The sequence below is a fragment of the Sander lucioperca genome, chromosome 20 (assembly GCF_008315115.2).
Source record: "Sander lucioperca isolate FBNREF2018 chromosome 20, SLUC_FBN_1.2, whole genome shotgun sequence".
Lineage (NCBI taxonomy): Eukaryota > Metazoa > Chordata > Actinopteri > Perciformes > Percidae > Sander > Sander lucioperca.
Window position 1 is genome coordinate 6,683,636 of NC_050192.1, and position 140,802 is coordinate 6,824,437.

The 140,802-nt window shown below is 38.9% G+C and overlaps 8 protein-coding genes across 14 annotated transcripts; 3 read left to right on the forward strand and 5 right to left on the reverse strand.

The window, feature by feature from the left end:
- Positions 1-18,604: 18,604 nt before the first annotated feature.
- Positions 18,605-28,199, reverse strand: usp18 (ubiquitin specific peptidase 18). The gene is made up of 10 exons (XM_031313468.2): positions 27,797-28,199; positions 26,763-26,859; positions 25,565-25,701; positions 25,411-25,490; positions 25,183-25,317; positions 24,203-24,298; positions 23,969-24,130; positions 23,743-23,874; positions 21,592-21,635; positions 18,605-20,749 (listed from the first exon to the last, which is right to left on the reverse strand). Exons 1-10 carry the CDS (start codon positions 27,849-27,851, stop codon positions 20,677-20,679), a joined length of 1,011 nt encoding a protein of 336 aa, XP_031169328.1. The 5' UTR covers positions 27,852-28,199; the 3' UTR covers positions 18,605-20,676.
- Positions 28,200-28,782: 583 nt separating this feature from the next.
- Positions 28,783-31,838, reverse strand: pex26 (peroxisomal biogenesis factor 26). Of its 3 annotated transcripts, none has more exons than XM_031313471.2 (6): positions 31,736-31,838; positions 31,431-31,638; positions 31,038-31,178; positions 29,745-30,070; positions 29,512-29,646; positions 28,783-29,402 (listed from the first exon to the last, which is right to left on the reverse strand). In XM_031313471.2, the coding sequence occupies exons 2-6, from the start codon at positions 31,634-31,636 to the stop codon at positions 29,296-29,298; spliced, it is 915 nt and encodes a 304-aa protein (XP_031169331.1). In that variant the 5' UTR covers positions 31,637-31,638; positions 31,736-31,838; the 3' UTR covers positions 28,783-29,295. The 3 variants fall into 3 exon arrangements, with proteins under 3 accessions (XP_031169331.1, XP_031169330.1, XP_031169332.1); XM_031313470.2 differs by having other exon boundaries at positions 31,431-31,642; positions 31,736-31,831; XM_031313472.2 differs by having other exon boundaries at positions 31,431-31,552; positions 31,736-31,829.
- Positions 31,839-31,896: 58 nt separating this feature from the next.
- llph (LLP homolog, long-term synaptic facilitation factor) lies at positions 31,897-34,306 on the forward strand. Its single transcript, XM_031313474.2, has 3 exons — positions 31,897-32,016; positions 32,976-33,204; positions 33,476-34,306. The coding sequence occupies exons 2-3, from the start codon at positions 32,988-32,990 to the stop codon at positions 33,637-33,639; spliced, it is 381 nt and encodes a 126-aa protein (XP_031169334.1). The 5' UTR covers positions 31,897-32,016; positions 32,976-32,987; the 3' UTR covers positions 33,640-34,306.
- Positions 34,307-34,498: 192 nt separating this feature from the next.
- hcls1 (hematopoietic cell-specific Lyn substrate 1) lies at positions 34,499-41,007 on the reverse strand. Of its 2 annotated transcripts, XM_031313466.2 has the most exons (16): positions 40,761-41,007; positions 40,001-40,084; positions 39,841-39,914; positions 38,943-39,066; positions 38,674-38,784; positions 38,263-38,317; positions 38,047-38,157; positions 37,854-37,964; positions 37,663-37,773; positions 37,525-37,580; positions 36,630-36,699; positions 36,331-36,479; positions 36,079-36,237; positions 35,512-35,659; positions 35,360-35,428; positions 34,499-35,262 (listed from the first exon to the last, which is right to left on the reverse strand). In XM_031313466.2, the coding sequence occupies exons 2-16, from the start codon at positions 40,082-40,084 to the stop codon at positions 35,126-35,128; spliced, it is 1,569 nt and encodes a 522-aa protein (XP_031169326.1). In that variant the 5' UTR covers positions 40,761-41,007; the 3' UTR covers positions 34,499-35,125. The 2 variants fall into 2 exon arrangements, with proteins under 2 accessions (XP_031169326.1, XP_031169327.1); XM_031313467.2 differs by lacking the exons at positions 37,663-37,773; positions 37,854-37,964.
- A 1,286-nt stretch (positions 41,008-42,293) lies between these two features.
- On the reverse strand, positions 42,294-64,534 carry golgb1 (golgin B1). The gene is made up of 20 exons (XM_031313465.2): positions 64,239-64,534; positions 62,559-62,637; positions 61,772-61,963; positions 61,541-61,654; positions 61,196-61,363; positions 60,955-61,077; positions 59,581-59,694; positions 58,608-59,310; positions 58,427-58,503; positions 55,741-55,801; positions 50,428-55,501; positions 49,930-50,341; positions 49,608-49,841; positions 48,684-49,520; positions 48,342-48,535; positions 47,711-47,870; positions 45,397-45,497; positions 45,241-45,312; positions 44,182-44,269; positions 42,294-44,071 (listed from the first exon to the last, which is right to left on the reverse strand). Exons 2-20 carry the CDS (start codon positions 62,625-62,627, stop codon positions 43,934-43,936), a joined length of 8,931 nt encoding a protein of 2,976 aa, XP_031169325.1. The 5' UTR covers positions 62,628-62,637; positions 64,239-64,534; the 3' UTR covers positions 42,294-43,933.
- A 1,819-nt stretch (positions 64,535-66,353) lies between these two features.
- guca1a (guanylate cyclase activator 1A) lies at positions 66,354-69,737 on the forward strand. Of its 2 annotated transcripts, none has more exons than XM_035996129.1 (4): positions 66,354-66,766; positions 67,566-67,715; positions 68,414-68,512; positions 68,705-68,995. In XM_035996129.1, the coding sequence occupies exons 1-4, from the start codon at positions 66,569-66,571 to the stop codon at positions 68,792-68,794; spliced, it is 537 nt and encodes a 178-aa protein (XP_035852022.1). In that variant the 5' UTR covers positions 66,354-66,568; the 3' UTR covers positions 68,795-68,995. The 2 variants fall into 2 exon arrangements, with proteins under 2 accessions (XP_035852022.1, XP_031169367.1); XM_031313507.2 differs by lacking the exon at positions 68,705-68,995 and adding an exon at positions 69,020-69,737 and having other exon boundaries at positions 66,371-66,766; positions 68,414-68,507.
- Positions 69,738-70,050: 313 nt separating this feature from the next.
- Positions 70,051-82,471, reverse strand: orc5 (origin recognition complex, subunit 5). 3 transcript variants are annotated; one of them, XM_031313503.2, is made up of 15 exons: positions 82,210-82,471; positions 81,986-82,112; positions 80,838-80,930; positions 79,281-79,466; positions 78,849-78,923; positions 76,300-76,411; positions 75,826-75,956; positions 75,685-75,733; positions 74,718-74,808; positions 74,502-74,557; positions 74,119-74,231; positions 72,500-72,547; positions 72,298-72,408; positions 70,487-70,599; positions 70,051-70,363 (listed from the first exon to the last, which is right to left on the reverse strand). In XM_031313503.2, exons 2-15 carry the CDS (start codon positions 82,097-82,099, stop codon positions 70,318-70,320), a joined length of 1,338 nt encoding a protein of 445 aa, XP_031169363.1. In that variant the 5' UTR covers positions 82,100-82,112; positions 82,210-82,471; the 3' UTR covers positions 70,051-70,317. The 3 variants fall into 3 exon arrangements, with proteins under 3 accessions (XP_031169363.1, XP_031169365.1, XP_031169364.1); XM_031313505.2 differs by having other exon boundaries at positions 82,229-82,463; XM_031313504.2 differs by having other exon boundaries at positions 82,204-82,463.
- Positions 82,472-82,903: 432 nt separating this feature from the next.
- On the forward strand, positions 82,904-119,729 carry lhfpl3 (LHFPL tetraspan subfamily member 3). Its single transcript, XM_031313506.2, has 4 exons — positions 82,904-83,860; positions 115,705-115,935; positions 117,925-117,953; positions 118,777-119,729. Exons 1-3 carry the CDS (start codon positions 83,425-83,427, stop codon positions 117,945-117,947), a joined length of 690 nt encoding a protein of 229 aa, XP_031169366.1. The 5' UTR covers positions 82,904-83,424; the 3' UTR covers positions 117,948-117,953; positions 118,777-119,729.
- The last annotated feature ends 21,073 nt before the right edge of the window (positions 119,730-140,802 follow it).

The following is a 140,802-nucleotide window of genomic DNA, read 5'->3' on the forward strand; positions in this document are numbered from 1 at the left end:
CAACATATTTGAGGACCATGTTCTGACAGAACATCTTATTAATACTCTCCCTCAAAAAGCTAACAAGCTAACTGTGGCTAACAGTGCAGTGATGCACCAGATTAAAGTCAGAAAAGTTTAGTCTGCACAGTGGACCATCCACGCAGACATTAGTTACCACTGCTAGCGTATAGGCTACCTGCTACTCAGTTTTAATATGATAATGACATATCTCTCATTCAACTAACATTTCACTCATAACACTGGATTCCCTGTCATTTCTTTGCAGCTGCAAATGTGCATGTGCTCTGTCCTACGTTCAACCTTTTTCTCATTGATTTTATTGTCATTTTGAACACTTAGTATGTAGGGAAAATTAACTTACAAGACAAACCACACTTACAGTGAGTGAATAATAATTGAGGACATCAGATAAATCTATCAGTTAGGAATAAAATGACTAGAACAGCAACAATATTTGAAGTTAGCTGGTTAACTAGCTGGTTTATGTCTCCTAGCTATAAGCTTTATTCTGGTAAGCTGTAGTTGTCCAAACCTAATCACCTGCAAAGTTAAGCTATTGTATATTTTTGAAGAGTACCAGCCTCTTTTTATTTTTACAACATTTTTCAGTGGAGAATCTATGACATTAATCATTTCTCTGCCTGATTTGTCATCGGCATGACTCTAGAGGTGTTGGTCCACAGGCTACTGTAATATTAAGCAGATTACACCATGGTCTCATTGCCAGTTAGTTAATTTGGTCATAAACAACCGAGTCTCCTGAGTTCCTTGAATTTATGACATTTTCATCGTTGGCCCTTACCAACAGAAGTTCCAGAATCTCCTCGTCTCTCCATTCAGACATTTTCGTTGCCGTCTTTGTGTAAATTACCTTACTTCTTCACTCTCGGATGTTTGTATTCTTCCATTTTCCACCAGCCGCTTGATAGAAACGTCATCAACACGCCACTCACCACTCGCTTGCTGTGAGTTCTCCGGACAATTAGCCTACCTGCTCTATTCAAGCAGCTAGCAGAAGACCGTTTGACGCCCGATCCAGCTGATTTGGACATTTGTGTTCTCACATGTAGCTCCTCCGGGTAATGTCTAGATAACTTAAGGGTTGCAGTGCATGTGTGAAAGGGACTTATGATGAACATTATACCAGCTTAAAATCAGCATGTTAGCATGCTGACGTAAGCATTTAGCTTAAAGCACGGCTGTGTTAGTATAAAGAAAAGCTTCAAAGACACGCTAGCATGGCTGTACATGCTTGCTCTCTGGTATCTTGGTACACAGCGGCAGCTTGTTTGTAGATGTTCTTTATTGTAAGTGTGACCACAGGTTCACTATTTAATAGGCTAATGTGTGATAGCCCTTACTTAAAGTCAGTACACAGCCTCTCTGAAACCATTGGTGCTTTTAATCAGGTCATAGTCCTGCCACATGAGCTGGGATCCATGTGACATATTGTGATGTTGTCCACACCCTTTGCCATAAGGATGTTGATCCCTTTCCAGGGAAAAGTTTTCCATAAAGGAAGTCCTTTGGCATGGTATGAGCATGGACATGTAAATCTGCAGAGAGTGCTTGTGGTGTCTCCAGGATGTCTAAATGTTATTTTGTCCTTCTTAGACATGATCTAATGTGAAAAAGGTAGGATTATAATAGACGAGGAAGTCGTGAAGTTGTTTCATGTTTGATCTCTGAAGGCTATTTCACTTCCGTGCGTTTTCTCTGTGCAGCTGTAAGTGCTAAATTCCTTATTAAAGGCATCAAAACATGCACAAGTAAACCGTTCACGCATCTAAATGTGCTGCTTCCGATCATGTGTAAGCATATTTACAGTCAGTTCAGCTGAATGACAGGAGCTGAACTGAACCACTTCTCGCTGGAACGACTTCACAAACTTTCCCCCCTTTCACAGTCGCCACCAAATAGCTGAATGAGATATGGAGTTTCATTGAGAGGAAAAAAAAGAGAACTGTGGAGCTATTATGAGAGCAGACTGTGAAGTGAGAGTGGGAACCGTCTCTGAGGGAATGTCAAGGTTAGCAAGATAAGTTCTACTTCAAAGGAGTGGGTGTATGTTTGAGAGGATTCATCTTAAAATTGAGATTTCATGTCAGAGGGTTATCCGTTTGTCTGTTCATGGAGGGTCTGACAAATCCCTGAGTCAGTGTTTTTGTCCAAAGGGGTTTTCTCCACAAGACGCCAAAGAAGCCTACCATACCAGACAGTCAAAGCCTGCAACTTGAGGGAAAGGAAAAAGAGGTGTTAGAACGATAAAGCAGCCTTACCCTGTTGCTGCTGTTTGTGCATGTGTCCTATGATAACACATGTCAGCCACTATCACACACTCCGGGCAGCACAGAGGTAACAGAGAGCGCCCAAAGCCCTGGGAAAACGTGGAGGAGCGTGAAATCACCTTGATCCAAAGATTCCTGCTGCATACCAGTCCACTGAACCCACCAGAGCACAGGGGCCCGGAGATGGGCAGACTGCCACAGATCAAGAGAAAGAGACAAAGACAGAGAAAGAGAGAAGAGGTGGAGGGTGATTGTCAAGATCTTTAATCCCAGAGATTGGTTTGAAGCTTAACATCATCTTATGTATTTCCTGTGCCAGTCGCTCCATTAGGGAGGCCTCTCTCGGATATAAACACAGGATTTACTTTTACATGCCAGTTTCAGGGCCAAGCTTGATTACAGGTTACCCATGTGCTCTGAGTCAAGCTGGCTGTTTGGGTTTACTGACAGTAGAAAAGAGGATGCTATGGCTGGAATGCTGTGGTGTGAACAGTGGTGAACACTCCTCCCAGTGCTGAGTGATAGCTCAGCCAGTAGAGATGATAAAATGGCTTCTGTCTGTCACATGGTTGCATAGTGTATGCTTTTACATCAAATGATTACACCCCGCTGGAAGTGGACTAAACACCCGTTCCCAAACATGACAAGTAGGCAACATGAATGTTGCTCTTTCACACGCTATTCTGGTCAGGCTATCAGCAGCATGAAGCGGGCCTCTATCGCAAATGTCACACATCAAATCTGACCTGTCACTGCCACTCACTGCAGAGTGGCTGAGGAGAAAAGTGGGAAAAGAAGGTGCTTTCCAGAAGAAGTTTATCAATTAATGTGCAGGATCTGAGAAATAACTGTTTGGCACAGCACTGCTTCTTTACCCACCATCTCATAATAATATTTTTGTGGATGTGTTAATCCCACTTCCTTAATGCTTGAGTAACCCCCACCATCAATCCTTAATATGTGATTGGACGCCCTGCAACCAGCTAATTTGTACTCAACTACGCAGCGAGATTAAAAAACAAATGGAGCGACGTCCAATCAGCGCAGAAAAAAGAGGGTGTTTTCCACACTGTGTCGAAGGAATGTTGTGGCTAAACTGAAAGCCATCATTCAAACTGAAATGCCAACATTTGAGGAGACAATGACGGGACAGATAGCAATATCCGGGCTTGGTCTTTAGTCGTCTGCGTCATGAACACAAGAGGGTTTCTTTTCTACAGTTTGGGCCTCGGTCACTGCTGAATCTACCCCCTCCTCCATTAAGTCTATATACAAGTCTGACGTCCGGCAGCTTGCATCCCTCACTCCTACCAAAGCCTCTGAGAACATTGCCCTATTCTCCTGCATGCACTCAGGAGTAATAGCAGACAGAGGAGGGGAGAGGAAGAGGGTACACTTTAAACAAAAGGGGTTCTATAAGGTGCCAGAACAAAATGATCTACACTGCTGTTGTAAAAAAAAAAAATCCTTTCACATTAACATTTTGAGAAATACACTTTCTAGCAGGGAGTTAAATAAGAAGATTGAAACCACTCACCTGATACGATATTGGTATCAATGTTCTCATCTAACTGTCCGCCAAATAGCTATTGAAATTTCTTTCCCAAAATGTCAAAGTTTTGTTGTAACAATGTGAGAAATGTCCTAAATTTGCAATATTATGAGAGCTTTCTCCAAAACTACTGTATGTAGTATATATATCCCTATCCAAAGCCATTGAAGAACACTAATTTTTCTATATGTGGGGGGTGGGTAGGGACACTTGGCACAAAGGGGAAGCCTGGATTAAGTCATTAGCGGCAAGCGACATAGGTTGGATTTTAATTGGGTGAGATCACATCCTCTCCATTTCACAGTGAACAAACCTCATGTCTAGAATGAATCACTTAGATATCTGGATAAGATGAGTTTTAGGTCTGTTCTATCCCTCCCTGCATGCCAGACTTTAAAAGAAATGCATTGAAAGTAATGTCCATGTTCATGGTATGAGAGCTCGACATGTGTCTGCAAAAGAGAGCGATGTTCTTCATGTGAGCGTACAGCTAGATTTCAGACTCTTATATAACTCTGCTGTGGGGCCCCCCATGTTCTGTTCCAGCAGTCAACTCTAAAGTTCCCCCAGCTTTCCTGCTCATTTGCCTCACATCACACAGATGTCTCAGGGCGGTGCAGAAGATGGAGGGACGGCTGGGCAGGGGCCAACAGGCATCGGCTGGCTGTCACAAGTGAACAAGTGTGTGTGGTCAGAGATTAGGGAAAGAAGGACACAAACACAGATTCCGGCGGAGGAGCTCTTGTGGCAGCTGTGGTTTTCTGAGTGCGAAGGATGCTGGACAACTGGAGCGAACCGATTGGCCAGCGAAGACAAGTGGGTGTGTCCTGGCAGTGTCCTGCTTCCTCTGTGTGATCTTAAATGAGAAGAGTGACAATTCATCAGGGACAGGATGTCCAATAGGAAGGCAGCTCCCAGGGGTAGACTGAGGGCCTTGCAGCTGGCCACTCAATGACCTTGTATCAAACAAAAGTTAGTCTTTAGCTTTATGTCCTCTTTTCAAACACTCTCTGTGCCCATAGAAAAAATGAAACATTAATCACCAGCAGAGGACTGAAAAGTTTCCAGTAAGTCATTTTGTGTTAGTTTATTTTAAGCCAATGGGCCTCACTGTTCCACAAATAACATTGCTTTCTTCGTCTATTCACTTCCTTTCAACTCTGCAACATTTCCACCCCTGCACACTTACATTTCCCTCCTGAGAGAGAGGAGGAAATGGGGGGCCTTGCAATGTGAACGAAAGCTCTTTGAAAGTGGCTCTAGTGAGGCGATATGCTCCTTATAAACGTTGAGCAGGGAGGAATTCAGGGGCGGACTGCTGGGGCCTGGACTGTCTGGGAGCTGCCTGGTGTTTTCCTGTGTGTGATGCATGCTAACCCTGGGCCCCCTCGACTTCGGCAGCGGCATAAAGAGGCCTCTGTAAGGCTGAGTCAGCTCCAGCCTTAATTCACCTTATTGGTCTCATTGCTTGATTAAATTCAGTAGGGGGACTCAGAAGGCCCCCGTTTACCCCAAAAATGTCTCATGCATTCAAACAGATGCGTGGAAATCAACCTGTTATCAGTATGAGAGCAGGAGCCTGCCACAACAATGGTTCTCATGTAGTGCAGAAAGAGAAAGAGGCCATGAAGTGTAGCCAGACCAAACACATCGATGCACACTGATGAGTATTGTCAGTTTAATAGATCTAAGTGGGAGTTGGAAATATTGTTTCTGTGAGGTAACTCTTGTTGTAGTGACTGTCTTAAAATGTAAGCCATTTTAGCATTCTTGGCCGACTATGGCATTTCAAAACAGACTACATTTATCCAATTAAGAATAGAAGACAAAAGAAGAGTGTGTGAAAAACAGGAAGCAAAGCCTATATAGCACGATATGGCATGATATAGTCCTGAAATGACCACTTTACTTCAACCACAAAGCAATTGTTTGGTCCATCTCTGGCTCGCAGTGAGCTTACCACCACAGTTAGCAAACCAACAATTCATTTGATGACGAAATCCAACGTGTCCTAGGATATTGCGATGCCAGATTAAAAAAGGACAAACAGGGGCATACTATCTGCAGGAAATGCCATGGTATAAGTTATAGTGATGGAGTGGTCAGGGGGTGGATGACAACATCATTCTCTTCTGTCCCCTAACATCCAGCCTGGCTTTGATCCTATTATGGGTGGGGGGTCCAGTGGACGTCCAGTGGAGCAGAGGAGCCAACCCACCTAGTGGTGCCCAGACCATTAGCTTGAATCTGTATCCACTAGGGCGTTCCTGTCTCTAGCCATGTCAAGGGATTTCACATACTGGGCAACATAACTGAAATCATCTCATCTCTCTCTCCAAGTGCACGAATATGAGAAACAACAGTAATTGGCCCATCCTCTGATATAAACATTACATTATTTCAAAGACTCTGATTACACTGTTAAAGGAATAGTTTGACATTTTGGGAAATATTCACTTTCTTTCTGAAAATTGACACCACTCCACACTGTCAATGACACTGTCCATTGCCATGAAATAGTCTGGCATCTCCATTAAATGGCAAATTGTAGTTTTAAACTATGGTTTTTACACAGATTAAACAAATGAGATAAGCATGTCAATTAGTGAGCTTGAAGGATGCTGGTAGGCAAATTTTGCTACCTTCAGATAGAGCCAAGCTAGCTGTTTCCCCCTGTTTCCAGTCTTTATGCTAAGCTAAGCTAACTGGATGCTGGCTCCAGCTACATATTTACTGTACAGAGCGCTTCTTATTGAGCTCACAGAAAGAGAAGGTATAAGTGTTTTCCCTAAAATGTCAAACTATTTATGTAATAAATGTCATTCTTGGGTGCAGCCCTTTTTAGCTCAGAAAGCTCAAAATCCAGTTGAACAGGCTGAGCTTTAGTTTAGACACAGACAAAACACAAACAGTACTTCCACCCTAGACAAAGCAGTTGAAATCAAAACCTGGAGAATAGTTTTAATCAAATAACAACCTTGCAGACCCAGATACCAGGGCTTTGTTACCGAGCTAAGAGCCCCCCGAGCTGTGAGAGGTGGATTAGACTGATCATGATACGACATGCTACGCACACACAAAATCATTTCACAATCCTGGAAACATGACAATTGATCCAACATTCCTTGTTTAGCAGTCTATCGGGGCTGTTAATTATAGTTACCTCCCAGGAGAAAACTTTTTCCTCTTTGCCTAAAGTCATTGATTCTTCCCACCAAGTCAGGGAGGAACAGGACATATACTAGTAAATGTCAGCCCACGCTGGGAAAGAAGAAGGTTCACAGTGCTGCTGCGGCCTAAAGCTGCGATGATCTAGTTGATCCTCGGCCACAGCTTCCCAGGACCGAGGCCTCATCCCCAGGGAACTCTGCTGAAGTTCCAGCAATGTCATTCTGCAAACTCAGCACTGTCCATATTGGGAACCCATTCCAATTGTAATGACCTACATACTGCATGCACATATGCATGCAAGACATCACATTTCGCAGTAGACATAGAGTGCAAACAAAGTATATAATATTAATATAAATAAATCATGACTTTGGTGTTCCTCTGACTTTTACGTTTAGTGCCACCAACACATCAGTTTTCACTTATTCAGTGAAATATCTCATGGTTCTGCAGACAATGAATCCTAATTACATTGGTGATTCCCTGACTTTTCCCCATAATTTCATTTTTTTTCCAATCTGCAAAACTAACATCATTCCCATCAGCCTCAGCTGTACTTTGTGTTTAGTGCTAATCAACTAGCGTTAGCATGCTAACACACCAAACTAAGTATACTACATTAAACATGCTAAACATCAGCATGTTACTATTTCCATTGTGAACATGTTAGCATGCTGACATTAGCATTCATTTAGCTTAAAGCATCTCTGTGCCAGCCTTACAGAGCTGCTAGCATAGCTGTTGATTTAGCCTTGTTTTAAACAAGGATGCATAGTTTGGCATTCTGTAAAGACAGATCCTACAATAACAGCCTTCAACAGAGTGTGGTATTATGCAAAGACTCCCCTTTTCAGTGTCACTATAAAACTTGCAATTATTCCATTCTCATGGAAATCGAGGGTTCAGCTGGCTGCTTCCCTGACAAGCTAGGATGCCTTTGTTTCCGAAACTTATGTAATCATTGATAACAGGAAGTAGTGAGGCATATGTCATGGTTAGAGCAACAGACAGAGCTCAAGCCCTTGGTCAGGATTCCCACTGTCACTAAGGAAATGAAAGCACAGGGAGGCTCTCTTTATGGTTAGCCCATGTAGACATAAATACTCACTGGGAGAAGGAAGATTTTCAATTGGACTGCAGAAAAACTGATGACTAGGCAAAGAACGAATTGCACAAGAAGATGAAATTGTCTAATAGAATGATCTCCAAAAGCTGCACAAAGCCGGTGAGACACACAACGCAGCACTGGATTCATTCTCTCGACCTGGTAAAAAAGCAAACATTCTTGAGGAATGTGTGAAATGTGCAGCGTGGGAGGAGAAGTTTGACACATACGGCTGGTTGCGAGACATGAAAAGTTGCCAGGGCTTTTAAGGTGCGGCTCCTCTCTCTTCCCTTTTGCAGTCCCGACAGTCAAATTGATATGTGTTCTCAGATGTGAAGGGCTCCGTATATGTTTGCACTCTGTAGGGTTTCCTGAGTTCAGTTTCAGGCTATCACAAATACAGTGATGGTGAAGGTAAGTAAGGGTATTTAAGATCACTCTCCGCTGCAACATCATCTATACTGCCCTACAAAGTCAAACTGCACTAACTGCACATTACATCAAAATTAAGTTAAGACCAGAATCTAACTTTTTTAGATCTTACCTGACCATATAACAATTATTATGCCAAGGAAATATGTAAGTCTGGATAGTTAATGCTAGCTAGTGAGATAGCCTTAACAACAGCTAATTTACCCACTTTTTCCATTGATCCTGTAATTGAAAATGTAAAAACAATAATAAACAACAATATATTTTGTTTGTAGATACTATGTGTCCCTGTGCCCTTTAGGTTGCCCAAACTTTACTGTCTGTTTCTGTAGTTAACTATACCTGCTAGTTAGCAGACATTGCTGAGATGAGCACGGAAGGTGAATATCAGTCAAGTCAACTGGCCAGGTTGACTGACCAAGTTATTGCTGTGAGAGAAAGAATAAGTAAGGCTTTTTTAAGGCAGACAGACGTAAAATGAAGTGAACTAACAGGCTGGTGAGAAGCTACAGTAGCAGCTGAGGGTTGCAGACTATCACGGTTCAACAGAGAGGAACAACAAAGGTATCAAAGGCCAACAACAGCTGGGTCTGCTTCCTCCAGAGAGCAGTGTTTGATGGATGGGGAACATGATATAGACTTTTCCACTGTGCAGCCACACATGCCTACATGACATTGGATATTTCATTGGACATGTCCAGTCTGGACTAAATGTCCTGACATAACACACAGACGCGTTCTTAAAAATAATGCAGAGGACACGTGTCGTTCTTGTCCAAGTTGTGAAATGTGCTTCTTTCTCATCTTACAGATAAGACACTCAAATACACAGTATGTCATTCAACTGGTTGAGAGAGTATGCACATGAGGAAGAAAGTGATAACACATTCCCTTATGCTATAATCATTTCCTCCCTCCGGCGCAGTTTCTGCCTCGACAGCTAGCTCACCAGCTGAGAGGCAGAGAGGATGTACTGGGAAATGTGCACCAGCAGCAGCAAAAACATGAAAAACATGGGAACTTCTCCTCTTAAGTTCACATTTAAAGAGCTTTTCAAAAAAGCTTTGACCAGCTCTTTGAATGGAGTTTACACAACCACCAGTCCATTCAAAATGAGCCTTCTGTTCTCAGATGATTTGTGATAGGAAATGAAAAGGCTAAGTCATTATTATCATAGTAAAGGGTTTCACACCAGCAAAACCAGAGTTATTGTGTAAATGCTTCCACAAACACTTCTCTCAAGAGCTGAAAGGTTTATTTACAATACATGTAGGGACACTAAAGATGAGGATTTTCCAAGTTCTGTGTTATTAGTACAGTTATCTCTTCTTATATGCCAAATATATGTTGAAAATAATATATTTTTGAGTGTTTGAATATTAAAATCCCTCTCTTTTCTCTTCCTGTTAGTCATTCCTAATTTATTCATTTCTGCTGTTACATTAAAGCTGCACTAATCAATATTTAACAATATATGTATAAAATGACTAGGCTACGTGAAGAGTTTTGCTTGTAATGCGAACCTACATTAATTATTATACAATTCTGCACTTCCATTTCAGCTCTAAGTGTTTTCAGCTCATTGTTTTAGTTTTACAGCCTGCAACATCACAATTTCATTCAGTATCCACTTCATTTTTTATCTAAAAAGCTAAAAAAACAAACAGCTGACAGACACAGTTTGCAACTAGCAGGTGAACATAGTGGAACATTTAGCAGCTAAAAAGATAGATATTTCCTTCAGGAGTTGCTGGAGACCACACAGACTGTAAACAGTGACTATGGACTAGAAATATGACTCAAAATCAGTGACAGTATAAACAGCAACCTGTTCTTATCCAACTGGTCAAATACGGCAGCTTGGACAATGGTCTTATGATCTTATACTGAAGCACAGGGCGCCCTTCAGTTTACCTTACACACGTAACCAATGTAAGTTAACTACTTACATGCCTAATGTCACATATGTAAGTTACGTAATAAACATACTTATTTTAACCCAAACCACTACATTTACTAAATGTAACCATACCCTGCACGTTAAAAAATTACGCCAAAGGGGTACCCAGAATGTTAAAAACGTGACGCCAATGGGTCCTGACCAAGAGGCCATACAGTATGTGACGAGTTGGGAGTGAGAATGGGTTATATAGACATCTGTTTGCTAACATGCTGATCGCAACAACTTTAGAAGGTGATAAGTCATTGTTGGGTTTACAGCTTGTTGCACTGTCCCAAGTGGCCAAAAAATCAATTAATGCTGCTTTAAGATGAGACGCTTTAAGTGCCATTTGATTTTCTCGAAGTGCCTTAAAAAAGGGGCTTTAAGGAGCCTCACAGTAAAGCGAGAGTGACTTTTGTCGCATGCATCACCAATCTGTATATCATCTTTCAGGCCACAATATACTAAAACTCTGCAGGAAATCCATTAAAGATGCAAGAAAGATTGCATTGTTTTCATCATGGTAACAATACCTACGTTGAGTGACTGCAGTGCACAACTTCACAGCTAAGTGCAGTACATGACATGGCACTGAGAGTGAAAGCATTCAAAGCCTAATTTCAGTGAGAGCAGTTTTTTGCTAAGTCAGTCATTTTTGCCCACAGACGCTGAGTTGCATCTCAGCCGTGACAGGAACTCTGATGTTCTCACCACCTACAAGCTCAATGTGACCTTCTGTTCACAACTGACACCCATTTATCTGTCACTGATGTGGGGAAACAACAATGGGCTAGACAGGCGGACGGGCACGTGCCAACACGCTGAGCACTGCACCCTCTTTTGACACAACAGGAACAAATGTTTTCCCACACAGGCATTAGACACCAAACAAGTTCTTACAACTGTTCTTTTAGATGATAACAGAGAGGTTTATGTGGTCCTCCACTTATGTTATCAGAAGATCACTACACCTCTGGTTTTTTTTTGTACAACCACCACATTGCAGGAAACATGGTGGCATGACTGATCAGCCTCTATAAAAGATAAAGACTGTGTTTTGTTAGAACAGAGGTATCCAACATCTCTGCCCGGCCCATATGCTATGTGTGAGACTGGCCACAGGGTAGAACCAGGTCTCATTCACAGATCCACTGCAGCCAATTAGGCTTTACCCACGTTCCCACATCAAATAGCTGCTTAAAAAAATGGGATTGCATGTTATTGTCCTGCTGATGGGATTTTTGTCTGCAAGACACATATCTGAACCTGCAGAGGTTTAATCTTATTTCCAGATGTTTCATCCTCTGGCCATTATTCACATGTGTTAGGAATTTCAGAATAATGCCTTGTGGAGCTTTACATCATCTATCATCAGTAATGCATCCGCATTGCGAGGCATATGAATTTCTTCAAAACTGAGAAATTGCACACTGATTTCAATATTACAAACAATCACTGGCTCCTCTGCAGGCCAGAGGCGCAGCACTTCAGTCTCACTGTAATGGAACTTTGTGTGGGCTGAGCTCATTGACGTTGGCTCTCTAAAAATGCTTTTGCAATGTCATATCTTGGAGAATAGGCGCAGTTATCTGAACAACTACAGCAGTGGATTGAACAGCAGATCAAACAGGCTGGCCCGGGGCGCATTATATCAGATTTCATTTTGAGTTGAGGCCCTTCATTCATTTCTGACATTTACAGTTGGATTGGTGCACCCCTCTTCGAGGCCTCTTGGCTCTCAGTCTGCACTGAGGCCCCACCAGCCACTCTGGAAAAACCCGGTGCATCTGACTTGCATTGCCTGGCTCCACTTGTGTGTTCTGTTTGGCCCGTGCCGCTGGAGGAGGAGAGCGGGCCAATTACCAGCTGCCGCTCCGAGACCAATATGATGTCATCCTCCCGCTCCGCCATAACAGGCTGCAGATGAGAGGGGCTGGGCCTCTCAGCAGCCTTATTCACTTAACGCAAGGCAGGAAAGCATAAAAAATGGTATTGAATATCCCTCAACATTAACATTTTTCTTCATCTAAACTCACTTATTATACATTAAAGTATTCCATAATGCATCACAGACAGTTAGGAATGCAACAGACTGGAGATAGCGAAGATAATAGCTCACTGTTTGTCTCATGAGCACCTTGTTTGAATAACACTGATAACAGCCCATGAGAAAACAGTGGTAATGCCATTGTGCTTTAGCGTTTCACATATGTCAGGCGGAAGTGAGATTCAGAGGCAGAGCCTTCCATGTGTTATCAACACACCCCACCCGGAAGGAAAATCACCTGTGCGATATAGTCTACTGTGCCCTTTCGTTTGTAGCGACACTCCCTGATTCTTTGGAAAGCCGCAGTTAGCCAACTGTATCCTCACATATCAAAGGAGAGGGTTTAATAAGAATGTTGGTGGAAAAGACACTTTGATACACTAAGATAGAGGCACATGCACTCATTCACACTCAAAACACGCTCACAAAACTCTGGAGACTACTTAAGTGCTATCCCAGAAGGCCTTGCATTTCATAGGAAGTCTTAAAGCCACATCAGAGAATCTGAAGGGGCCTATAGGCTGCAATAGATCTCTCATTTCCCCACATACTCCATCTCCAACGCCCCACAACCACACACTACGTATAGACTCTGGAGATGATATATAGCCTGAGCTGATAGCAGGCCATGGCTCAGAGTATAAATAAATGGCAGCTTTTACTGTTTAGGTGTGCTCAGCCGCAATTTTATCTCCATGAGAAAAATAATCAAGTCAAACTAAACTTTTATCAACAACTGTCCACATTCATTCACAGAGATAGAAACAGTTTACAGGTAAAGGAACCTGTGTGAAATGTGGAAATTGCAGGATTATTTACTGATGTTATTCATACTGACAATACTCAGGACGTCTTCCTGCCCATTGTTGTGATCTGTGGTTACGTAATTAGTTAAATGCAAACCACTGAGGTTAGCATTGTTTTTGCTGTACATTCAGAAATATACTGTAGTCCAGTTTTACTGTGTGGGTTATATCATGAAGAGAGAGAAGGAAGTTTTTTATTTCCAAATTCAATAAATCAATTTTTGATTAGCGGTGATTAGCCATGCTAATGGCTGTGTGAGGCTCTATTTAGGCACAGTGGTGCTTTGAGCTAACATCAATATGCTAACTTGCTCAAATGGGAACCTCTTTAGTTTTGCAGGTCAAAAAAATCAGGAAAAAAAAAATCACAGCCTCATTTTAAGTCAATTCTCAAAGCACAAATAGACAATGTCATATTTTTCATTTCTTTTGCAGCAATTTAAAATCATAACTGTATGGCAATCCATCCAATAGTTCTTAAACCCTTGTGTTGACTTCGGGTCACATTGACCCGTTTTTAATTTTTGTTTTATATCAGAAAAAAATGGGACGTAGAAATAAGCGCTGAAAATGTGTAGAAGAAAAATTTCACAATTTAAAACGTTGGAAAAAGCAAAAACAGACGGAGAAAAAAAAGTGTTTTTTTCAAGGTTGACAGGAAAACAACACAAGGGTTAAGATATTACCACAAATGTCACCTTCATGGTGGCACTAGAGGAAAAGTCAGGATTCATTGTCTGGGTACCATGAATGTCTGTACAAATTTTCATGGCAATCCATCTAATAGTTGTTGAGATATTTCAGTCTGAACCAAATGGATGGACTGACCACCATTGCCATGCCTAAAAACAATTACCTGCAATCTTAGATCAATAAATCCCACTAAAATATAAAAGAGTCTGGCCTGCAAAATGTTCAACTGTCATCTAAAAGTACCTACATTTACCTCATCTCACTGAGTTTCTCTCCCCCGTAGATGAAGATGCATTATCAGGAATTTCTGTTGGTATTTGTTGTGGGAGAGTAAAAAGGCTTTGACAGTAAATTCTTCTGTAAATCTTCACAAGCCGAGGTTTAAATATGACTCGGGGGCGGATGGGTGAAACGAGGTCAGGCACTTCCCCATTAGGTGGTAAAGGAATGGACTTCATACCTTTACAAATAAAAAGGCTAGTAGTGAAATAATTTATGATAAATTAATGGTAAGAGGAGCTGTCATTTATTTTCAGCTAAGAGTATAGAAATAAAGACCATGACAATTGCAATGTCCTTTATGGCAGTAGCTGGGTCAAAATGGGACCTCTCATGGAGTCCCTAAAATAATATAAAATCTAGAAGGGGTCCCCAGATGATGATCCCAAAATGTCTACCTTTTCTTTAAGGGTCCATAAGCCCAAAAGGTTGAGAACCACTGTTTCATTGCATGCTATCTCTCTCTATTGTTGCTATTAAATAAGAGGAAATATGCCAGAAAAGGTTTGAGGGGATATGAACAGAGCTTCCACCCAGACATCCAATCAAAGTCTTACCCATCATGTCTGCAGAACGGATGACTAAACTGTCTGCAAACATGATAAATGAGGGATGTACTGCAGTTATCCAGAGTCCTATCATCCTCTTTCATGAGGGTTGACTCCTCTCTGTAAGAAGACCTCTACCTTGTTAATGTGTCTTTGGGTCTGTGCCGTAGAGACTGTGTGAGCTATGCCCCGCTTTGCATTCCTCTGCCATCCAACCTCTGTCCAGGCTGGACTTTCCCACAGAACCCAAACCCCTGTGAATGAGAGTAGGCCTTTGTTTCAGGCATTTTTCATCCTGATCCCAGCAACTTCCCCATGGTGGAATGCAACAGGAATGCCAGAGCCAGCTACCTGGCATTAGAGAGTCTTTGTGCGGAAATAGGAGAAGCTGAAGGAGAGAGCAGGTCAATGAGGTTTGACAATGGATAGCTCACTTCTCAAGATGCCCAGCCCATATAACAGAGCGACTAAACAGCAGAACCCAGGTCTAGTCTCCTAAACATGGCAAGGTGCACCAAGGGGAAGTGAAAAAAAAACATTGTTTGCAACCAGGCCAGTTTCGCTATCCACCTGTCAGGTTATTCTCCTACTGTACAAATCATTAACTGGGTGCTGATGTAGCAACTGATTGGCATGCATGCACAAGCACAGCTGAAATGTGTGTCTGCAGCAGTTAACAGGTTGTTGGGAGCTTATCACTAGCTGAGAGCTGGAACGGTGAGGCAGTGGTTAGCCTCAAGGTGCAATTCCATTCATTCTTGTATAGTGAGAGACCAGAGAAGGAGGATTTTAATTTGAGGGATGCCATGTGAAGATGAAGATTTATTATGATACTATCAAATGAGGGTTTCTCACAAGTCACAACAAGAGTTAAGTTGAGTGACATTCAATTATGATTCTTCGGTTGATGCATAGCACTGCATAACCAAAATGCCAACATATCACATCATAAACTAGAAGGGCACTCGGAGAGTGCAAACCTCCACCAAGGCCATGCCCTATCTCGCAATGATAACGAAAGTGGAAAAAAAAGTGTATCTGCCCCGTGATTCGGATCTGCTCCAAAATGTAATGGGTCATTCCTTGGCCAATGCTTCACCCTTCCACCAAGTTTCATGAAAATCGGGCCAGTAGTATTCCATAATCCTGCTGACAAACAAACAAACCAAACCAAAAACATAACCTCCTTGTCAGAGGTAATGAAAAAGACACTCATACTGGTAGGACCGGTGGAAGGGCCACCAGTTTGGAGGTGCACAAATATGGTGTTGTGCATGTCAGAGCAGGAGCTTTGAGGCAGGATGCTCACACCCTGAGAGACAGACAGTTACCTGGACCCCCTCAGTAAAGCCATTTCACCTGTAACCTGAGCAGCCAGGCTTCTGAGACGACGGCTGATCTTCTCTGGATCCTGAGTCTGATGATAAGGAGCTGAGATAAAGAGCTAACTGATGGGTAACGACAGAGCTATGAAGACAAGGGAGGGGCATCAGGTCATATATCCCTGCATGTCATGACCACAATTACCAAGGGGCCTGCGCTTACCTCCTGTGAGAACTAACATCTGTAACATGCTGCCGACTCCACTCGGTTGGAAGTCTACTTCATAATAAATATAAATAACCTGAAAAAAACTGAGATTGAATATGTATCATTAGCCACTAAATGGTACTGTCACTTGCCATTTAGAGTTGACCAAAATGAAAGTGAATCATCTGGTTCAAACCAAACCAAACCAAATTTGAACCACACTTTTTCTTTCCTGTTCACTTATATCACGTTTGACTGTTCGACATCCCTTTTTCCTAGAAAACTCAGCAGATGTTGTATTTATTACGCTCAGACTGCCAAGAAACTTGGGGCGGACAACTGAACATTTGAAGAGAGGTAAACTTTGTGTTGACCAGACTCCCCTTCTCCTACCAGAGGAAATTCTATGAACTCACTGGGGAAAGATAAGGCTTCTTTACTCGACACGACTGCTCATACTACGAATTCCAGTGAAATCTCCATAGTATATCTACAGATCAATGTATGCGTTAACACCTAAAGCATAAAAGCACTGCTATGACCTAAATATGAGCCAAGGGCAGCCATTTTGAAATTAGAGGTGAGGGTTACAGGTGACAAATCAATGCAGATCATAGACAAACCTTCCAAGATGGCTAAAATTAGGAATGTAGGTAATTTAAAGTACGCAGGATTTTCTTTTTATGAAGAAATATGCAGATACATTTTCAGGTATGTGCTCCTTTATCTAATTTACCACTTTTTATGGAAATTTTGCATATTGTCAAGCAGCAGACATTTGCCTTCAGTTCTTGTTTGCTATTTATAAAAGCAGACTTCACCATGGTCACCAGGCATGCACTTTGGACACAAAAGAGCGAAAGAGAATCAAAGTATAGCTCCGTGAGCAGGCTTGGCACCCCTGAAGCCTCTAAAGATATGCTGTTAGATATATTGTATAGGATTGGAGCAGATGAGGGGCAGTTAGACATTACGGGGGAAACATCTTCCCTTAGAGTTATCTCATAGGGGAGCATTCCTGCAATAAGCCAATTTAACAGGCAAATGCATGCAGCCACCATTCACAATCTCTGTCCTGAGCAGAAAAGGTTAACTGTGTAGAGAGTGCATGAATGACTTCCTTTTTAGGGCTGTAATAACAAAACGAGAAGAGGAAACCGGTATATTCTGAATGAAACAGGCAGCTCTCAACACTTCCCTGCAAAGCCAAAATGCAGTAACTTCATTCTTTCAACATATAGAGTATTTATGCCATAGAAATGTATAATTTCCATGAAAACAGCATGTACAAAATTGCAGTTACTACAGAATGTAGCTAAAACCTAGCTGTTGAGGTAGCCACAGCTTGCTAAAATTAAATATACTTATTTTCCAAAGCTGTTATCTGTATAAATATCAATGTTGATGAACTGACATCTTGGTTGTTGTTGTTCTACATAACTAAATGAGGATATAGCTAAACCCATTCATGATAGAGAAGAAAACCTAGCTAAACTCCTGCTAAAGCTAACTAGTTTAGCGGAGAAGCAGTAACTGCCATCTCATATCATCACAGTTTAACTTTACTGCTCTCTGCCTTTGTATGGCAGAACAGCATGAGGGCTATTCTTTGACAAGTGACATAAAATAAGATTATGGCTGGAATACTTGCTGGCTGGCTGTCACTTTCAAAAAAATATCAAGTCAGGCATAGGCATTTATCTAAGCCTGTGAAATCCTCCACACAAAAAAGGGAAAATTTAAGAGTGGTTCTCAAATAGCCAAATTCTTTCTCCTTGATGCATCACAGTGGTGTGCTCACCTAGTAACTGGTAAACACACATCAACAGTGACGAAAAAAGCATTATTGGACCTCAATATATTCTCCAAAGAAAATAGTTTAAGAGTTGCCACACTGCAAAGCCTGAGGAATATCATTTTAGCCTACGTGCCAACTCTTCACACCGTATATATCTGCCTCAGCTTACAGATTTATTGTCAATCACTATCCCTGCTGGCAAATGATATGCCAAAACAATACAACATAAAGTGTCATTGACTGACTGGCTAACACCTGATCAAGATAAAGAGCAAACACTAAATTGCAGAGATTGTGATCTGCCATAAAGTGTCTGAGTAACCGCATCCAGGGCCAGAGCTCAACCTCATACAAAAGAGACAAAGACTACATGCATGTGACACGTGCGTGGGAAGAAACAAAGACGTCCAGACATTCAGTAAGACTTTATTCGTGTGGCCTTGGGGTGTGCTGCCTATGTTATGCTATTGCGTTGTTAGTGTTGTGGTCATTGTCAGGGTGGTGCTGGGCAGGTGCTCGTCTAACATCTAGGCTATTTAACACATGGTCATACAACATGAATTATTGATTAAAACCCTACAAAGAGAAGAATCCGTTCTTGTTAAAATTTCAGTTGACCTACTTGTCCACATTCAGTCTGGATAATGGGGCTGCATATACCAAATGTGTTTTTTTACACAAACACTGAGTATTATAAGGTGGTGGAAAGTTACTACAGAGAAATATTGTACTTTTTACTCCACTACATGTACCTGGCAGCTTAAGTTTATAGTCAGATTATATTCAGATTAGTCTACAAATAAAATATGAACCACCCAACAGTATGTAGAATAAATGAAGTAGCTCCACCTCGACTAGCTAAAACATCATGCGGCTTACACATTAATGCATTAATAATGATAATCAAACAGTGGTGGAAGAAACATTTAGATCCTTTACTTAAGTAAATGTACAAATACCACAATGTAAAACACTCTTACAAGTAAAAGTACTGCATTCAAAAATGTACTCAGGTCAAAGTACAGAGGTTTTAACAAAATCGAAAGTAAAAGTACAATGGCCCCTTTCCAAGTGTTATATTATCACAATTTATTATATTACTGGAAATGAGTCTGCCATTTGGTGCTGAACAGGTAGCATTACAGTGGATATTCTAGAGTTTAAAGTTTTTGCGGTAAAAACAGCAGTGAGCGTGAAATACAGTTGCAACCCAGAAAACCAAAACAATGAGCTGAAAGATGCTAAAAAGCTCCGTTGAGCTGAGGAACTGCAGTTAGGGGATAATTCTCTGCGAGTTCGTCACAACGAGCGACCCCTTTCACTTGAGACTTTTAAGATAAAAATATTGATTATAGCAGCTTTAATTGAATGATCTGAGCAAGTCTTCCACAACTAACAACGATGCATTACATTGCTTGTAAATACATCCCATACCCTCTAATCTCAACATTTGCTATCGTGTAAAAACGGCATGTCAGAGGAACAGATGAGAGCTCAATGTGACACTGACTCTAATCTAGATAAACATCGAGCCCTGGTCTTTGGTGTAAATGTGGGAGGAAGATACCCCCCATATATAAAGCTGAGCCTCTGCCGCATGGAACTGAGATGACTAAGCATTAGGCCTGCTGCCTGTGGCCCTGTGCAGACATGTTCCATTTTGTCAGAGCTCTGCAGCACATACGCACCATTTCACACGGTCCCCAGACTCTTGGCGAAGCGAGTGGGAACTTAAGAGGCTCTGCAGACAGCCTATACCAAGCATTTAAGCACTTTGGCTGTAACTGCGACCTTGAACCTATTTTTACTTTAAGATACATACAGAACAGGCATTTCTCAGTACCTTAAAGCACATTCATTTTGAGCTCAGGTGGCGGGAGATGCATGCTGGTGTTGATGCATCAATAAGAGCAAAAAAACATTAAGGTGTGTCATTTCAAATTAGTTTTTGTATGTCATGTTAAAGGGTCTGCAGGTGGTGAGAAAATGCAATACATAAAATAAGAGTGAGATGCTGAAAAAGATTGCTATTTTTGGCAGCCCAAATGATAAAAGAAATTACTTCATTGTTCTTCATGAGTGACTCATACAGCTACAGCAGTGTCAGGGAAATGAACACCGACTCCAATAGGAGTTATTCCCCCCCAAACAGTGAATATCTAAGCTAAGCATTCTTTCCAAACCAACCCCCCTAGTATCATAGAGTGTTCACATTGTGTGTGGTCTGAGGTTGGAAAACCTGTCGGTGTGTTGAGTCTTCAACGCCACCTGCTGGTGTTTAGCAGAAATTACTGATGTCCAATCTGAATGAGCTCAGAAAAATCATTAAATATTAAACCATTCACCATGTACAATAAAATCTAAAATATCAATACATTATTTAAAGCAAAAACACATTTATATCCCTTAAAATTCCAATAGTTTCCATATTGATCCAATATTGCACCATGACCCCAGGTATAATTCATCTGCATCCATCCACTCAGCCAGAAAGTTCAGGTTGTTGTACCTCCTCTTTCGAACCTCTTCTGTACATTAACATGTATGCTGTGCCTCTGTAAAAACATAAAAATAAAAACATAACAGCATTAAACAGTTTAAGACTAATGTACAAATCAAAGTTAAGCTTTGTTAGGTTGGAAAGGGATAAAAGGAACACATTTCAGTGCAATAAACAAGAATAAAAAGTGAATATAAAAGGTGCTGGGCAAAAGCTGCTAAAAGACAAGACAACATGATAGACAAAACAGACTTCCTCTGTTTATGTGTTGAAAAGGTTAAAAAGCACTCATGGCAAAAACATGACCACCTCTAAGTCTTTAATCTTCACTGAGGAACAGACAATATAGGCTTTGTCTAAAGATCTGAAGCAGTTTCCTCAAGTACAGTAGGAAGATAAAAGCTGCATGTTGGCAGCAGGAGTCAAGCATGTTAACTAAGGCTTTAAATGTTATTAATAAAAATCTTGAAAGCAACTGGAGGCTAGTTTAAGGGGGATAATATGGGAGTCACATTGTTTTTGTTACTATTTGCTGAAGGCATTGGTTGCTGTATTCCACATTTTTTGAAGGTGGGAAGAAGACTTTTTTTTAGATGAGGCTGAACACAGAACTAGAGTTGTTAATGTGAGAAGAACTAAAAGTCTGATTAGCTCTCTGTATTAAGCTCAGAGACTTAATTCTTCCTTTACATATCTTTCTCAGAATTAAAGAAAAAGTTTGACATTTTGGGGAATACATTTATTTGCTTTCTTGCCAAGAATTTGAGAAGATAGGTATCACTCTCAATTGTGTGACCAAATAAGAGCAGTAGGCAGTAGTCCTTTAAGAGGACTCCATAATCCTCATGCACTGTTATCAAAATTGCAAGACATGAACATTGATGTTGAGCAATTTACCTGTGATGTCCTCCATATGTTGTCTGCACTTCTTCCCAGGAGGACTGTTGTGGAATGCAAATCAAAGACCAAAATAATCACAAGTTTGCATAAAACGAAATTATAGTGATACAAAAAATCCCTCTTGAACAAGTGGAGAATAAAAGCTGTATTTTCCCATAATGGTTTTGGGAGAAAACCTGACATTTCAGATACAACATATCTCAACACGCACTTTTGGTAGTTTTAAGTTATACTTAAAGCTTTAGTGCGCAACGTTTTGATATTTATGAACATCCGTTACATTCAAGCCATTGCCAAATGAGTTGCTACAAAGCTAATTAAGACTATCAGCTCCACACAACTCTCTCTGTATTTCTCAGTATGGCTATGTTCAGAAGATTGTGTCGTCAGGCGACTTTCCTGCGCAGAAGCTCGAGTGAAGATAATGACCTCTTCTGAAGAGTCCATGTTTTTTTAATCCTCCGTGTCCTCCTTGGCTACTAGCAACTGCGTGGAGGAGGGGTGGGGGCGCGTGCGCGATCACGGAAGGCTTCATCATGTGGACGCGCCGACGGTGTTGTCATCATTACTTAGAATTCCTCATGGGGGCGACAGAAACTACGCACTATAGCTTTAAAGTGCCCATATTATTCTCATTTTCAGGTTCATAATTGTATTTTGAAGTTGTACCAGAATAGGTTTACATGGTTTCATTTTCAAAAAACACCATATTTTTTTTTACTGCATATTGTTGCAGCTCCTCTTTTCACCCTGTGTGTTGAGCTCTCTGTTTTAGCTACAAAGTGAGGCATCACACTTCTATCCCATCTTTGTTGGGAGTCGCACATGCGCAGTAGCTAGGTAAGGTAGGGTGACCAGACGTCCCGGTTTGACCGGGACAGTCCCGATTTTGAATTGCGTGTCCCGAGTCCCGACAAAAGCCTGTTGGGACGCTAAAATGTCCCGGTTTACACCAGGAGCGGCATCAGCCGATTTTGCCGGGGCTTCAGCCCCAAATGTTTTGAGTGTAGCCCCGAATGTAACTTTGTCCAGTTTATTTTTCCGAGGCGAATAGAACGGGCAGCTACGTGCGGGGTCCGACCGTGCTGTATTTGTTGCTATCACCTAGCAATCGTCTCTAAGCGAGGAAAGCTGTGAAAGGTGAAGTTTTCAGAGGACTCATAGCCAAATCAGTCTAATACATTGATGCCTTCAACACAAAGTTTAGGAGCGCAATACTAATGATTTAGTTCGAAGTTCCTGTGATGTGACGTTTCCAGTCTACGGTTAAGACTCAAACACACGGAGCTCTGAAGCAGACCTGTGCGTCGCTTAGTGTTCACTCTCTCTGTAAAAAGCTGTGCAGCTTCAGGTTTATGGACGCGCTCAGTTGTGGACATGCTGCGGCAGATGTGTTGCATTTGTGCTCCGTGTATTTCTGCCGTAGTTCCGGTTTTCCACCTCCGATGTATAGCAGCGTTCAGCCACTTCCCTAGCTAAACTATTTGTCCCATTCAGAGACCAGAGACCCAAACGGGGCTCGGTGTCTGTCAGAAGGTCTGAGATCTACCATATCAGCAAAGAAATCACGTAATGCACAGCAGACTATGGTGCAGGTATAGATTATTTTCTGAAATATGACTTTATTCTTGTAATAGCCTATTATAAACTATATTTTTCCTCAAAATATCACGACTCCTCCAAATCACAGATATACTGTATTTTGAATGTGCACAAAGTTTTGGACATGAGCAGAAATCTTGCTCAAACATCTGATATATTTCGGTCGGACACACACACACACACACACACACACACACACACACACACACACACACACACACACACACACACACACACACACACACACACACACACACACACACACACACACACACACACACACACTTTTTTTTCTCAAGTTTGTATGCGTGTGGAAGCACCAGAGACACAAAATAACACCCCAAATCCCAGAAAAAGTGATTTTTTTTCATAATAGGGACACTTTAAGATATACAGTAGCCTATTTATGCAAAACGTTTCAAAGGCTTTAAAACAAGGATCTAAATGGAAGTTTGTGATTGATTACAAAGTGTTCCATTTACAAATATTTACAAGCCAGATATAAATTGCATTCAAGTGAGACAGATTTTGTCAGATTGAACGTACCCGTTTCATGTGGCTGTCATCTGCGTAGTACCAACCCTGGTTCTCCCTGTTACGAACGTAGGCAGTATAGTGCCCACACACTGCACTTCCAGAGTGCACTACCACTGCATGCAATGTGTACTTGCAGTCATTCTGGAAGAACAAAGTAACTTATAAAACATTGTATAAAAGATACAATGTGCAGATATTATTATTATTTTTTTTTTTTTATTTTTTTTTTAAGTACCTGGGCAAAGTCTGTAGAGAACGCTTCCTTAAGAGTCTCAGAAAAGTCAAAGGTTTCTGGAAAGGTAACCCTGCAATCAAGTTTTCGGGTGATACCACGGCCATTGCGATACCTTTTCAGGTGCACACACAAGATCCGAGGCAGGGATAGCAGTTTGACACCCTGAGAAAGAAAAAAAGATGTTCCACTATGTTTGATCCATACTTTATGGGAAGCATTTAAACCAAGTCTCACCTGTTTAGATGGAGTCTTCTTGCCACATTCTGCACAAAAGCAGCAATTTATGCCCTTTAGCTCCTGATGCTCAAAGAAGGAGGTCATGCAGTCTTCCTGAAAAGGTTAATGTAAAAAATACTTGTAAGTTCGACTTCAGGGACATCTACAGTAATAGTTTGACATTTTAGAAAATATGTTTATTTGCTTTCTTGACGAGAGTTGAGAATGAGAAGTTGAGATGAGAAGTTGAGACCACTTAGACTACTCTCACTTCTGAAGGGTAAATGTGTAGCGGCAGCCATTTGGCTTAGCATAAAGACTGGAAACAGGTGGAAACAGCCAGCATGACTCTGTCCAAAAGATAACAAAATCCACTTATCAGCACAAACAGAACATAAACCGAGGTGTAAATTGTCAATTTGTTGTTTTACGGGGGTTATGTTTTGGACTATTTCATGGCAACTGCTCCTGGCAAAGAAATAGTCGGGTACATAACCCCTCCCCCCCTAAAAGCTTTACATAAGAACTGGGAACAACTAGCCCAGCACTGTCGATCAGTAAAGAAAATTCAACTACCTGCACCTCACATTCTCACAATTGAACAGGTTACATTTTGTGTATTTAATCTGTACAATCTGTGCAGTTATGTGCAGGATTACTTCTTAGCCAGGAGGAGCGACTTTGTCGTTATACACTTCTGATTTTTTATGGATTAAACAACATACATAACGTTTTGATTAGTTAGCATAAGAGGAGTGCTGGAAGGGGGGTTTTGTTACCTTCGCACAGAGCCAGGCTAGCTGTTTCTCTCTGTTTTATGCTAAGCTAACTGGCTGCAAGCTGTAGCTTCCAATTGAACGTACACAGACACAAGAGTGGTATCAATCTTTTCATCTAACGTTTGTCAAAAAAACACCAATGATTATATTTCCCAAAATGTCGAAATATTCCTTAAAAAAACAATTCACTTCAAAAGAAAAAAAAAAAAAAAACATCACCAGAGAATCGTGATCTTCCTTTACATGCAGAGGCAGGCTGAGCAGGTAGCTCGTCAGAGTCTGGACGGAGGGACACTCTGAACACTGCAGGTACGTCTCCACAGAAATCTTGTACAGATTCTGGATTTCAAGAGCCTGGCAAGGGAAAACAAATGCAAGCACACTATAGATGATGCCCTTACAGGTGGAAAAATAACAAATAATCATGATTCATGAATGAAGCCCAACCAGAGGTTTGTCATCCATCTGCTGTTGCATGAAGTTCAGGATGGCGAGAAACACCTCATCAGCATCATGCTGCGTATTAACTGCAAAACATTGTCAGAAGTCAGAAGATAAACCACATCAATATTCAATATTTTGTAAGTTTGTTTTTCCTTACGTCGAACACAGTTCCTGTCCAGGGAGTGGAGGAAGTCACGATGAGGAACGGGTCCACTGTGGTCCCTCCTCATGGCCGTGAGAACTCTCTTTAGCTGCAGGGGGACGCTGTCCTCTGTCACACTAGCTGCTTTCCACCTTGTGCAATTAATAAATCGTCATTTATCTTTTTTTTTTTTTTTTTTTTTGGCACATGAGGAAAGCAGCCTTGTTTCCAGATTGACACCTGTGTGCTCCCCGCTTTCCTTCTCAAGGTTGCTGTCATTTTATTCAATAATATCTATAGTAATTATGTATTTTCACTGATTATTTATTAAGGGAATATGTGGTGGTGGCACTGCTTGTAAACCCTATCATTGGTGTGCTTTTTTTTAGCCTGTGTATTATTATGAAGTGGTGTTCAATGTCGACGGTATAGAACAGCATTTTCATTGTGGTTCCCTGTTTAAATAATTGTTGTTTTGTATAATAAATGTCTTTAGTCATTTCTTCTTGCGTGTAGTCTGTTTTCTGTCACTGAAGTGCTCAACCCAAAGAAAAATAGTATTACCCTGTTACAGATGTTGATAACAATTTACAAGTTGAGCCATGACACATTGTTTAATATATCATAAAACAGATGTTATTTGTCATTAGTAGTTATTCCTGCTTTGGTCCTGTTTGTTACCTGTTTGTGATGTGGCATTCTACCAGCAAAACAGAGAACCTAGGGTGTTGACTTGCCTTTATACAACAGGTGTGATTAATTGGGCAGAACCAACTCATCAGGATCCATAGGGGAGTTCAAAATATAAGTCATATAACTTTATATGTTTATTTAATATAAACTGTTTTTAAATTATACAGAGCAAAGTAATATTGTGGATTAAACTGGGAAACTATTTACACATAATGTTAATGTTATCCTTTTAATTTTGTTTATTGTATAGTGTGTTTGCTTGTCTCTTTTGTCACCTGTGTGTTCATTGCTCATTTGTTTCTAGCCCAAGTTCTGATTTGGACCTCAGATGATAGAAGGCTAGAAAGAGCTGCACTATTTTACCCTTAAAGCGATCCGTTTAGATTTGGGTAAATAAAACCCTTTAATTATACTGTGTCTCTTGCCTGACTTGCCTGGTCCCTCACACACTTACAGTGATTAAGGTATTATTGTTTTTATAAGTCAGGGTCATAATGAATATGAAACTTAAATGTCTTACTTGTCTAGTAGGTCTCCTATTTCCCAGGTAGCAAAGAAGGTCTGCAGCAAAGTGTTGACACAGCAGGACAGATGGTAGTTGGTGAGGCCTCTCAGTCCTGTGACAGACCATCAGAAACGTCAAAATAACCCAGGCACTAAAAACTTGCACCAAGCATGTTATCCATGGCCTACCTTTAGGGCCCCAGAATGCCAGCGGACATTTGCATGTGTGAACACAAAAGAAAACTGTAAAGTCCTCATGCTAAAAGGTAAATATAACTGTGCAGAACACCCACCTCACTTACATATAGTATTAAAATAAGCAAATCAATCATTTTATAGAAGACAGAGCGAGGAAGACGTGTTTGGTTTATTGATTTAAAGGCCCTATGTACAGCAGATGTTTATTTTACACAGATCCAAGGGCAGTATTTAGTTTTTTATGTCGTTGCTGCGCACATGAGGGATTTATTGGTTGTGAAGAGAAAAATAATTGCCGTAATAGTAGAAAACTCACTAATGAAACCACACATTATGTGTAAGAAACTGCATTGTTACAGGTTGTGGTGGGGCCATGCAGATCTTAATTCAGCCATATTGTTTTAACAGCTGAGGAACAACCTGTGTTGGTCAGCTCTTAAAGGGCCTCCCAAAGGAACCTTAGGGAGAAAATAAGTTATTTACCTCTTTTTTATTCCCTTTGTGAAATGTCTAAAGTCGAATATTTTAACTTTTCCTCCCTCTAGAAACCACCCTGTACAAATTACAAAATTACAAATTAAATAGAATGAATTGAATGACATATACATGACAATACATGACATAAGCCCTGCATTCTTCGACTGCTACTTTAGTTTCTGTATGGTACTTAGTTCTGTGTACTCAAATTTGATTGCATTATATTGAATAGTGTTCTACTTATATATTTCCCCATTTTATTTACTTATTTACACATCCAATACATTACAAAACACCAATACAATACAGTCCAATACAATTACAGCCTCGGAAAAGCCCTACTGTACATTGCAGGGATGAATGTGGTCTACTTACCAAAGTAATCTCTCATAATAAGAGCTGAGAAAGCATTGCAGATCCTTGAATGCATAGCACACACTTCACACTGTCAGTAAACTTCCTGAAGGTCTGAAGACAACTAAGGTGCAGCAAGACTCGTCCAGCTCAGCATCGGCCGGTTTACTAAAAGGAGTCAAACGTTTCGTGTATTTTACAGAATGAATCTGCTCCTCTCATCTCAGTTAACATCACCGTCACAACAGCTTCAGGTTCACTTTCGTTTTTTTTTTTACAGTTTTCGGTTCGTCACTTTGCTGGAATCGAAACTTAAAAGTTGCCATGCGCAGAAGACTGTAGAATGGATACATTAACCGACAATATTAACACAAAATGACGGTAACTTCATTCGCCTTTTGTGATATTTGCGTTATCTCACTTTGTGTCGCCAATGGACCTTTTTCATAGCAGACATTTTTGACTTGTCATTGTAGGAAAAGCACAGCTGAAATTGATAACCTTAACGATGGCTCAGTTCCATCAAGTGTCCCAGTAAGCTATTTCGGTGAGTCAGCATGCACAATACCAGGGCCTCTCCTAAGTGGAATGCAGCCATCAGTAATGGTTTTGAATACACCTGTGCTTTTCCTACTATGACACGTCAACATGTCTGCTGTGAAAAAGGTCTATAAGACATGTGTCTCAAGTTTTTTTTTTTTTTTTTTTACAAGTTCAAATTTCTCATCTCAACTGTAAAAACAGTGTTTAATAATAACAATATAATAACTATAATGACTGATGTAATTTCTATTTTTGCCGTAATATTTGTATATTATCTCAAAATTTAGGCTATGGTTGATACATTTTAACTTGAGCATCTTGACGTATAATAGGCCTACACGTAAATATGTCCACATCTGTACGTATACTTTACACACAATGATCTGGTTTAAATGCATTCTATTAGTGTCAGGTGAAGTAAAGCTAAATGAAAAGTTGATGAATGAATGTCAGAGTCAACAGCACTCACTTCAGAAAGTTTTCACACTTTCTTTTAATCATTTTTTTCAGCTGTACACGTACAATCATATTATCTCACAAGCCAGAAACACAATTAAATATATATTTATTGTATGTTTGAATATATTTTATTATGACCACATCTGTATTCTTTTGATATTTTATCTAGTCTGTGTTATATGTTTTGTATGTGCTGCTGCTTTCTGAGCCAGGACACTGCTGTAAAAAAAATATTTTAATCTCTGCGAGGCACTTCCCTGGTTATTATTATGATGAAGAGGGAGTTGCTTTAGGATGAACGATCTGGACCTGCAACCTGTAGTTTCTAACTCAGAAAACAAGCAAATACGCCTGGAAATGTCTTTGTGTGGAGTAAAGAAATTAAATAATGAATAGGGCCAATGTTTAAACAGGTTTGATGAAACTTGAAAAAGGAGCTAAACCATATTCTCTTACCAACACAACAAAGTAAAAATGAATGAAAATGATTTACAAAACATGTTGTGATCTTCAGTCTTTTACAGTCTCTGAGTGAGAACCTGATAGTACGGTGCAAACATGGCACTCCACATCTGTCTGAGCAGCTCAAGAAGTTTGGAAATCCACATGAATGAAGACGAAAGAGCTGCGGGGAAAGAACAGGAAGAAATGCACCCATTTGTTTATTTATCTAATGTTTTTACTCAAACAAAGACTTGTAATGAAACTGAGCTGCAAAGAACATTCAATCCAACCTGGATCCATTCGGAAAAAAAGCATGTAGAGAAGGACGGCAGCCAGAAAGAGTCTCCGTAGAGGGAATGAGCCAGTCACCAAAAGTTTTCTGTAGAGAAATCTGAGCATGGCTGCAAGTTTACAGATTACAGATCCTGTAGAACACAAACACAGTCAGAAAGCCTGCACTCATTATTTGTACTTATATGACTTAGTATTAAGCATGTCATATGATATATATACATGATAAGACCTTGAGTTGAGACAGGATGTGCAGTGATCTCAGAGTTTGAACTTGTCCCAGGATTTAGAGGCAGTTCTTGATTATGTCGCTCTTTTTCTTCTACCACATCCAGTGCTGTCTGCCTCTGGTCTTCTGTGAACGCAACACTTCCAACCTCACCGACGATCAGCTCTAGAGCCTCATCTCTGTGTCCAAGAGGCACGAGGACATGCAGCAGGTACAACTCCGCCACAGTCCTGAACCCTGTTACTCTGCTGTTGGATAGGCAGTGTAACCAAACTCTGGCTGCCTCCTGCATCATGGCTGGCTCTCCCACCTTGGAGTAAAGAAGTATGCTGCCAAAATGAGAGAGAAAATATATGCAATATGTTTTTTTAGAGCTGAAAAGATCAATCAGTAAATTGCTTAGGCAATCTACAGAAAAAAATAATTTGTTTCAGTCATTTATCAAGCTAAAATGCCATATATTCTCTGATTTCAGCTTCTCAAATGTGAGAATTTGCTGCTCTTCTTGTTATATATGATACTATTCAAGATTCAATTCAAGATTCAAAATCCTTTATTAATCCCACAATGAGGAAATTCACAGCAGCAAGGGGTAAGAGGAAAAGTAGAAGACACAGATAAACACACAATAATAAATATAATTAAAGAGAATAAATATTAAAATACTAAAATGTATTTACAGTATTGCACATTTTGTATTGCACGTTTTATCAGTCCTGGTGTGTGTGCGTATATTAAATATCCTTGAGTTTTGGACTTTTGTTGGATAAACCAAAGAATATGAAGATGCTACCTTGGGGTCTTGGAAATAATAATGGCCATTTTATTGTCATTGTATGACCATTTGTAGCCAAAACGATTATTAAGAAAATAATCTGCAAATTATTCTACACTATAAGGTGAAAAGTCAGTAGATAGTAAGGGTTTCCACTGACTTTTGGCCACATAGTAAAAATGAAAAGAATTGCTAGCATATTCTTGGTTTAAGAAAATAAAATAAATTTAAGAATAAGAGGGGAAAAATAAAAACAAATAATCCAAATATCTGCTGTATGTGCCTGTTGTTGGCCTGGCTATTCAGTGATGTGCAAGTTCCTCAGATTCTTCACAACTAGAGCTGCAAATAATGATTACTTTCATAATTGGTTAATCCTTTGAATCTTTCAGCCAATTCAACCAAACCTCGTATCTAAGAAGCTAGAACCAGAGAATTTTGAGAAGAAAGGAGATCATTTTTACATGATTATCTAAATTGTTGGCAATTAATTAATCATAAAAAGCTTCAGCTCCACTCACCACATCTGCATTATTTTAGCTGGTATTTTCTCCTGGTGCTTATACTGCTGTAGGACCCAGGAGAGGACACCATGCCACTGATTCAGCTCAGCCAGTGCTTGAATTCCTAAGATGCAGAAGCCAGCCTTAAACTCTCCACATCTGAGTACATAAAACACAGAAACCCACACAGTGACATTACTGGGATGATTAGGTGGTATTACATCCTTTAACCAGAAGGTGTCAGTAGCGGTTGTTCATTAGACTAAAGATTAGCTGCAGCAACGGAGTTTGAAACTGAATTAGACCAGAGACTCAGTGACTGATGCAGAAATAACAAAGAACAAAACAATTACTATCCAGGCTGCAGAGCATTCAACTGATACATGGTGCAAAGTGCATTTAGACTTTCACCTGTTGTCCTCTTGCTCCATGTTGGCGAGACTGTCCAGGCCTCTGTCGCATGTGTCAAAGGCTGCCTGGAAGTCTTTATGGACCATCATTTGCTCTGCAGCAGTGTCCAACATGCTGGACATCTGTGTTAGAGAAGAAGTGAGCTGCGGGCTGCAGACTGAGCCGAAGCTGCGAGCAGGAGCCAGGCTGGTTGAACAGCTGCTCATGACTTTCTGTCAAATTTAAGACCAATTAAACAAACAAAAAAACAAATTATTTCACAACGCTAAAAGATACTGTTTTACTTCAAGCAGCTGGGTTTATACCTGGAGGCCAAATAAACCTGTTTGGAGGTTTGATTTGTACACTACCCTCTCCTCGACATCTTGTTTACAATCCATAATATCCTTCGACCTTCCTGGTTTGAGATCGCCAGCCAATCAGACGCTACAATCTTCAGATTGGCTGAAGCATCCAATCATGCTGCTGTTTCTTCAAAAACGCGTCATCGTTTTTTTTTCTCTCCAACTTGTAAACACGTGGAGGCAGCGGAGTGTGTGTTCCTGTCTCTCCACTGAGGAAATTTAAGCAGCTAAACTAGTTTTCTGTAAGTCACCGCTTACTGTTTACATGTATAATAATGCTAACACACTGTATTCATTTAACACGCGGAACTAGCTAGCTTTGACGTGTACTTCATAGACAGTAAAGGTATACTCGGGCTTCTTTAGCTTTGGATAGCTATTCAAGCTAGCAAACTGTTTACGCATCTTGCTGTACGTTAACGTTAATAGCCGTAGCTTGCTAATATTTAGTAATGTAATGTAAATACCACGAAATAGTGACAATGTATAACGTTAATTTCATATTCTGGTTGATATATGGACAACCATGATCTTGCGTAATATAAATAGTGAGCAGGACCCCTCTTCTAAGTTCATTAAAGGCCAAAGGCAGAACTTTTGGAGGCCTATTTTGTGTTAAAACGATCCCCATCAAGCAATAACAGTGGGTAAACGTGATGTGTAAAACTTAGACTGCTGTATTGGCTGAAGAGCTGTGTCACCTCACTTCAAGACATTTAATACCATCATCACTATTTATACTATAAATGTCCTGTGAGCTATATTTTCTCCTACCATTCTAACCTAAAATTGCAACTGAATTATCAGTGATTGTTTACTATTTTTTTACTTGATACTGTTATTTTGGTTGTTTTTAGAACTTCTTGCCAAAAGTCTATATGTGTAATGTGCAATGAAAAATGTAATTAATTGTCGACCATTTCTGGTCCTTTAGGAGGATCATTTTGAGGGTGTCCTCATCAAAAACAAGTGAGGGATATGGAATAGAGTTTAAGCTTTTTTGAAGCTGAAACATAATGTATTCATATTGGTTGAGTGTTGGGCCTACATTGAATGTGTGCTTTTGGTGTTGGCTTCCCAGAGAAACTAGAAAAAAAAATCATGGCAGTGTAGAGCCTTCTTACTGTCTAGAGATAGTATTGGATAAGAATGTGAAAGCCTGTTAGTTTGACTTGTGTGTTTTTTGTTGTTGTTTTTTCAGATCGTCCTTGAAATGGCAAAAAGCCTCAGGAGCAAATGGAAGAGGAAGATGCGTGCAGAGAAGAGGAAGAAAAATGCTCCCAAGGAGTTGGCCCGTCTGAAACAAGCTCTGAGTCTAGATAAGAAAGGAGAAGCTACCATGACTGACATCCAGGAGATTGCCACGGTGGTGCCAGCTGACAAGATCAAGAAGCAAACGGATGCGGACATGGTGGAGGTCGAGGGTGAAGGTGAGTGAGACAACATGATCCACAGGGAATCAACAGCTTTTATACTTGTATATTTTACCATTCATATTTTAAAGTGTCTGTACTAAAAGGTAATTTTAATCATTTTAGTATTCTGCTGGGTTGCTGGAGAAGCTGACACAAAAGTTCAAAATGATTTACATCATACACACAGCATTTGACAGGCAGTCTTACTTCTGTTGGTCCATTTGCTTTTGGAATGAAAATGTTTATCATCTTTCTTATTTATCAATCTTTGTCTTTTGTGTTACAGATGGGAAGATGGAACTGGACAGCAAGCGCAACAAGAAAACTCAGTTGGATGAAAATGGTCAGTACCCTGGGTGGATGAATCAACGGCAGGCCAAGAAACTGAAAGGCAAACGGGTGGCAAAGAAAACTGGCCAGGGCAAGAAGAAGAAGGGCATCGCCTGGTGAACCAGAGGAAACTGAAATACCTTTGCTTTGCCTTAAAAGACTTTTGACGCAGAAACACAGAATCATTTGATGTATTCTTTTATACATAACTGTGGAATTTCTGTTTTGAATCTCATTCTGTTCAGTGGATTACAAGATTCATGGTTGTGCCACTGTTTGGGAAATGAACATTTTCTTCTACAACAGAGTCTGTTTCTTAGAAAGTAATTCACTGCAGGAAAATGTTTGTTCTTATGGAACAGCAGTCCATCTTCATGTTAGGACACGTTTTAAGAAAGTAAGACTGGTGCAAAATATGTATGATTGTCATATATTCTCTACTACAATTTCAATCTTTTCATAAATAATTTACAGATCTGTGGCTTGTTTTGTTTACTAAGGTTGTATATAGACTGGGTGATGTGGTTAAAATGATTAGATTACTGGTTCAGCCTCGTGGCTTAGAGGTGGACACGCTGCCCATGAAGCACAAAGTCTCGGGTTTGAGTGGGGACGTTAGTTGCATGTTATTCCCTTATTTCTCCCCTCATTTCGTCTTATCTCTCTACTGTCAGACTCTCTAAATGAATTTGAAAATATTTCCAATATAGCTGTATATTCTAAGATATAGAAGGCGTATGTAAAATCATAAATTCACTTTGTTGTAGATAAAATTCTTGTAAAACAATGAACTGATTTTTTCTTTTTTTTTTTCTTTCAATTTTTAACCACACTTTGAATCATTAATTTGGAGAGCAGAATGACACAATGTGATCACGATAAAATAGATTGCCAGTAAAAGATGGTAATCGAGCCCTGCCGTTACTGTAAAATGTCACTAATGAGAAAAGTTGTTGGCACACAAATAACACAAAGAAGCTTGTCTGTAGAATATTTTATTGACTCCAATTGGTTCATTACAGCAGTGTTTTTCAACCTTTTTTGAGCCCCGGCACATTTTTTACATTAAAAAAATCCCACGGCACACCACCAACCAAAAATGTTACTAAATGACGTAGCCTAATAAGATCAGAATCTGCATTTTTCCTTTTTAAAAATGTATCAATCGCTGTTGCAGGCTTACATCGATGATCTCAGCCCTACTGCTTACATCCTGTCACTGCCACCTTGTGGCAATAATTCTATTGTCTTAAATCAACAAGGTCATTATTGCGCTATACTGCCACCTACTGACAAATTATTTGCAGTAACTCAAAAAAATTTGTTGGACCAATTAAGTAAAATCTGATAATTTCACCACTGCATTACAGATAAAAGACGTAACTGCTTGCCCCTAATATGGTCATACTGTCAAGATACTCTTTGCCACAGACCCGAAGCGAGATATTACACAATAAAAGAAGTCTGCTAATCAGAAGCCATTATGGCACAAATGTTCTGTGATTTCTCTATAAATACAGTGCTAAAATGAATTCTCCCTGTTGAATCACCTAAGATACATGATTATTTAACTGAAGCTTGTGCAAAACCTCCCTAAGCATGCTGCTTACTGCATCAGCTGAACATAAGAAGCCGGGAAAAGGCCAACGCGTCCGTGACACTGTCCCTTCCACCAGCCCTCGTCAATCATCTCTATGTTGGTGATGACATCATCTGGGTTGAAGGAGATCTCGTCATCCGCCTCTGTGTGGGAAAGGAGCGGATTTGAGGACTTGTCTTCACAAATGTTGAGAGATGATTAACAAATGTCAACAAATTATGAATCGAAAAGGTGTCATACCTCCTTCATAGTCATAAATTGCTACTGCACTCTGGCCACCCGACAGGTCTTCGTAGTCGTTATCGATAACTGTAAAAGAAAACATTAAAAGGAATGAGCGTTTTAGATGCAAAAGGTTTGACATTTAACCTTCAGCCAATTCAGACACAGACCTGTCAGCTCAGGAGGAGGCAGAAGGTCCTCGTACTCTCCTTCATCCTCCATATCTGCTGACCTGTCGGGTAGTGGAGGAGCGTCCGGGTCGAGGAAATTGTCTGAACGTGAAGGCAAGTCCGGGGGCATGTCGTATTCTGCTTCCTCCTGGAAACAGCACAGAATATCTTTGATTTCATGATCTCAAATCCTGGAGATGACCTGAGAAGATTTCCATATAAGACCTAACTAGCCCCAGTTTGTGTCTCTCACGTATTACCATTACATTTGAATCACTGAGCTAAGCTGTCTGTTTATTTCAGACTTTTCTAACCACCTGGATGAAAAAAACCTGGGAACCCTAGGAATTGTTTGGGTGGATTTATCTACACACTTTGTTGCCTTTTTCTTTACCCTCCCCAGTTTTATTTAGTTGTTATGACTGTTTTTCAGATACTGATTGACTGTCTAGGATTCATTGACAATAACAAAAATACCGAATATTGCCAGCATTTTCGTTTAAACGAATGAATGAATTATTCTATTATTTGGTACATCTTATATTTGTTTGAATCCGAGCGTCTTACCTCTGACTCTGGTTCTGGTTCTGGTTCAGGTATTTCTTGTATCTCCGGCATTTGGTGGAATTCTGGGTGTGTCATTTCATACTCCACATCTGGAGTCTCATCTGGAGCCACGTCTGGAACAGGTGGTGGACGAATGTCCTCCTCTCTTCTGCTTTCTTCCTACAGGAAACACAAAATCATTCACATGCATATTGACCATGACTTAATAGTTTGACCTCATTACATGTTTACAGTGCAGTGTGTACGTGTTACCTCTTGTCTGCGTTTGGCCACTTCGCGCTCTCTGCTCTCTCTGGCTTGTCTCCTCGCTCTCTCTTCTTCGACTTTCTTCTTGTTCTCTTCACCGGAAGCTTTGGCCATGTTCTCAAAACGTGCCTTAAGTTTTCCTGCACCTGCACTTGCTGCATATTACAGAGAAAAAAAATATAGGAATAGAGCGCAATTGCAATAACCGTTTGAACATGTGAACATCTAAGCACTGGTGGCTTTAACTGTTCAGCAGAAAGATGGCGCAGTAGGGTTGATTATGGTGAGTGAAAAAAATTACTTACAGGCCTCTAATGGTTGTGTCTTTTCATATGCAGAGGTAGGGGAGCCCATGTCAGAGAAGCCGGCTGCACTCTAAAAGAGATCAAGAGAGAGGAAGATGTTGTTTTGAAAGGTCAAGATAGTCAATTATCAATACTGACTAGTGCTGGAATGGGTTGGTCCTATATAGCGCAAAACAAAGGTTCAGCACTGGTGCCATAAGCTTGATGGAAACCTCTGCCAAGCCAAATAAACTACACTCTCTATTCTTGGCTTCAACAGTGGTGGTATTTTACAGACACACACATATATGTATATATATATATATATATACTGTATATACAACCAAGCTGGTACAACCCTATATTACTTGAAAATTATAGCTAGAGTTTAACGAGCAACAGTTACAGGTTACTGAAAAAGCATAACAATTTGTGTAAAATAACAATCAAAACCAAAATAATCAATATTAATGCCAACAATATGTAACTTGACAATAGTGTAATGTCAACATTCATGCCAAAAGGCTTATTTGAAACCTATTCAAATGAAAATTGGGAATTTTGATTTGGGCATTTTATACCATTTCAATACATAACACACTCTAGTCAATTAATCAGAGAAATAGACCTTTTTCACGGCAGACATGTTGACATGTCATAGTAGGAAAAGCACAGGTGTATTCAAAACCATTAATGATGGCTGCATTCCACTTAGGAGAGGCCCTGGTGTTGTGCATGCTGACTCACCGAAATAGCTTACTGGGACACTTGATGGAATTGAGCCATCATTAAGGTTATCAATTTCAGCTGTGCTTTTCCTACTATGACAAGTCAAAAATGTCTGCTGTGAAAAAGGTCCATAACCTCCTTAATAAAAAATAATAAAAAAATGAATAGTTGCAGCTGTAATACTGACCTTATCCATGCGGTCTGCTTGAACTCCATAACGACCTCCAAAACCTGCTGAATAATCTAAAGAGAGATGCATTTAATCAGTCTGATGTACTACACTGTAAGTAATAGTATATTATAAAATATACGTGTCTCTCCTCACCTTTTTGTGACTGGTGTTTCTCCGTCTCACTCTTATAATCATAGCCCAAAGCAGCTTTATCCACTTTCTCCTTCTCAACACCAAACTTCCCCCCAAATCCCTTTGAGTAATCTGAATGCGAAATGAATAAAGAAATCAAATGTCAGGCAAAGGTGTAAAAAAAACTGACAAATGCTACAACTTTAACGTACCTTTCTGTGACTGGTGCTTCTCTGTTTCTCCTTTATAGTCGTACCCCAAAGCAGCTTTATCCACCTTCTCCTTCTCCACCCCGTACTTTCCTCCAAATCCCTTAGCATAGTCTGGTGAAAACAAAAATGCAAAATTAAGCAAATGTTAAAGCAAATAGTGTGAAAACTGACAAATGCTACAACTTAAGCTCACCTTTTTGTGACTGGTGCTTCTCTGTCTGGCCTTTATAGTCGTACCCCAAAGCTGCCTTGTCCACTTTTTCCTTCTCCACCCCGTACTTTCCTCCAAATCCCTTTGAGTAATCTAAAAACATATGAGGAAAATTCATTGTGTTTGGTAGCAACTTCCAAAAGGAAAATATTGTACTGTAAGTGAGAAGGCTTCTTTAAAGTTGGACGGATAGCTTACCTTTCTGAGATGCATGTTGCGACACCTCTCCTTTGTATTCAAAGCCCATGGCAGTCTGCACAGACAACACACAGGTTGCATTTAAGGTTCATATCTTTCTTCAAAGATCCCTTGGGTTTTAAGACATTTAAAAAACACTCTGCTTTGTATAACTTGTGTCTGATATGGTTTTCCTACAAAAAAGTTTATTTGTGTTTATTTGAGCACGATTGGCTCCCAAAATAGTTGTAATGTCTCAAAATCATGCTCGTAGACTAGTTACACATGTTAAACTGAGATTTAAGGTGAGCAGAGAAACTTCTTTCAGTTTCAAACCTGGCACGAACATCATCCATTGAAGGTCAAACATCCAAATGAAGTAATAATAAAAACAAATCTCTAAGATAAGGGGGACACTACTTGTCATCTTACCTTGTCGACGCGGTCTTTCTGAACACCAAATTTTCCGCCGAACCCTTGTGCCGCATCTTTCTGGGAGGAGTGCTGCTCGACTTGTGCCACATAGTCGTGCCCCAAAGCCACCTGAACAGTAAAGATGCATTAATGAACAGATTCCGCTTACAGCATGTGTTTTATATGAGCAGTGGATGCAGAGTAAAGGATAAAATAGATCAAATCTGGCACTAACTAAGAGGATCTTATCACCATATTTTGAATATCAAAAATAAATATTTGTCTACCTTGTCCATTCTGTCTTTTTCGACTCCAAACTTCCCTCCATATCCGTATGACGCTTTGGGAGTCTGATCCTTCTGCTTCCCCTGCTCGTGCTCCACAGCGACATTTTTTCTGAGCTCTGCAACACTAGGATTAAAAGATTAAAGTAAAGAAAGTGTGAACATATTTGGAGGCAATTGTGATATCAAATAAAGACATAAATTAGAAGGCAGAAGAAAATAACAGGGTTTTAAGTCTACTTTTAAAGGCTAAAAATAAATAATTTACTAATATGCTGTAAGCCACTAATACAAGCAACGTTGCGGTTGCCAGGGTTGTGAGAAACTGGTGTTTATTCTTCCTGTTTGGTAATAAGGTTATTGGAAATGTTGGAAATCTATTAATAGATGCTGTCAGATTTAACAATTCCTAATAAGGCATCAATTCAAGAGTTATATAAGTTAATAAGTTAATAAATGGATTTTGGTCAACTCGATACACGTTGCATTGCCCAGAGTGTCTATCTGAAGAACTAAATAACTATATAAAAAGATAAATTGAGTGTCCTGCTGGAGGAGGATTAACACCAGCTGAAGGGATTCTTAACAACCAAGCAAGTAACAACTTATAAACTCGTAATAAAGTGTGACGTATTAGGAAGTGGTATCTAAATTTGTGAGCAATCTTTAGTCTTATTTGACATCTAGCACCACTCCCTGAATTTAGAACGTGGTTTAAATCTCACTGACAAGTGTCATCATTATATATTACCCATATTAGGAGAGACTTGCTGCCTGACGGCTTGTTCTCTGCTCTCACTTCCTCTTCCTGTTGCTACACAGCACCCACTCCGACCTACATTTCTCTACATCATCTAAAGATTTGTTCATTTCCAGACGGAATCAGTTGTGCATCTCTAACCTGATGTGCTCTTTTCGTCCTGATCCCTCGATGGTCTTTGCTCCCCACCTCTGCTCCTGCTCTGATACATCATTCTGAAACACAAAGTCAGAAAGGGTTTGACTGACGCACATATATTTTTTCCCCACAGTGACACACATCTCCAGGAAGTATACAGTACCTCAAAGTCAGGGTCTGTCTCCCAGTCGTCCCCCTCTGCAGCCACCTTCATGCTCACATTGTGGCCCACGACTGACTTCCACATCTGGGGGAAGCAAAACACCATGAGCCACACTGAAGACAGTATATAACTCTGATTAATGATCATGTGTTCACAACTGGACATATTCAAAAGTGGCATATTTCTATGCACTGAGAGTCTAATCACTGTTTATTTATTATGACTGAACAAACTAATGTACAACCACAAGCTCTGACCACCATTTGCTGAAGTCTCAAAAAGGAAGTTATTTTCAACATGAAGCTTCATTTCCCCATAATGAAACACAGTATTCAAGAGAAATACTTTCTGTAGCTTTAAATCCTCTGTAACACACTGAAAATAATATAATTTCTTGAGGGAGGCATACAAAAAATTCTCTATAGTCATCTAATGTTAGGTTACTGATTGACACAAATATTGTAATATTAAATATATATATATAAATATTGTTTTATAACAAGTTATTAGTAGAAGTAATATTGAACATAACATTGGACATACAGGTAGGCTACATAATAATATATAAATGCTAATGTTAGCCCTTCCTATTTTACTGTATTGTTTAAGCATTTTTGATGTCATCCATGTTTTGCACAGTTTACAGTACGTAAGCTTGAACTACGTCTGCCTTACTTCCTTAATAAAGTTTAAAGATGAATGAAATAAGAGCACATACAGGCTTGTTAGAGTTAGTTTGAAGAAGAAAAAATGTCATTACCTTTTAGTTGTCACGGTAATATATGTGTTTAAGTGGATATTACACCGACTGGTCTTTACTCAAGTTTGATGGACGACAAGTGAACGCGGATCTAGCGTAGGCTACAGTACATGAACGCGCGTTGATGTAAATAATAGTACAAATGTCGTCCATTTTATCATCGTACTTTAATTAATAACACGTATACGGCGCTGATATTGTATTGCTATGTTGTATTGGATATGTATATGTAGTATAAAAAAATAAATAAAAGGCTTAACAAAAAGAAAGAAATAAGGAGTAAGAAATGCTGCATTCAAGTGCCTACGTTAATCCGAGATTGAACGAGCAGACAAAGTGGTGATAGGAGTAAACAGGGTTGTTAGCATACTGGAGCTGCTACAACTACTAACACTACCAATTATCACTATTGTAGTGACTGTTTCTTACTTTAAAACTATTTTATAAGAAATTAAATGCAGAGTCAGCTACAACCGTTATATTGTAGTTACAACACTTGGGGGCAGACTCACACAGCTTAAACACAATAGCCAACAGTGATAGGAAAAATCTGGGAAAGATTTTTGAGTACTCAAGACTTAAGGACCACAGTGTCCAAACCATACATCCATGGACTAAACAAGTTAAACCTTATTCTATTAGATTCAGGCACATGTAAGCACACTATTTAAATGAAATACAATAACCTCCCTCTAGGAAAGTTCACATCCTGCATGAACAAATTAAATATACTGTTTGTTTCTCACTGTCTCCGTTTTGTTGATTCATTAAACTAAATCTGTACTATATTAACTGTAGTCATTCATGATTGACATCAGTACAGCCAGACACAATTCACATGTTTAATCTTTATTATGTGCTATAAGCACTTTTGCAAAAAGTGATAGTGACTTAAGTCTCAGCAAAAACAGTGTGTTTATATCATCCTTCCTCCCATATAACAATACATTTTGTTTATGGGTGCCTTTTTATGACACTCAAGGACACCTTACACATACAAATATGAAGCATTGTCGTTTTTTTAACACCAGCGCTTAATTGTAACGTCGCTCCCATATAGGGTTGGGCATCGTTTGGATTTTAACAATTCTGATTCCAATTCTTTGAGGGGTGGAGTTGAAACGGGTCACATGCTTATTTCACAAATAAGAGGAAAGTTTTATTTTGATTCAATGGTGGGTTGCAGTTTTACCGGGCTTTTTCAACGTAAAATAAAGCCACACTAGAGCGCCGCTTACTGTGCTCCATGGTTGCAACACAACAAGTGCCTGGCCGCTACGGAAACCAAAACTTGCGCATGCTAAATTTGGAACCCATGATCAGATTTGAAACCAAATCGATTCCAAGTAGGAATCGGTTCTCGATGCCCAACCCTACTCCCATATTTAGAAAGGTTTGCTGAAATGGCAAAATCACTGATTAATGATACCCATTTCTTAACTACTTCACACATAAAAGGGACAATTTGTGTTAAAAATGAACTGAGCCCAAAAAAAACAGTAAACAAAAGTCCTACTGTAAGTAAAAAATAAGTCCCAATGTCTGCATTTGTGTTCTACAGATACAATAAGCAAATAATTAATGCTTGACAAGATCTGTCCCTGGTCCCTGATCTAAACCACCAACAGTTTTATTACATTTTAGTTCTCTATACAGCCCTTTTGTAACAGTTATTTACAGTATATTTCAGTGTGTGTAAGATATAAAGAACATAAGAAATGGATAGAGAAGATGAGTACAGAGGGATCATTTCACCAACAGTGAGCGATTAAATAAACAAGAATCAAGAGGATGATGTCAATATATATGTAGGTAGTGAATAATTCTAACTGTTATGGGCAATAAATTATGCTACATCAGACTAGTCTATAATGGGATGGATATCATTAGAAAACATAGCAGTCTTTCTCCTCTGGAATGAACCCACACTGTGGTAACATTGCACCAGAATAACTGCTCCATCTGCCATAGAAAACTACAGAGCAAACTGTAAAATCTAAATCTGTGCAACAGAATCATGGACAGGAAATCTTGTTGGATATGCAAGAGGGAAACATCCAGATGACATACATAATACAAGTACATATGTACAAATATCACTATAATGCTCCCTTTTTTAAATGTGATTTATATAAGAGGAAAAGAAAAGGAAACACAATAGGAATGTGTAAGAACAGAAATTGCACTGTGCTCCGTTTTTGTGCATGAAATGAGTAGAAGAGGAAGAGACTGGGCTATAACAGCACGTCCTGAACCTCAAGCCATCTTAAAAGAATTGTTCCACATCTTGGGAAATATGCTTACAAGATTGATACCACTCTAATAAACTAGGCTCACTCTGTCCAACGGTAACAAAATCCCCCTAAAAGCCCCTCTAAAGATGACTAATTAACACATTATCTCAAAGAGACAATTTTCAGTTTTTCTAGCGTCAGTGCAGGTTGCCAGGCAACTGCTCAGAGGTAAAATATAACCTGATCACAGAATACTGTGCAACACCGCCGGTGTTCTGATGATTTATGCTGCCTTGTCGAAAAAGCATACCTAATGTGTTTGTGTGTATTTTCGGGACTATTATAATATAATCGTTATGTATGTTTTTGATTACAAACAGGGGTAAGTGTACGGTAAGAATACGGGGAGCATATGTTGATACTCTATTATAAATATCTTTTTTTTAAGATTTCAGGAGTAGTTAACGTGTTTAACGCAAGTCTCGCCAGTCCACCGCGCTGCAGAGTAAGGTCTGGCTCCTCTACACACACATTCCTGGTTGGGTTGTTTGCATTTGTTTAATCCAATCACAATCATCTTGGCCGATGTTAAGCTCCGGACGCAGAGATGATGGCTCTGCAAAATGGTCTCGGGAAGGAACTTGTTTTGGTGGGGGAAAAAAAAAGATAAATTAAGGTTTCCCTCAAAGTCATACAAGAGCAATATAGTTAAAACCAATGACAACACCATCCTATATAAATCTACATACTTTGGCTAAAAGATGAAGTCCTGTAAAGTGCAACATTTGGGTGTAGAAGATCCTTCACACCCTTTTACAAAATAAAACATATTGATGGCTTGGGTTAGGTCTGTGTCATATTTCCATTTTCTTTCCCCTCCTCTCTCTAGCTCTCTCTCTTGTCCGTCAGGTTTTTTTTCTGTTTAAAAGGAAGCTGGTTTCAGAGGTATCCGCCCAGACACAGCAGCAGCAGGACGTGCACAGTGAGCAGATAGAGGCTGAACAGCAGAGGGGTACGCTGGCGGGAGCAGAAGGCCACTCTGAGCATCCGCATCAAACCCGGGCCACCTCTCCGAGTCTGCAAGAGACAGATGACAAGGTTACGGGAAACATTCAGCTCATAAGTCTCTATTATCATAGTTATTAAGATGACAGATGAGGTGGTACAGCACATTAGTGGCGCCTTACTCGAGTGACAGCTCCTTCCGGCTCGATAAAAACAGCAGTCTCTGAGTGATCCTCTTCTTGTGTAGGGTGCCATTTAGCCTGGCTATGACTAATAATAATAATAATAAAAATGGATGTTAGCTGTCATATTGTGTAAATAAACTAATTTATCAGAGCTAAAAGATGAATAATTCACCTGCAGAAAAACAACAGAAAGCGTATTGAAAGAACTGTGTGTCAACTGTTATTACAGAACATGATCATTAGTCTCAACATTATACAATTTAAAACATTTAATCAAGAACAATCTAATGATCAATGTTTCTGAGCCTTCTATTATAATTATTTGAGTATCATTGGGTTTTGGACCGTTTGTTAGACCAAACAAAGCAAGATTTTAAGATTTAAACTTGGTTTTGGTACAATTGTGACGTACATTTTACGCTATTTTCAGTTGATGGACCAAACAGATAATCGAGAAAATACTTATGAATAAATAAATAATGTGAAAAAAAAAAAAAAAAAAAAAACTCGTAATGTGAAGATACTCTAGTTGTAGTAGGTTACAAGCTGTAAACAAAACACTGACATATTGTCTTTCTAAATTGATATTGTTGGCAAACCATTGCTTATTTACACATCTAGCAGTTTACGGTTTTAGCTTTGTTTTGGTCTCCAGCAACTCCTGAGGGAAATATCTGGCTCTTTAGCTGCTAAATGCTCCACTAGTTCACCAGCTAGTGGCTAACTTTGTGTGTCTGTAGTTTGTAGCTGAGAAGGTAGTGTACTGTACAGTGGGTTCATTAGAGCTTTTGTTGCTAAATACATCTGCCTCCTGCAAAAAACTTTGATGAGTGGTTAGAGTGAACCAAAATAGTGAAGTGGGCCGAAGAACCAAAAAATGACCCTTAAAAAATAGCTCTGTAGAGCTAAGGAGAACTGCAGTCAGATGATAACTCTGTAAGTTTTTCACTATTAGCCACCCTTTCATATTACAGTCATTTAACCTACTGTTAATATAAAAACATTGCTTATAGCAGCTTTAATTTCCCTTTCCCTTTATCTTGTCACATTTGATACCGTTTGAGTCGATCCTGTGTGTCCATTAGCTGCTCCTCAGCAGCCACCCTCTGCTGCATCTCTTCATCCAGCCTGATTCAAAAGAGTTTAACATTGATTATACTTGAGTTTAATACTTGTAACGGTATTTCTGGTAAGGTTTGACCTATACTATACCTTCTCTGTAGCTCTTTGACCTCAGCTTCGTATGCAGGGCTGTCTACCAGGCCACTGCGCTCCTGTGGGGCTCCAGGAGCACTGTCCACTTCCTCTGTGCCCTGTAGAGAAGATAATGACTGATGATTTTATAGTTTATATTATGCCTTCTGCGAGCCAAATTTCTGGAGGGCCAATTAAAGGTGCAGTAGGTAAGACTTCTAAAACTACCTTTCTGTCATATTTGCTGAAACTGACCCTATGTTCCAGTAGAACTACATGAAGCAGGTAATTTAAAAAAAAAAATCCGGCTCCTCTGGCCCCACCTACAGCCTGTAGTGTGATTTGCAAAAATCCACAGCTCCCTGTTTAGGGACCGTTCGGTATTTATGGAATGGACCACCGGAGGAAAATAAGGGAGGGTCATGTCTTTTTATTTTATGCTAAGGGGAGGGTCATCCAACATTTTTTAGTCTGGGTGGGGGGGTCACCCAACTTTTTTATTCATGAAAAGAGCAAAATTTCAAAGTGGCTTGTTTGGTGCATATTTATCCATGTAGCTCTCAGTCTCGGCCCACTAGCAGATGGTCTGACCCCATACGCGGAGTTTGCTGGGGGGGCAGGAGGAGCACTGCCCCCCCTGGTGGCTCAAACAGGTAATTGCATTGTTTAAAAAATGAGTGGAATAATTACATCTGGCATGACCAGATATTTTATAAATATCTTAAATAACACAAAACAACTAAATGGTGGTAGGTTAATACATCTGATTTCATATACTGCTTTAGTAAAAAAAATATTACTTGGCTGACGATGGGAGCAGCAGGACGCAAAAAACGAAAGTTACTGTTGCACTAGTCTGGACATCTTGCCGTGCCAACCTTGCAATAAAGGTTTCCTAAATGCCACGTATATAAATGTGATGTCAGCTTACTAATTGATTGCGGGTTTTGTGTAGATTTGGACTTTTATACCTTTATTCCACTTTGTTTAAACAGCGAAGTGGAGAGGCCTCGTTCACCTGTTTGGAGCTGGCTGGTGAATGTGACGCTCGTATCGGCCTTGCTGGATACACCGTGACTCTGTTTGTGGATCTACTGATCGCTGTGGATTACTTTTTTTCGTGTCATTGGATTACGGCAAAATAGGGATCTTTTTTTTCTCAACGTGTTTTAACGTTTTATGGTGAGTTTGGAGAGGCATCTCAACAGACTGTAGGTCCAACTCTGATTGTTCACGGTTACATTTTAGTTGAATTTAAGCATCTGTCTATTGCGTTCCAAAACAGCCGTGCCGCGATTGGATTTCATAAGGACGAATTGTTAAATTGTTACAATGTAACTTAAAATCTGCTTTAAAAATAAACATATATGTTTGGGAATATAATGTTCAGCTTCGGCAGCTTTACCTATGTTCTAAAATATACAATGACGAAGCCTAGTGACAAGTCCATAGCAACCAGTGTTGAATTGGTTATATCCCAGCGTCCTTTGCTGAATGGTCTCAGTGTTTTATTGTTTTATTTCATATGAATACTAGTTTACTAGAGGAGTAACTTAGTATCTGAAGTAATGCAGTAATGCATGAAGTGTGCATTTAGTTTCCATGCTTATTGTGTTTCCACAACAATGTTAGTGAGTAAATCTACTGAAATGGCCACCACACCATAACAGAGGAGTGGGATGTGTAAGATGAGAATGCAGAGGTTAACTCCTGTACATCATAGCTGTAAAAATCAAATGGTGTCTGTACTTCTTTGCTAAGTGCAAACTTGCACGCAAGGGGAGGGTCATGCCTCTTTTTCAAATCGTTTTGGAGGGTCATAGAAAAATGATTACTGACGAGGGGAGGGTCACGTCTTTTTAGGTTAGAGGCCACAAAACTCCTCCGGTGGCCCCTTAATTAAATAACGAACAGTCCCTTAGATGCACCAATCAGGGCCGGGGGCGTGTCTAACTGCATGTCAATCACTGCTCATGCACACATATTCATTGTCCCTTGTGGGGGGAGGGGCTTAGGAGACCGTTTTGGGCTTAACCTGAAAGGGGGGAGGGACTGAGAAGTTGTTGATTTTCAAATGTTTTGGCTAAGTCCTGGATCTTCACAATCCTACCTACAGCACCTTTAAGACTTCTAACACGACTGAAGGTCCAATTATTTATTCCCAATGTGGTATGAGATGTGGAACTAAAAGACAAAGAATGACACAAACACATAACCTGGGGGTATTTGTGTCAGGGGTCCCAAGTCCGAATCAACACTACTGCTTTTCGCAATGCCACCATGCACAGACTATTATTTTCCATTACAGTCATTAGTACATGCAAATGTTAACCTCTCTCTGATAGTGTTCCTGCTGAAGTTTGGGCTTGTGTGTGCGGGCTTCCTCCAGCATGGCGGTGAGTTGCCGCAGTTGTTGGTCCCTCTCCGAGAGTGTGGCGAGGGTCTGCTGCTTCAGCTGCTCTGCTTGAGCCATCCAGTCAATACGCTCCAGTCTAATAAAGCACATGACAAATTAACATGCAATAAAAGGTTTTTGTGCCCTTTTGCTTTGTCAAAACAGTGACTATGATGACATAGAGCTGGGCAATATATCGATATTATATTGATATCGTGATATGAGACTAGATATCGTCTTAGATTTTGGATATTGTAATATCGTAATATGGCATAAGTGGTGTCTTTTCCTGGTTTTAAAGGCTGCATTACAGTAAAGTTATGTCATTTTCTGAACTTACCAGACTGTTCTATTATTTGCCTTTACCCACTTAATCATTATATCCACATTACAGATGATTATTCATCAAAAATCTCATTGTGTAAATATTTTGTGAAAGCACCACTAGTCAACCCTACAATATCGTTGCGGTATCGATATCGAGGTATTTGGTAAAAAATATCGTGATATTTGATTTTCTCCATATCGCCCAGCCCTATGATGACATAAATCTGGCTCTGTGGCTCACCTGAGTGTTTCTATTTCCTGCTTGCCAATTTCCACCACATTCTCTAGCTGCATTATGACACCCAGTATGTCTTCATTCTTGTTCTTCTCCTCAAACAGCTCCTGGCTGATTTTAATCAGCTCTCCTGCTCCCAGTCGAGCCAGCTCTGACTTCTGCTTCTTGAGCTCAGACGACTGGGTTTGAAGCTGCTCCAGCTGCACACAAAGAGAAGGAAAGAGAGAAAAATATATGACAACATAATACAACTGCTCACATCATTATTTATATTCTTTGCCAGGAGAGTTGTGATTATCTGTGTGTTTCTGACTAAAATATTGATATTTATGGTGACATGTAACTCACCAGTCTCTCCCTGTCATTCTGCAGGGCTTGTAGTGCGTTCTTCAGCCCCCACACTTCTCCAGTGGAGCCTCCAGGGCTGCTGTGTGTTGCGTGGCCACCAGCCTTGCTCATCTCTTCCAGCTTCCGGCTCAGTTCCTGGACCTTGCTTACTGCCTGGTCCCTGCTGTCCTGCAGGGAGGCCATGGCTTTTGAGAATGAATGGTTCTCTGCTCTCAGCTGCGCCGTTGCCTCTTTCTCCTGTAACAGATTCTGTTCGACAGCCAGCAAGTCTCTGGCCAACTCTGCCACCCTCTCCTGAGCACTCTCTGACTCTGTCCGCATCACACCTCCCTCCCATCGCAGCTCAGCTAGCTCTTTGCTCCTGCTCACTTGCTCTTGTCTCTCCTTGAGTCGCGTCTCCTCCAAAGCCTCCACTTGTTCTCTCGCTGCTTGCAGCTGCTCCCTCAGCTTCTCAACTTCTGCACCGGGAGCATCTATCACCTGTGATGCTGTCCTAACGTCAACAGCCTGGCTAAGAGTCTCCCTTTCCACTCTGACTGCTTCTACTCCCGTCTCTCTGGCTCTGCTCACGCTCTTTACCTGACTTTCCAATTCATCGCGTTCCTTTTCCAGAGAGGCAATGCGCTCTCGCTGAGCTGCCAGAAGCTGTTTGTGTTGGGAGTCCTTCATGCTCAGGACTTGGTTAAGTTCGTTACGGTAGCCGTGAAGCTGAGCGGACAGCTGGGCCTTTTCAGCATACAGGTCGTCTCTCTGGACCAGCAGAGAGCGCAGCTCTTCTTTCAGGCTGTTGTTCTCCCCTGCCGCCTCTTGGATCAGACCGTCCTTTTCCATTATCACCTGAGACACAATATAAATATTATATTGGCTATTGACTAAAACAAGCTCAGCTTCAGATATTATAAGCTTTAGGTTTTTGTGCATTACCTGCAGGTGTTTCTCCTCCAGCTGTTTGTACATGTTGAGGACTCTGTCTCTGTCATCCTGCAAGGAGCCCATGGCCTTCATGAAAGAGTCCAGTCTGGCTTTTCTGTTGTTGCTCTCTTCCTCTGCCTTTCGCAGTTTTTCTTCCAGATCCCGCACTTCCCCTCTTCTCTGCTCCAGCTCCGTCTCAGCCTCTTGTGCCCTGCTGTCGGCCTCCTTTCTAGCCTCCTCTGCAGCCTGGGACACAAAACACACATGAATGGTGAAAAATGTGTCATCCGAGAACAATATAGAGCATGTACTGTAGATGAAAACGTGTTAAAACCTGAGTAACAGCTTGCTCCTTCTCCCCCAGCATTTCCACCTCTCTCTTTTCCTTTTCATTTAACTCAGTCTGCAGACTCTCTGTCAAAGCCTTAGAGGACCTCAGGTCTGTCTCTAGTTGCTCCACGTTCAGACACAGCCGCCTCTCTTCTGCCTCCCTCTCCCTTAGCTCAGTCCTGGCCTGGTCGACTTCACCCTGCAGCCGACCTACAGCCTCCTCCAGAGCTCTGGCCCTCTGAATGAGACTCTCCACCTCATTTTTCAGAGCATGGGCTTCATTTTGTGCAGACTGCAGCTCAGTCGTAGTTTGCAGAAGCTTGCTCCTCTCCTCCTCTAGGGCAGCTTTGCTTTCTGTGACTTTCTTTTCCTCCTCTTCCAGTTTCAGCTGCCAATCTTTGCTTGCTTTCTCTAGTCTGAAAGAAAAATGTGAGTTTTGAGCTAAAAAAAAAAGCAGAACATAATCAGGGAAATAAGACAAATACAGCGAGAAGGTTTTTACCTGTCGACTGAAAGCTGAAGTTCCTCTTTCAGGGCAGATTCTCTCTGAAGCTGTTCTGCCAGTTCCTTGGCCCGTGTTTCAGCCTCCCGAACTTCAGCCTCCTTACCCTGCAGAGCATCTTTAAAACGAGTCTCCCATTGTCGGGTCTCGTCCAAAACTCTGTCACGGTCATCTTGCAGAGAGGACATGCAGCGTGAGAAAGCGGCTAGCCTGGCCAGAGACTCGTCCAGACGGGCTTGCATCTCCTGGGCCCGTCTCTCAGCTGCTTCTGCGACCTCTCGGGCCTCCAGAGTGGCTTCCTCTTCCCTGTCTCTTTCTCGGTCCACCTCTTCCAGTCTCAGCTCCATCTCCTTCAGTTCGGCTCCAAGCCTAAATCTCACAGAGTCGAGGGTTTGCTCTGCCTCTGCTTTCATCAAGGCCTCTTTCTGTTGGGCATTCTGTTCAAGGGTCGTTTTCTCAGCTAAAGCCTCGCTTGCCTTCTTCTGAGCCTCATCCAGCTGAGATTTGCAGCTAGCCAACTCTGCTTGAGTCCTTTTCAGGTCTTCAACAGTTTTGGAAGTCTCCAGTTGGGATTGTTCTAGTTTGTTGTGGAGCTCTTCATGGCCTTGCTGCAGCGCCTTAGCTTCTTTACCTAGTTCACTGATCCTCTCCTGGTACTTGATGCAGTCCTTCTGCAGCTGACGGACCTCCAGCTGCTTCTCCCTCAACAGTTCTTCCAGCTGACGTGCTCTGCTCTGGCTGCCTTCTCGGACCCTCTGAGCAGACCTCAGCTGTTGCTCCAGCTCCCTCTGCTTACCAGACTCTGCTTCAGCTTCGGCTCTTTCTCTCTGGGCTTGCCTCATGTCCTCCTCCAGCCTGGCAGCCCGGTCACTCTCACTCTGAGCCTCGGCTTCCAGCTCGGCACGCTCCCTCTCCAGCCTCTCCACCTCCCGCTGCAGCTCAGCGAGGTGCTCCCGGTTGTCTGCTGCCTCTTGCTGGTAGCCAGCGATGCTGCCGTTGAGCTGAGCCAATTGGTTCATCAGACGCTCCTCCAGGTTATCTTTCTCAGTTTCGAGGCTTCTGAGCAGCTCTTTGAACTGGGCTTCCCTCTTTGAACCCTCTTCAATCAGGCTCTTTTCTCTCTCTTTGCCCTCTTGGAGACACTTCTCTAGAGAGGCCACAAGGCTCTCCTTTTCTCTACTCTCCTGAAGATCTCGCTCAAGAGAGGCCAGCTCAGCTTTGAGTCTAGCCTCCTGTTCCTGCCACAGTTTCCTCTCGGCATTAACAGCTGCCTCCATCTCCCTCATTTTATCCTCTAATAAAACTTGAACACTTTCAGTCATTTCTGCTTTTTCTTTTTCCTCAGTAGGTTGTGAATGTGTTTCTGGTGCATGCGCTGCAGCTATTTGGTCAGCTGCTGTGTCTTCTTCTTTGTCTTCATACTGACTCTCAACAGGCTTGGCTTTGGACATGATTATGTCTGATTGCTGGGCAGTGACAACCTCTTCTACAACAGGGGCAGAGCTAAGCAGAGTAGCGTGAATGACATTGTCTTCTTTCTCTCCTGTTTGGGCAAGTTGTTCCCTCAACTCTTCAATCTGCTGCCCTAAAGAGTCTCTTTCTGCCACTGTAGCATCCAACTCAGCTTTCAAAGCCCCCAGCTCATCGTGAAGTCTTTCCACCTCAGCTTTGAGAGCCCTGCCCTCTCGTTTTATTACATTCTTGTCCTGCATCTCACTAAGTCTCTCATTCTCCTCCTCTAACTCCATTATTTTCTGCTGCTTTGTTTTGGCAAACTTTCTCATTTTGTCTTTCACTGAATCCACCTCTTTCTGCGACTCTTCCGCCCGTCTTTCGGCATCCTGCTTCGCAGCCTCCTGCGTCCTCACCTTGGCCGCGAGGTCTTGTCTCTCCTGCCTGGCAGCTTCCAGGACTCGTCTCACTCGCTCTGCTTCATCGCTCACATTTTCATACGACTTGAGCAGAGTCTCGTACTCGTCCTTCATGCCTTGAACCTTTTCCTCCCATTCTCTGCAGGTTCTGGCAGCTTCTTCTTTCGCTTGCTCTACTTCTCTCTTACAGGCATCTTTCTCATTCAGTATGCCCTCCATGGCCAGTTTGAGGCTCTCACAGGAGGATCCTAAGCTTTGGTTTTCCAGTAATGTCCGGTCAACCTCATCAATCAGTCGAACTTTTTCCGCTCTCAGCTTCTCCAGCTCATCTTGTGCTGACTCCATTTTCTGCTGCAGTTCAGCTAGGAGCTTCTCAGTTGAAGCTAGTTGTTCCTTCTGGGTTTTGTTTTCTTTTAGGGCCTCTTTGCGAGAGATCAGGGCAGCCTGAAGTTTCCGTTGAAGCTGCTGGTTCTTTGCCTCGCTGTCTTTTTCTTCCTCTTGCTTCAGTGGAAGCTCAACCTCTAACTTTTGGGTTTTTTCTTGCTCAGCCTTCAGTTCTTCCTGTAAAGAAAATATTAGCTGATCCTTCTGAGTCACTGTGTCCTGCATTGAGCGTATGAGAGAGTTCTGCTCGCTAAGCTGCTGGCTTAGCTCCATGATTTCATGGTTCTTACTGACGAGGAACTGCTTAAAGTCCTCGACTTCGGCCTGAAGAGTTGTAATTGAGAATGTAGAATCTGCAGATTCTGTTTTGGCGGCAGCGTCTATCTCTGCTTTCAGGCTTTCAGCGTAAGACCCAGCCTGGTGATACTTTTCTCTAAGATCATTCATTTCCTCTGAGAGTGCATCAATCTGTCTTTCCTTTTCCTGTAATGCTTGTAGCTCTTTGCCCAATTCCAATAAGTCAGCCTCCTTCAGTGACAAACTGGTCTGGGTTTCCTGCAGCTGCTTCTCTAGCTCTGTGTTAGCCATCCGCACAGTCTGGATCTCTCCTCTGAGAGCTTTCACAGATTCCTCCATTTGTGCAGAAAGGAGGTCAGACTGCTCTGCAGGACGCTGAACTGGATCGCTGGATTGTGGTTGCGATGAATCCGTCTCAGATGTGGCAAAATCCACCCAATCCTCCTGGACCCAATCACCTGCTGCTTGCTTTGCCAAATTTTCAGCCAGTTGCGTGGTCTCTTGGCGAGATTCTCTATCAGTGTTCACTTTTTCTTCTAATTCTCTCAATTGAGTGAGAAGAACTTCTCGCTCACCGCTCTGCACCTCAAAACGTTCCACAAGCTCGCTGTATTCTTCTTTCTGCTGCTTCAGCTGTTCACGGTGGTGCCTATCTTTCTCTTTTGCTTTGCGGATGGTTTCCTTGCGAGATTCTTGGGCCTCCTGAACTTTTTTCTGAAGGGTTTCACACTCTGCTTCAAGAGAGACCACTTGGGATTGTAACACAGTTGTTTCAGAAGAACTGTCAGCCTGCTGAGAGTTTTCAGCTTCTTCACTCAGCTTTCTATTCAGAGCAAGCGTCTCACTGAGAACTTGATCCTGCCGGCTAATTTTCTGTTCAAGAGTTTCAACTGCCTCTTCTTTGGATCTTAAAGCTTGCTCGAGTTCAATGACTTTAGCCTCCATTTCCTGAAGCTCACATGCTCTAGATTGTTCTACCTCTGGAATGTCTGCAGGAGTTTCTGCCTTTGCAGTTTCATCTCGCTCTTTCCATTTCTTTGCTTCTACCTCAAATTCAGCAACCTTCCGCATGAGCTCTTTGCGTTGCACAAGTGCAGCCTGCAACTTTTTCTTTGTGGTTGTCAGTTGGCTTTCCAGCACTCCTTTCTCCTTTCGCAAACTACCAAGTTCATCATCTACATGAGCAGCTGAGTCTTCAGAACTCCCTTTCTGTTTCTCGTCTCTGACTTTCTCAAGCTCCACTATCTGTCCCTTCAGTTTATTGACTTCACTGTCTATCTGGAACTTCTCTTCTTCTGCTTGGAGGAGTTTAGCAGACATGCTGTCATTGAGCTCCATCACCTCTTGCTCTTTTTGGCTGAGACGAAGCTGTAGCTCACTGATCTCAGAGTCCTTCTTTGACAAAGTGTCATTGTTGAGCTCTGATGTTTGAGAGTATTCCAACATGCTGTTTTCCATGTCTTGCAGCCTCCTTTCAAGCTCAGAGGAGAGGAGCTCTCTGTCCTCCAGCTGAGCACTCAGCATCCTGGCCTGCCCCTCCTGCTCAGAGAAAGCTTGACGAGCCATTTCTAGTTCTGTCTGCAGGGCCTGGATCTTCTCTTCCTTAATTTTACTTTGAGTGCTTAAAATGTCTAACTGTTCTTCTAGAAGCTGCATTTCAACACTGCGTTTCTCCACCACTGAGCTGTTTTGCTGAGAGAGCTTGTCCAGCTCCTCTCTGGCTGACTTCAGTTCCTCTGTAAAAACATTGGCCTGGGACTCGGCCTCGTCTTTGGCAGCAGCAAGGCATTGTGTTTCTTCTTCCAGGTTCTTGATTTTCTCCTGTGACTCTGCAGCTGCCTCTCTGAGCCTCTGAAGCTCAGCCAAAAGCTCACTGTACCTCTTCTGAAGTTCCTCAGCCAAGGCCTGAGCAAAGACCTGGCCAGAGGGCACGTTGCCATCTGTGGTGGAAGAACTCTGCTGAGTTAGATGAACTTGTACTGTCTCTCGGATGATGACAGAGGACGACTCAACTTGAACTGTGGATGTTTCCTGCTCCATGCTCGTTGCCTCCCATGACTGCAGCTGTAGCTGGCCAAAGTCCTGCAGGATGGACGGCCACTCCTGGCCTCCATCTTGATTGACAGCTTCCAGGAGGGTCCAGCTGCTGTGGGCCACCTCTGAATCACTGCTGGCGACCATCTCATCTGAGGAGGTCCCTTTGGATTCTTCTGGGGACTCAGACTGGTGTCCAATAAGCTCTGGGCTGCTCTCATTATCAGCAGGAATGGAGAGGACTGAGGTGTCCTGAGCAACTAAGGTGGTGTCCTCTTCTTGTGTGTCGTCCATGAAGTCAGAAGGGGCTGCACAACTGTCATGGGGGGCCGTACTGGCATCCTGACCCTGATCTTGAGTCCGACTGTAGTTTTCACATGATGCAACCCCACTGGAGCTGTGCTCCTCAGCCAGTCTGAGGGACTCTTGTAAGGCAACCAGCTCATTGTCTTTTTCTAAAAGCTGCTGCTCCAATTCCAGTATGTGTGCTGTGGAAGTCAACAAAGTAATTAGAAAAAACATTATATGGCATTTCTTTCCAGAAAAATAACTTAGCATCCTAATTTATACAGTATGTATGTATGTATGTATGTATGTATGTATGTATGTATGTATGTATGCATGCATGTATGTATGTATGTGCATACTGACCTTGACCATTATATTTGATTCTGTTTCCATATAATGTATACATTTTATTTTGGGAGAACAAATCCAGTTTTTGTACCTTTATTAGCTTCAGATAAATCCTGTGCAGCTGGTTCAGTCACATCCCCTCTTTCAGATGTCTGAAACAAAAAAATGAGAATTAGCAGGATTGGAACTTTTACAATATTATGATTAAACATTTACTGGAGAAAAAAATCCTGTATAAAAAGAAGGGGGACAACAGGTAACACTCTGTATGGCCTCTATGATAGTTCTTAAATACGGCTGTAACGTGAGGGGAAGGACGGATAAGGTCGGTCATAACAGTGGATCAGTGCAGAGGGGATTAGACGCACTTCTTCACACTGAGTTGAAGTATTGTCCTTCTATGACCCTGCGCCTGTCCTGTCTGAGACTCAGACACATGTTGTGACCCTGGACCAGTTGTAGAGGATAAGACCAGTCAGACTGCCCTGCTCTCAAAATAAAAGTTCTGCAAACTGTATTTTAATGAAAGAGGGGAAACACAATGACACGGTTGTCTGACTTTGTAGATTGACTACTAAGAACTACTTTAACTTCTTAAACCTCAGCTTATACTAAGCTTCCAGTCCCACATCTCCCACGTCAACACCTTTTTTAATCATATAAACAGAGACACAGAAAAACTCATAACGAAGGCTCAAACTTTGAAGTTAAAGCTTGCAGAGTACCACAAAGCTTATTTAAGGTTTTACTTTTGAAGTTCCCATCACAAGTAAAACAAACTGCTAATTTATGGTGTCAAGCAGGTAATGATTGCAGAACGCACTGTGATTAAATCAGACGGACCAAATTTGGAGGCGGTCAGGTTTGCACTGTGATCGAATCTCAGCCAGTGTGAATGCAGTCCGTACAGCATGACCACATTCTTAAAGGTCCCATGGCATAAAACATTTTTCAACATTAATGAGTTCCCCCAGTCTGCCTATGGTCCCCAAGTGGCTAGAAATGGCGATAGGTGTAAACCAAGCCCTGGGTATCCTGCTCTGCCTTTGAGAAAATGTAAGCTCAGATGGGCCGATCTGGAATCTTCTCTTTATGAAGTCGTAAGGAGCAAGGTTACCTCCCCTTTCTCTGCTTTGCCCGCCCAGAGAATTTGGCCCACCCATGAGAAAGAGAGAGACATCATGGCTTGAAAACAAGTGAAAAATTGCAGTTGGTCAAGGTCACACCCCCACTCTACACCTTGCCCCCCCTCTCCTCCTCAATAGCTACAGACACAGAAATGGCACGTCCTAATGAAAGCTCATTGTGGGACTGGCTCTAGTGGCTGTAATTCTGCACCAAGGCTGAATTTCGGGAAAGAGACTTCAGATACAGTATTAGGGGACCACTAAGGTCTATATAAAAGAGACTTCAGATACAGTATTAGGGGACCACTAAGGCCTATATAAAAGCATCCAAAAAAACAGCATGTGATAGGACCTTTAAGAAAACCCACACAGCAAGTTGAAAGGTTAACTGCTCTTCCTGCTAGCTTAAGCTGCCTGGTAAAAACTACAAGTGGCAGCTAGAAGTCTTTCCTGACAAAAAGGGATTTCATTAATTTACATATCTAGATCCAATCCCATCGCAGGCCGAATCGAGATAACACATTTTAATATGTAAATGCAAAAGCCTGTGGATTGGATGCCATTATCCAGATAATGCATACAGATACAGAGCATGTGTTAATACCATAGACTGTATAATATTAATGGACAAAGCATCCGGTTCGGCGAAGTGCTGCAAATGCAGAAGTGCCTTAAACCTGAATTCCAGCAGGGGGAGACACGTGCGGTTGCAAAAGGAGGTCGGTTTCTGTAGAAGTCTATGAGAAAGTGACCCACTCCTCAACTTGATTTATTACCTCAGCAAACATCTTCATAATGAGTTTATGGTCTCTATCGCTAGTTTTAAGTCTTCTGCAATACAGAATGATGTTAATTTTTTTAATTATGGTCTCGTTGATTTTAAAATCGGCGATAAAGCAGGGGGTGTTTTAGGGCGTGGCTATGATGTGATTGCCAGTGAAAGTGTGTAACGTAACGTAGAGTGTAAGGGCTCCTCCCTCACTCCTCCCTCTCGTCTAAAATCGTCACATCCGCAACCAGGATGGCTACGCCCGTAATGGCAAACTCGACGACTCATAGCAGATCTCCACAAACCAATGGGTGACGTCACACATTGACTGTCCATTAATATTATTATTTGTAAGAGCCATTTTCATTGGTTTGGGTGTAGGACACAAATTGTCCACTGGTGGCACTGGTAGGCATATGAGTAAAGTCTATATAGGTAGGAACCTTCAACAGGTAACTAGGGGTGCTGTTAAGCGAAGGAGCACAAACAGTTTTTGACCGCATCAAATTGCTACAGTGCGCAACGCTCATGTGAATGATGAAATGTTTGGAGCTTGAGCTTGACGGACACATGGTTTCTTGTACGTTGATATGAAGAACTTTGTGATTAATAAATGCCCAGCAAAACGCAACGATGACTTTTGGAGTCTGTGAGATCAACAGGAGACTATTGAGCGGTGTCAGGTACAAGAGAGCGCATCAGCTAGTCTACTAGCCATAGACTGTTTGTTTGTTTGTTTGTTTGTTTGTTTGATTGTTTAAGTCCGCATAGCAGCCCCTCAGTGGCTTTAAGTTTTAGGCTTAGCCATTATATTGTTATTATATTATTATTATAAAGTCTATGGTTAATACCAGGTGTAAAATAGGCACATTTGCACTGACCAATAGAACTTGAAGCTCCAGCTGTTGTATCTTGGCAGTGGTTTCCTCCTGTTCTGTGGTTTTTCTGTCAAGTTGTTCTGAAAATCAGAGATTTATATGAAAACATCATGATAAAACTAAAAAGGTTTGACATGAACACACTGAATTTTATAAACAGACACAAACAGACACATTTCCTTACCCTGAAGGGTTTGTATGGTGTGTGTGAGCTCAGCACAATGTTCTTTACTCTCACTGCGTTCATCTTTCAGCTTTGTCAGTTGTGTCTCAAAAGACTGCGCACTTTCCAGGAACAGGGAAAGGTCAGCAGGGAAGGGGACTTCATCTGCTGCTTGCACATCCTCAAGAGCCAGAGAACGTAGATGTCTCCAAATATCACCCAAGATTTCACATTTCTTCTGGACATCTTCATGTTCCTCTTTACATAACGCCAGCTCTCGCTCTAGTTTATCAACTTCCGACTTCTCCCTCTCTGAGGCCTCCTGGCTGGCACCGACAACTGCCTCTCTCATAGATGTAAGTTCACTTTCGAGCCGAACTATTTCCACCCTGGCGCTCTCTAAAGCATCATGGCTAGCTTGGACAGCTGCGAGCTCAGCCTCTTTCATCAGAGCCAGTTCTCTCTCCAATCTGGCAACTTCCATCTTCTCCTTTCCCAGAGCCTCCTGACTAGCATGCTCTGCCTCTCTCAGGGAGGCCAGCTCGCCCTCTTGTCTTGCCACCTCTGTTCTTTCTCTTTCCAAGTCCTCCAAGCTGGTTTGGAGGGCTGCGACTTCTGCATGGGCCCTGCTGGCCTGTTCGGCCCACTGCTGCCTCTCTTCCTCCCTCTGCTTGGCGGCCTCGGCCAGCTCCTGCTCCATCTGCCGGAACTGAGCAGTCAAGATCTGAGCAGAAAATAAACAGAGAGAAGGAGAAAGAGGATATGAGTGGGTGTGTGATGTGTGGCTCAGCCAAACAATGCATAATAATGACATACCATTAAGATGTGGGGTGTGTCTGTTTGAACAGTTCTCTTTTCATTAAGCAGGAGCAGTATTCACTACAACTGAAGCCTCCTCTATAAATATCTGCCAATATGCCCAACAGTCTCTAAACCAACACACTATAAGTAGCTGCACAAACACAAATGCCATCCAGTTCATCAGGACCTGCACCTGTTTTTGCTGATCAGCACTGCTCACTTCCTGCTGCAGCATTTCCAGCACTTGGGACCGAGAGCTCAAGGCCTCCTCAAGCTCTTCACAATGCCTCTGTGCTGCATGCAGGGCCTTGGAGAAAGAAAAACAAAGAGACCAAATGATCATATAAACAGTGAGTGTATCTGTGAAGTGTGGCCATCGCCTTCTCTTTCACTAGTGGGGAAATTGAAGCATTTTTGTGTTCATCCCCTCGAGATGAACGGAGGCAAATTATTTGCCAGTTATCACAACTTGGGTAATGGGTAATTCCTCTTTTTAGCTCAAGCTATTTCAAAATAAAGGGTTAAGTTGCAGTTCATGGACTATGTTTGGCCTGGTCTCGAGGTTTTTTAAAATCTGAATTGAGGGTCTAAGGATAGAAGGTGTTGTAGAGATTGCAAAGTGATTATGTACTATACAGATAAAGCTGACTTAACTACATTTCTTTACAGGACAATGACATTAAACTGTTGTTAAAAGTCTAAAACATAAATTTTCCAGAATTTGGAGATACAACGATCAATTAATCAATTAGTTGATAAGAGATAAAATCAATCTGCAATGATTTTGACAACTGATTCATCATTTAAGTATTTTTTTAAGCAAAAATGCTAAAACTTAAGAGGTTCCAGCTTCTCAAATGTGAATATTTGCTGGTTTTCATCTTCTGTCTTCTATGATAGAAAACTGTAGACTGGGTAAACCCAGCCCAATCTGCCGGCGATTTGATTTCACCCTGCAGCTCAGGCTGGAAACCTGTACGTTTTATCTATCCTGCTTCCGTTACAATTTTGCGGGGACCAATCACAAACTGGCTTATCCACCTGGCGGGCTATTGGCGGGTTTAACACGATGACAATAGAGAAGCGACCAAGCAGATTTTTGTTTACATTCAACATTAGTTGATGCCGCTGTCGCTGCTACGTCACCCGGATCGTTGGTCTGATTGGTTGAAGGACTATCCAATTGCGTACGGAGTCATTTGAACTATGCCCGTTGATCACTCATCTTGTGCAGAGAAAATACAGAGCAGACTCCCCAGACTAATATTCAATCTTAAAAGATTGAGTTTGGTCTGGTGATAGCCAGACTAAGAAAACTGCATATATTTCAGATTTTCAATGTTAGTCGAAAATATCAGAAAACAAGCCATTTTAGACCAAACAATTAATCAAGTTAATAATCAGCAGATTCATTGATGGTCACAGTAATTGTTAGTTGCAGCTCTACCATTAAACAAAAAGAGAAGAAAACGTAAACAAATACTTAGAGTAGAGGCTGAATGGGTCGATTATAAATGAATAAACCACAAACTAAGTCAGTTATTTAAAGAACTCCTAGATCTTATACCTGCTGAAGCTCGCTGTCCCTCTGAGACTGTGTTGTGACCCTCAGCAGCTCTTCTTCATGTTTCTGGATCTGTTCCTGGAAACGCACGTCCTTCTCGCAGACCACAGCCTGCAGTTTCTGCAACTGAAAAACAAAAACACAACAAGTCATTCAGGAAGAGCTTTCTCGTGAAATTTAAAATACAAATAATGATTTGTTAACAGTGTATGGCTACATGTAATTCAAGACACGGTTAGGTCACCTGTGCAGCATGGGCAGATTCCTTCTCTTGAAGGAGCTGTTCTGTGGTCTGGAGTCGCTCCTGCAGCTCTCTGCGGTCGGCTTCCTCCTCGCTCAGCTTGTTCTTAAGTTCCTGGAGATCCTCCTCGACTGCAGCACCAGCTCCTGTAAAAGAGCTGTCTGGACTCTGCTGCAGACAAAACAGATGTTCAAGTCAGATAAAAGCTTTGAGCTTTATTGTTAGTTTGTGGTGAGCGGGTGGCATATCTTAGTCTGTATAAGATATTTGCTGTAAAAGGCTACTGGAGGTAGATTTGTTATAATCCTACAAGCACAACACAGACTATTTCATCCGATTTAAACTTACTGTTGGTCCTCCATGTCCTTTCAACTCAGTTATCTGTTTGTTGAGTGAAGCCATCTTGGCTTTGGCCTGCAGTTTGAGTTTGGTGAAGCGAGCCTCAGCTTCATCTTTCTCATTCTGTGGATATGAAGCAAAAGAAAGCATCCGTGCTCAGTCATAAAAGACGTGACGTAAAGAATATAGTGAACTGACTTTTGGAGTTTTAACAGCAAACGAACCCAAAAGGTTATTTACCTTGAGCCGTGCATCTTTGTTAGACAGTTCAGTGTCCTTTTGGATGAGCTGGGTGTCTTTGTCTCGGATGAGCTCCTTCAGCTGGACCACCAGTTGTTCCAGGTGAGCCAGTCTCTCCATCGCCTCCTCAGGAGCCTCAGACTCCACTGGAGCCTGGTCCTCACCGGCAGGGAGCTGAGGCACCAGCATGCCCTGTTTAAGGAAACAGATAAGGTCAGTTTATTTGTCATGGTAAGTCCAACTCAACCTGTAAAAACAGCTATAATGTCCTCGGTGGCTATGTGATCCAATGAAAGATGCTACTGAGCTGCATTATGAATAATGGAGAAAATATCATTTTTGAAGCTGCTTCAAACTTGGGACTAAAAGTCAGAATACCGTGGCCTCTGCTGCTTCAGTTTTGACAATTCATTCTCTTTTGAGTGCCACACCTTAATGGAAGTGACAAAATAAACCACTGGAGTGCTTCTTTAACGGAAGAGAAAGAAATGCGTCCTTGAATGTGCAGACACACTGGAGTCAAAAGATAAGAAAAGATAAAGCTGTCTTTGACCTATTTCTGTACAGATAGGATCATCTTCCTTTATTTCCTAAGATAAGAGGCAAGCAGACATTTCCTTTCATCATCCTCATGTGTTTTTTCAATGGTTGCTCCAAATGGAGGATAAAATGCTCCAGGGACATTGAAACTGGACATAAAATCCACAATTCCTCATTTATAAACTGGGGACACAGTTGGCAATACTCTTCATTATAATTCATTATAGTTTGTGTGTTGCTCTCTCACCTGTGGGTCTCCATCTGGGCCCTCCTCTCCAGAGAGCTCCTGGAGGACTGTGGCCAGACGGCTGAACATAAAGATGGCACTGTGAGGGAAATAAAATATCAAAGGTATGAGGCTTCAGCCTAGTAATGTCTGGCATATAAATCCTTTCTTTGCTGCACCTGCGCAAGCCCTTTCCTGTTTGCTATGGATAAATAGTGGACCTATTTTTTTCAAAATCTCTCCAATGTCCTTCATCAGTGTACAGGCTAATTAGCATTACAGATGTAAGCATACATTTTAATTATATTCATAGTAGCATAAATACAGCCTACAATTAAATATGTCTTGTGTTTGTAATGCACAGTATATAATGTAGTATATCGGTACACTCGCCCTTTAACTACATCTTTGCCAAGAACAGCTTGAAGTGCTGCATGACGATGTCCTCTGAAGGTGTGAATATACACATAATCCCAAGCATATTTACTGTATTTGACTTTAGTATGCACATAGTGTCTGCAAGATTGTTACATTACACTTGAGCTGAAACAATTAGTAGATCAAAAGGATAGAGCAATAATTATTTTGACAATCGGTTGAATGTCTCTCCAGTCTACGTTCCTTAGTTTCAGTTTCTCAACTGTGAGGCTTGAAAAATACATACAAAAACTTTGACTCTAGTTTTAAGTTGCTCTCAATGTTACACACAGTTCCAATAGAAATAGAGATAGAAATAGACATAGCTAAAACAAGGACAACAAAACTGAACAAAGATAGGGGAAATAAACATAGAACTATTATTTATATACAAGTAGGCAAAAAAGGGGGAAATCGTATAATCGTTTTGGGCTATAGGAAACTGCAATGGGTTTTTTTCTCCATAATAGTATAGGCCAAACGATTAATCAATGAATCGAGAAAATAACTGGTAATGAAAGTAATTGTTGGTTGCAGCCCTACAAATTACATTTCAAACCCCACTACAAAGTAGGCCTGAAAACGAATGAAAAGCAATATTTTGGGAAAACAGTACATCTCTACCTAGAAATGGAACTATGTAATATGGAGTATATGTAGCTAAATTGTTGTAGGTTATACGTGGATAATACAGGAATTAGGATATTTTACAGGAATTTATTTATTTTTCAGAACCGGACAAATTTTCAGAACAATGTTTATATAAATAAACTATACGACCTGGGCTTTTACTGACCCATATTTTCTATTTTTTCTTATTTTTCCCCTCCATGTCCAAAGCAACACATTGGCAGACACCTCCCAACCCAACCTATTTGCTCCGAGCTGGATCGGTAGAGCCGAGCTTCCCCGAACCTGCCGGACACTCCACTGCGGCTGCGTCACTATTTTGTGAACAGCAAAGATTATAGCTAGCTAACGCAAAAATCGACGGGACGCTATCCAAGCGGCTGGACAGCGATGTCTCCAAAGAGTAGTAGACACATTTGAAGATTAAGAAACGGTGGTGTGAACAGGACACTTTGTGAAAACACCCGGTGTTTGCTCTGCGTGTAGTTTCCACGATACAGTAAGTTAGCTAATGCTACTTAGCTAGCTAACGCTGGTCACTCGTAAATAAGGATTACAAACCTGATTCTATGAGTTTTTTCCTCTAAGAATGACAGCTCTGTTATGCAGCCAAGTAAGTGGTGTGCTTTTTTAAAGAAAGGACATTTGACTCACCTGTGTGAGTGCTTCCCAGGTAAATGTATCTGCTTTTGATTTGATATATTTCCTCGGATGGATGTCAGAGCATAGCCACATCACCAAACATTCCCGGAAACTAAACTTCCTTTGCTCTGATTGGACAGCCGAGATCTGCTATATAAGGGACTGTCTGCAAATTCTCAGGCGTCCACTCCTTTCTAGGGAGTATCTGCATAAACATATATTTAAAAAAAATAAAACATAAAATAAAACGAACCATACAGAACGCAGTATAATGATGGCAGGACATGAACAAAGGGTCAACCTAATCGTCAACCGAATCGTCAACCATGGCAGACAGCTCGGGAGAAGTCTGTTGCTGCTGGTTTTCTACACCACAGTATTTGTGACCTTTGTGGGGCGCACTGTGCAGTGGATGGTCAATGCAGTGAAGTGGACCAGCCTGTTTGCACGCTACACAGTGTCTGTGTTTGATTTCATCTACAGACATCTGCACTGGGGGAAGAGGAAAAGTGTTGCTGGGGGTGCGAGAGAGATCTGCCCAGAGCTCTGATGGAGCCACAGTGAATTAATGTGTATTATAACTTTGTCTAACTGTGTTGTCATAAAGCCAAATGAAGACAACAACAACAAAGACTGCATCTGGAGCTGAAGGGGTAAACTTAAAAAAAAAAAAAAACTGAATATGAAGAAGGAAAATGAGGCCTTACTGAAGTCAGAATAATTACAGCTTTTTACTTTTTTAAGCTCTTGAAACAGAGCTCTTTGTTACATAGTCTTATTCATGTTATAATTGTATGTTTACATAATGTGTGTATACCATGTTTGTTGTTGTCAGGCAAAGCTCTTCCAAAATGTTGAAAACTACATTAATGCTGTTGGAAACTATATTTCTATTTGTGAGACACAATGGGGAAAACCCTGTTGCTGCCATTCATCACTCATATCTGCTGATTTGACTGTTAATGCAAATGTATTACAGGGTAATGCAAACTAGAGTAAAATATGTTGGAAGCATTCATATACTGTATGCCTCTTACACATTACATTATTGCACTACAGTGCATGTAGGATGTAAACTATTCTATGAAGGATTGAAAACTATCAGCCAAATGTTTTTTTGGTTGTTTTATTTTTTACATCTGTGCCTGTCTGAAGCATGCACAATATTTAATTTTGGCCAATTCTTATGTGGCATGAATGAAAACCATGGAATGAACAATCAGCTACCACTCAGGCTACGCCTGTGGAGATGCTGCTTCCTGAGGTTTTCCTGTGATAATCTAAAAGTCATACTTCTGTTTTGCAAGTTTTTTGGCCAGAAAGAAACGCTAACGCTCCTCATGAATGTATCCCAGACAGAGGCAACTAATGAGTTTAATGTGAGATATGACTAAATGAAAAGTGAATTGTTGCTTTAAAATGACCCATAGCTGTATTTACTGATGATGTTTTTATTTTTACTTTTGTATTAATACATATATTTTAATTGAAAGCATTTTTAGACTTCAGTTAAAGCACTAACATGTATATTTCTGTTTTTTGTGTCTTTCCTTTGACGTATAACACAAGTTGCAAGTCGTAAGAACGCACTGTTGGAAACATTAACTGCACTGAATACTGCTGAATACCACTAATACTGCTTTGAAATATGATTACATGGTTGTAGTATTATTTACCTTGTTTATGGTAATCACACTGGGATCAAAAATCTTTCTGCAGTGTTTTTATATTAATTTCACTATAACTCAAACTGCATGGCTCATGCCTTTTGGTTTTGAACTGTGGTATCTAAATAAAACTCTCTACCAAGTAATGTTTTGTCATCTTTTTAGTTTTTTTTGCAGAATGAAACACAAGTAGAGCAGCAACTAAATATTATTTTTTATTAATAATTAATCTACTGAGGGTAGTGTGTTTGTAGTGTGCAAAGTCTTTATCAGGAGCATTACAGCTGCTACTTGTACTTGAGTCATCAGCTCGAGTGCATGACTGCGATGGATGTCCCGTGTCTCCACGTGAGGGATGAAAGCTGTATTGTGTTTGTCAGCAGTTAACCTGTCTTTTAATGGGGCGATTATGCTGATCATCTGCATGTTTGCCTGGATTATAGCCAGAGATTAGACCCAAGGAGGACACAGGGGAGTCCACTGGCTCATCCCCAAACACAGACAGCTACAAAAGGCCCCCACCAGCCGCTACTCTCACCGTAAGACCCGCTGTTGTGTGACTGTGAAGAGGGATAACCTCAGCTTCACAGTAGACCAATTGGGCTGAGAGGTTTGTACGCCAGCTGCGAAAAGATCCAGCTATCTTATCTACACACACTCAGGTGTCAGACAGAAATGGGTAACTCAACAGGAAGCATCGTGGACGACCTGCAGTCGGTGGAGATGCACCTCTGGTACAAGAAGTTCATGACTGAGTGCCCCTCAGGTCAGCTCACCCTGCATGAGTTCAAGCAGATCTTCGGGCTGCGAGGGTTGGACCCAGAGGCCAACGCCTACATAGAGCAAATGTTCCGCACGTTTGACATGAACAAGGTAAGATGCTGCATTTTTTGACTGCAAAAGTTAAATTGTCATACTTCACTAGGGTGACTGTAGAGAGAGGAACTTTTTAAAGTTAAAAACCCTCACATTTGAGGCGCTGGAAGCGGCACATTTGAGGTCTTTTTGCCTAAAAAAACGACTTAAATGATTACTTTAAAATCACAAGGTGGCAAATTAATCTCAGTTGATCGACTTAATAGACTAATTGTTTCAGCACTAAAACAGATAAACACTCAAATAGGATGGTGCTTGACTTTTGAAGTGTTTGTTTTCGGGCTAGACCTAAAGTTGGGTCAAGAGCAGAAAAGTTCTTAAAACTATAACATAATGCCCAAATTGAAAATCATCAGTATCAATTATGTTCACTCAAACATACAAGCGATGAAGTGACCTCTCAGCAACCGGCTTGTAACCCTTAATTAAGAGTGTGTCAGAGCATGCAACAGGGTCATCGCAGGATGTGTCCGTATGAGAAGCTATATTTAGTCTCCCCTTCAACTCACAACAGGCTGTGGTAATCTTTCTGCATGATTTAAACTCTGAGATTATCTGTGAAACAAATGCTTTGATGGTAAGATTGTTGCTCCTGTACAGACAGTTCTGAAGATAATCCTCTGTCCTGGCATGTCTTTATTTCACACAGATAGATTATTGAGTTGAGATGAGGGGGGGGTCTCTTTCAACTGAGGGACTGATTTATCTCTTTGAATGGCTAAAAAAATGTTAAATAATAAGCGGACAGGCATGCATAATCATTTATTTCTGTTTGAAAAATGTATGTTTTTTGCAGGATGGCTACATCGACTTCATGGAGTATGTAGCTGCTCTCAGTCTGGTGATGCGAGGAAAGATGGAGCACAAGCTGCGCTGGTATTTCAAACTTTATGATGTGGATGGCAACGGCTGCATTGACCGACATGAGCTCCTCAACATCATAAAGGTACAGTAGGCCAAGGCCAGGGGCGATTCTAGGATCAGACCTTTAGGGGGGCTCAGCCCCTAATGAGAATGTGACAGTGCCTTGCAAAAGTGTTAACCCCCCCCCCCCTGCTAAATCAGTAATTTCATTATCTGATAATCTCTGAGCTAGCTACTGAACAACAACGTCAGCTAACATTTTTTGACGCTATTAACACTATGATGGAACTAAACCTGACACTTTATAAGTCACAGTAATAACGACCAATTTGACACAATGTTCTAAAATTCAGCAATTTTAGTTGCTTACATTTTAATTTGGGTTCTAATCTGTGCTATGAAATAACCAACTTCTTCTCTGGGGACTACCAACGTTAAACTTCACAACCACACTCCTGCTCTCCCTCTGACAGATTAGATCGAGACTCAGCCAAAGGCGGGAGTCTGGCACAACCACCTCTGATTGGCCAACACTACGTTTCTGTTAACCCTTTCCTTGACTGGGTTACAGGTGCATAGCATCGGCGACAGACACACAGGATATTTAACCTGTTTTAAGCCCTTTGAACCTGTAATTGTTTGTCCTCTGTCACTAACAGACAAGTTCGAAAAACCCTCACTTGAAGCACCAAGTTTTTTTTTTTTTAATTATTATAATTTTTAGGGGGGCTGAGATGAAATGCCTTAATATGGCATAGTGATTTTATTCTGTTCCCACAGGCCATCCGTGCAATCAATGGGAATGAAAGTCAGGATGGATCTGCTGAGGATTTCACTAACCGTGTGTTTGACCGGATTGACATAAACGGAGATGGTGAGTATGTTCTTAAGAACTTTTTTGGGCATTTTCGGGCCTTTATTTTGATAGGACCTCTAAAGACATGAAAGGGGAGAATGACGTGCAGCAAAGGGCCGCAGGTCAGCATCAAACCCGGGACCGCTGCATTGAGGAGTAAACCTCTACATATGGGCGCTCGCTCTACCAACTGAGCTATCCGGGCGCCCAGTGAATGTGTTCTGGCACTGTATAGGAAGATTTTTGAAGAAATCGATCGTGGGTGGACAGCGGTTAGACATTTATCAGCTCCAGTGCTGTCCTGAGTCAGGGAACACAACAACAAGCACAATAAGAAGATATTCTGTAGGTAACAGTTGAACACAATAACAATCTGTTATAAAAGGTAAGACCTTTAAAGTGTCTGTAAGTGCGACAATGCTATACCTAGAAGTGCAATGCTAAATTAGTGGAGTACTCTTTTAAACCAATGCATGTATTTAATGTATTTGTAATTAAAAAATGTAAATATAATCTTTTCCCTCCAACAGGCGAGCTTTCCTTGGAGGAGTTTGTGGCTGGCGCTCGCAGTGACGAAGATTTCATGGAAGTGATGATGAAAAGTCTGGACCTCACACACATCGTGGCCATGATTGACAAGAGGAGGCACAGCATTTAGGATCTGCCCATCCAAACTACCTCATCCTCATTCATGATTTAACCCGAGAGATTCAAGACATGGCCTCTAGTAAAAACGTCATTTATAGACTGTGATTTCTTTTAGGATTGAATCCAGTTTAATACTGCAAACTCTGACATGTCTTATTTCAAATCTCGAAAAAGAGTGAAACGTGTGCACTTTAAATGCATTTGGATGACTCAGTCAACCTTTGCAAACTGGTCATTGTCCTTGTTTATCTATGCTGAGCTCTCCCCCAAAGGCCACCTTGGCACGAGGGATGATCTCTCAGACGGTCCACTTACCCACAGATACCCCGCGGGATAAAAGAGGAGATAGTGGAGCAAAGTGGCAATTATATGCACTCAATGCTTTTCTGGGTCGGAGTTCTTCTGCCTCAAAATACTTAAATCTCTTTTTTTTTTTTTTACCCATTCTTGCCTGTGGGGTTCACAGGACGCTATGACTGCAGTGTGCTTGACATCCATACTTATTTGATTACTTGTTCAGATTCTCAAATGTTTACCTTTTTTAATGTTAACCTTTTTTTTTACATTTTAAAAAAAGTTGAAGCAGAAGGCAAAATACCAGCTTGTTGTTTTGTGGTATTTTTGTGTGTATAAAACTGCGTTTTACTATATTGTGATTTATTATCAGTATCCTATGACTTGAAGAGTAAATCACCTCATACAACAGGATAAACAAAGGTGACAACATTCTCCCTTTGAGCAAGGACGATGATTGGTAAGGTGCCTGCATCGTATTCATCTTTTTCATTATTTTAAGCAGGATGAACTATATTATATACTGGCTCTATTTGTATTATAAAAGAAGATACCACATCTAAAGTAAAACTCTTTGGATAAATACATAGCAAACTGAACAGAGACTAAAACAAAAATATTGAAAGTGAAAGTATCAATACAGCATTTATTTTATACAAATCAATTATTCAACATGGACAGTCATTTTTTCACATTCTGCGACTTTACAAGAAAAACATAAACCCAGTGATCCTCCACTAGGGGGCAGCGACATAATTGGATGATTTTTTCTCCACACAATTCTCAACAATAGTCTGAGCTCCTCATTTTGCTTGTCTTTAAATGTATTAATCCCCCTTTTATCTTGCTGTCCCTTTGTGTCGCCTCTCCTTTATTCTCAGCCGGCTCACAAGAAGTCATAAAGGTACTTGACAATCTCAAAATTCACCGTCCTAGAAGATAAATCACACAAAGCACATTCTGTGTGAAAAAAAAAACTTGTAAAAAGGTTAATTAACTTGAATAAATCTGCATTCAGTCTGAGTCATATTGTATTACCAGACATGCACACACACCTGGAGATGGCACAGATGAAGTCCATAGAAACGGCACATTTGTACTTTGGGGCATCGAGCTGGTCGTCATGACTGACCTGAGTCAACAGCTGTAAGGTCACCAGAGAGGAAATCTAAATGGAGAATAGAGGGAAACATGAAATGACTCTGTTCCACTTCTTTAAACAAAGCTTTTCCACTTTGATGCAGAGGCACTAAATGATAGACAGCGCCAGCTGCCCTGGCTCGAGCCTAATTTCCCAAAACCATTTCATGCTCAGGGCCATAAATAGATCGGCATTTGGCCACGGATCCAAAACTCATGACCATATGGGTAGAAAACTCCCATCTGAGACACTGCGGTCATTAGGCTTGATTTAACATAAAAAAAGTGTGCCGTTTGCACTTTAAAATTCATTTAAAATCCTCTGATTGTGGCCGGTTTGGCTCAGTTGGTAGAGCAGGCGCACATTTATTTACTCCTCGACGCAGCGGGTTCGACTCCGACTTGCGGCCCTTTGCTGCATGTCATTCCCCCCTCTCTCTCCCCACTTTCATGTCTTCATCTGTCCTGTAAAAATAAAGGCCTTAAAATGCCCCAAAAAATAATCTTAACAAAATCGTCTGATTATCATGGTGTATATTCTCTTTCATTTTCTAGTCTGGAAAATGAGAAAAAAAGCATGAAATTAAATCATTTTCTAAATCTGTAGGAACCACTTTACAGACCCATGAGACTTCCTACAGCTAACTTTCAAAGTCACAATCATGGAGAAAGATAAAAAGCATTGCAGGACTAAATGAAGGGCAACATTAAACCACCTACAGAGCTCAATTTAACATAAGTGGTTGTGCTGGAAAAGGCAATGGGAAGCATGTGTACAGACAAATGGATAATATAATAAGGCACGAAAGGGGAGAGAGGGGGAATGACATGCAGCAAAGGGCTGCAGGGCGGAATCGAACCTGTGGCCGCTGCGTCAAGGAGTAAACCTCTATATATAGGTGCCTACTCTACCAGGTGAGCTACCCAGGTGCCCCGTATATCTTTATTTGTCCTTTTTTTCACGAGTCCAGTCATCACAAACTATTTTCATCATCAACAGATGAAGGCCTTGTCCAAATGTTAAAATGTTTGCTGCCTTGAATCCAGGCTTTTCCAAGAAGTTGCCAGCTAAAGCTAAATGCTACTAGCCTGACAAGCCAGACCCACATCAAGATGTTGGTCTGGGAACTCACCATTGGCAGGGCTCAATCCGAGGGGCGGGATGAACGGTTGTCTTTCAAATTCCCTCTGCACGCAGTAGGATAGTGCTACAACCAACCAGAGCAACGCTACTTGATAGATTAAACTTTTGTCGTATCCGGTCGGCAAAACTCCAAACACATCTTCCTTTTCTAAGAATGACTTCAGTGCTGTTCTTTGTTCTTTTCTCAAAGAAAAGCTTAACTCCAAGTCTTCCAGAGTCGCGGCCAAAGCCGATTCGAAAGACCGCTGTTCGCCAGCAGCAGCAGCCATCTTCTTTGTTTTCAAGTTAAGCCCGCCCACCGACTCTATACACGATGTGATTGGCCTGACTGGAGTTTGGTTTTTCGAGCTCGCAAGCCAACGGAGAGTTGCTAGACTGACCCTGGCTGCAAATTACATTTGCTGCCGCTACAGTGCGTCTAGATTTCTAGGCTAAAATGCTACTGAACAAATTGAAATTTTGACCTCGTGGTCCTGAAAAGTCAGAGGATCACTAAGTTATTATAGTTCATCCTGAGAGGAAAATGAATGTCTGTACCAAATTTAATGGCAATAGTTTGCAGCATCCACCTGGCCAACTGACCTGGGAGAAGATGCTGGCAGTGGGGGCAACTCTACTGTCCACCACACTGTAGAAAATGGCAAGTAGGCGGTCGAGAGGGAACGGCTTTGGTCCCAGCAGATGGTTACTTGTCTAGAAAATATAGACAGAATTGATATTATATTAACAGGATATATCTGAAACTTGTCATTAAAACTAACTAGTGTAATGTTAAGACAATCACCTTTTCATTTTTCTTCAAGAAGTTTGTTTTTCTTATTTTACCGTGGTGCTGTTGGGAGGAAACAGAGGGACATCAAACTCAATAATTCACACTAGTCAGACAATTTAATTTGGATGAATCACAAATTACCAATTTGCCTCAAAGGGCTTTACAATCTGTACAACATACAACTCTCTCTCTGTAGCTATGTTTCCATCCACACGTTTTTATCTGAATTAAGTGATATCGAATGAAAAATGCCTTATGGAAACAGTAAAATTCGATAGAATTTCATGAATATCGACTCAAATGAAATACGTTCGGTCTCATCGGATTTTATCTTGATCGATATAAGGCTTATGCGATAAACGCTGATGGAAACGTTATTTGCCGAATAAATAATGAATTGCGATTAAGTTTTAGGTCGTTTTATGGTTGCAACCCGCCACAAAACAAAGAAGAAGAAGTTTTAGTTCATTTCCGCCCAGTATTTCCGCTCTGTTTGCACACATGGCGGGTGTCAACAAAGACAGATGTACGTGGACGAACAAGGAGACGCACTACTGGGAGTGCCGACACAAATGTCCCTTATGATGCAGCGATCGTCTACCACAGCCTGTAGAACGATTGATGGCCAGCCCTTTCTATTGACTAAATCCCTGTAGCCTTCAGCAGGGGGTCTAATCGGGACGTGAGTCCCGTCTATTGCGCCATACACCTGTGGCACAAGGTGCGATCTGGAGTTACGCAGCGAGATATCATGCGCCTCATCCACTCCAGGTAGGTATATATACCTTCGCATCATCCTCGTTCGTATGGCATTGCACATGGCGTAAACACACCGGTGCACGGTGGTTTTGCGGACTCCAAACGTGATCGCCTACCACTCTGTACTCTGCGCATGTAGCCAGTTTGTAGAGCGCAATGGCAATACGCTTCTCGGTTGGAACCGGAGGGCCATAGCTTGCGACATCTGGGGAAAAACATTACACAACAGGCCAAATGTTGTCTTGGTCATCCGAAAATGCTTCAACCAAAGGGTTTCCGTGAAGGGTCTCTGAACCACAATCTCCCAGAACAGTTTGGAGCGCTGTCGTTCCCACACCACAGGCCACCTCCTTTGTCGGGCATTTACGTGCATCTGCATCATCATAGCAATGTGTTGATAGCGTCATTGTTTTCTTATTATAGCTTGATATGTCGCTATCAGCTGGCACATAAGCACTATTAGAACTTGTGCAATATTGATCATTTGTTGGTAGATGGCATGATCCATTTTGTCTGGCAAAACTTTGTTCGCAAAAGTTAGCTTGAATGTTGTGCGATTCAGTGCGAAAATGAATGGAAACACCTTAAGATGTCTAAAATCAAATCGATATACCAATTTGATCGCAAAACAGCACGTGACGTCATTACGCACAGGTTTTTATTCGCTTTAAAGCCGTTGGATGGAAACACACTTTCACCAGCTTTATTCGCATGAGTTTTTTTACCGAACTTCAGATAATTCGATTGACAATTGGATGGAAACTTAGCTTCTATCCTCAAACCCCTGATTTGGATAAGAAAAAACTACACAGGCCTACTTTCAACAGGAGATTCCCTGGTGTAAAAACCTTTTTAAGATAAAATTCCTCTACCTTGAGAAAGAAGCGTTTATCTGTGCGGGCAGGGTTGTAGGATGCCAGGTAGGCAGCAATCAACAGGAACTTGGAGTAATAAGGCAGTTCAACATGAGTGTGAGCAGATAAACCTTAGGGGAAATAAATGCAATGAGTCAGACTACGTATCTGGAAAATTAAATATACCAGCCCACCATGCCGTTCAGCGCAACGCAAGATATGGTGATAATGTATTGTGATTTATTTTTTGGTGTGATGCACTGATATGCTGTTAAAAAAAATCCCAATTTTAGCATGAATCCAGGGTGTCACTGCACCCTAACGGCAGTTTTATAGTTCAACATCTGCTCTGCAATGGTTTTGTGTCATTGAGAGCAACAGCGCTCAGTGTGTGGTGGTACCTCTCAAGGCTCCATTCTCCTTCTCCTCCGTTTGCTGCATCTGCTCCCACTGAACACTGAACAGAGAAAAGAGAAGGACATAAGGATGAAAAGAAACCGCGGCATCAGTCATCACGCTTAATCAGTGTGTTCGCCAGGAGGCAGCAAACAAGCAGAATGAGTCGGTAGATCAACAGTGACAAGGTTCATTAGCAAATGGATGTAAAGGACACAAACCTGGAGACTTCTCGCAGGTAAACAGTCTGCATGGCTTTTTTCAAATGAGGCTCAATGTTTCTCCACAGCTTGTGTGTGTCAGTCTCTTTCACTGAAGACATAAAACAGTTGAAACAGAACTGTTGAAGAAGCCACAGTGACAGTCAAGTTTGCTTCTAAAGTGAAGGAGTGTCATTTGAAAGGCAAATAAAAACGATGGTTCATGTGTAATGTGAAAGGTGTAGTCAAAGGTTCTGTGATAAACCCATAGAGAACAATCTTTAGTGTGGAGCGTTTTAGCCACTTTTAGCTCATTGTTTTGGTTTTACAGCCCATAAAAAACGGGAAGAAAAGCAAAGAAAAGCTCTGATAAATCGACTACGCGTACCAGTACGCTACCTGTTCAGCACCAAACGGCACACAGACAAAGTTAGTGCCTAGCCGAGGAAAGTCAAACAAATAGAAGCTAAAGATCCAGATATTTTTGTCACACTACACCAAGAGACCAAATCAGAGCTATAAGAATAGCGATGTTTCTTTCTTGTCTTGAGCTTCATTTATACTTCTGCATTTAAGGGTTATGCTGTATCTACACTGTACACTAGTGCGCTCCTTCTAAAACGTATAACTACAGCAGCTACTGAGATACCACGTGGGGAACGCAAGAACTGTGATTGGTTAGCTGATTTTGCTTTGTGTAGGGTCGATGTGTAAATAGGCAGCAAATGTTTATATTTATATGTTATATGGTGATAATATGTTAATGTTGTGTTTACAGCTTGTTCCGCTTCCCCCAATTTGCAAAAAAAAAAATAATAAAAAAAAGCAATGAATGCAGCTTTAAAGAAATAAATATTGAAAAGTTCAAATACATTAAGGGCATTTCAACTTGATAGAAAGATCCCTCTTCAAATGAACACAAAGAAAAGGGTAAAATAAGGCTATTGATCAGCTGTCAGATGAATGAATACACCTCTTTATGCTTTACCTTTCCCTTCTTCTAACGGCTCGCAGAACTTTGAAAAGTTGAGAGCAGCCTAGTTGAAAAGAGGAAAAAACAGAAACCAATGAAGCAAGACTGAAAGAAAATCCAAGTGTGTGTGTGTGTGTGTGTGTTTGTTTGTCTGACCAGGTGGCGCAGCTCTCTGAGGTCCCGGCAGACCGAGTAAAAGACTCCCAGCAGGATGTTGATGTAGGACGAGTAAAACTCATCCGAATATGAAGGATGTCTGTCCTGGGACAAAATCGTGTGCAGCTCACCTTTAAATACATGAACGGACACACACACATACAGAAAACCACTTATAAGTCACTTATACTCAAACACAAAAACATTGATGCTATAAAAAGAAATGTCTCTCCAAATGTCTCTTCTCACATATCAAGTACAATGATTCACTCCGTCTTAAGTGCTGAATGTATACAGTGGTGTTTTAAAATGCAATATTCCTTCACAGTCGCTACCTCAAGTGTTAGAACAAAATCACAGGTACAAATCTAACATTTCACACCGCATCTGCCAAGTGTATGCAGTGTGGTGGGAGTTTATTCATGACACTGGCTGATGTAGTGTGTGTGTGTGTGTGTGTGTGAATGAGAACACCTTTACTGTAGTCGGGGAAATGGAGCAGAAGGGGCTCGAAACAGCCGGTGTTTGGTCTGAACTTGTCCCAGACGATTTCACTGAGCAGGATGATGGTAACGTTGTCCTCAACCTGAAAAGGACACATCATTACAAATATGTCATATTATAGTGGTTTTGTACAAGTGGATTGAGTGAGCGTACGTCTCCATGGCTACAGACTTTGCTACTTTGTTCAATCTGTTTTATATATTTACATTTAACGTTCTGTGTATTTGACACAGAAAATTAATCTGCAATAATTTTGATAGTCAACTAATCATATAAGTAATTTATTAAGCAAAAGCGGCAAACGTTCCCTCATTCCAGTTGTTCAAAAGGTAAGGATTTAGTGCTTTTCTCTACATTTACATATATGACAATTGGAGAAATTAAACAAAATAAACAGAATTGAGCTGACCTTAAAAAGGTCCAGTGTGTAATGTGTTTAGTTGTTCATTATCAAAATCTGTGTTGCCTGTTCACAAACTTGTCCTTTTTCATGAATATTTACCACCACTATCAATTCCAAGTATTCCTATTGGCTTGAAATTCTACATTTGCATTCGCATGAACTGGGGTAGACGCTCCATATTCATGCGCCATCTTGAAATACGTTAGCTGGTAAGGGACATACAGGACATACTGCTCCGCCTTTCGCGTTTTCGCTGTCACATGATAAACTCACAGGTGCTGCTAATGCTGCTAATGGGTATCGTAGCTTCCCGGCCCCGGCAAGTTTGAAGAAGGAAACATGGAGGACCACACGTATTCAAAATCCAAATTTCAGGAACAGGAGTCTTCTTCTTCGCCCAGAAAAAGAAAACGGATATTGAAAAGAGCAAGAGACTGGCTTTTTGAAGCGTGAAGGCTACCGTAGCTGTAATAGGTACTTTGAGCTGCGTGGTGCGAGAGAGCTGATTGCGATATATGATCTCAACGCTAGATGGGAGAAATTCCTACACATTAGACCTTTAATTAAGTTAAGAAATGTAGTGATCATTTCAAAGTAAAATGATTTCAATACGTATACACAATTATATAAAAATGGAGAAAAGCATCAAATCTCTTTACTCCGGAGAAGCTGGAACAGGGCATTTTTGCTTAAACGATTAATTGACAATCAACATACTGATAAACTTTCTGTGGATCGACTTACCAAATATTTGTTTCAGTTTGTGATGATCCACACTAAATACAATTTCTTTATCAAAGTCATACAATTCAGCATTTCTGCCATCAGTTACATTCAGCTGACAATTCACCAGGTAACGATTCGATTCAATTCGATTCTACGATGCACTGCGATGCATCAAAATTCTACTGCACACAAGGCAAATTTTTCATCAGTCATGATGCAATACAAGCAGTCAGATATTGAACAACAGATTTTATTGGCTGCTATGTGTGTATTATCACTCTCCTGTATCTTTGACATAAATGCCATTAAATTAAATTAAATTAAATTAAATTAAATGGTACAGGGTATTGGATATGGCATTTTCAAACCTGAAAAAGAAAACATAAATCACTGCTTTCAGTGCTTTGAATGAGTGATGATTTGTTGTTGTTGAAGCCAACTCAGGATGCCAACGATCAACATGGTTCGTGAAGTTAGTTGTATTTTCAACGTGCTTGTGTGTGACATAATCGATTATGGCACTTTGCCGCATCAATGCTGAATCGTGCATGCCCCGCATTGCGATGCATTGCCGAATCGATTATTGTTGACACCACTAGTTTTTAGTGCCTCAGCGATGCCTTCTGCTGTCTTAAATAAACATGATCCCAATGAATTCAGCTCAGTGGGGTAACAGATCTTAAACTTAGGAAAAAGAGAGCATTAGTGTCAGATTGATACTCGATATTGGCAAAAATTGAGGTACCCTGAAAAATTATTATCGAGAGACACACAACACATCCTGCTCCAAAAAGATCTGAAGTTTGGCAGGCTACACCAATTCGGAAAAAGATAACTGTGCAGCTCTTTTCCTAAATATGTTAATATGTGCATCAGCATGATTTGTGCAGACAGAGAGAGATCACACTCTAACCTCTACGTGTGCCTTTCTGCCACTATAATAAATAAAATACCCTCTCTAACCCAGGCAGTAAATCTGTCATGTTAACCTTTTTGCAGAGGTCATAATAAGAATACACATTAGAGACACAACAACTCTTCATCATCCTGTCATCTTTCACATACATGTACAGATTCCTGCGTGCACTGAAGCTACACTACATTGAAAAGACAAAATTCCTCTATACACTCACAATCCACCAGAAACCTATTTGCAGGAATAAAACACAAATAATCTAAAGTCTTTGTCCTCTTGATGTCTCTAATTAAAATGCTGAGTGGTTGCCATCCTTCCTTCCTAACAGCATTATGAAAGAGCTCCACACACTCAGCTCACGGTCATTCATTACAAAAGAAGCTCTTCCAGTCCCTCTTCATCATCCACACACTGCAACAACAATAAAGTGGCTCACTTAATAAATAACACAAAGTGCTTGCTGCACTTTCTCACCAATTCCTGAAGGCGCAGTAGAGCAGGGAGGAGATTGGCATCGGTGTCTCTCAGAAGCTCGGCTTTTTCCATTACCTGAAAAATATACGTGCACATTTGAGCTTATTTTGTAACATCTATATTTATTAAACTAAAGGTAGCGAATGGCTGTTCTATCACAGCACATTTCTGTTTTATATGCTTTGAGCTCACTTTCAAGTATTATCTAATGATGAAGCCAAAATACTAGATTAAACCTCCTGTGCTGGCTGGAAATTACAATTATTCTCTCCAGGCTAATGCATCTGGCGCTTTGTTTAGCATCTATTTGCACATGTTATCACTACTAATCATATTATCATACTAACATTTAAGTGACACATCCAAATAATGAATAAATGTGCCATGGAGGAGTGATTTTGTGATTTTGGGCGTAAAGTGCACGGTACTCACAATGTATCGCGTCTGCTTGGCAGGAGACTGGGAGCACTGCTGTCTGTAGATGCGTACAAAATCAGACAGCGAGGCACTGCGGGGGAGCAGCGAGGCAGCGTCGCAGCCAAAGAAGGACAGCAGAACTTGTTCAAACAGCAACGCAACAGAAACACATTCGACACAGCTGACTGTGGCGTGAGGCAGCTGCAAAGAGGAGGAATGATAAAAGACAATCAGTTTGGTGATTGGGTTGAATGCACATCTTCACATTGTATCGATTCTCTCCTTCAATCCGTCCATAATGAAATGACAATAAAGTATTCAAATTGTCACAGCTCTCCTCTGCTTTAATTTGGTGTAACTGATTAGTCACTTAATCGATACGCTGATTGAAAAACAAATTAATTGCCAACTATTTTTATAATTAACCAATCATTTCAGCTATTTTTCAAGCAAAAAAACACCAAACAAGCAGTTTGAAGCCGTTACTTTGGGTTCTGGGAAATTGCTAGGAGCTTTTTTATCCATATTCTGTCCATACATTTTATATCAAAAAGGGAAACATAAGACGTACGCACACATTTAAAGAATGCACACAAGGCTTTGTGTGCACTGAGAAGGAGATTTTTCCGAAATTAAATTGAATGTATTAAAAGGAACTGAAATTGTTGGTACTTTAAATAAAATGTAATATTTCCAAGGACTAAGCAGCTTCAGCAGTCTGAAGGAGGCTTTGCATGATTTAAGTTCCATTATCTGTTTAGTAGTCAGTGAGTCAAACTCTTTCATGTTAAGCAGACAGTGAAACAAACCTAATTAAAGGTTAGTCCTGTAACAAACCTTTTTTTTGATTTTGATAATAAATTTGGACCCGCACAAACAAACACCATTCATGTGATGTTCCTGAACTGATAGTCTTGCATTGCCAAACGTATCTCCACAGTGCTGTGGAGTAAGGTGTGGCTACACCACAGATACATTCTGGGATAGGAGAAAAAAAACGCTCTGGGTAGTTCCAATCCCAATCGTCTTGGGCGGCGCTAAGTTTCGGACGCAGCAACGGTGTCTCTGCAAAATAGACTCCGGAAATGGAACTTGTTTTGGTGGAACATTTGCACCCCTCAAAAGAAAACGCCACATACAATATTAAATTAAGGTAACCGTTCACATAATACAGCAATGTGAGCCATTTAAATTAGCTGGATACATGGTTAAATGTAATTTGCTCTTACTAGTGTATCGCGGTGTGTACTTCGTCCATAGCAATCCCGCCAATTGGTCCCTAAACGCCCCATTTAGATAGTAAATGTCGTAAACACATTCCTTGTAAATCTTTACAATTATTCCCCGAGAGAACTAAGCAGGCCTGCCTTATTGCGCAATCCAAATTTTCTTAAAAACTTATCAATTTTCAGCATGTGGCTTGCTAGCTCTGTTTGTTGTCGTTTGTCACAGTGAAGGGGTTTTTGAGAATGGCACACACAGAGAGCGGACATCCGGCAAGTGGCTTAGCTGTATCCTGAAAATGTACCTCCGTTGATCCAGACTAATGAACTGACAACAAATGTCTCTCACCTCAAGTTCCTTCAGTAAAACATGCATGACATGACTCTTCCCTGAAGCACGATGACCATAGATGAAGATTGAGGGGTAGCTGTACTGGTGTGGCTGTAAGAACAAAATTCAGTACATTTTTACTCAATACAGTTGTGACACTACATTACGATCACTAATAATAATAGCATGTTTGATAATAATAGACAAACACACTCTCCCAGTTCATTCTCATACAAAGAACATTCAAAATTAATCAAAATATTTCTTTGTCCACCAAGAACCTAATCCAAAATGGACAGACATTACTGATTGAAAGTTTGTTGCAACAGGAATTATTGTTTATCTGTTGATTTACAATCCTAATCACTTTGTTTAATGTGTGTTTTTCATCTTTTGTAAATATGTTTGAGTACTATTAAAAGAGAGAAAAATTGATATAATCATGATAAATATGCATGATATGATATGCAACTGCTCTAAATTACTTTAACATCTTACAACTCACATTTTTAGACAGAAGCCTTGCTTTTATTTAATATTTTTATGCTTTAAATTTAATTTATGTATTCTATCTAACCTGTTTTATTGTACTTACATGTTACTTACATGTTATTGTTGTTTGGAAATGTTTTATACAATATGATAAATAGCACTTTGAGCATGAATATGAAAGGTGCTATACAAAAAAGGTTTATTTATTGTTATTATTGGCTTACGTGCAGTTTAGTGTCACAAATTATTTTCCAAAAACTGAGTGTCCCAAATGATGAGGGTCTTATTTGAGACCGGTTAAGGTTAGGGTTAAGGTTAAGGTTAGGGGTAGGGGTATGGGTAGGGTTAGGGTAGCACAGGTGGTTTAGCAGGTTCATAATTAATTAAGGACATTGTATGGGGAATTTGTGACACTAAACTGCACGTATACCATTATTATTATTATTATTATTATTATTATTATTATTATTATTATTTTAACACCATTATTAAAACGAGAATTGCTGTCCTCCAAATGTAGTAAACAAAACCAAACGCTTTCAGAATATTGGTTTTTGGTTGTTGACTAGTCAAATCCAAAGAGTGCAATCAAGAGCACTAACGTCATTAAGTATGTTGTACTTGAACACTTGGGAGTCCTAGGCTGTCCCTGATAACAGCCTACATGCACATACCTGCCCCATGAGCGACAGCAGGATCCCCGCCTGGACCTCTCTGCAGGGCAGCTGCTCTGCGACCCTCTGCAGCCTCTCCTCCTCATAACCTGGGTGCTGTAACAGCGCTGCCATCCTGATTTCCGTACTGCCAACCACAACAACGTGTATATTACACTGTGAGGGATCAAGCGGCTACAAACAACCAGGTTAGCTTAACGTTCAGTAAGTTACAGCACACTCACGAGACTTGAGACGACGATCTCCGGTATTCAGTCAAAATGCGAACACATCGAGGACTATTGTAGGAAATTGTTTACTGTGAACATAACACGATACTGTGGGAAACACCTATGCCTGAAAATAAAATGTGTAACCAACTCAAATACAGTGAAAAGCTAAGTTAAAAGTTGAAAACACAAACAAACATTCGAGCATAGACTGTATGCAGTCGAGGACACTCACAGGAGTTTCGCGCGCGCCCTCAGATTACGTCAAATGACGGACTTCGGTTACCAGCCAATCACAAATTACACATAGAATCATGGGTAATGTAGTTTTGGCGCGGAAACTATTATTTGTTAAAGTCCAATTATATAGCACTACATACATTGTAGGTTTTTATTATTATTATTATTATTATTATTATTATTATTATTATTATTATTATTATTATTATTATGCTATTGTTAATACTGCGGTTGAATAGGTGCATTTGTGTGCCTTAACTCTTGTTGCATTTGTCCTACCGCGCTCATACAATTAGGGTGCTGTGATGCAGCTGTTTGAGTGAGATTATGTGAGAATTACATTTAGGACTATTGTTGTTGTTTTTTATTATGCCATTGTGTCTGTTTAAGATTTCGCGCGTGCTACTGGGATAATACGTCAGACTGGGATTAAGGGATGTGGGTTGGCCCTGTGATGTCGAAGGCTATCCTCCTACTCTAATTCATTAGGATCTCAGCTGCGGTTGTTGGTTCGTCGGCGTCGAGCACAGACGGACCATTTCAGCGAGCTCTCACACACAGAATCACAGAGCTGAACCTGTTTTGTCGGAATAGCAGCTCTCTGGCTTTGGACACAACTCAGGTAGCGACATTTTTAAATAAACATGAGGATAAATCACCGGGCTTCTGAATGGAGGATTGATTCCTGAAGCTTGTTTTTCCGGAGCTCACGTTTCGTTTTTGCGAAAGTGATGAATGACAATGAGAGGAAAATACCAGAAGATAACCAAATCCGACCTCGTCATGGATACGAGATTGCAGTGATGCTGTGGGAACAGCTGTGACTCAATTAAGTCAGAAAAGATCAAATCCGAAAACAGCGACAAGTTCCTCAGAACACTGGGATTCTGCCTTTTACTGATCAGATGCGGCAGATGTTAGTTTGCTGAGAGCAGGTTCATAGATCCTGAGTAGCCTACCGAGCAGACCTCCCTTCACACAGAGCGGAGGATGATCCCCGGGGCCCCCAGCACGACCACCACCATGCTCCCCGCCGCCGAGGCTGCCAAAATCTACCAGACCAACTACGTGCGCAACTCCCGCGCCATCGGCACCCTATGGGCCATCTTCACCATCCTCTTCGCCATCGTCAACGTGGTGTGCTTCATCCAGCCGTACTGGATCGGAGACGGCATGGACACCCCGCAGGCGGGCTACTTTGGTCTGTTCCACTACTGCATCGGGAACGGGCTGTCCCGGGACTTGACCTGTCAGGGTAGCTTCACCGAGTTCAGCACCATCCCCTCCGGTGCGTTCAAGGCCGCCTCCTTCTTCATCGGCATGTCCATGGTGCTGGTCCTCACCTGCATCGGCTGCTTCGCTCTCTTCTTCTTCTGCAGCACTGGCACCGTGTATAAGATCTGCGGCTGGATGCAGCTCGCTGCAGGTAGGAGACTCTGCTCTGACTAGTGAGTTCATAAAACACTTCAGTGAGTCAGAGCTCCAATGAGATTACACGGAGATCAAATTAGTAGCCTATAATAAATCAACCAATTCACTAGAAATTGTCAAAGGAGGGTTTAATTCAGAGGGTTACCCTCATCTCCTCCACCTCATAACGTTTGGTATAACCAGGTGTTCTTCTGCTTCTTCAGGTCATAAACTCCAATAGGTACTCATTTGATTTCACAATCATATAATTTACTGGGAATTGGCCAATCACAGGTTTTACCCTCATCTCCCCATGCACACTGCACATAGCTTTTTACCTAAATTATATGTTCTGCCTGCTTTTTTGGGTGGAACACTCCAATAGTTTGGTCACAGAGCCCCATTTCTGTAGTTACTAAAGCCCTGATAAAACATTATGTAACTGTCTGAAGTGAAGGTGTAGTGATAACAGCCTTGGGGGAACTTAACACCTCGGATTGAAACAGTAAAAAACACACTGATGCCCAAAGAGTTAAATAATGAAATATACATGCTTTTTTTTTTTTTTTTTTTTTTTTTACAATTGTATCTTTTGTTGGGGATGATACCTGCAGGTCAGAAGTTGACTTTGAGGTAACACATACATAAATTAATCAGAACCAGACAGTGATATTTATGTGAATCTCTCTATGATAGTCTGCCGGACTCATTGATCCTTTATCTGACTGAAGTTTGTGCAAGTTAGAATCTATGGCCCCATGGCTCTGAAATATCAGTAGCGTGTGTATTGATAAATCCATGGCACTGTCCGTGGTGCTGAAGTAGCAGACACATTTATAATCTTTTTCTCTGATTCCTGCCCTTCTGTCAGTTTCATCTTGGATCTATAATATTCTCTAAAGTATCTAATTTTGTAAAACAAATACAGAACCAAAAGAGTCGTTCATGGGGCGGTTTGTTAGTCACAGGTGAACAAAACAAACCAGGTTTCCCCTGTTGAAAATTAACAATTCGCGTTCTGACTGCATCTATCTTCCAGGTGGGGATCATCAGTATGAACAAAAATACAAAACCCCCCCATAATTTTCAGTTTTTCACCCCAAATTTCTCTGACATTCATTAAATCCTTTTAAAGCAACATATTCCAAAGTACATCTAGGTCTTTGTCTTTCGTGGTAAACTGTAGTAAACTCAAGTCTGCCAGTTTAAAAGCTCAATTACACTCTTAACAGGTAAGTCCTCAATTGTTTTTTGGGGTTTACATTGTACGCGCCTTTCAACTAGGAGCATAAATTGAAAATATAAATGATTCTCTTTCTTTTAATAAGAACAGAAAATGTCTCTCTAACATCTTCAAACCCTTCTTGCACCTTCTATAAACACAAAAGGAAATGAGAAAAGAAAATCAAAGGAGCAGGGACATGTAATGCGTGACTGACTGAACTGCCTTTAATTATTTTTAGTCTAATTTCCAGCATCCTCTCTGAAGCAGACAGAGAAGATCTTGATTTCCTTCCAAAATATTTTTTTCAAATAACTGAGGGTGCAGCTCAGCTTTTTATCTCAGATATTTCAGTCCACAAGGGGAAATGACTGAAAATGTCAGCAATAACATTGTTTTCCCACAATGTCATTGTCAAATGATGAGAAACCAAACAAAAGATTTTTACATTTTGTTTTTTTTGTATTAGGATGTATGTGTTCTTTTGGATCTTATTATGTCCCAGGCTTCTCTCACAAGAGTTCATATTTAAATCAATAAGAACACATATACTATAGCACACATACACACAAGCTCAGTTATACATAATCATCACACACACAGTTTATATAGACATATAAATATTGCACACATGACGACAATAATACTCATCCATCCATCAATTATAATATAATATACTATATATATATATATATATATATATATATACTAATATATTATATATAATACACATTTCATTTAGGTAATATGTTTGTTTTGAATGCGTATTAGCTTTTTAAACTATTGAATTTTTCCAGATAGTGCAATTGAATGTTGTTGAATATTCACACAGTGGACTTGCTCCTATTTTCAAACCCACGCAGATCATTCTCGCTGCCTTCTTTAATACAATCTGTTCATATCTCTCTGAGCTGTGTTGCACGGCAATAACTGATATGACTATAAATTAGACTATGAGATACAGCGTGAAGAATATATGTAGATTAGAAGCTTGCAATTTGTCAGATTCATTTGTATTTTGATTCCGAGTAGTTTGACTTTTGACATTTACACATGTTAAATGTATTGGTTTCAGTTTTCTCCTCCTTCTTATTGTGCATATTGTCAGACTTTTATTTTTTGCATTTAACACCATTGTCCCCACTCATTTAATAATCACTTTTTAGAATTACAATACTCCAGTGTTGTAGATGACATTGTCAGACTCACGATGGACAGTTTAAAAGAAGTATAAAAAATGATGCAGCAGAACCTATGTGGTCATCAGTTGGCCTGTCATTCAAATGACCTTGACTTAACATTTACTGGTGAGAGTGGTGGACTTTTTAACATGCTGTTAAAAAGAAGCATTGTTAAGAGACACAACAGATGAAATGTGTACATGAAGGAGCTGTAATTTAAGCCAAAAACAGGAGATGTGATGTTATTGCTATGAGAAAATGAGTGCCATCACACCAATTTACACCCATATGACAAATAATGACTTTTAGGACATAATTTAAGGTTCCAAATTCTCACATAAATCTAATTTGTGCGTATAAATAATCCTCCAGCGTCATACTGTGCATCTTCATGGATGCCTGCTTGTAAAACACAGCTTGTTCTCAAATGGGAATTAAACGTCATAAGCAATTATAATCACATTCATGGAGAGTGTGCCTCTGTCTGTCTGCAATCTAATTCCTCATTGCACAAGCCATTGATTAGATATAGAGGTTGGTAAAGCCTTTGGCCAGCTGTGTCGCTAAAGTATCCAGAGTGTCTACTCAGCAGCTGCGAATTGGAGCAAAATTACAACAATGAGCTCCTATCATCAGAGTCACAATGAGTGGCACATCCTGGCAGTTTGCAGTATTTTTTGTCACAGATCAAAGCTTCTTCTTAATCCATTGATTCCCATGTTGGCTTTCTCCAGTTTTTTCCCACCATGTCAGGGTAGCAGATGTGACAGTTTGCAACATATTCAGGTAAAGAATTAAATCATCTCTGGTGGTTTTTGTGAATGAGGTTAGCAGTTCTGGAGAGTAGCTAAGTACATTTGCTGAAGTACTGTACTTTTAGGTACATGTGCTTTTCATTTTATGACTTTATACTTCTACTCTACTACATTTCAGACACAAATATTGTACTTTTTACTTATCATCAGTAGACGATTTGAGGGGGGATGCCATTCACCTTGTTAGCAAAATGACCAAAATGCATGCCCCATGTTAACCTGCTATTCCCCTTCTCCATCTCCTTGTAGCAGAGAGAGTGCAGGGGCAGAGTGGTTGTTTAGTCGAATATGTTAGTCTAGGGCACCTGGGTAGCTCACCTGGTGGAGCGTGAGTCCATGTGTAGAGGTTTACTCCTCGACACAGCGGCCACGGGTTTGGCTCCGACCTGTGGCCCTTTGCTGTGTTTCATTCCCCCCCTCTCTCCCCTCTCATGTCTTTAGCTGTCCTGTAAAAATAAAGGCCTAAAATGCCCAAAAAAAAATAAAAATAAATAAATAAATAAAAAAGAATATTTTAGTCTAGTCTGCCGGACTCATTGATCCTTTATCTGAGATAAGTTTGTGCAAGTTAGAATCTATGGCCCCATGGCTCTGAAATATCAGTAGCCTGTGTATTGATAAATCCATGGCACTGTCTGTGGTGCTGAAGTAGCAGACACATTTATAATTGCAACTTTTTCTCTGATTCCTGCCCTTCTGTCAGTTTCATCTTGGATCTATAATATTCTCTAAAGTATCTAATTTTGTAAAAAATACAGAACCAAAAGAGTCGTTCATGAGGCGGTTTGTTAGTCACAGGTGAACAAAACAAACCGGGTTCCCCTTGTTGAAAATTAACAATTCAGACTGCATCTATCTAACAGCTGTAGTTAATGGTTACATTTCAGGAATTTCATTTTCATTGACAACCATCTTTTTCTTAAGTACTCGATCAATCGTTTGGTCCATAAAATGTCAGAAAACAATAAAAATGTCCATCACAATTTCCATAAGCCCAAGATGACACTTTCAAATGTGATTTATTGTCTGACCAACAGTCCAGAACACAAAACTATTTAGCTTAATATCAGTATTAACAATCTAATGATGTCATATATAATAGGCTAATGTATCAGCCACAAGGGCCATTTTTCTTGCAAAACAAGTACTTTTACTTTTGATACTTTAAGTTCATTTTGCCACTAATATTTGCACTTTTACTCAAGTAAAAAACATCTTTTTTGATCATCACAGTGCTTCTTTTACTCACAGCCTCATTCAGTATCACTCTCTGTCTCATATCGTCTCTCATTTTCGCTGAGGCCACTGTGGAATCTGCCATTTAAAGGTTTTCTAGGCAACTTAAATAGCCAATATCGAGGTGCTTTCTCTCTCTAAGCAGTCTGAAATCCTGACGTGATTGTAAAAGAAATCCTCCCTGTCAGATGTCATTTCAGGTGGTATGAGGCTGCTGTGATGTGCTATCAAAGGCAGCCCTCCTCTCCAATGATGGGATGTCCTGAATGTTTGATGAGCTCTGCCTTCCACTAGATGAAGAGATTTTTTAGAACTAAGAATAATGATGATCACTGTAATGATGTAGCGTTCCTTTGCTTCTTTGCAGATATGGAAAAAACCACAGTCTGGTTTGATGGTCTGTTTTATAGTTTGCACAAATCTTTTGCAAAACTTTGCACAGCAGTTGGCAGGCGTACATCAGACAGAGCTGGCATCTGGCCCAAACAGTGAGACATCTTTTGTGTCTTTCTATTTTGTTCTCATCTTCACTTTTCTGCATGAACACCACCAGTTCTCCACCTAATGAATTTCCTGATTCATGAAGGTAGATGGCCACTATGGCTTTTATGGAAGTCCACCCATTGCTACTACCTTTATTTTGGAACTCCAAGTTGTTGGCTGCACACCATTCCAGCAGGGATGAAACCTATTTTTGTAAGCTGCTTAATGAATGTTTAAAATCCAACCTGATGATGTGGAATCATCTACAAACTTAAACAATTTAACATAGCATGAAAGTGATGTGAATCATATGTTACGGCCTTCGCAGTCATATACAGTAGATCCTGCAGGAGATTTCTTCATCAAAAAAACAAATGTGCGATTAACTTTTGGAAAAACTATAGAATCTATGCCAAGCAGCATTGAAACTGTTTTGGAAGATCGTGTTAGCACCACTAAGACATTTTATGTTTATTTTTGCTTTAATGTCTTTTTCACTTTATAATTCCTTGGGGTTTCCTTATAAAAAAAAAACAATCTGGAGGATGCCAAATGGATTCTTCACAGCCTAATGTCCTACTTTATATTTTTATATATTTTTTTATATATATATATATCCATAAATAAGTGATTTATTTGCCATTAACAAATCCATTAGTTACCATTTATAAACCCTTGAGCAAACTAGAAAGTGTTTTTTTCTGTGGCTGTATATCCATAAAAATCCATAGAATCAGAAGTGTGTCCAATTCCTGGTTGTCTGACCAGCAGCTTCCTGTGCAATAAGTGGCTTTCCTCTCGGTACTCTAAGTGGTCTCGCATTCGGAGCCAAAACAAACAAGTCCATTTTGGTTGCTGGAAGCTTATTGATCCAAACGTTGATTTCCAGAATATCAGGAAGAACTGCTCCAGGGACAGCTGCATGTACCGTAGTTCAGTTGTGTGTTACCCTGTGATAGTGACAGAGAAGACAAAGGCTCTGTTTGCCTTATGTTTGATGCATGATAACACCGTTTGATAAAAGCGTCTGACTGACTGATATTATTATATATATGCTCGGTGCATCATGCAGTATTCAATTTTACACCTCTTCAGAAAGATGTCAAGTGGAACCGGGACATTCTGCTTATCACCGTCACATTGTGCCAGGGAAAGGAGAGAGAAAGGTACGCAGAGTGCACTATCACAATGTGTCTGCAGAGGAGAAGGGAAGATAATTAAATCTGATACAGGGAATGTTCGAAAGCTGAAATATTCAGCTTGAAATAGTGCTTGTGTTATTTTTGTCCATGTTATTATCCAATAAGAAGTATATATGTTATTCCTCTTCCTAATCTGAAGATGAAAAATGAATGAGATTATTTTGATAAAATGACTAAAACTGCCCAAATTTTCCTTTCATGAAAGGTAATATGGAATTAATGTTTTCGCCTATGAAATGTAAAACTTCAAAACGGCTATAATCAATATTTTTCAAACCATCAAATGGCAATGACCTGCATTTTTGACAGCCCACTACAAGGTCCGTTCAGTAGCCATTTTGGAGCTTTTGATCACGCCGCATGATCTTTCAAGGCAGATGGAGTTTGAACCTTATTACATGTTTTTTAATATGTGAAATATCTGATATTGCCTATATCATGTAAACTTAACACTTATACAATGTCCAACTAACCACAAACCTTTCACATGTGAAATATTGTTTTATTCTAAAAAAAGATGCTGAACTCACTGATCTCGACCCCTGAATATAGATGCCATGAATTCTGTACTTGTCTCTTCAAAAATAGACAATAAATAAATAAAAGCTGAGAGTCTGCTGGCAATAATTGGTTGCTGATCAAAGCTAATCAAAAAAAGCCAGGGCATTCATGGAGCTCTGTGAATATTTGCAGCGTAGCTGAGATGGTCTGGATTTAAGGCAGAGAGCTAATGACATTAGCCCGGTCTTTATCCTCTCACACATAAAATGAAGGGCCGGAAGAGTCTGAGAGGCTTTACAGTGATGTAACTTGACCACACATGAGACTAAGACGCCAACATGAACACAAACACTCAGAAAAAGAAGCTATTAGCGGGAAAAACAAATCCAAAGAATCGGAGTGTTCACCTGAAGGTTTTTAGATGGAACCCTCTGCACTCTTTTCCTTTACTCCCTCTCTTAAGTGCTCTGCTGCTTCCCCGGGCTGCCCTTTAGGAAAACATTTCTTTTTTTAACCTCTGAGAGGTCACAGTGGATGGATGGTGATTTTACGGAGTCAAAAAAACGCTACAGAAGCACAAAGAAAAAAAGAGAGATGTTGATGCATGTAGAGGGAATCAGCCAAATTAAAAACTAGCCAAGTCAGCTGAAGCTCCCAGATCTTGAACTACAGACTAAGTCTGTCTGAGGATTAAAAAAGTCAATCACCTCCTTTAGCTGATGAGGATTTTAAAGGGACAGTGGCCAATCTGTCAGCCTCTTAAGTTGACACTTTCATAGCCTCAATGTACCTTTGACAACAGAAACATTTAGAAAAGTAATGACTCTGAAAAAAATAATACAATCAAGAAGCTACTTCATCATTGTGCTTCTTTGGTTGCTTGAGAATGAAGCATTTTAGTCCATAAATTCTACTACTGTTTATTCTACTCTGCTAAACACAGTGTCAGCGAGGCAATTTAAAGGAGTCCCAGAGGGTAAGGTGGGGTGTGTAGTCTATGGTGAAGAGGTGAGATCGAACATTGTGTCCAAGATGCTGCAATCACAGCCGGACTTGAGGTCCTGATATGTGCCTGCTCACAAATCTGCCACAGCCGGTGGAGGAATTTGACATTAATGTGCACTAAAAATGTCATAGGTAACAGTGTGGTCAGTGTTACAAGCTGTGGCATTGTGCTTTCTCTAAGGATTACAAGGACTCAACTGTAGTGCCAATATATATTTGACCTTAAGAAAATAATCACATATTCTTTGACATTTTATTGTTATTTATATAGAGCTTTACAAAGTGCTTTACAGATCAAGACAAATAAATAATGACAAATGCACATAAAATACATGATAAATATATTGCTAACAGAATATAAAGTCTACAGTCATGTTACTTACTTTGCTTTGAGTTAAAGGCTAACATCACCATGCTAACATGCTTAAAATAAAAATGCTTACATGCTGACCTTTAGCAGGTGCAATGTGTCCCATGTTAATCATCTTAGGTCAGCATGTGAGCATGTTAACCTTTGCTAATTAGCATCAAATATAGCCTACAGTAAACTCAAAATTGTGAATTTGTAGCTTAAGCTAAATAGACAGATGTTGACTTCCTGACGTCTGCATCTTAACATGCTCACTATGTCAATGCTAATATGGTAATGTTTAGCTGGTATGATGTTGACTACAGTATGTTTACCATCTTAGATTTTTGTGTTTGCATGCTAACATTTGCTACTACACATTTGCTACAACATTTGCTAATTAGCACTAAACACAAAGTACAGTTGAAGTTGATGGAAATGTCTTAAGGTTTGCTAACACGTTTTCACTCCCATCGTGTCAAATAAAAGGTCAGGTGCATTTGGTGTTTGTTATTGACGCAAAAAGTCTTCTTTGGCGTCATATTTAGACACGCTTGGTCAGCACTCTTGGCAGGACACGTTTTGACACCCTGGGTCAGGACATGCGTTTAACTGACATGCGGGACAAGAACAGGACATGAACCCCGTTCTCTTGGGAGAAAGTCCTGTGTTTTTTACCCATCCACTACCCCAACCTCTTCCCAAGAAACAAATTTCTGAATAAACTTTCATGGAAATCCATTCAATAGTTGTTAAGATAACAATGAAATACGTGATAAATATACACAAAAACGGAAAAAAACATTGCACCGATATTGTCAAGGTCACATTATTTAGTGCCATTTACTGCAGCTTATTGATGAGTAATATGTCATGCTGAAGTGATGATGAGTTTGTCTTTCCACGAGAGTGGTCGTGTGTCTGATTGGGGAAATGCGAGGTATTTAGAGTCTTAAGTGTGACTGACAGTTTTGATTGCTGAGTAGTTAGGACGTGGAATGAGCAGAGATATGGAGATTATGTGAGGCGAGGAGGAGAAGAAGAAGAAACTGTCAGGGCTGACAGATGAAAATGACTTCAGCGTCCCTCGTTCTTCAAAACGCTCTGGGACTCTAATTTTACTCCACAAAATGGATACTTGTCTATTGAAGTTAAACTGCAAAGACATGAAGAGCATTGATAGGGGTGTAAATTTACATGCACAAACAAAACATAATATAACAGCTCCAAGGCGTAGAGGACGTCACGCACTTGCTACTTTGTCTGTTAGCACCATATCTCAAAGATGCTTTTACAATTTTCAGCAAAAGATTAAAGCTGCACCAACCAACATTTTTATATTAACAATTAGGGCTGTCAATCCATTAAAAAATGTAATCTAATTAATTACATACTCTGGGATTAATTAATCAAAATTAATTGCATACATAATTAACGGTACCTGAACCGATTCTTTTTAAGAAAGTAAAAAAAAAGTGAAAAAAAAGAAGGGTACTAAACAACAGTCGGCGACATTAAAGAACGGCTTGTTTATTGCTAAGGCCATATGGTCAATATGAAATGATTTAATAATAATGTAATAACTATAGCAATAACTTATTTCACTAGTAAATTGCTGTTGAACGAAAAAAACAACCACCAGATGGGAAAAGGACATTTAACAATAACTTTGAATGCACCACGAGGCTGTAGTTTACCAGTTTTATTGTTGTTTCACAGTGCTGTTTTTCCGACAACGGCAGCTGCAGATTGTTACATCCCGGTGTTGAATTCTCTACAGTGAAACACAGTCAAACTTTACACCGTTTAGCGTTAGCTGTCAACATTTTAACCGTTTTTAATCCAGCTACTAGCTAGCGGTAGGCTAACATTAGCTGCTGTAGAGTATAGTGTTAACTAGCATCACATGCAGCGGTGTTTGTGTTGCCTGTATCGTCTGTTTCAGAGCATCAGAGAGAAGCGCAGACATATCAATGGCACCAGATTTCGGTAGCCAACCCTATTCAGGAAGAAGATTTTTACAAGTAAATGTTCCAATCAATGATCTAGGCAACGCATTCTCGTCTCCCTCCTTCATTTTACAGTTGAATGGTGGCTAGAACGGCTCCGGGTCAAACGTCAATATGGAATGGATTAATATGTGTTGTTTTTTTTAACGCATTATTTTTTCTCAGATGAATTAATCGAAATTAACGCGTTATTTTGACAGCCCTATTAACAATACATCAAATTAATATGTTTAATGTGAAAGATGTGGTTGGTAGAATAATCACCCGACTCTGCAGTTCCCCTCAGCTCTACGGAACATTTTAACATCTTTCAGCTCACAGTTTAGTTTTAGGGCCTCCACATTTACTGTTTTAGTTAACTTCCATGGCTATCATCGACTTCTTTTCCAGACTTTTTTTCGGCATCCCCTGTGGGCCCCACCGCCGCAGCCTAAACGCACTACCCACATATAAATGAATGAAAGGAGTGGTGTTTTCCCCGCAACACCTGATTTTGTGTGAAAGCAACCTAACAGTTTATAAAGGTGAGAATATGTTAAGTTTGTGGTTGTTATGCTGTCCCCAAGTGGCCAAAAAAAAAATCAGTGATTGCAGTTTTAAACCATGAGAAGTAGACATTTTTTCCCCTCATTTGTCATTCAAGCTTTACCAAAAATTGTAACTTAAATATTTCAATGACCCTGAGAATAAAAGTTATTGATTTGTTTTTTTGACATGCCAAACAGTTCTTCTATAATTAGCTGCCAAATTCCTGTAATCTATTGACATAAACTTTCATAACTCACGCACACATTTGAGCAATGTTTAAATGCAAGTTGCTGCTACAGAAATTGAATAAATCTTAACAGTCCTATCCCAGCTGTCATGTAAAATTTGGCACAATTCATCCTTGATTTTCCAAAAACTGATGGCCACCCATGTCCAGCACTGTGTCTCTTTTAAAGAACATTAAAAACTTGCAAACACTTTCTATCATCAGAATAATGTGGCCTTTGTGCACGTCTGTGCTCTCTGATTGCTTTCTATTTGTTTTGAATGGCTTATCTAACACTTAATCGCACTTCGACAAGCATCAGAGACCTCACAGGCTCCATTACCTAAGAAGCTGGTTTAGTCTTCATGTTGTTAAGAGAATACTGAAGGAAATCCCTCAGGATGGCTGTTATTAAAAACTGTCAGTGTGGAAACTCTAATTACACCCTCAATTTGCTTGCATGAAGCAACACCAAAGTCTAAAGAGCGAGGTGTCTCAGAGGCAGCCTATAGCCTGATTTCTGCAGTGTTTGCCAGAGGTATGGCTTTATATATGTTTCACGAGATCTGCCTGGTTCTCTTATGTTTCGCTGAGGCCGGAGAAAGAAACTGCAGCTTTGGAAGTCTGTTGGTATTTTCCAGGATTGTGTTGCCCTTTAAATTGGTGGGATGATGATGGGATAGTTTCCAGTTGCCAGACAGACAGAGCCAGTGGTGAAGCTGATGTGGAGATAATGAGGTATTTCCAGGAGTCTCTGCAGGATGTGGATGTGCTGAAGTTATAGGGTTTAATAACATTCCTAATCAGGAGCTACTTATGGAGCAGCAGGAGAGCTAACAGCAAGATATTTGGCTGGAAATGAGTGCTGAATGGCTTGAGGAGAGGAGGAGGAGTGATTGGCAGCTCTGAGTTTGACATCACCGGTGTGTTTTTGAACAGTGTGTCTGTATGTATGAAAGGCAAGAGATATATTCAGTGATTGTGGTTCACACCGGCTGAGTAGCAGTATCACTGATGCGAGCAGCAGCTGTCTATGTTGTGTTATTTTTCTCTCTGCAAAAGAAAATTTTCCCAATCTTCTGTTGCATTATCCTATTATATTATGTATCCCTGAGGGAGCGTCACTAAATAGCTTGCCCCGCTGCACGAGGGATCACTGACAAATCCCCCAACAGGGGAAAGTGATAATCTTAAGGAGCATAAACTCGTCCCAGAGGAGACCAACATACTCTGTTTTTCCTGCTGCCTTTTTAAGTCTTATGGGAAGCTCCAGAATAACACTAACTAACTTATTCTTCAAATCTGTCTCTTCTGCATATCAAAGGCTACGATGATGGTGGATTTTATTTTCTCAGTTGTAGAATGGTTCATAGTCATCCACATTTGTCAAAGTGCCACGTCCTCGAGTTTAAATCATATATAGGACTTTGTAAACATTTTATTTTGATTGAGAAGCTACATTTAAATCCATCCATCCCACCATCCAAACGGTTCTGGACTAACTCCACTCAGTCAATCACAAATAGACTTGGTCCTGATGGAGTCCTCCAATTAAGTAATTGCTAAAATCCAGTTTTGTTTTTTTTCAATTGCTAAAGTTAGACCAGTTTGCAGAACTTGAACAGGAAGGCCTCCATTATTCAGCTCTCAAACAGTGGTGCATTGAATATCTGGCTTTTTGGCTGCTATTATCATAAATGAATGCAGCTATGTGTCCTATTCAAGTAAATCCTAGAGGACATTGAAATCAAAATGTAGTTTGAAGCCTGTTTAAAGTGTGAAACAATACCATAGTAATGTATCAGTACAGTAACTGCTCTTTTTTTTCTTTTTTTTTTAGCAGGGATGCATTAATCCAATATTCAACATTAAATACAGATTTTTTCCCCCGTTGTAAAATTCATTATTTCTGCAATCAGCCATTGAATGCCCCCCAAGGGATGATGTTTGATCCAGTTGGGGCTCAGCACCATTTTCATCTCTAAAATAATAGAGAGAATAATAATAATTCCAAGAATAATAAGAAGAGCTGAGTTAAACTTGGGTCTCAGCACTGATCTTTATCCAGCTGGACTGGTGTTTCCTAACAGATCTGGTGTAAAATGGGTTTCAGGTGCTTTTTCTGTACACATTGGGCTCTTGGAAATAAACAAAGGTTCAACACCTCTGTCAGTAAAGATTTTCATGTCAAGCATAGCATTCAAGTCTTCCACGCCTCATTGAGATTTGATTATCCCGTTTCTCCAGGAGTAATGTAATTAGTGTAACCAGGATGGGCGTGTAAAAAGGCTGATGCAGCCATGCCCTACTGCCCTGGCCTGTAAGGCTTAGACACCTACAATCAGTGGCTGATTCTAAAAATAAAATGGGGCACCAGCGCACAGAAAGTTTTCTAGCATGTAATGCCATATATGTCCAGCCTATATGGCATTGCATCACATTTTCTCGACTGTAAGGACACCCTTGAGGTCACTTTATCATGTTTTATTTACTGTAACGGCACCCTAAAGGGCACCTAATTACGTTTTCTCGACTGTAAGGGCACCCTAGAGCAGTGGTTCCCAAACTTTTGTCATGTGAAGGACCCCTAAACTGACCCGCATTTGATAAGATCTGATAGCATTTTTGCTTTTAGATGTTTTCTTACAGAAAGTGTATGAGACCCATGAACAAAGTACTATAGTCATACATTATGTCATTGTGTTACTTGGATGGAATTATACTAAACGTTTTAGTGAAAATTCCCCTTTTTTCTGGATACTCCCTGGAATCTCCTCAAGGACCCCACGTTTTCTCTACCATAGGGTCATCCAAGAGAGCACTTTTGCTGCGTTTTATCCGAACATGGTCACTCCCCCCGAGTCCACCAGTGCCTACAGTTATGAAGAGTCGTCGGACGCCACCTTCTCACCGACAACTCCTCATAACCTCAGACAACTGCAAAATTCTGCCAAACTTTCCTGTCAGAGCTAAAAACAAGACTGAGCTTTGAGGCTCGCCTTGCTGTGATGGGATGTGACAGGCTGAATGCGAGAAACAAGACCCCGAACCAAGAGTATGCCAAATCAACTGGCGAATGACTTTGTTGCTTCTTGATCCCTCTGGCCTTCTCAATCTGAGCTCACAGTTCACAGTTGAGATATTTTAAACATCACAGCCAGTTCCACTGACCTTGCAGATTAAATGCATGCTGTTGTTGTTGTCATTGTCTCTCTGTAGTGGGTTACTTTGATATGAATTGTATATGCAAACACAACTAATCATTTTGTGAATAAATCATTACGCTCTCAGACATGAATGAAAGCCTCTGAGTGTGTCAAGCCTCTGTGGTAGTGCAGTTTTTTGTTAGAATTTCAGTCACGTTTTTACAAAGTAAATATCCTCATTGAATCCGCAGATAGCAGCTGTAACTACTCTGACTCTCCGTGGCTCAAGAATGCAAATGAACCTGTAGCTTTTCTAGAATCACATTCAGTAAAAATATGAACAAAAACATCCAACTATCAACATCCTGCCCAACCTCTCCAGCTCTCTCTCATCCTCCTTCTCCTCAATCTGTTTGTATACTCGGACCAGAGCGAGCTCCTCTCCCCCCGGCTTCATAATTACAAGATGAAGCAAGTTGAATTCCACTTAATTAGGACCTGAGGGCAAAGAGAGAGAGATAAATAACTTCACACAAATAATCTCAGCGATGAGAGCATGCCGCGTTTTAGCAAAAAGAAAAGGGGGGGATGTGGTGTATTAACAACAAGACATTATGTTTGTATGAACATGTTTACTGTGCAGAGAACGAGTACAAGTTGTTAAGTAATTATACTACAAAAGCTCACTATTGAGAAGCTCTTCCTTGCTACTAATGATCCAAGCATTTAAATTCACCAGCATGTCTGTGGGCTGGTTTCTGCTATTTCCATGTTGGCAGGGAAAATGTACTCTGCAGAACTGAATTTGAAAGCTGAGATGCTTTGATTGGTATTTCCAAGATGGACGCTTTTAGACTGACAGAAAAAGTTTGAATACCGATATAATTACATTTGAAAAAAGGGCAACTTGGTACATTAACAGGTTGGTTTTAAAAAATGTTGCTTACTGTCTTGTCTTTGACTTTCCGTTGTGTATTATTGAATAAGCAAGAAGGGGAATAAAACTGCATAAATGATCCTAAGCTTCTGTTTGATCCATTAGACTTTGCAGCTGTTGTCAATAAGTCTCTTTCTCTGCCGCTCGCTTTCGCGTTTCCCAGAGTAGGGGCAGGCTTTATAGATTTCACATCAGGGGTTTATCTCCTTGATCACTGGGCCAGGATGGAGAAGACAGCAGGTTTGATTTATTTTCCTCCTCCTGTATTAGGCAGCAGGACAAGGACACGGTGACCCATTTGAAACTATCTGCCTCGCATAAGCTTGCGTGTGTCCATGCACGTGCATTTGAGTGATGTTCATGTCAACGTGTGTGAGTGTTTGCGTGTGTCTGCTGGTGTCGAGAAGACTGACGCGCAGTCTCAGGTCTTCATCATATATCAGATTCTGTTATGACACCTGGCTGTTATTGTTTGAGGGTGAATGATGCTCAGATGCTCCTTGATTTATAGAAAAGACACATCTGTGAAGGTTGCACCACAATGCCCAATTTTAAACTTTGAAAAACAGCTATGCGCTCTCTTTTCAAATGACAGTAGGAGGACATATCTGAAAGCTACTTTTAGCAGATATAACGAGTGATGTTTAGAGTGAAAACTGGCTACGGTCGATTCTGAGTGGTATAGACTGTTGGTTTCTGGTATGTCGCTCATGTTCCAGTGTCATATACCACTTCTCACTGGCATATACTGATTCTTATTGACAGATGTCACTGCTTATTATGATATGTCAATGCTGTGTGCAAATCTTATGTGATTCTTAGTGATATATTGACACTGTGACTTGTGGTATGTCCCTGCTGTTAGACCAGTTTATGGAAAAAGAAAACTTCCACTTCCATATACAACTCCCCAGCTGCCTGATGTCAATTCTTTACTATCATATATCCCAAACTGTATTTCTCTGTTGTTCATTCATTTTCTTTTTATTTGTTTGCATATACAATCAAAAAATACAATTATTATAAAAGATATGATATCTACACAATTACTGTAAATTCCCATATGTACAAACACACCTTTACCTACTCAGATGTACATAAATTTAAAGTAAGCAAACGCTTGTGTAGCTAAAAGCTTATAGAAAGAGCTTTCCTAACAAACTCAAGGAAAGATGAACAGAATTACATTAAATAAAAATAATAAAAGGCTGCTACAAAATTTAAAAAGAAATAAAAAGATGAAGAGAACAATAAATATAATATATAATAATAATAGTAATATATAGATATATTTCTCATTCCAGTCCAACAGTCAAAACTTTAATTGGGTAGTTTGTCTAGGACTTTTTTTTTTTACAGTAGACAAAGATGCTGAATGATGGACAATTTGCAAGTTTGATTTCCACAAAACACATTACTTGAACATAAAGAAAGATGAAGTTCCGACAGTCTAGTAGAATATGAATGAATACATTTGGAAAAACAATTGGAATTAAAAAAACAATTATAAAGTCTTACCAGTTAGTGCTGAAATGAAATTTTATAAAGAAACATGCATGTTTGTAGTTTGTCGATACTAAAGAAATTAAAACTTTGCACTTTACATGGATCTAGCCGCATTCCTGAATTGTATATTCAGCCCAGTTTTCGATCTCTATTCTCTCTGTGCTTTCTCCGCCTCCTAAATATTCAATCTATGGCCTACAAATCTCAAAAAGCTCTCAAAGCAAAAGTGCATCCACATTTCCTCCCCCAAAGAGCCAAAACAAAACTCAGATCCATTAGAGCTACTTCCCAGCAGGACATTTAATTTCCAACATCCTGTCCTCTCATCAATCAATACTCTCATATTGGACAAGAAAGCTGTTTGATGACTGCAGCCTTTAGCAATCATATAGACGTGACATCCAAAATATATTACTCTCCTGGACCTGGACTGTCTACGGCCTTTGAAGATTTAAGTGGGTTGACTGATGGGAAACATGATGGCTGTTATTAAGGATCAGTGTTGGGCAAGTTACATCCAAAATGTAATACATTATAGATTACTAGTTACTGTCATTTGAGAGTAATTAGTTATATTACAATATTACTGTCTCTGAATTGTAATGCGTTACACTACTTTTGCATTACTTTTGAGTTACTTTCACCAAAATAACAGGGGAAGTTTGATTTGGCAGCTAGCTTGTGAATTTCACCACCGGATCAATAAAGTCTCCTCTTTATCCACTTTAATACATCATAGATTATTCATATTTTGTATAATTAATATAAATATGCAAAGTAACTAAAGCTATACAAAATAGATAAGTAAAACGTATAATAGGCATCCATCCATCCATCTTCTTCCGCTTATCCGGTAACGGGTCGCGGGGGTAGCAGCTCCAGCAGGGGACCCCAAACTTCCCTTTCCCGAGCCACATTAACCAGCTCCGACTGGGGGATCCCAAGGCGTTCCCAGGCCAGGTTAGAGATATAATCCCTCCACCTAGTCCTGGGTCTTCCCCGAGGCCTCCTCCCAGCTGGACGTGCCTGGAACACCTCCCTAGGGAGGCGCCCAGGGGGCATCCTTACCAGATGCCCGAACCACCTCAACTGGCTCCTTTCGACGCGAAGGAGCAGCGGCTCTACTCCGAGCTCCTCACGGATGACTGAGCTTCTCACCCTATCTCTAAGGGAGACACCAGCCACCCTCCTGAGGAAACCCATTTCGGCCGCTTGTACCCTGGATCTCGTTCTTTCGGTCATGACCCAACCTTCATGACCATAGGTGAGGGTAGGAACGAAAACTGACCGGTAGATCGAGAGCTTTGCCTTCTGGCTCAGCTCTCTTTTCGTCACAACGGTGCGATAAATTGAATGTAATACCGCACCCGCTGCGCCGATTCTCCGACCAATCTCCCGCTCCATTGTTCCCTTCAAGTATAATAGGCAAGTAGGAGAAAATGAAAACACTCAATTAAAAGTACGGCATTGTTGTAAAATGTTTGTTTATAGCACTTCAATAAGAAATTCATGTTGTTTAGGTTAAAACACTCTAAAGGAAATGTTCAATTATAGTGTGATTAAAACTCACTATTTACATTATTTACAGTACTTGATTTACAGCTGATTTGTGAAAAGGTAGCCTACACAACCTTATTTAACAGTAATTTAGTTTTACTGCGAACCGTCACAGGAAGTGCTTTTATTTTGAAGTAGGTTACACGGACGTTGTCTGTTGTGTAGCCTACTCTTGCTAGCTTACTGAGATGCAACATGTCCGTCAGGCTCCAGTTGTTCACTTTCTTGTTTGTAAAACTGCAACATATTGAACAGTAAACGGTCACAGTAAAAGACAAGCGCTTTTGGTCGTCATTAGAAGCCATTCCACTACAGGCATAGTTACTCTCCACGGCTGATAAAAATGCAATGATATTTACGTGTAGCAAGCCTCAACATTAATTCCCGACATGTTTATATCTGTCAGCCGCTGACGTACCGTCACCTGTTGGGACATACATGCTGTCCGTACCGTCTGTGGTTCTGGCTCTGACCACGGGAACAGAAACAGGACAGCTCATTTCAACGCAGTGTAATAACTCCTGAAAATAATATCCATCTCGCAAATGTATTTGTCTCTGCAGTCATCTCAACCATCGAATACAGCGACAGGAAAATAATACGGCTTTCTGTGAAGAAAATGTGTTCTTAAAAAAAACAATGCACCACTAAATGTTGCGTTAAAATGCGTTGTAACTCGCGTTACTGAGATTGTAACGAGTATAATATTACCGAAATTTAATTAGTAATGCGTTATATTACTGCGTTACAGCAAAAAGGAATACATTACTGTAATTGCGTTACTTTTGTAACGCGTTACTCCCAACACTGTTAAGGATACATTTCTACCTGAGTGGGACAAACGGAACTGAAATTACAGTATAAAGCATCTCGTCCCGCTGGTTTCCCTTCGAGTTGAACGCCTAATTACACTGATCATCCATCGACGATTATAACAGTGGTAATGAGCTGCAAGTGAGGAGGTGCACAATGCTGTATGGAAAACATGACTAACAATGTTAACATTGGAAAACATATTGGCATGGGGGACTGAATCAAAGATAGCTAAGTGAAAACTGGATACAGAAGTAGAATACAAATGAGGTTTGAGCTTGAGAGGACATTACAAGGCTCCAGAGCTTGAGTAGCGACACAGCAGAGGGTTGTTATTTGATGAACTTAGCAGGAGGAGTTACGAAGTGTGAGCTGTGGGAGTGTTTGCATCCCAGTGGACTTACTGATGATTACACCAGAGGAACAAGACTCCTCCCTGCACTCAGAGGATCCTTTCCTTTCTCAAGGTGTGTGTGTGTGTGTGTGTGTGTGTGTGTGTGTGTGTGTGTGTGTGTGTGTGTGTGTGTGCGCGCGCGCGCGCGTGCGTGCATGCATGTGTGCATGCGTTTGTGGGTAAACAGTTGCTTCTGTGGGTTAACAGTTGCTTCTGCTCTGCGGTTTGTTTGTTCACAGTCACTGTTTTTTCGAAGGTCACGGATCAGAGAACACGGACTCTGAGTGTGTGTTTGTGTGTGGAGAGAATGGACGTTTGTTGTTTCAGTGATGTTCGCAGCCACCTCAGCCACCCATTAATGCTCTTCCTATCCTCCGAGCTTGCCGGTTGCCATGGAAATGCCTCTCCGTGCTCCTGCTGCTGGCTCATCCTATCACTCTCACTCTCCAAGAGATCGCCAAAGTGAGCTGTTTGGGATCAGCGGGGTCCCTCTGGAGCTGCCGAAAGAAGGGGGACGCGATCTGGAAGCTGATGCACTCTGGTTGAAGGTGTCTCCATGGCAACCTGCATCGATTCAAGAACAAGGTTGAAGCCGATATGGCTGCTTTACAAAGCCAACCGCTTGGTTCAGGTCCCAAACCGCAGGTCAGGAGAGCATCTCCGGAGCGGTGAAGCATCACAGCTGCATGATAAGTGGCAAGATGAGGATTCTCAATCAATGCAAGAGTGACGACATTTGAAGCAACTTGACTACCATCAACAAGAAGTATTCAGATCTTTTACTTAAGTAAAAGAAGGAATGCCACAATGCAGAAATACTGTTACAAGTAGAAGTCCTGCATACAATTTAAAAGTTGCCGTGTTTACACTTTCCATACTTCTGAGTACTACTGGGAATTAAAAGTTAAGCTTGACAGTTCTTTTTTTACCTTGAAAACAGCAGTTGACAAAACAATTTCAAGTCAAGTTCCACATACTCGCTTGTTATGGAGCTTTCAACCATATCACATGGCCTTTCTGTCACCAAGTTTCCAGAAATACTTCACGGTTATTATTTCAGCACTATTCCATCAAAAGGAAACATTAAAGATGTCTTTCACATCTTTTTAAATACATATTCTATGTTTTTTGTATTTCATTTTTTTATACCTACAATGGCCCTAATACACCGTTGTATTGAAAACATTGGGATCTCCACTAGACTTCAAAATAAAGTTCTGTAGTTTTGAACTATGTTTGAGCCGGTTAACAAAAGCTTGAACAGCCAGAACAGCTTCTAAATGGCCCTTGTGGTGAGTTTCTCAACTGCTGTTTCCAAAGTCAAGAATGCACTTTCGGTCTCAACTTTTGAGCCAAAATGGATGAAAAGAAAAACTCAGAAAATTGAAAAAAACAACTTAACATCTAAAAGTACATGATGTCTGTGTGAATTAAGGCCAAAAGCTCCAGAATAGCTACTAAATGAAACTTGTTTTGTTGACACAAGCTATTACTGACTGATCATTCGGTGCAGTGTAAGAGGTCTCCATGCCTCCATTGTTCTTAACCGCTTGCATTTCAATATTGGTGCAGGTGGACTTTTCTCATTAAGACAGAGCTCTGTAATTTTTATCTCCCCTCACATCATTATCATTGCTGCAGAAAGAGAGTGAGAACGCTTGAAACAAAAGGAAAAAAAAGGAGATCATGTATTCGCTGCCATCACAGATCAGAGACACAGAAGTTACTGAAACGGAGTGGAGCAATCCCCTCGGCACAACTTCAAAGGCAGCCGGTTTTGGAAGAGAAAATAAGGACAACCATAAGAGATTCAGAAATGCCAAAAGTTATGTTCAAGAACGCCTTTATCAACATCTGAGAAAACACAGAGAAGAGAGAGCACTTAAATGAAACGATTGATCAAACGTGTAACTTAACATTCATCCGATCGAATGTTGTAAATAAAATCGCACCATGTGGGCTTTTTCCTTCACCCTCCAACTGACAAAATAAAATGTCTTACTTTTGCTTTATTCCTCGCCTGTCACAATATTGAGCTTCACAAATCACTAGGGGGATGTTAGCTTCACTGACAGCAAGCTTGCAAGGCTTAACACATGTTTTTCTTCAGTCTGGGATGTAGCATGGATCCCCTTAATTAATGGGAACACCTGTTTTAAATCACCACCTGATAGGTTTGTGTGAGTCATTCTGTACTTCCAGAGAACAAAATCTGCTTCAGATTATGGTCATAAGTGAGAATATGTTGCTCATATGGAAGTACGGCAGGGCTTTACTTATCAGAAGAGATGGGAGGGGGAAAACAAGAGAGGCCTTTTGTGTCACATTCACATCAGAGCACTGAGGTGTTGGTGCAGTCCTGACACTCATCCATACAAATCCACAAATCAGTTGGAGCAGGGGGGACAGCAGGCAGCCCGTCACCATGGCGATGCAGCATCTCCCTCAACCCAACCAGCTGATTGGATCCTCGGCGTGGGGGAGCGACCTCCCACTCCCGAACGTGTTCTGTGCTCAGATGAAATAAGAGTAAGCTTTGATTAAAGCTTGAAAGAATACTCAAAAGAAGAAGACTGTTCCAACTAGGACCGACTTCAAACAAGACGGGCATCGAATCTGAGGCGGCAGCGGTGTTTGGATGTAACTTCTGAAGTCGTCTCCTGTGTTCTGTTAGGCAGCAGGGGGGGGGGGATCCTGCAAGGGAGGAGGCATCTGAAGGAGGAAAACAATACCTCAGCACAGGAGGATTATCAGAATAACTTTTATGCAGATTATCGCTAAAAATAATAAGGCTTTGTTTCTGCGGCACTGCCATGAGCCACTGGAGGTATTTCTAAGTAATCCTAGTTTGCTAACACCATAGACTGTAGGCTTACACACTTGTAAGCACATTCTCACATTATCACCTTTAAGATGCTTTGAGCTATTTTCATTACATTAACTTACATTATTTACTATTTTCTTTGAAGGAGTAGCACCCTCTCCTAAACAGTGATTGTCCAATCATAGCTTGCTCGACGGTAGGCCTGTCTGATTTCCACACATGTTGAAAGTAGTAAGAGAAAAGCTCTGCATTTAAATAATTTGAAAATCTGTTGTCTTTCTTTAGCCCTTATATTTGTAAGGAGTGGATTAAACTATTTTTTATTGTTTACTACTATTGTACTATTGTTTATTTGTTCTAGCATAAACTGTAAACGTTTTTGCATGTCTGGCTATCTAGTTTGCTTACTACAGTAGTGACTGCATGCATGGGTGGATTTTGAGACAATGGGCCCCTGGGCACAGACATGTAAAAGGCCCCACCAGCTCTCCTACATAAGAGCAAGACATACTTTATAGTTGTTTAGTCTCTTTTTGTTAGGGATGCACCGAATCCAGGATTCGGCTTCGGATTCAGCTGAATATTGGGCTTTTTGACAAGACTTAGAATTTTTTTCCACCGAACCCTATGCTTGCACTAGGCGCGCTACGCTGGTTGACGTAATGATGCCGTTGTTGATTAGGGGAAGGTGTTTACGTAGGTGGACCGTTCACTGCAGTAGGCTAGAAAGTGAAAATGGAACTCATGAGCAGAAAGTGTTGTTTGGCAGTACTTTCAGTCAAAAGAAGGCGATTCAAGTTGAGCTATATGTTCAATTTGCAATGCCGATTTGTCTCGTGGTGGCAAGGACCCTAAACAATGCACAACATCGCCGCTGTTAAAACATTTGCGTATGAAACATCCGAAAGAATACGTGTTGTGCATGAAGGAATCTACAGACAGCAGCCAAAATGCAGCAACTTCAGCTACGGCAAAGAAAGGACAGACATTTGTTTACTTCATTAATGTGTTTACTGTGTTAATGGACTGAGGATGGGAGTAGGATTCGGTATTCAGTTTCGGATTCGGCAGAATCTTAACCAGTGGATTCGGTATTCGGCCGAACCCCAAAAATCTGGATTCGGTGCATCCCTACTTTTTGTTGTTGTTTTGTGTCTCTATATAGTTGTTACACATCTCTCTGTGATTTTGTGTCTCTTTGTGGCCATCAATTTTAGATCCTTTTAAAAGATTTTCATTTTGAAAAGTCAGCTGAAACATTAAAGGCGTTTTCAACCAACTCATAGAGTTAACATTAGCCTATTGTAAGCTAGATCTGCTAGCAACAGCTCTCATTTCAGCCGGGCCAGCAAAATAGACGGTCACTGTCCAGAAATGAGAAGCCTGCTTCGGTCTACTTTTGTTTGAAATAAAGACCCATTGTTTCAAAATTACAAAGAATTTCAAGTGATAAAACGTTATGATTGTACACTGCAAGAACAGAAAGCTTAGCAACCTTTAGCATGGCAAAGCAACAGTAAGGCTGGCTGCACACTGACTGCGTGGTGTGAGTGTGTCCATTTTTATTTCGCCTCCCATGTTAACAGGTTAGAGCTTGCACACTGCCTGCGTGACACGCACGTCTCGAAAACGCGTGCATGCTAGAAATAGGACCGATGCCTATTTTTCATGAGACACGCAAGTGTGTTGGAAGGTTTCCAGGCAAAATAGACTACGAAAAGATGTTTATATGTCATTTTGACACGAATACATATTAATAAATGACATTTTGATGTTTGAGGTCTCTAGGTTTTGACATAAATGCAGGTATAAATGTAATTTAAAAAAAAAAAATAATAAATAATTATTGATTTTCAAATATTACACCTGTCAATACAGAAGAAATATTCTGTAGCCTAGCTTCCCGTCAATACTGCCGACATTGTCTTTGCTGTAATCAAATCAGTATATACAATATTTATGTTTAACATGGTATTTCATTTTATCAATGGGAAACATACAGGTGTACAGACAAGGCTAGCAGCAGCAGCGCCGCGTCAGACACGTTTCTGGTGTGTAAAGACTTAGAAAACGCCACGCAGCCGCCACGCAACTGACACGCAACAGAAACGCCACGCTCACGCCACGCAGCCAGTGTGCAGCCGGCCTAACTAAGGACAGTCAATTAGCCTCTGCTGAGTTTCTACTATTACATTAAGTCTAGATAAAGGTGTGTATATCCTTGAACCAAGGTCAGCTGTTTTTCCTTGGATAAATGATAAAGCACTAATGATATAATAAGTCTTCTGTTTGGCCTGCGCTCAATACAGACCTGAGCTGCTTCCCTTTCTCCGCTCAGAGATGATTAGATTGTAAATTTGATCCTCAATCAATTTTACGGCACTCTCTTCTCCAGGGACCATTCCCAAACTAGCTTGTCTTTGACACAGAGTTGCATTTTATTTTGCCTTTCAATAAATTGAATGAGGACAGCCTAATGGCCGAGGTCATCCTAGGGAGTAAAATAAAGAGTGGATTAGCCCATTTTTGCCCCGACTTGACTTGAAAGTCAGTCTGCTTTATGTCTTTGAACTGTGGTTTATCTGTCTGTGTGCCATCATCTGATCAGATGGAGGAGTGTGGTCTGTGTGGCGCTGCATTTTTTTAACAGCCACTTTCATTCCCTTCATGTCTCAAATGAAGTACATTGGGATTCCAATCTTGTAACCCTTGTTCCTGCCAAATCTCTCCAGTCTTCATTTCAATCCACAACTAAAAATGACACATTAATGACACACAGATCTTACAATATCAATAACTTTCAGATTGTGTCCTAAAGATTCTAATAATCTCATCCTCATCCTGTTCTTGCAGTCTGTTTCTTCTTCCATCTTAACAAGCAAACACCATGCAGCCACTCATGTTATTTTAATCCTGAGCTGCATAGATCAAGCACCTCTCTCTTCTACTATTTTTTCCTCACTTCCTGTCTTTATTCTTTTTTTCTCTCTGTTGTCTCTTCATCTTCAGTCTGTGTTTGTCTTCCTCGCCTCTCCTTCCCCTTCTCTATCATCCACAGTAACAGAAACATGGTTGTTGTAGGTGGTGGAGAGGGAAAGTCTTTTGTTTCTGCCTGTGTGCTGGCATGCATACAGAGTGGCGCAGAGTGGCGCAGAGTGACCCCACTCAGTGTCTAAATCACAGGGAATTGTTGAGGCTGTGTAGTGGAGAATAGAGCAGCTGAAAACAGTTGTTTTAGCACTGCAGTGCACGGACAGCTCCTTGTGAGGATTACAGTGGTTGCAATAATAGCTGGTGTTGTTGGTAGATTAGTATGTTCAATATTGGGCCATGTGAAATATTGATAGTTTTTAATTTGTTTAAGGATCCTATTTTATAAGACTTATTCCATTATTTCTAGACTGTGCATTTCTTGCATTTATAAATTCTAATACAAAATAAGTGAATGAATTGCTATTTCCTAACCAGAATTGTATTCCTGGTGGTGTGAAGAGAGTTTTGGAACAAAATAAAATATTACAAACAATAAATTGAACCATTAACAATTAATACAATGCAAAAAGTAATTTTATTTATTTATTTTTGGTGTCTGGAGCATTTTTTAACTCCTGTGTAATTTGTTGCTTATTAGGAGGAAATAGAGACACTGTCCTGAGACAGTACACATAATAAGTATCCATGAACTCATTTATAGTTTTTAGGTTTAATAACAGTAATGAGTGTATTTTAAGCTGCTGACATCTGCAGTATTACATTTACATTGATTTCATTCTGTCAAGTGCAATTTGTGATTCAAGTGTGAACGTCACGTTATTTGTGACTCATGTTGACATTTTATGAGTTTTCCCAGTTTTCCCGTTACTTATCTATGCATATGTTATTGTTTTAATGCTGCTGTGGCGCATTAGTTTTCCTGCATGGGAGTTGATCTTTTCTTATCTTAACGATTACATAATTGGCTGCAAACATTATTCTCCCATGTTTCTCCTAAAAAATGTACTTACTTTGGTAAAATAAGGTTAAGTGGAAGAACATAACTGAAAGAGTAACATTTGTCTGTGTAATTACATAGTATTTTCCAGAAAGTATTATTAAAGTAAAATAAAGTATTTATTTAACACTATAACAATTATTTTTAATTTGATTTCATTTGACATTCAAACTATGTTAAAGAGTGTTGTGTTTTGCTCCACAGAGCTTTATGTTTCCTCACATAAAGCTGGATTTTTCCTGTCATTTTTATCCACATTTTTTATGAACACACATGGGTACCATTATGAATTAATGTTAGCTCGCTGTATCTTTTCATGAATCTGATGAAGTGCTGAACAAAGCATGTAACTCATGCCAACGTTCATAAAAAATTCCTGATCATGTAAATTTTATGGGCCTAGTATGCAGTCAGTAACTCAAAGTTGATCTTTTCTGACTTTTGACTTTCATCTTGCTGTACTAAAACCTTATCCTTAGTGGTAAATGCTCTATGTTAAGCTCCTTTTATAGTATAGGCTATCTCAGCTTCTACATAAGTGACGAGTTTACTGTAAATATAAAAAAGTTCTTAGGCACATATTTTTTTGTCAATCTAAATATAATCGGAGTGAGGAGAAACTGCTGTTTAATTTATATTCAGAGATTGTTCATCCATATTATTTCTTTTTTGTATGGGTTTAACATGCAACATGACAAACCCTGTGAATCAGTGGCGCTAATACAAGAGGTGTTAATGAGGATGGGATGCGGGGCATAGGGCAGGATTTCTGTTGCAAATCATGCTCCCTTTCCTCTGCCTTATCCCTCGAGTAACACACACACACACACACACACACAAACTCTCAATCATCTGTGGAGCAGAAGGGATCAGGGCAGGGGGGTGGAGAGAAGAGGAGGTATTTTGTCCTCATACCTTCTTGCATCTGCCAGTTTCTGCCCCAATTAACTCCCATTAATATAATTTGCCATGGTTCACCTTATTGCTGATGCTCAGTTCATACAGGATGAGCCCTTTGTATCTCCAACACACCCCCACACATGCACAAAAAACACACAACTGCACATGCACTCACACTTCATCAATAACCGTGACGTTTAAAGGAACATGAATCGCACAAAGTAGACAGCTACAGCTGGGCCTGTGAAATGCACCATGAGTGGTTTTGTGTGTGTGTGTGTGTGTGTGTGTGTGTGTGTGTGTATGTGTGTGTGTGTGTGTGTGTGTGTAATATCATGTGGCGATTGGACACAGAGGTCTAGATTATGACACCTCCTCTTCTGATTGTCCCGGTTGGCACTGCCAACAGCTGTCAGCTGGAAAGGCTTTAAGGAGAGAGGCAGTGTGTGTTTAGCGCATGTGTGTGTGTTAAAGAGAGAGAAATCAAGGGCATCCAAAATCATGATAGGGATGTTTGAAAACTTTTTAATGGCACACTTATTCTGTGTGACCGCTGACCTCCATGTGGAATGATACTTTTCCTTTAGTTGTAGCTTTTTTAGTTTATAAAATGTCACAAAATACTAAAAAATGTCCATCATTATTTTCCAGAGCCCAAGGTGATGTCTTCAAATTGGTTCTTTAGTCCACACAACAGTCTATTGAATTGATTATTGAATTTATAACAATATAACAAATATAACATAACAGAGAAAAGCAGCAAATCCACAAATTTTAGAGGCTGGAGGTAGCAAACGTTTGAAAGTTTTACCTGATAAATGACTAAAAGAGCAACTAAAAACCCTGGAATTTATTTTTTATTTTTTTGCTGACTGCAGTGATGTATAAGTGTACTCCAGGGTTTGTCAGTACATTGTAACATCACTGTTGGGTATATGGTTACAGCTGCAACCAGAGAGGGCTGTTGAACTCTGCTTTAGCCTATTAAGCTCCTCTATAAATGATAAATCAATTATCAACTTTCAACAATATTATTTTTCTACTGACGTAAATCCAGCTTTACTTCAGTTGATTTCAGTAGGAAAAACACAGTCAAACATTACACTATTTGTATGAAAAAACAAACCAAATGATCACTGTCGAGAAATCCAAAATACTTCATCTCTTCAATACTGACTTGACCAAAGAGAGAAATATGCCTGAAGTCTCTCTAGTAACGAAAGAGAGATGAAAGAGTGAGATGTAGCGTTGCTCAGTAATTGACCTCCTTTTCTCTCTGCGATGAAGAGTCGTTCTCTCGAGTCCAAGTGTGAACGTCAGCTTATTACTACCCACCTCCTGCAGAGTTGGAGTACTACCATATTGAAGCCTGTTTTGAACATTTCTGAACAGCTAGTGAGCTGGATATTTCATTCGACCTAAGCGTTGAACAATTTCTCATCTGCTTTCTTACTATGAGTGTGAATGTTCTCCCGAGCTTTTAGGTTGTGCGGGTTCGAAAAAAAATCACTCATTTAAAGTGTCCAAAAGAGCTGACGTGATTCCTCGTCTGAGGGTTTCATAATATCTTTCATTATTGATGGAAGGGATTGTGTGCAGGCTGCTGTGGCTGCAGGGATATTGAGATGAGGAGAATTATTTTTTTTAGGAGATGAAGAGGCTGACCCTGTTGGCTTACTCCTGTTGTTACTGCACGGTACACTGTAACGGCATGCCATTTATAGGATTGTGTGTAGCTACACATTCCTGTGCAAGCCTGATAACAAAACAATTTTGCCAAAGATAAAAGACTGGCCTCGGCCTACTTTACAGATATTTGGATGCCGTTTTGGGAATGGAGACGATATCTGTTTGCTGATAACGGCAGAAGAAATTAAATTTCATGTCTGCTGAAGCTAAAATATTTTTGCAGGAAGCGTTTAGTTATTGAAGATAAAAGGACGATGATTAGATCAGTCAGTAAGAAGAATTGGCTGGTACTTTTATGAAAAGCATGCAAGGACTGCATATTTAGCTTCAAGTAGACATATACTTTGGATTTTGAAACCTGCAGCTCCTGGAAACTGAAGCCTGAACCGCCTGAAATGGACATTTTAAGGCATTCAGATGAGAGTCAGAAAGACAAACCCGGTGTCTCTTTGATCCTCTGTGTTTCTCGTAGACTTGAGCTCTGTGGGAGTTTCAAGATTTGCCATTGACAGAGCGTGCAGTTAAACTCATTCTATTAATATTACAGCTAAAAAGCCTGCAGTAGCAGGTTGTTTACACAGGAGAGAACTATGTGCAATGTACCAAATCCTCTAATATGAATAAAAGAAAATCAACACTAATATAGAATGGAAGATATGGTGAAAGTTTAGTGTTTATTTATGGACCTGAAAAACTTCCGTGACACGAAATTAAAATATTCACCCCAGCGTTGTTGATAAACAGTGTTTCACTCTCATTAGAGAAACAGCAAATGTTTTCTTGTGAACTTCAGAGATTACATGTGTTGACTGGGATCTGGAACAAAAGCTGATCATAAAACTGGTTATGTATCTAATGGTGTATAATGTTTTTTGTATGTAATTGTACATGACTGTGAGCTGTGCATTGATTTGTCACTGTTTATGTTTTTAAATGGACTCCAGGAAGAACAACTGTTGTATAGCAAACATACTAAGCACTTCTGGAAAGATAGCAATATCTTAACAAAAATTAGCAGCCTCAGCCTTGTTGACAATTTTCATTCCAGGTAACACCAAATGTTTCTTTGTGAATTTCACAGATTACATTCTCTGTTGCTTTCTTTCGAGCTTTGTTGGTGGCGAGATCTTTGGCATGTGCTATTTGAACTTTTTAAAAGGTTTCAGGCAGGCTTTTGCAATTTGTTCATCGCGCATGTTCATATTGCATCACAATGTGTCCACAACTAAGCATTTTGAATATACACAGTCCAGCCATATACTAGGTTTTGTTCTTGTTTCCTGTGCTCTGAGAACATTGATCTCCAAACTAAGGAAGGCTGCAGAAAAGTCAATAGACTCAGTTCCTCTTGGGAAATGTAGGCGAGGCATGTGGATTAGAGTGGTTTTGCATCAATACTGGTTATTATTACAGTAGCTTGTCGCTGCTTTTATTGGTACAACTGTGAGAGGGATGGCTGGGTGTGTTTAATTCATGACTACCAGAAAAACAGACATGACCCAGACACCCATGAGGTCTCTCTCTGCTCATCCTCTGCCTCTATCCTGAATATAAAGGTCTCTATCTTTTCTCATTATGGTGGCCACAAAAAGAACGAGAGGGGGGAGTGGGGGGAAGGAGGAACATGAGTCCCTGACATTTCCGGAGTTTATCTGTTTGTCTAAACTGCTGGCAGCTCACCTTAGTGTGCTAACCTGACACACACACACACGCACGTGCACGCACGCACACACACACACACACACACACACACACACACACACACACACTTGAGTTCCCCTACTTGAGGCCCCTGAATGCAGCAGTGGAATGTAAGTACTACACTTAAGTACAAATTTGAGGTACTTGTCTTTTCTTTTGTTGCCACTTTCTACTTCTAGTCTAATATTTCAAATAAATAATAAATATTGTGCTTTTCACTCCAGTGCATTTATTTATTTAGTAACTTTACAAAACATATAAAGATCTTAAAAATATGATGCTTTGTTATAAATGAAACTACAACAGTAGTTTAAACAGCATATACTTTAGTAAGTAGTAGTAAGTACAGCTGGAACCATTAGTCAATGAATCATTTAGTCAGCTGACAGAAAAGTAATTGGCAACTATTTTTAATGCAAAAAACATGTATGGTTTCAGCTTCTCAATGTTTTTGATTGGCTGCTTTTCTATTTCATTATTTTAATATTTTATTTTTATATTATAATACCGAATGGTTGGTGTCTAACAAGAAACGTTATTGTTGGTTGTTATGAGCTGCTTGCATAATCAACCCATACGGTTGTTGTTTTCTGGCTGAGGACAGTGGTAGAATCAATATAGTAGCAACTTCTTTCAAACTCCATGCCCGCTGGAAAGCTCACACTAAAACCACAGGAGACATAATTTGCAAAATCCAAAGTGCCCCTTTAACCTTTGCCTCAATCTAACTTCAACTCTAAAACATCAACCCTTAACCATCAAACCCTCCAGTGTATCCTGTCTTCCAAAAACGTCCTCACTCTCATTATCTGAAACTCAAATTGGCCCCTCACAAAAACAGAAATTTCAACACACAAAACCTCTGACATTCAGATTTCGCTTTTGGCAGCATTGACAACAAATAATTACAGACCTCTCAGACCTGTAAATCCTGTGTGCATTTGTGTGTGTGTGTTTGGGGGGGTGCAGAAACTGGCAGATGCAAGAAGGTATGAGGACAAAATACCTCCTCTTCTCTCCACCCCCCTGCCCTGATCCCTTCTGCTCCACAGACGATTGAGTGTGTGTGTGTGTGTGTGTGTGTGTGTTAATGTGACACAGCTCTGTACTGCCAGCAGAAGAAGAAGTTGTTAGATGACTCTGCTCTCTAACAGCTCAGTCTGTCATTGTCAGCCATGCAGCAGATGGCTAATGAAGGCAGCCCGACTCACCATTTGGTGCTGTGACATGTTGTAACATATTCTCTCTCTTTCTGCCTCCTTCCTTCCTTCTGTCCCATTTCTGCACTGCTGTCACCTCCTTTCCCTGTACTGCCTTATTTCTTTTTCTAATTGATAAAAATGAAAGAAAAACAATATTTATCAGTAAAATATTATCTTATCCTGTTTCTCCTCAGAGTTCACCTTCTTATAACTCAATATGTCTGATCCTCTACTTATATATCCTCTATGAATTTGCATTTGATTGACTATACTTCTGCTTAACAGTGTAAATAACCTCCCCAAAGCAAAGTCTTTACACTGAGTACTGTACACTTCATATTTAATGCATTTTGTATAGGTTTAAGTAGTAGAGTATCCCAAATCTAAAGTCCTCTCTTGGTAGTCAATTAACACTAACCCACCTTTCTCTCCACCTGATCCAGGTACATGTCTGATTCTGGGCTGCATGATCTACCCGGACGGCTGGGACAGCGACGAGGTGAAGCGGATGTGTGGCGAGCAGACGGACAAGTACACGCTGGGGGCCTGCTCGGTGCGCTGGGCCTACATCCTGGCCATCATGGGCATCTTGGATGCTCTTATTCTCTCCTTTCTGGCCTTTGTCCTGGGGAACCGTCAAGACAGTCTGATGTCTGAGGAGCTGCTGGGAGACAGTAAGAGGATAATAATACCTTTAGGGTTCATAGTGGGTAGACATAGCCAGTGGCAGACAGTGCAGTTGGTCAGGGAGAGGAGAAACAACAGTCCACATACTTTTGTATACTCTAGCTCCTAAAACCATCTTGCAAATGCATTTCCCCAAAGGGATTCAGATAGACTGAGAAAAGCTGCAACAATGGTGATGCAACGAATAAATCACTTAAAATGACAAATTGATTTTTTGTTTTTTAATAATTTTTTCAATTACTTAAATTGCTGTTGTTTTATTTTCTTTAGATTGACTATTCTAGTGGTTCCCGACCCAGGGGTCAGGACCCATCAAGGGGTCACTGGATCAATCTGAAAGGCCACGATTTGATGGAAATAAGGAAAAAAAAAAGCAAAACTTTTTTTGCTACACAAATGAAATGTATTTTTGCTGACTTTTCTCTAATCCTTGCTTTGTATTGGGAAATAATGGATAGTTTTTCCACTGCAGGCCTCTAGAAATGGTTCACATTCATCAATCAGAGAGGGGAACAGCTGCTCTTGGATTGAACTACTCACAACTTGTTGTAGATAAATGCAGCCTGTGACGAGAGGTCACAACACTGCTTTGCCCTAAAAGGTCAGAAGCCAAAGGACTAAACAATTATATCGACCTATAAAAGTAATAACCTATTCTTCACCAGATTTGTCACCATTTTAAAATAGAAACACCAAAAGAGTAATATTATATTTTGTACTCTCCAAAATCTATTTCCTGATAATTCATGGAACACTTTTACCAAGACAGTTTGGTATACAACAACATAATAAAAGCTGTAGTGCAATTACAAAGGAAATGAGATTCAGGCTATTTTCGAAATAAAACAAAGCAAGTCCCACTTAAATAAAAAAAATTGATTTGGACGCTGGCCTGAATGTTTGCACTGTGTCTGAATTTGATTCCACTTTTGGCTCCAGGAGCATATCCTATGAGTCTTTACAATCATAAGGCTCAAGGAAAAGTCAAAGTACGCTACGTCTAAGCTAAGTCTTTTTTATGTGAATACACTAAATCTGTGACTCGTATCCACTGTAACCTCCGTTACATTCTTGTGCCTAATTGGCCTTTCCATTAAAGCTCCATACAATAATGAGACAGCACATATCAAAGACCACATCTGATTCCTGTTGCTGTACCGCACAGCCCACCAGCAGCTTGAAATTAAAAACGTACCTTATTTCCTCCTGCATAATTTCCCATGCTCAAGTTATTCATTTTCATGCATTAGGCGGATGTTATAAACCACCTGCTTGCTTCTGTTGCCAATGAGATTTTCCTGTCTTGATTGGGGCGAGATGACAACTGCCCTCGGACCCAACGAGAATGATTTAAACAGTTAGGAAGGAGGCAGGAAGAAGAGGAGAATACCGATGAAGAAGGACAAAGATGAAAAGCAATGAGAGACACAGAGAGAGAAAGATGGGTGACGGAGAGGAAGAACGCACCAATAGCAAGGGTTAATTGAAGCCTGGGGATGCTGGACAGAGTCATGAATTACTAATGGCTGTTTACACAGCTTGCTGCCAGCATGTCTAAATGAATCACAGCCCCCCTATCAGCCGAGACACAGTTGCCTGTTATATCGTATAAGCAAAAAGACTGGGAGGAAGAAGCCATTATCAGCCGAGAGACCGAAGAGGGAAGGACAAGACAGAGGGATAACGAGCCGATGAGAGAGGAAGAGAGGCAGGATGTACATGAAATATGAGAATGAAAGTGAAAAGTGGGGGATTCATCAAACAGCAGATGAAGTTTAAATGGGATATTTTCTTATCTTGTCACTCAGGAGGATGGATAGTGACACCTGTCCAGAAACATCAGAGGGGTGTTTTAAGTCATGCTTCATCCTTTAGAGGAGAAGAAGTTCTATGTAATACTGCCACCTGCTGGTTTAAAAATGTCAGTTATTGTATCCTCTCCATACTGAACCGGTTTCTCTCTTTTTTTCCCACAGAGAGCGGCAATAATACCATATAATATCTGGTAATGGTAAAGCAGTCTCACACACACACACACACACACACACACACACACACACACACACAGGTAAGGATCAGAGTGTAATATTGTTTTATAGCAACAGTAAGAAATTGGTAACAATCATTTATGCCACTACCACTGTACCTCTCAACTAATAATCATGTATTTTCTTAAAATTGTTCCTGGACAAATTGTTCAATGTCTAGTTTTCCCCTTTTATTTCCTTGAAACTTGGTTTCAGGTCTTGTGTATTTTTCCATAACAATACATTTTCATGACTAAATAAGCAACAATCAAAGTTATTATTAGTTATTATTATTAAGAACACTTTTATTAAGACTCAAAACTGTGAAAGGTGAATCTGCTGATTGGAAAAATACATCTTCAGGGACTTTTAAACTTTTACTTTAAACTTTTGAAAGAAGAGATTTGACATTTTTCCTTTTACAAATTAAATGTTAAATTCATAAGCAATAAAGCCTCACTTTCCTCATTTCAGCACTCTTGTTGGGTGTTGCTGTTAGCCTTATTTGGTCTGGAATGACCAGTAGGTTATGGTGGCCAATATTAGCAAATGTTAGCAGATATTGATGAATTAACATCACTGGATCAATTTGGTGACTTTATTTTTAACTTGTTGCCCCGTTCCACTCACTCACTAGATTTTTGAAAACCGTACTTAGTAAATAGGTTTTGGCTATTTATTGGATTTATCAATTGAAATTGAGTGCAAATCAGAGGGAATAACCAATCCATATCCATTCTCCACTATTCTAAACTACTTGAATTCCTGCAGATTCTACATTATTTTCCTTCTTGCCTGCAGGTCTTGCTGCCTAGGCTTGATGTTACTTCAGGATCCAGCTTCCCTCTCCTGGTCCAGCCTGTGGCTGAGATGCAGAGCTGATATGTGGGGAAAGAACAGATCAAAGAAGAGGAGGTCTGGAAGAGGTCATACAACCTTGGTGGGAACCAGGATGCCACCTGTCCTCTCTGAAAGCTCCCCCCTGTAAAATAGCCTTTTCATTCAACTCAAACTGCTTAATCTCACAGGATGAATTCTCAAAAAGACTAAAAGTTTACCTGTGTTTGTATGTCACTGCATCATCTTTTCTAGAGCTGAAATGATTGTCCATGTGGATATGAGGAAGGCTGCCGGTGCGCAAGTTAAGCTGAATTTTATTTATTTAAAGACTCTTCATGCGGTAGTATAGCTCCAGGACACACACCACTGAGCGAAGGCTGCTCAAATCAAATTAAATCAAAACAACTTTTCCAGACTTCGACTGACAATAAGAAGTGATAAGAAGAACTGAAATAAGACTTGAGGTCAAAGCTATCAGATCTAATTTCTTATCGAGTCAACAAACGCTCTGCAATGGACAGTTTGACCTTTGATTTAAAGAAGAGCAAAGTGAGGACTGAAGAAAATGATGAATGAGGCTGGACAAAAGAAGAGCGAGAGCAGTATTGTTTTGTTATATTTACATGTTTGATGTTATAGAATCAAAGGTAGTAATTAGAGGTTTTGCTGGTGACAACTTTGCAAAAAAAAATGCTAAAAAGGAGAAAACATCAATTGTATCAAGTATATAATCTGTGTATAGCTATATGTTTATTATGTCCCTGTATTTTGTCTTGACTTTGAAATGTACACTTTGAAATGTCAAGCTATTGGTCCATTATTAGTGTATACCATACAATATCTTGTAATCTGACAGTATTGTGGAGTACTAAAGGGAGTAAGAAAAGTTAAACTGAACATTAATTGAAGCTGGATAAGTTTGACTCTTTGTATCTTTTTGTTGCCTGTCATTCTTCAGTCTCCCCGCTAAAAGAGTTAGTGGAGTGTGTTTAACTTATATTAAAACTGTTATTGTAACTTTGATGGAACGAAAGAAACTTTAAAAGCTAAAAGTTTGACATTTTGGGAAATATGCTCATTCGCTTTTTGGTGTAGCGTTAGCATTAGCCACCTGGGTAAGAATCAGAAATCACAATCACAATCAGAAAAGGGTTAAGAGACTGTGTCAGTGGGGATTACAGGCCTTGTTAATGAGGCTGACAGCAGTCGGGAAGAAACTATTTGTGTGGTGTACGCAAGGTTTTAGGCCTGATGGACTGCAGCCTCTTGCTAAACTAGAGCGTGTTTCAAAAAGTTTTTGACCGGGGTGGTAGGGATCGACGCACAGGTCCTGAAGGGATGGCAGATTGCAGCCAATCACATTCTCAGCAGAGAAGAAGACCAATTCTCTCACCAACTCTCCGCTGGAAAGCTAAGTATAATTCCTAAAATGTCGGATTCCTATATACAACTATCCTATCCTACAACTTCCTATATATATATATTTATTTTCTTTCTAAATGTTTATGACGACATACCGTAAACTATGCATTTTTTATGATATACTTTACTCTGACTTTTTTATGACTTTTTACTACTACTACTACTGTACCATGACTTGTTTGACATTTTTCAACATACTATATACTATGACTTTTTTATGACTTTTTTTACAACATACGACTTTCTAATGACATTTTTAGACATATTTTACTATGAATTTTTTATGATATATTTTACGACGTACTATACCAAGACTTTTTTGACTTTTTTTATGACCTAATTTACTTTTTATGATTTATTTTACAATATAATATACAATGACTTTAATGACATTTCTTTCCGACAAACTATACAATTACTTTTTAATTACTTTTTTACGACATACTACTATGACTTTTTATGACATGTTCACACGGCGTATTCTGCAATGAGTTTTCTATGCCATATTTTACAACATACTATCCTATGACTTATGTATGACATATTTTTCGACATACTATATACTATGACATTTTTATGACATTTTTACACGGCATACTCTGAGTTTTCTTTTTATGACATTTTTTGACGTAATATACTATGACTTTTTATGACACATTTTACTACATACTGTACTAACTTTTCTATGCCATATTTTTCGACAAACTATACTATGACTTTTTTATGACATATATTTTTGACATACTATACTATTACTTTTTTATTAGATATTTGTTGACCTACAATAATATGACTTTTTATGACATATTTTTCGACATATAATATGACTTTCCTGACATTTTTTATGACATACTATACTATGACTTTTTTTACTCTACTATAACTTTTCTATGCCATATTTTACGACATACTATGCCACAACTTTTTCATTACATATTTTTCAACATACTAAGTATACATTTGACATTTGATGACATATTTTTATACTATGACATTTTATAACATTTTTTTTATGCCATTTTTTAATGCCTTTTTTTCAACGACATATTACACTATGACTTTTTTAACATTGTTTCAGACATACTATGACTTTTCTATGCCATATTTTATGACATACTATACTATTACTTTTTATGACATATTTGTTGACATACAATAATATGACTTTTTATGACATATTTTTTGACATACTATATATACTATGACTTTTTCATGACATTTTTTATGACATACTATACTATGAGTTTTTTATGACATGTTTCGACATGAAATACTATGACATTTTTATGACATATTTTTTGACGCAAGATACTATGAATTTTTTATGACATTTTTCGACATACTATGACTTTTTATGACATTTTTACACTGCATACTCTACTATGAGTTTTGTATGCCATATTTTACAACGTACTATACTATGACATTTTTATGACATATTTTTCGACATAAAATACTATGACTTTTTTGATATTTTTTACGACGTACTATAGTTTGACATTTATGACATTTTTACACGGCATACGGTACTCTACTACAGTGGTTCCCAACCTTTTTTCCTTTGCGCACCCCCTACTTATGTCTAAGAAAAGCTGAGCCCCCCCTCCCGAAACCGAAGTGGAGGTAACTCTCGAGATAGAGCTTTACTTTCTTTTTTGATAGAGAGCAGTTATCAGCACTTTTACGTTTCTCCACCATGTTTCATTCATGAAACAGTGATGCCGTGGCGGGATGATAGCAGCTAGCAGTTAGCAGATAGCAGGTAGCAGATAGCAGCTAGCAGCTAGCAGCTGACCTGATGACAGGAAGGTCCCAGGTTAAGAGGTCCCGGAGGTTTGGCCTATTAAGTAGACTGCCTACAATTTTAAGCGGGAACAAAAATATATAGTTTTTATACCGACTTTTGTATACATTATATATTCTAGTGTATTATCATAATTTGTTAAACGTGCACATATTTTTTTTTTACCTCAACCTCAAACCAGATAAAAACCCCCTGTGATCTTTGCCGCCCCCCTTAGGGGTCCCCGGACCCCAGGTTGGGAACTACTGCTCTACTATATCTTTCTATGATATGTTTTACGGCATACTATACTATAACTTTTTTATGACATATTTTTCGACATACTATATACTACGACATTGTTATGACATTTTTACACAGCATACTCTACTATGACTTTTTTATGACATATTTTTTGACATAACAGATTTTGACCTTTTGACATCATACTATGAAATTTCTTATGAAATTCTGATGACATGCTACACTTTTTATGACATTGTCCCCACTGCTTTCTCCCTCTACAGCAAAGACTGCAGCTCAGGAGATCCATCTATTAAACTCCTGAAATTTGCAGGACACAACGGTCATCGGCCTACAGATGTGAGGTTGCACACATTCAAAACTGTGGAGATGACAATGGACTTCGGGAGGAGCTCCCCAACATTGCCCCACCATACTAAACAGCACTGTGTCTGCTGTGGAGTCTTTAGGTTTTTGGTATCCACAATCTCCTAGGTCCTTAAGTGGACATCCAACATTGACGCAATCAGGAAAAGGACCAGAGGATGTACTTTGCCAGCTCAGAAAGTTTAAACTGCCTCAGGAGCTACTGATCCAATTTTACACAGCAATTATTCAGTCTTTTCTTTGCACATCCATAACTGTGTGGTTTGAGTTGACCACCAAACAGGACAGGACTGCAGAAAGAATCATTAGTGCAAACCTGTCCTCCACTCAGGACTTATACACACGAGAGTCAAGACACATGTCATTGTTTTATTCTATACTTTTTATTATATATATATATTTTTGTCCAGCGTTGTTGTAATGTTTCAGCTGTGTGTCTATTTCTGAGTATGTACATTGAGAGCAACAGAAATTGGAGTCAAATTCCAGGTATGTGTACACATACTTGGCCAATAAAACTGATTATGATCAGATTCATTATTGTGTCAAAGTTTAGTATGCAGTAAAAAAAACACATAGTATAGTATGTTGGAAAAAGTCATAAAATGTCATAGTATCGTATGTCAACCTCATAAAAAGTCATAAAAACGTCAGTATGGTATGTTGAAAAAGTCATAGTATAGTATCTTCAGAAGAAAAAGGTCTGGAGTGCTCAGAAGATCAAACAAATCATGAATGTGCTACTCTTCTTGCAAAAAGTTAAAAAACCTTTATTTAGATAGCTATTTCTTATTGAAAGTGTTAGTACATTAAATATAAAGCTGGGTAACGACCCACATGTAGTGGCAGAAAACAGGTATACAGAACACAGTTTCACCTTTAGTAGATGATGATTGCAAGATGATTGCAAAAGTCTGAGAGGAGACAGTGAAAAAATGCAAAATATAACTTTGAAAAACATGATACAACAGTCACATTATAGTATGTCGAAAAAAGTGATTTAAATATAGTATAGCATGTCGAAAAAAGTGATAAAAAGTCCTAGTAAGTCGGAAAAGGTGATTAAAAAAAGTCATAGTATAGTATGTCAAAAAAGTGTTTAAAAAGTCATAGTACAGTATGTCAAAAAAGTGTTTAAAAAGTCATAGTATAGTATGGCAAAAAAAGTGATTAAAAAGTCATAGTATAGTATGTCATAGTCATAGTATGTCGATAAAAATAATAAAAAAGTCATGGTATTGTATGTTGAAAAAGGTCATAGGCATGTCGAAAAAAGTGATAAAAAAGTCATAGTATAGCATGTTGAAATAAGTGACAAAAAGTCATAGTATAATATGTTGAAAAAAGTGATAAAAAAAGTCATAGCATATCGAAATAAGTGAAAAAAAGTCATAGTCATAGTCATTTATATTTTAGACATACTATAGTATGTCTAAAATAGAAATAATAAGTCATAGTATAGTATGTCGAAAAATGTCACAGTTTAGTGTTAAGGAAATTATTTTCCATTGAGTTTTTGTTAATCATTTGAACATTTTTCTGAATGCATCTGTTCAAAATTGTCTCACTGTTGTATGAGTTATGACATTGAGGTGTGTCAGATTACCTATGTAAGGGCTTTTCTTGTTTACTGATTTATGAGCTGTAGAACTGAATGACACTTTTGCTTTGTAAACTCCCCTGTAATTCATTTGAATTAATTACATAAAACCTTTGCAATATATCACTTGTAACAATTCTCTGTTTTATTTTCTCTATGCGCAAGAAAATTATCCATTACATTAGCATGTCGAAAAAAGTGTTAAAAAAGTCATATTATAGCATGTCCAAAAAAGTCATAGTATAGTATGTCGAAAAAAGTGAATAAAAAGTCATAGTATAGTATGTCGAAAAAAGTCATAATATAGCATGTCGAAATAAGTGATAAAAAAGTAATAGTATTGTATATCGAAAAGAGTGTTAAACAAGTCATAGTATAGTATTGCAAAAAAAGTGATAAAAAAAGTTGTAGTATAGTGTGTTGAAAAAGTCACAGTATAGTATGTCGAAAAAAGTGAATAAAAAGTCATAGTACAGTATGTAAAAAAAAGGCAAAGTATAGTATGTCGAAACAAGTGATAAAAAAGTCATAGTATAGCATTTCGAAAAAAATAATAAAAAAGTAATTGTATAGTATGTTGAAAAAGGTCATAGGCATGTCGAAAAGAGTGATAAAAAAAGTGATAGTGTAGTATGTCTAAAAAAGAAATAAAAAGTCACAGTATAGTATGTCGAAAAAAAGTGTTAAAAAAGTCATAGTATAGTATGTCAAAAAATGTCATGGCATAGATGTCGATAAAAGTGAATAAAAAGTCATAGTATAGCATGTCGAAAAAAGTGTTAAAAAAGTCATAGTATAGTATGTCAAAAAAAGTCGTAGTATAGTATGTCGATAAAAGTGAATAAAAAGTCATAGTATAGTATGTCGAAAAATGTCATGGCATAGCATGTCGATAAAAGTGAATAAAAAGTCATAGTATAGCATGTCGAAAAAAGTGATAAAAAAGTCATAGTATAGTATGTCGAAAAAAAGTGATTAAAAAGTCATAGTATAGTATGTCAAAAAAAGTCGTAGTATAGTATGTCGATAAAAGTGAATAAAAAGTCATAGTATAGTATGTCGAAAAATGTCATGGCATAGCATGTCGATAAAAGTGAATAAAAAGTCATAGTATAGCATGTCGAAAAAAGTGATAAAAAAGTCATAGTATAGTATGTCGAAAAAAAGTGATTAAAAAGTCATAGTATAGTATGTCGAAACAGTAATAAAAAGTTATAGTATAGTATGTCGAAAAAGTCATAGTATAGCATTTCGAAAAAAATAATAAAAAAGTCTTAGTATAGTACGTTGAAAAAGGTCATAGTATAGTATGTCTAAAAAAGAAATAAAGAGTCATAGTATAGTATGTTGAAAAAAAGTGTTAAAAGAGTATAGTATGTCGAAAAAAGAAATAAAAAGTCACAGTATAGTATGTCGAAAAATGTCATGGCATAGCATGTCGATAAAAGTGAATAAAAAGTCATAGTATAGTATGTCGGAAAAAGTGATTAAAAAGTCATAGTATAATATGTCGAAAAAAGTGATAAAGGTCATAGTATAGTATGTTGAAAAAAGTCATAGTATACCATGTCGAAAAAAATAATAAAAAAGTAATAGTATAGTATGCTGAAAAAGGTCATAGGCATGTCGAAAAGAGTGATAAAAAAGTCATAGTATAGTATGTCTAAAAATGAACTACAAATTCACAGTATAGTATGGCAAAAACAAAGTGTTAAAAAGTCATAGTATAGTATGTCGAAAAATGTCATGGCATAGCATGTCGATAAAAGTGAATAAAAAGTCATAGTATAGCATGTCAAAAAAAGTCAGTATAATATGTCGAAAAAGTCATAGTATAGCATTTCGAAAAGAAAATAATAAAAAAGTCTTAGTATAGTATGTTGAAAAAGGTCATGGTATAGCATGCGGAAAAAGTAAAAAAAAAGGTCATAGTATAGTATGTCGATAAAAGTGATAAAAAGTCATAGAATAGTGTGTCGAAAAAAGGTATAAAAAGCCATACTGTAGTATGTCGAAAAACGTGATAGTATAGCATGTCAAAAAAGTAATTAAAAAGTCATAGTATAGTATGTCGTAACAGTAATAAAAAGTTATAGTATAGTATGTCGAAAAAGTCATAGTATAGCATTTCGGAAAAAAAAATAATACAAAAGTTTTAGCATAGTATGTTGAAAAATGTCATGGTATAGCATGCGGAAAAAGTGATAAAAAGTCATAGTATAGTATGTCTAAAAAAGAAATAAAAAGTCACAGTATAGTATGTTGAAAAAAGTCATAGTATAACATGTTGAAAATAAGTGATAAAAAGTCATAGTATAATATGTTGAAAAAAGGGATAAAAAATTCACAGTATAGTATGATGAAAAATGTCATAGTATAGTATGTCTAAAAAAGAAATTAAAAAGTCACAGTATAGTATGTCGAAACAGTAATAAAAGTTTTAGTATAGTGTGACGAAAAAGTCATAGTACAGCATTTCGAAAAAAAATAATAAAAAAGTCTTAGTATAGTATGTTGAAAAAGGTCATAGTATAGTATGTCTAAAAAAGAAATAAAAAGTCACAGTATAGTATGTCGAAAAAAAGTGTTAAAAAAGTCATAGTATAGTATGTCGAAAAATGTCATAGTATAGTATGTCGGAAAAAGTGATTAAAAAGTCATAGTATAATACGTCGAAAAAAGTGATAAATGTCATAGTATAGTATGTTGAAAAAAGTCATAGTATACCATGTCGAAAAAAATAATAAAAAAGTAATAGTATAGTATGTTGAAAAAGGTCATAGGCATGTCAAAAAGAGTGATAAAAAAGTCATAGTATAGTATGTCGAAAAAAGAAATAAAAAGTCACAGTATAGTATGGCAAAAAAAAGTGTTAAAAAAGTCATGGTATAGTATGTCGAAAAATGTCATGGCATAGCATGTCGATAAAAGTGAATAAAAAGTCATAGTATAGCATGTCGAAAAATGTCATAGTAAAGCATGTCGAAACAGTAATAAAAAGTTATAGTATAGTATGTCGAAAAAGTCATAGTATAGCATTTCAAAAAAAAAATAATAAAAAAGTCTTAGTATAGTATGTTGAAAAAGGTCATGGTATAGCATGCGGAAAAAGTAAAAAAAAAAGGTCATAGTATAGTATGTCGATAAAAGTGATAAAAAAGTCATAGTATAGTATGTCGAAAAAAGGTATAAAAAGTCATATTATAGTATGTCGAAAAACGTGATAAAAAGTCATAGTATAGTATGTCTAAAAAAGAAATAAAAAGTGACAGTATAGTATGGCAAAACAAAGTGTTAAAAAAGTCATAGTATAGTATGTCTAAAAAAGAAATAAAAAGTGACAGTATAGTATGGCAAAAAAAAGTGTTAAAAAAGTCATAGTATAGTATGTCGAAAAACGTGATAAAAAGTCATAATATAGTATGTCTAAAAAGAAATAAAAAGTCACAGTATAGTATGTTGAAAAAAGTCATAGTATAGCATGTCGAAAATAAGTGATAAAAAGTCATAGTATAGTATGTCGATAAAGTCATAGTATAGCATTTCGAAAAAAAAATTATAAAAAAGTCTTAGTATATTATGTTGAAAAAGGTCATGCGAAAAAAGTGATAAAAAAGTCATAGTATAGTATGTCGATAAAAGTGATAAAAAAAGTCATAGTATAGTATGTCGAAAATAAGTGATAAAAAGTCACAGTATAGCATGTCAAAATAAGTGATAAAAAGTCATAGTATAATATGTCAAAAAAAGTGATAAAAAAGTCATAGTATAATACGTCGAAAAAAGTGATAAATGTCATAGTATAGTATGTTGAAAAAAGTCATAGTATACCATGTTGAAAAAAATAATAAAAAAGTAATAGTATAGTATGTTGAAAAAGGTCATAGGCATGTCAAAAAGAGTGATAAAAAAGTCATAGTATAGTATGTCGAAAAAATAAATAAAAAGTCACTGTATAGTATGGCAAAAAAAAGTGTTAAAAAAGTCATGGTATAGTATGTCGAAAAATGTCATGGCATAGCATGTCGATAAAAGTGAATAAAAAGTCATAGTATAGCATGTCGAAAAATGTCATAGTAAAGCATGTCGAAACAGTAATAAAAAGTTATAGTATAGTATGTCGAAAAAGTCATAGTATAGCATTTCAAAAAAAAAATAATAAAAAAGTCTTAGTATAGTATGTTGAAAAAGGTCATGGTATAGCATGCGGAAAAAGTAAAAAAAAAAGGTCATAGTATAGTATGTCGTTAAAGTGATAAAAAAGTCATAGTATAGTATGTCGAAAAAAGGTATAAAAAGTCATATTATAGTATGTCGAAAAACGTGATAAAAAGTCATAGTATAGTATGTCTAAAATAAGTGATAAAAAGTCATAGTATAATATGTCAAAAAAAGTGATAAAAAAGTCATAGTATATTATGTCTAAAAAAGAAATAAAAAGTGACAGTATAGTATGGCAAAAAAAAGTGTTAAAAAAGTCATAGTATAGTATGTCGAAAAACGTGATAAAAAGTCATAGTATAATATGTCGAAAAAAGGGATAAAAAATTCATAGTATAGTATGTCGAAAAAAGTCATAGTATAGTATGTCAAAAAAATTCATAGTATAGTATGTCGAAAAAAGTCATAGTATAGTATGTAAAAAAAAGTCATAGTATAGCATGTCGAAAAAAGTGATTAAAAAGTCATAGTATAGTATGTCGAAACAGTAATAAAAAGTCATAGTATAGTATGTCGATAAAGTCATAGTATAGCATTTCGAAAAAAAAATTATAAAAAAGTCTTAGTATATTATGTTGGAAAAGGTCATGGTATAGCATGCGAAAAAAGTGATAAAAAAAGTCATAGTATAGTATGTCGATAAAAGTGATAAAAAAAGTCATAGTATAGTATGTCGAAAATAAGTGATAAAAAGTCACAGTATAGCATGTCAAAATAAGTGATAAAAAGTCATAGTATAATATGTCAAAAAAAGTGATAAAAAAGTCATAGTATATTATGTCTAAAAAAGAAATAAAAAGTGACAGTATAGTATGGCAAAAAAAAGTGTTAAAAAAGTCATAGTATAGCATTTCGAAAAAAAAATAATAAAAAAGTCTTTGTATAAGTATGTTGAAAAAGGTCATGGTATAGCATGCGGAAAAAGTAAAAAAAAAAAAGGTCATAGTATAGTATGTCGATAAAAGTGATAAAAAAGTCATAGTATAGTATGTCGAAAAAAGGTATAAAAAGTCATCGTATTGTATGTCGAAAAACGTGATAAAAAGTCATAATATAGTATGTCTAAAAAAGAAATAAAAAGTCACAGTATAGTATGTTGAAAAAAGTCATAGTATAGCATGTCGAAAATAAGTGATAAAAAGTCATAGTATAATATGTCGAAAAAAGGGATAAAAAATTCATAGTATAGTATGTTGAAAAATGTCATAGTATAGTATGTCGAAAAAAGTCATAGTATAGTATGTCAAAAAAAGTCATAGTGTAGCATGTCGAAAAAAGTGATTAAAAAGTCATAGTATAGTATGTCGAAACAGTAATAAAAAGTTATAGTATAGTATGTCGATAAAGTCATAGTATAGTATGTCGAAACAGTAATAAAAAGTCATAGTATAGTATGTCGAAAAATGTCATAGTATAGCATGTCGAAAAAAGTGATTAAAAAGTCATAGTATAGTATGTCGAAACAGTAATAAAAAGTTATAGTATAGTATGTCGATAAAGTCATAGTATAGCATTTAGAAAAAAAAATAATAAAAAAGTCTTAGTATAGTATGTTGAAAAAGGTCATGGTATAGCATGCGGAAAAAGTGATAAAAAAAAGTCATAGTATAGTATGGCAAAAGAAAGTGTTAAAAAAGTCATAGTATAGTATGTCAAAAAATGTCATGGCATAGCATGTCGATAAAAGTGAATAAAAAGTCATAGTATAGCATGTCGAAAAATGTCATAGTAAAGCATGTCGAAAAAAGTGATTAAAAAGTCATAGTATAGTATGTTTAAACAGTAATAAAAAGTTATAGTATAATATGTCGAAAAAGTCATAGTATAGCATTTCGAAAAGAAAATAATAAAAAAAGTCTTAGTATAGTATGTTGAAAAAGGTCATGGTATAATATGCGGAAAAAGTGATAAAAAAAGTCCTAGTATAGTATGTCGAAAAAGGTCATGGTATAGCATGCGGAAAAAGTAAAAAAAAAAAAGGTCATAGTATAGTATGTCGATAAAAGTGATAAAAAAAGTCATAGTATAGTATGTCGAAAAAAGGTATAAAAAGTCATATTATAGTATGTCGAAAAACGTGATAAAAAGTCATTGTATAGTATGTCTAAAAAAGAAATAAAAAGTCACAGTATAGTATGTCGAAAAAGTCATAGTATAGTATGTCGAAAATAAGTGATAAAAAGTCATAGTATAATATGTCAAAAAAAGTGATAAAAAAGTCATAGTATAGTATGTCTAAAAAAGAAATAAAAAGTGACAGTATAGTATGTTGAAAAAAGTGTTAAAAATGTCATAGTATAGTATGTCAAAAAAAGTCATAGTATAGTATGTCGAAAAATGTCATAGTATAGCATTTTGAAAAAAAAATAATAAAAATGTCATAGTATAGTATGTTGAAAAAGGTCATGGTATAGCATGTCGAAAATAAGTGATAAAAAGTCATAGTATAATATGTCAAAAAAAGTGATAAAAAAGTCATAGTATATTATGTCTAAAAAAGAAATAAAAAGTGACAGTATAGTATGGCAAAAAAAAGTGTTAAAAAAGTCATAGTATAGCATTTCGAAAAAAAAATAATAAAAAAGTCTTTGTATAAGTATGTTGAAAAAGGTCATGGTATAGCATGCGGAAAAAGTAAAAAAAAAAAAGGTCATAGTATAGTATGTCGATAAAAGTGATAAAAAAGTCATAGTATAGTATGTCGAAAAAAGGTATAAAAAGTCATCGTATTGTATGTCGAAAAACGTGATAAAAAGTCATAATATAGTATGTCTAAAAAAGAAATAAAAAGTCACAGTATAGTATGTTGAAAAAAGTCATAGTATAGCATGTCGAAAATAAGTGATAAAAAGTCATAGTATAATATGTCGAAAAAAGGGATAAAAAATTCATAGTATAGTATGTTGAAAAATGTCATAGTATAGTATGTCGAAAAAAGTCATAGTATAGTATGTCAAAAAAAGTCATAGTGTAGCATGTCGAAAAAAGTGATTAAAAAGTCATAGTATAGTATGTCGAAACAGTAATAAAAAGTTATAGTATAGTATGTCGATAAAGTCATAGTATAGTATGTCGAAACAGTAATAAAAAGTCATAGTATAGTATGTCGAAAAATGTCATAGTATAGCATGTCGAAAAAAGTGATTAAAAAGTCATATAGTAGTCGAAACGTATAGTATAGTAGTATGTCGAAACAGTATGTCAAACGTATAAAAAGTTATAGTATAGTATGTCGATAAAGTCATAGTATAGCATTTAGAAAAAAAAATAATAAAAAAGTCTTAGTATAGTTGGTTGAAAAAGGTCATGGTATAGCATGCGGAAAAAGTGATAAAAAAAAGTCATAGTATAGTATGGCAAAAAAAAGTGTTAAAAAAGTCATAGTATAGTATGTCAAAAAATGTCATGGCATAGCATGTCGATAAAAGTGAATAAAAAGTCATAGTATAGCATGTCGAAAAATGTCATAGTAAAGCATGTCGAAAAAAGTGATTAAAAAGTCATAGTATAGTATGTTTAAACAGTAATAAAAAGTTATAGTATAATATGTCGAAAAAGTCATAGTATAGCATTTCGAAAAGAAAATAATAAAAAAAGTCTTAGTATAGTATGTTGAAAAAGGTCATGGTATAATATGCGGAAAAAGTGATAAAAAAAGTCCTAGTATAGTATGTCGAAAAAGGTCATGGTATAGCATGCGGAAAAAGTAAAAAAAAAAAAGGTCATAGTATAGTATGTCGATAAAAGTGATAAAAAAAGTCATAGTATAGTATGTCGAAAAAAGGTATAAAAAGTCATATTATAGTATGTCGAAAAACGTGATAAAAAGTCATTGTATAGTATGTCTAAAAAAGAAATAAAAAGTCACAGTATAGTATGTCGAAAAAGTCATAGTATAGTATGTCGAAAATAAGTGATAAAAAGTCATAGTATAATATGTCAAAAAAAGTGATAAAAAAGTCATAGTATAGTATGTCTAAAAAAGAAATAAAAAGTGACAGTATAGTATGTTGAAAAAAGTGTTAAAAATGTCATAGTATAGTATGTCAAAAAAAGTCATAGTATAGTATGTCGAAAAATGTCATAGTATAGCATTTTGAAAAAAAAATAATAAAAATGTCATAGTATAGTATGTTGAAAAAGGTCATGGTATAGCATGTCGAAAATAAGTGATAAAAAGTCATAGTATAATATGTCGAAAAAAGTGATAAAAAAGTCATAGTATAGTATGTCTAAAAAAGAAATAAAAAGTAACAGTATAGTATGGCAAAAAAAAGTGTTAAAAAAGTCATAGTATAGTATGTCGAAAAATGTCATGGCATAGCATGTCGATAAAAGTGAATAAAAAGTCATAGTATAGTATGTCTAAAAAAGTTATAGTATAGTAAGTCGAAAAATGTCATAGTATAGCATGTCGAAAAAAAAATAATAAAAAAGTCTTTGTATAGTATGTTGAAAAAGGTCATGGTATACCATGCAGAAAAAGTAAAAAAAAAAGGTCATAGTATAGTATGTCGAAAAAAGGTATAAAAAGTCATAGTATAGTATGTCGAAAAACGTGATAAAAAGTCATAGTATAGTATGTCTAAAAAAGAAATAAAAAGTCACAGTATAGTATGTTGAAAAAAGTCATAGTATAGCATGTCGAAAATAAGTGATAAAAAGTCATAGTATAATATGTCGAAAAAAGGGATAAAAAATTCATAGTATAGTATGTCGAAAAATGTCATAGTATAGTATGTCGAAAAAAGTCATAGTATAGTATGTCGAAAAAAGTGATTAAAAAGTCATAGTATAGTATGTTGAAACAGTAATAAAAAGTCATAGTATAGTATGTCGAAAAAGTCATAGTATAGCATTTCGAAAAAAAAATAATAAAAAAGTCTTAGTATATTATGTTGAAAAAGGTCATGGTATAGCATGCGGAAAAAGTGATAAAAAAAAGTCATAGTATAGTATGTCGATAAAAGTGATAAAAAAGTCATAGTATAGTATGTCGAAAAAAGGTATAAAAAGTCATATTATAGTATGTTGAAAAACGTGATAAAAAGTCATAGTATAGTATGTCTAAAAAAGAAATAAAAAGTCACAGTATAGTATGTCGAAAAAAGTCATAATATAGCATGTCGAAATAAGTGATAAAAAGTCATAATATAGCATGTCGAAATAAGTGATAAAAAGTCATAGTATAATATGTCAAAAAAAGTGATAAAATAGTCATAGCATAGCATGTCGAAACAAGTGATAAAAAGTCACAGTATAGTATGTTGAAAAAAGTGTTAAAAAGTCATAGTATAGTATGTCGAAAAATGTGACAGTATAGTGTTAAGGAAATTATTTTCCTTTGAGTTTTTGTTAATCATTTGAACATTTCTCTGAATGCATCTGTTCAAAATTGTCTCACTGTTGTATGAGTTATGACATTGAGGTGTGTCAGATTACCTATGTAAGGGCTTTTCTTGTTTACTGATTTATGAGCTGTAGAACTGAATGACACTTTTGCTTTGTAAACTCCCCTGTAATTCATTTGAATTAATTACATAAACCCTTTGCAATATATCACTTGTAACCATTCTCTGTTTTATTTTCTCTCTGCGCAAGAAAATTATCCATTACATTAGCATGTCGAAAAAAGCGTTTAAAAGTCATATTATAGCATGTCCAAAAAAGTCACAGTATAGTATGTCGAAAAAAGTCATAGTATAGTATGTCGAAAAAAGTCATAATATAGCATGTTGAAAAAAGTGATTAAAAAGTCATAGTATAGTAAGTCGAAAAATGTCATATTATAGTATGACCAAAGATGTCATAGTATAGCATGTCGAAAAAAAGTGATAAAAAAGTTATAGTATAGTATGTCGAAAAAAGTGATAAAAAAGTCATAGTATAGTGTGTTGAAAAAGTCATAGTATAGCATGTTGAAAAAATTGTTAAAAAGTCATAGTATAGTATGTCGAAAAAATTGTTAAAAAGTCATAGTATAGTATGTCGAAAAAAGTGAATAAAAAGTTTTATTATTGTATGTCGAAAAAAATGTTAAACAAGTCATATGTCGAAAAAAGTCAAAGTATAATATGTCGGAAAAAAGTGATTAAAAAGTCATAGTATAGCATGTCGAAATAAGTGATGAAAAGTCATAGTATAATATGTCAAAAAAGTGATAAAGGTCATAGTATAGTATGTTGAAAAAAGTCATAGTATACCATTTCGAAAAAAATAATAAAAACGTAATTGTATAGTATGTTGAAAAAGGTCATAGGCATGTCGAAAAAAAGTGATAAAAAAGTTATAGTATAGTATGTCGAAAAAAGGTATAAAAAGTCAAAGTATAGTATGTCGAAAAAGGTGATAAAAAAGTCATAGTATAGTATGTCGAAAAAAGTGATAAAAAGTCGTAGTATAGTATGTCTAAAAAAGAAATAAAAAGTCACAGTATAGTATGTCGAAAAAAGTCACAGTATAGTTTTAAGGAAATTATTTTCCTTTGAGTTTTTGTAATCATTTGAACATTTCTCTGAATGCATCTGTTCAAAATTGTCTCACTGTTGTATGAGTTATGACATTGAGGTGTGTCAGATTACCTATGTAAGGGCTTTTCTTGTTTACTGATTTATGAGCTGTAGAACTGAATGACACTTTTGCTTTGTAAACTCCCCTGTAATTCATTTGAATTAATTACATAAAACCTTTGCAATATATCACTTGTAACCATCCTCTGTGTTTTATTTTCTCTCTGTGTGCAAGAAAATTATCCATTACATTAGCATGTCGAAAAAAGTGTTAAAAAAGTCATATTATAGTATGTCCAACAAAGTGATAAAAAAGTCATAGTGTAGTGTCGAAAAAAGGTATAAAAAGTCAAAGTATAGTATGTCGAAAAAAGTGATAAAAAGTGATAGTATAGTATGTCTAAAAAAGAAATAAAAAGTCATAGGTTAGTATGTCGAAAAATGTCATAGTATAGTATGTCGAAAAAGTGAATAAAAAGTCATAGTATAGCATGTCGAAAAAAGTGTTAAAAAAGTCATAGTATAGTATGTCAAAAAAAGTCATAGTATAGTATGTCAAAAAAAGTCATAGTATAGTATGTCGAAAAAGTGATAAAAAAGTCATAGTATAATATGTCGAAAAATGTGATTAAAAAAAGTCATAGTATAATATGTTGAAATAGTAATAAAATGTTATAGTATATATAGTATGTCGAAAAAAGTCATAGTAAAGCATGTCGAAAAAAGTGATAAAAAAGTCATAGTATAGTATGTCAAAATAAGTGATTAAAAAAGTCATAGTATAATATGTTGAAAAAAGTGATTAAAATGTCATAGTGCTTTACATTTCTGACCCCCTCCTTTCCCTGCCATCAGCCCTTCATATATTTGATACATTTGGTAAGATCTCTGGTTACACAATTAACCTGTCTAAGAGTGAGATATTCCCAGTAAACGAATCAGCGTGTGCACTTTCATTTAATATCTTCCCCTTCAAAGTAACTCGTAAATTTATCTACCTGGGAATTACTGTGCCATACAATTTTTCGACACTTTTTAAGAAGAACTTTCCTCCTCTCATGACAAAGGTTGAGCAGCTCCTAAAACGTTGGGCCCAACTTCCATTGTCTGTTGTAGGCCGAATCAACTAAAATGTCTATACTCCCGAAGTTCACATATCTTTTTCAAAATATCCCTGTCTTCATTCCAAAGTCCTATTTTCGTAGGCTAGATGGAATTAGTTAATCATTTATCTGGAATAATAAACCTGCCAGAGCTCGGAAGAGTCTCTTAACACAACCCAAATACTCTGGTGGCTCTCCCTGATTTCCTATTTTACTACTGGGCGTGTAACACTCGCCCCGTAATACACTGGTTATTTAAAGACCCTGGAGCAAGCTCTCTCTTGGCAATCTATTGAATCCCTTGTAAATCATCATCACTGGCTGCTCTTGTTTACGACCCTCTCTCCTCAATATTTACAGGCCACACAACAAACGTGCTAGTCACAGCCTCCCTGAAAACATGGAATCCTAATCATTATTTTAAACCATCCGTAATGGATAAAGCCTTCTTTATTTGGAGCAACACAGGCATTAAACAATTTTATAATCTCTATCATAATGGAACTTTTGTCTCCTTTCAACATTTATGCGATAACTTTAATATCCCAAAAAGCCACTTTTTTTTAGCTTTCTTCAAATTCATGACTTCATTAGGAATATCTCCTCAGCGTTTCCAAATCAACCCCCATGCACCCCCTATGATCATATATTTGATCAACCTTCATCATTTAAGGGCATTATATCAGCCATATATAGCAAACTGATGGCACTCTCACATTCTACCCTTTCTGACGTAAAATCTCAGTGGGAAGGGGAGCTGGGGGAACCTATCCCCGAAGCATCTTGGGAGGCTGCCTTATGCAGAGTACATAACTCATCAATTTGTGCAAGGCACGGACTATTACAATTCAAGATTGTTCATCGCATACATTGGACTAAACTCAGATTATCCAAAAGATTCTCAGATATAGATCCACTATGTGTTCAATGTAAATGCAACCCAGCATCACATGTTTTGGTCTTGCTCAAAGCTGGACCACTACTGGACTTCTATCTTTAACACTATATCAGGCTTCCTGGGACAATCAATCTCACCATGCTCTGTAACTAGGTTATTTGGTATTACACCTGAGTCAAGCCATCTAACTAAGGCACAATCTGATAGCATTGCGTTTCTTACTCTCGTCGCTAGACGGCTGATTTTGATGAAATGGAAAGACAGCAAACCCCCAACATTTACACACTGGATCAAAGATGCCCTTTATTTTCTCAAACTTGAAAGAATTAGATACTCTTTGAAAGGATCAGCAAATAAGTACAATAAGATATGGGGAACTTTCTTAGATTATGGTAGGGAACAAATCACATTGCCTGACACCCAGTAGAATGAGTAGAGACATGCTTTATATTTTATTTATTTATTTTTCATTTGTGGATATGTATGGAAGTTCCGTAATGTATGGGGCAGTATTGTTAACCATACTGCAGTGATGGTTTTGTAGACAGTGGTCACTCCCTTCCCTTCGTGTGTGATTATCCTTTTTCTCTTTTTCTTTTTCTTTTTTATTTATTTTTTATTTTTATTGTATTAGTGTTTGTTAGTCATAGTATAGTATGTCGAAAAAAGTGATAAAAAGTCATAGTATAGTATGTTGAAAAAAGTGATTAAAAAGTCATAGTATAGCATGTCGAAAAAAGTGTTAAAAAAAGTCATAATATAGCATGTCTAAAAAATAAATAAAAAGTCATAGTATAGTATGTTGAAAAAAGACAGTATACCATGTCGAAAAAAATAATAAAAAAGTCATAGTATAGTATGTCGAAAAAAATAATAAAAAAGTCATAGTATAGTATGTCGAAAAAAATAATAAAAAAGTCATAGTATAGTGTGTTGAAAAAGGTCATAGTACAGCATGTCGAAAAAAGTGTTAAAAAGTCATAGTATAGCATGTCGAAAAAAGTGATAAAAATATCATAGTATAGTATGTCAAAAAACGTCACAGTATAGCATGTCGAAAAAAATAATAAAAAAGTCATAGTATATGTCGAAATAGTAATAAAATGTTATAGTATAGTATGTCAAAAAAAGTCATAGTATTGCATGTCGACAAAAGTGGTAAAAAAGGCATGGTATAGTGTGTCGAAAAAAGTTTAGTATAGTATGTCAAAAAAACATAGTATACTGTATGTAGAAAAAGTCATAGTATAGTATGTCAAAACGTCATAGTATAATATATTGAAAAAGTTGTAGTATAGTACGTCGAAAAGGTCATAAGGTGTGTCTCAATTCATGGGATACTTCCGTGAGTACACTTACATGTTGTACACTGTGTACACTATGTACTCATTTGTTTATTGCATACATTTTGACAGGGTAATGTTGTCTACTCTAAAATCATGCATGGCCGTTATTCACTGACAGGAAATTACTCTTCTTTTTAATGGTAAATTGCAGTCGGGCGGAGCATTACCTGTATTCGCCCGCCAAAATATATACCTGCTTGTTTTCTCACTATCTTAGTGTATAAATGTTTTATAGTTTTGGTTGGTGGCCCCGTAGCTTCGGCTCCATATGGCGACTGTTGAGGTCGAGTAGTGTCCAGCGTTCCACACTTCATGTTTTGAGTGCAGCATTCTGGTACTTGTAGTGCACTGCATTTGGCCATACTTCATTCACATACGTAATATGAACTCAAAATAGCAAGTATACTTGTACAGGATTTCAGACACAGCAATAGTATAGCATGTCAAAAGAGTCATAATAGCATGCCATAAAAATACATAGTATATCATAAAAAGTCATAGTATGGTATGCCTTAAAAATATCATCGTATAGAATGAGTAGTAAAGTAGTAGGTCAAAAAATCATAGTATAATGTGCCATAAAAAAGTTATAGTATAGTATGCCATAAACAAATAAAAAATTATTAAGATATGTAAAACAGCAGGATCTAGCAGGATTCCATAAATAAACTACTCAGAATCACACCATGCGCCTACACAATGATTACATTTACACAAACTTCAGCAAACACCCTTTTTGGACAAATATACATATTGAAAAATAAGTTACAAAATGTATTACCTTAGAAAATAGTTTTAATTCTTTTAAAAAGCCTTTATTGTCGCTCTTTAAGACCCCTTGGACATTGTAAAAATGATTAATCGATGATCAAAACAGAATTGTTTCAGCTCCAGTGTGGTAATTTGAAGCTCCAACCTTGACCACGTTCTGTGAAGTGTCAGTGTACTTCACATATTTGTAATTCAGTTTTTTTTCAACATTCAGTGTCAGCTGTTTTAAAAATGCTTTCTCCTGCCCTTTTTCTGTTCTTGTTTATATTCTTTACTTTGATGTATCCTTGCCGTATATTATGCAATGAACCAACTTTCCAAGGCAGATAACTTACATTTTCATAATTGAAAATAGTTAAAAAAAATACCTGCACCCTGCTATCTCGTTCCCAATTCTTTAAATTCACTCGGACAAGAAATGTTTTTTCTTACTCATGTTCAATGATATTGCTGTTATTCATGTGATTTTTGTGCATTTTGTTTTATGGATGTACATGTGCTTCCTGGGGAGTGCCTAGTAATTGCAATTGCCCAACAAATTAACCAAGAGTAGTATGGATATCAACTACAATATGCGGTTATCAAACAGGTAAATCTCTGCAGCAGAAGCTTTTTGCCGTCCTTGAATGTTTCCCCGTCTTCTTTCCTGAAGGCAGAAAGCTGAGCGGATAGTCATCAAAGAAGCCGTCAGCAGCCCAAATTCTCCCAGAGACACATGACACGACAAGTTGTATAAAACTGTCATTACAGTGATTTATTATAATGAACCATGAAAATAGCCAACCAGTGCAGTGTCTGTGAGTCTCTCCCTCCACACAAACATACACACACACACACACACACACAAATAATAATAAAAAGACAAAGTTGAAAAGTCCAGAGAGGGGGGGGGAATAAAATAAAAGTAATGCTACAGTCACATAAACATTCAGCTTTGCAAAGAAGAGCGTTCATATTTACAACAATATTTCAAAAATGGGATGGGAGCAAATTGTACAAGCATAGAAAAGAAAAGAAGCAAATATTTACAACCTGTTCCTGGTGAAAGCTGGAGTAACCACCTATACATTAAATTACATTTTCTACAAATAACCATTGATATTCAAAAATAAACCGCTAACGTTCTACCTGTGGCCGAGACCACTTTGCCTACCTCAGAGGACTACAAGCACTCATTACAAGAAATCGCACACACACTTTCTTCCTTTAAGCACACACACACACACACACACACACACACACACACACACACACACACTTTCCTCCTTTAAGCAGACACACACACACTTTCCTCCTTTAAGCAGACACACACACACACTTTCCTCCTTTAAGCAGACACACACACACTTTCCTCCTTTAAGCAGACACAGACACACACAGACACAGACACAGACACAGACACACACACACACACACACACACACACACACACACAGTGTGCAAGTGCAACCTCCCAAGGTGGTGAGGCAGGCTCCCAGAAATGGGTCTTTTCTGAATCTGCAGCGGTGAACAGATATTTGTTGTTAGACAGAGGAATAAAAAAAATAAGTGTTTTTTTTTTTCTCTATACAAAAAGCTTTATCTTTGCTATAATGAGCCACTAGATTAAAACAAATAAATGGTGTAGAGAGCCGACAACAGACGAGAGAATTGGAAGTAAAAGGAATAAGTGACAAAGAAGGAAGAGGAGGAGGAAGGGGGGAG

Bases quoted from the DNA above. Each gene is read 5' to 3' on its own strand.
- usp18 (XM_031313468.2), bottom strand. From the start codon at position 27,851: ATGCATTCAAGGATCTGCAATGCTTTCTCAGCTCTTATTATGAGAGAT. The intron at 25,702-26,762 runs GTAAGACATTTA...TAATTGCACAAG, and splicing joins ATAGGAGACCTACTAGACAA to GTGGAAAGCAGCTAGTGTGA. The intron at 25,491-25,564 runs GTAAGGAAAAAC...AATGTTTTGCAG, and splicing joins GGACAGGAACTGTGTTCGAC to TTAATACGCAGCATGATGCT.
- pex26 (XM_031313470.2), bottom strand. From the start codon at position 31,810: ATGGATTGTAAACAAGATGTCGAGGAGAGGGTAGTGTACAAATCAAAC. The intron at 31,179-31,430 runs GTGAAAGTCTAA...TTATGTACTCAG, and splicing joins ATGGAGCAAGAGGACAACAG to ATGTGGAGAGTTTAAGGCTG. The intron at 29,647-29,744 runs GTCTTATCATGT...TGTGTTCTACAG, and splicing joins ACATCCTGTCTCAACTCAAG to GATCTGTAATCTGTAAACTT.
- llph (XM_031313474.2), top strand. From the start codon at position 32,988: ATGGCAAAAAGCCTCAGGAGCAAATGGAAGAGGAAGATGCGTGCAGAG. The intron at 33,205-33,475 runs GTGAGTGAGACA...TTTGTGTTACAG, and splicing joins GGTGGAGGTCGAGGGTGAAG to ATGGGAAGATGGAACTGGAC.
- hcls1 (XM_031313466.2), bottom strand. From the start codon at position 40,084: ATGTGGAAGTCAGTCGTGGGCCACAATGTGAGCATGAAGGTGGCTGCA. The intron at 38,318-38,673 runs GTAAGATGACAA...TTGTCTGTGCAG, and splicing joins AGAAAGACCGCGTCGACAAG to ACTGCCATGGGCTTTGAATA. The intron at 37,774-37,853 runs GTACGTTAAAGT...TTTCGCATTCAG, and splicing joins GAAGCACCAGTCACAGAAAG to ATTACTCAAAGGGATTTGGG.
- golgb1 (XM_031313465.2), bottom strand. From the start codon at position 62,627: ATGTTCAGCCGTCTGGCCACAGTCCTCCAGGAGCTCTCTGGAGAGGAG. The intron at 61,078-61,195 runs GTGACCTAACCG...TTTGTTTTTCAG, and splicing joins AATCTGCCCATGCTGCACAG to TTGCAGAAACTGCAGGCTGT. The intron at 45,313-45,396 runs GTATAGTATAGG...CTTTTGAATCAG, and splicing joins GTCAAAGAGCTACAGAGAAG to GCTGGATGAAGAGATGCAGC.
- guca1a (XM_031313507.2), top strand. From the start codon at position 66,569: ATGGGTAACTCAACAGGAAGCATCGTGGACGACCTGCAGTCGGTGGAG. The intron at 66,767-67,565 runs GTAAGATGCTGC...TGTTTTTTGCAG, and splicing joins GCACGTTTGACATGAACAAG to GATGGCTACATCGACTTCAT. The intron at 67,716-68,413 runs GTACAGTAGGCC...CTGTTCCCACAG, and splicing joins AGCTCCTCAACATCATAAAG to GCCATCCGTGCAATCAATGG.
- orc5 (XM_031313503.2), bottom strand. From the start codon at position 82,099: ATGGCAGCGCTGTTACAGCACCCAGGTTATGAGGAGGAGAGGCTGCAG. The intron at 74,558-74,717 runs GTTTGTGTCCTT...TTCTCTGTTCAG, and splicing joins TACCTGCGAGAAGTCTCCAG to TGTTCAGTGGGAGCAGATGC. The intron at 74,232-74,501 runs GTACCACCACAC...ATTTCCCCTAAG, and splicing joins GGAGAATGGAGCCTTGAGAG to GTTTATCTGCTCACACTCAT.
- lhfpl3 (XM_031313506.2), top strand. From the start codon at position 83,425: ATGATCCCCGGGGCCCCCAGCACGACCACCACCATGCTCCCCGCCGCC. The intron at 83,861-115,704 runs GTAGGAGACTCT...CACCTGATCCAG, and splicing joins CTGGATGCAGCTCGCTGCAG to GTACATGTCTGATTCTGGGC. The intron at 115,936-117,924 runs GTAAGAGGATAA...TTTTTCCCACAG, and splicing joins TGAGGAGCTGCTGGGAGACA to AGAGCGGCAATAATACCATA.